Below are 120,825 nucleotides of genomic sequence, written 5' to 3'. Positions count from 1 at the left end.
CTTTTAATTTTGAAAATAATTTTTGAATACTATACGAATAATATTTTAAATTATTAAAAAGATTGAAATCAACTTAATTTGTTCAAATCCTGTTAGTTTTGGATAGTTATTCTAAAATTACAAATAGAGCAATCATATTAATTTGTGTTTTAGATTGTCGAATTCACGATTTAGATATTTCAAGGTGTCTATCCGGGAAATTAATTAAAATAGCATATTTTTTTCCTTATGTATATATAATTACTTATTTTCTTATTATACATATATAACCTAAGTTTTGTATTCATTTAGTGAAGAGGTGAATGAAGTTGAGATATGAGGTGAATGAAGTGAAAATATAAAATTTTTTAGTGACTTCGGAGGTAGGAAGATTGACCAAGTGGTTAGTTGGCTGGCTAAACATCTAATCAACTAATTTATTTTTTAAAAGTTAGTTGATCAGATGATTGATCAGTTGGTTAAGTACCTAATTAATTAATTTATTTTTAAAATTGGTTGGTCGAGAGATTGACCGATTGGTCATGGTCGAATGGTTAATGCATCAACCAACTCATCTAACTAATTTTAAATTTCAGAATCTTCTTCTTTTAAAAATAAAATCAAATTAAAAAATAATTAAATTTATATAATAAAAGAATTATTATATATATATAATTAAAAAATAATTATTTTAATTAATATCTCTATCTATTTCTTATCAGTCATGGAATGATTTCTATAAAAAGAGCTTATTTTCAATGGAATTACCAACATTCTTTTCTTTTAATATTTTCACAATTATTTTTAATATATATATATATATATATATATATATAAATAAATTTAGGTAGACAATTTGGCAATATTTTTTTTTTTTCCGAGTGCCTACCTTATCCAATTGAGAGTCAAAGATGATTGCCAACGCACCCCTAGCTCAGTTCTTTGTTGGCAGGGACAACGTGGCCCTACACTATGGCATCATGACTGTGCCAGAGGCCAATGTCGGATGTTGAAGTCATATGAGATCACAATACACGCATGTACCCATGGAATTCGAACTGACGTTTGGGTTACAAATCAGATTCCTTTTTAGGCAAAAAGACTTGATCTCATCTAACGAAGTGTGAACTCATCAAACTCATCCACCCTAATTTTTTAAAGGGAAATTTTAATAAATGACCAAAATTAAGGGGGTTTAAGTAAAATTATCTAAAATAATAAGGTTTAAGTAAAAATGTTTAGCTTTTGTGAAATGACAAAATTACCTCTGTATATAAATAAGGAATTTTTATGGTAATTTTCCACGGTTTCACTGTATAAATTCAAAGAAAATTACCCTTCTCACGGTTATCTTACGGTGGAAGATAGAGATATCAATGGGTCGGGTCGAGCTTGAGGCCCAAACAGTAACGGGTCGGGTCGGGCCCTTAAAATATAAAGGCTCAAGACTCGATCCATATAATAACGGGCCTTAATTGGGTCTCTATTTGATCATAAATAATAAAATTATGATATATAATAGGATCTTCAAGAAGGGAAGCAACTGTCGTTATTGAATTTATTTGACATTAGATTTATTTGTAATATTTTGTAATGATAAAATTAAAATAAAATGAGATTAAAAATATAATAAAATAATTGAGATTGAGAGTTTGAGATATTGAGAGATTGAGAGTTTGAAAGTTTGAGAAATTTATAATTGTAATTGAAAGTAAAAATGAAAAATTTAATAGGTTTTTATTGAGAAAAAATAAATTAATTAAAAAATTTAAAAAAAAAATTAAGCACATGCTGGCTGCTTCTCTTCGGCCTTTTGCGATGCAGATGCTTTTGCCTCAAGGCAACAGAATGCGACAGAAGCAAGGAATTTTTTTTTTTTTATAAACAGTATCGGGTCGAGCTAGCCCATGGGTATAATATAAAGGCCTAAGGCCCGACCCTATAGGCCCATAGGCCTGACCCGACACTCTATAGTATCGGGCTGGGTTTTATCGTGCACGGACTTTTTTTTGTGCTTCGGATCGAGCTTCTATTTGACTCAGCCCAATTGACGTGTTTAGTGGAAGAGAGTTTCGTCGATTTTTATGTTTTTCGACAACTGAAAATAACAAATAAGGATAATACATCATCCCACATCTTGTTTGAATCAATTTATTGTTAGGATTATTGAGATTTGAGAGAGATTTTGAGGTTTGAATGTTTAGGGTTTCGATTTTGAACAATGCATAAAATGTTTTGATTCTTGGTTGTTTTGCTTGAATTTCTTGAGGGGTTTTGTGTTATTGGATGTGTAGGTTTGATTTGTGTTGAAATTAGAGACTGAAATGACGATTTTTGGCCGAAAAATGGATTAGATATGCCGACGCTGCGTAATCTCCCACGGGCGCCCGTGGGATAGGGGGGAAATTTAACGTTTCAAAATTTTAGGGGGAGGGGGAACAGGGGGAGATCCACGAGGGTCCGTGTGAAATTTTACTAGGAAATTAACGAGGGTTGGGTGGAAATTAATTTTTTTAAAACTATAGGGTCTATATAAGACAGATTTTGAACGGCCATAACTTTTGATCTAGGAGGAGTTACAGGGCCTGTAATATATCAACACGAAGCTCGTTTCGAGCTCTATAATGATAACCAGCTTTGCCAGTTGCACCAAATTTGGAGGCCAAAATAAAACTATTTCAATATGTATTATGCAGTTTTTTTGTTTTATCAAATTTAGGATTTTTGGTTTTTATGATTTTGAGTTTGTTTGTGATCGGACTAGACCTTTTGTATATGTAATTTTCAAATTTGATATTTGTAATTATGAAAGTTTTGATCGATTTTTTGGTTTTCTTGTTCATAAGCTATTTGAATGTGTAATTTTTGAAATTCAGATCTATTTTTTAGATTTTTGAGTAATTTTTTTATTATTGATATTCTAAGATATTTCAATATATCTATTTATTCATAACATTTTATTTTCAATATAGTTTTTATGAATTGATTTTTTTTATTCGAATTCAGAAATACGAATTTCTTCTTTCCGAACGAACCCGTAGTAATTGATATTAAATAAAAATGAGAGTGAAAGTGAGTATTTAAATGATATAAGAAATATATGTAATGAGAGTGAGAGTGAGAGTGAGAGAGTTTATATAAATGTGATGAAGGGTAATTTTGGTATTTAAAAAAATTAGGGCATTTTTGCTTAGGAATAGGGAATTTGGGTATTTTTGCTTAGAAATAATAAAATTAGGCATTTTTGCTTAATGGAGGGGTAATTTGGCCATTTATTATAATTTCCCTTTTTTAAAATTTAAATTATTATTCTTAAATAAAATTTTATTAAAACTCAATGAATATTAAAAATAAAATCGTTATTTAAATAAAAAATTAAAAAAAGTTTTATTACATTTCTTTTTTCTGTTTAAAAATTTAATAATTTTTTTACATAAAATTTGAAAAAATAGTAATTTCACTTTTAAAGTTTTAAAACTATTATTGGAGACAACGAAATTTGTCGTCTTCGACTGTTTTAACTCTCTCTTTCGGCTTATCTCTTCTTGTTGACTTGTTTTTACCCACCGATTAAAATGATTAACTTTGATTAAGACAAAATTGTTTTTGTTGGAGTGTCTCTTCTTAAACAAAGATTATCTTGAAAATAGATTAGCTAGAGGATGGCTAGGTATCAATTATTACTATATGTAATAAAATTTAGTAAAAATAAGTAGGTAAAAATAGTTATTGTATTTGGTTAGAAATAATAAAAAACTACTACTATATTATTTCATTTAAATACTTTAGGTATAATTATTATAAAATATTTTTTATATTATTTGTTTTATTAATTGAAAAAAAGACTATTTTTGCTAAAAATTAATAAAAAAGAATATAATTATAATAAAATTAAAATTATCTCAGTAATTTTTTAATACATAAAATATAAGTGATACTCAAATTATTCTTTTTATTATTTGTCATATCACTATTAATAATAGAAAATTACAAGAATTTTTTATTACTTATAAATCAAACAAACTAATGTAGATAATAAAAGATAAATTACCAGAGTAATCTTTATTTCTCTTTAACCGAACAATCTCTTAAAGTCATAAGACATTACCTACTTGGACATTTATTAGTATCACGATTTTACCCTTAAAAGGTGTTTTGTAATAGAGAGGGAGACAACGAATTTCTATGGATTGATTAACCTGGACTCTTGTTTGATACAAAACTTTGGCATCAATAACTCCAATGTTTTTATCGGAAACATCTATGTTATTGGGGTCATTTTTATTTTATATGTTTAAGATTAAATTTATTACACATTACAAAACTTTTCAATACAATAAAATTATACGTACATATTTTTGAATTAAAGATAAAATAATTAAATTATATAATGATATATTATCTATGTATCTAAATTGTATATTAAAAATATGTACTTATAGTATTGTTCTATATTAAAAAATTCAAAATACTATTGTTTCAACATAAATTTTCATTTATATACTACTGTTTCTAACTCTCTCTATATATATAGCCATTTTTTTTTTTTTTGTCTTTTATACATATATAACAACTTTTTTTTTATTATACAAATATAGTCATTTTTTAAATTGACTTTAACTTTAAAAGAAGAAGATTATATGATTTAGAGTTGATTGGATGAGTTGGCTAGTCAACCAAGCACCCAATTAACCAATTTTTAAAAATAAATTGTTTGGTTAGGTGCTTGGTTGGTTGGCCAACCACTCAATCAACCAATTTTTTAAAAATAAATTAGTTGATTGGATACTCGACTGGTTGGCTAACCACTTGACCAATCTTTCCACAGTCAAAGTCATCAAAAAATTTCATATTTTCATTTTATTTTATTTTATATTTCAATTTCAATTGAATAAGTCGGTGCGTTTTATGTTTTAATTGAATGAGTTTATGTTTGGTTGGATGAATACAAAGTTTAATGATATTTTAAATATTTTATATTTTAGATTATTTATATATATATATATATATATATTATGATATATAATTTAAATATATAAATAATATGTTATTATATAATTAGATTATTTTAAATTAAAAATAAAATAACACTACACATATATATTATCATTAAGATTAAAATAATATAAAAACTCTTGTTATATCTCAAAATAGGTTGGTTTAAGGACAATAATATAAAAGACAGATATTAAAATTTGAATCCAATTAAAATTTGTCTAGTGTTTATCTAATTTAAAAAAAGAAAAGAAACTAGAAACTAAAAAAATATATATTATCGGAATCAAAAGCAAAGATATCTAATTTAAAAACTAAAAGAAATTGAAAAAAAAAGAAAAAATTAATTAAGGATATTTTTGGATTTTAATTATGAGAAATATTATATATACAGATAAATTTTTGTAAACTTTTATATATATATATATATATATATATATATATATATATATAAAACTGATATAATAATATCTAATTCGATGATTTTAAAGTGAGAGAAAATATAAATAATTATATCATCTAATCACAAACTGTTATCTTAATTTGTATAAATAAACTAAGTAATTTTATTCTTTTGTTATTTTTATTGGTATTTTTTATCAATTATTTTTATAGGTCAAAGAATGTACATTTATCACTCTGTTTTCCAAGTAAATTTAAACAGATTTTCAATGATATATTTGATAAAACCCTCATTAAATTATTATCTTTTTAGTACATATAGGATGTAAAATTCTTTCTTCATATTATAATTAGTAAAAGCATAAAATTAATTGTAATTAAGCCTAAATTTTTATTTTACATATAAGTTTAAACATATATTAACTACAAGATCACCATTTTGGTTCTACTACAAAATCAAGATTATATTGTGAATTAATCAATAATATCACACACACAAAGCAAATTACTATTTAAACATCATTTTGATAACTTAATTATTCTAACTTAAAAAGGATTAACAGGTGAATAAGAGATCTCATATATGAAACTTATGCTTATTGATGTCAATTCTTTTTTTCTTTTTTCAAGTAATTAAGCATGTATATTAAAAGGAAAAACAACAAGATCTCATAAGGTGATTCAAATACAACCTAAGTTCATCCTTTTAAAGGGAACCCACATACGCAAAAACCATGTTTACTCGAAAATATAGGTCATCAGTCTCTTCTTGAATGCCTATCATTGTATCAATCATGATAGAGTTCAAGAAGAGATACCAAATGTACAAGTCAAAGTCTAAAATTACACATCTAATAGTAAGCCTGAGATGGTACTCAAAATTAAACCAAAATATAAATATATATATACACACAGTTCAGATAAGTAAGAAGCCCTGACATAATAATAGTTTACTAAAGGAACAAATAAAAGTACCTTGCACAAGAGAACGACTCCTTCTAAAATGAGTAACATTACTTTTGAAACTATAATTTTGAATGAGGGGCACTCCAAAAAGTCTACAATGAATTACAACCACAAATAAGGCCCCATTACCCCAATTTTCAAATATATCAAAAGAGCAAAATTAAATGTAAAACGTTTAGCCTTATACAAATAAGAGTGTATGTAAAGATAAAGTAAGACACCAAAATGGAAGGTAAAATTTGTGGTGAATGCACCACGCCTTACCCAATTCTCATCTAATATAAAAGAGACACATCAATAATATCCTCCCGCTTTTACTCAAAAGCTTTCAACGTTTAGACGACTTTGTACAGGCAAGACCAATATGTTAGACCTAGAAGTAAGTTAGTTTTCGGCTAGCATGATTTTCTAAGTTAAAAAACTTATATTGATTCAACAAAACAAAACCCTAATTTATCTTGGGTCTTCTAGTTTCATAGCAATCCCTCCTACCGTGAAAAACCATCAATAATGAGATTCATTGTTTACTTCTTTGGAATCACTCTATATAAACAATGTGGAGTTCATCTCTTTCCTACACACACACCTCCGGAAAACCTAGTAAAGCTTTACTCAGCAGCAGCATTATCGCTTGTATTTTTCAATTACTTTTGCTCTTTTTACTTTTATTCTTCTTGTCTCTTTCTCTGCTACATCTCTCTAAGCTCTCTTAACGTCTTTTGTTTTGTTTTGTTTTGTTTTACTTTTACAGCACATGCGAGGCATGGATATCGATCCTTCCGAGAAGAACGCTAACTTTGCCACTAGGTCTCTTGCAGTAAATAGTTCAACGTTTTTGTTTTGTCCTTCTTCGCCTCCTCAAGAACCTCCCTACCGACATGATTTCAAAGTACATTTTCTTCCGGTGAATTGCTATGGCTGCGGTGTGCGTTTTGATCTTCGACCCACTACCGCGGACAAGATACCAGCGTCAAAACAACCCTTTTACTTTTACAATGAGAAGGTTTATTGTAGTTCGGCCTGTAGACAGGGGATCATAAATGTCGAATTACCATCTTTAGCTTCCAAGGACGACGCCAATAGATCAGCTCCAGCTCGTAGAAGCTAAGAATATGCACATCATTTTCTGTATTATAATAATCTTCACTCTCTTCAGCCCCATAATCTGTAACATAGAAGAAGATTTCACAAAATCTAGCCTACATGCATGATTTTTGCGAAGGAATAGCTCCCTATTTATTGGGTTTGTAAAAAAGAATTTAATGTGTTTTTAAGTACTGCGTTATGACAGCTCTGTGCTTTTCCTGTTTGTTTTACCAACTCTCCTTGAATGATCGATTGAGTGTAAAAGGGGTAAAGCAGAAGTAAATAATAAAGTGTAATGTATCTCAACATCTCTGCAGGGTAAGTAGAAGAATTCAAAAATCAACTATAACCTATTCATTCCCTTCCAAGAAAAATTCATTTAAAAATTAAAATACCTATTTATCAATTAAATTTTATCGTTATTATCAGAAATAAATTTGTTATTTAAAAATTTTATTTAAATTCATATTTTAAAATTACTTTTAAGTTTTAAATTTTATATTTATGCCCTCTAACTTCATATTTTTCAAGTTTTAAAAAATTGACTCCCCACTCCTAAGTCTAAGGTTTTTTACTATCAATTTTTTTTTATATGCAGTTGCTTCCTAACTTTTTAAAAAATTTCAGTTTCACTTTTTTCTCTCCCTTAGTTTAAACTCTCCTTCTCTTCTCGACTCTCTCTACCCCCCTTCTCTCTACCCCCTCCCCCTTTCTCTCTCTCTTGGTCACTCTCCCTTCTCTCTCTGATTGTCTTCGTCTTAGATAAAGATGATTGGTCTTTGTCTTTGACAAAGAAGGTTGGAGAGAGAAGGAAGAGTGACCGGGAGAAAGAGAAGATAGGAAGGAGAGAGCCAATGATCGGAGATAATAAATGGTCGTCAGAGAGAAGAACAGTTTAAACTGATAGAGAGAAAGAGGTGAAACTGAATTTTTTTTTAAATTGGGGGGGGGGAAGGGGGGTGACGTATATGAAAAAAAAATGAGAGTATGCAACCCTAAATGTGTGAAGGGAGAAAAATTAGCTTTTAAACCTAAAAAACTTGAACAGGATCCTAAAATATAAGTTTAAATAATAATTTTATTCTTAATAATAATAATAATAAAATTTAATAATCAGATAAATATTTAAATTTTAAAAAATTATTAAATATAAATTTAAAATTACACTTAACGTGGGTAAAAATAAGCCTTTTGGCGTTAATTTTATTATGTAGCTTGTTCATCGTTGGTAGTTTTGAAGATCGGTATGGAAATTGTTAACATACATAAGTTCGTCTAAGATCAAATCAGAAAAGAAAGCCAGCTGCTGGCGACTGCAGTAGTTAATGATGATTGATCATAGAAGAACTACCAAAATCTGATAACCAGGAAAATTAGTATGACGATAAAAGGAAGAACCACTAAAAATTATTAAATATAAATTTAATAATCAGGTTTTGCTAAAACTGAATTGCTGGGGAGGGCATTTAGTTGGAATAGAAGTAGTGGCTGGCTGTGATTAATTACGTCAGAGAGAAATAAATTAATAATTAATGGTGATAATTGATGGAACAATTACTGGGAATTAAAAGGAAAGAAATGGCAGAAAGGGTCTGGCTGATTGGGGAGTTGGCGCAGGGAAGTTCGTGCCAAAATCAAATGGGCATGCATGCCATGCCATGCCACAGCCATTCTGCTTTTTGGCGATTTTGCTAGGTCAGGAAAAAGAAGCAGATGGAGCATTGTTGTTGAATTGGACATTCTTAGTTAACTTCTTTATTGGTGAATCTTCGCATTGGAAAACCCTTTTCGTGGCTGTGGCCTTAAAGATTCTATTATATCTATTTCTGACTCATTCCTCATTGCTGTTAAAACACTGCGTCACATAGAGTTAGAGAGGTGTTAAATAGTCAAGCCGGCTCCATAGTTTGATACAGACACAACTCTTTTGATATAATCCGTTTAGGTTCAATACAAAAAACTTTGGGCCATTCTAGACTTATAGATGGAGCAGGACATATCTCAGATTGTGAGCTAAGACCCGCAAGCTAAGTTAATACGATCTGATACTATAGTAATTAATTTTTTTTCAATTTTTAATCAATTTTTTTATGCGTTAATTTGTAACAAACTAAAATAATTACAAAAATTAATTTTATATAATTTAAAAAAAAGTATTTTTTGGGCCAAGTAGCAAAAAGCCCACAGATTACTCTATTAAGAGCCCTAGACAACACGACTCGGAGGCCCTAGGCTATACTCTAGGCCTAAGATTTTGTTAAGATGACCCGATATGAACGCCGGCCAAGTGGTGAGCGTTGGCATAACCTGACATGTGACCTGGTGGGTCACATTGGGATCACCCGATCCATTGTCTCCTTTATATGAAACTCACCTTCTTCCACTGTTTACACCAATGCAACCTTTTTTCTTAAAGCTCGTGGACACTGTTTAAATTCAATAAGATTAAGTATTCTTATAATGATATTAATTTAGATAATATTAATGATGTATTTTTATATAATTAATTGATCGTAAATTAAAAATAAAATAATATTTAATAATATAATATCATGTTATTATTGATATAACTGCTTTAATTTTATTCATTACAGGGGACCTCTTTTTTTAGGAGAAAAACATACAAGAAAATCCTAATTAGCTAAAATTCAACAACACGTTTTACACTTCTATGAAGCCACGAACATCTCACCTTCATTTGTTATCTCCTACAAAATTACCAGTTGGCATATCTATAAAATTATGTGAACATATTTTTTATACATAATTTATATATACAAATAATGTGTCATTATATAAGTGAATGATTTAAATTAAAAATAAAATAATATCTAATTATATAATAATATATTATCTAAATTATGAATAAAAAATATGTACGCATAATATGATGATCCTGCTGATCTTCTTTTATTTTGACTTGGATTTATGGCCCATGAACAGGCCCTAAAACAGAGTGATCTGGCCCATTAATATTTGATGCAAAACACAAAGTCCCATTCCTCCTTCTATGGGGGACATTCAAGTTTTGATGCCAACTTTTATCTTGCAGAATTCGGGATATTAATTAAAATTGATAAAAAAATTTTTGTGTAAATGTTTTTAGGCAAATGTACAATGATTTTACTTTTATAAGCGAATTTATTTTTAATTCTAAAAATACCCTTCCATACTTATTACGTGATTTTTAGCAATTTACGTGTGCGTATCACAGTGCATGGGTGCTTACAGGGTACGTGGGTGTGTGTAGGGTGTGTAGAGTGAGTATAAGGTGCGTAGAGTGAGTACAAAGTGTGTGGGTACATGAAAGGTGCATAGGGTGCGTGCAAGGTGCGGGGTGCATACGCACCCTCATCACACTCTAATATATATATATATATTTATATTTTTTATGCACCCACGCACCCTGCACGTACGCACGTATTCTTTACTCACCTTATGCATCCTGTACTCACCCTACGCATCCTACATGCACCCACGCACTCTGTGCGCACTCATACACTATGATACGTACACGTAAATTGTTAAAAATCACGTAATAAGTTGGAGAGGGTATTTTTGAAATTAAAAGTAAATTTGTTTATAAAAATAAAATCGTTGTACATTTGCCTAAAAAAGTTTACTCTGAAAAAATTTTACCAATTTTAATTAATATCCCGCAGAATTCAAATTTGCTTAAGATACAACCTTGGTAAATATATGAACAAATTGTTCATTTCCATCGTAGTGTTTTATATGAATCTCATTGTTGCTCCTTTCTCTCACAAAATAATATTTGATTTTAATATGTTTTGTCTTTCCATGATTCACTAGATTATTCGTAATCTTCACGACTAACTGATTATATCATCATAGATAATCACGGGATTAAATTATTCTTGCCCCAAATAAGATAAAATGTGTTACAATGTCCTCTTCTTTTTTTTAACCCTAACAAAACTCGATCCAATACTTTTCATGTCATCAACACTTCTACTTCAATCACTATCCGTGAAACTTTGGAGTTTTAATTTACCTGGTTTGTCAAATAAAATTTCAAACTCAATTGTCCAGTTTAAATATTTCATTGTACTTTTTATAGCTCCTATATGAATTCAACTAAGACAATGCATGAACTGTGACAATATGCTAGTAACAAACATGATGTTTGACTGAGTCATGGTAAGGTGTAAAAGACTTTCACAATGCTTCAATTAATGGATATTAATCACTTTGATCCATCACACTTACTAAAGTCGGCATTCTAAACCAAAATTGAAATATCTAATCGAATGAAAAGTTGAAAAAAAAAAACATAATTTAAAATTGGCTAAATAACTATTTCTGACCCAAGGTTTGGTGCAAACCTAGCTTTTTATTTGTTAATTATCGAAAATCTGAATATCATTTCATTTATTAAATTTCATTATTATTATCAAAGGTAAAATTGTTATTTAACAAAAATATTTAAAAAATTAAAAATGTATCACATTTTCACCCTTCAGGTTTAAAAATTAACAAATTCCCCCCACCTAAAGTTTGTAAAACTTCATGTCCACCCTAGGGTTTTTCTAGACATTACCGATGGTTGGAGACAATGGCGATTGTGGTTTTCTTCCTCTCTCTTAGTTTATCTCTTAATGACGTTTCATTTTCGGCTATCATTAGTTGATAAAACCGATAAATAAAGACAAATCAATCATCTCTAAACAAAGATGTGATTTACCTTTATCGGAGATAGAGGCAATGCATCATTGTTGTATGAAGATGAAATTGTTTCTGTCTCAACTCTAAAGCTGAAAAAAGAAGGGGGTTGACAGAGAAACTAAAACGGAGAAAGAACGTCGCAAACCCTTAGGGAGGAGAGATGAAAATATAACAAATTTTTATTTTTTAGGATATTATTGTAAATGAACAGTCATTAGGCCTTCAAATTGGGCATAGAACTTGTAACTTCGGTGTTAATAAAACAACAGTATATCCAACCAGCTGAGCTAAGAGGCCCTAACAAGGCTCTGTTGTATCTATTATATATAAACTGAATTTGTAACTCTCTAATGTTATATTCCGTGTGAACCCAAGCTGACGATCACTTGCTCACCGAGAAATAATCGATGGCGACGACCGAAGAATACGAGGTATGTGTTTCTGTTTGTTGCGATTCATGAAGTATCTCACTAGGATATATGTTGATTCATTCAATTAAATCAAATACCTCAGATATCTATATGTATTGTTTGGGTATCCGGGGTGTTCTAGGATTAATATTAATAATATCGATTGGGGATCGCTTGAAATTAATGTTTCTTTATGTATTTTTGTTTCATAATTATCATTTAGTGAGCTATTTTATGTATTTATGAAAGGAGTAATTTGATTGTAGATTGACGAGAAAAAACAAGCTGCCGCTGATGTATTGTTTCAATATTCAAAGTTTGTGATGGCTTGTATTGGGAATCAAGCTCGACCTTGTGACTTGAGATTGCATTTGATGAAGGTAATATCTCATTTCTTTTATACTTTGGGTAATATAATGTTTTTTTTAATTGGGGGCATGAAACTTCTTTTATACTTTCCCCACTTCAAGCCATGTTGATTGACACTAATATACATGTTCAGGAGATTTCTGGGTTGCCAACTACTCTGAAGAAATCACCTTCTCAAGGAACAACTTCTCCTGATCCAATGGGCGAGTCTTCAAGCTCAGGCACAGGTAAACTGACAAATGCTGACAGTTTTCGATTACCATAGTTTAAAGATGAGTTGTGGTTAGTTGTTATTTGAGGTGTTTCTTTTGCGATTATTCTTCTGTAGTTACAGAATATTCTTTTAATATTTTGGAACATCAAATGTCATCCAGGATTTATGATGTGTCAATCAAGTTTTTTTAACATTTACTTACTAAGTGATTTGGACTTCATGACCCCTTTTCTAAATTTTCTAGCGGACAGAATCCCCAAGAAAGTTTAATGCACACACAAGTTTGTTTATATATTTTTTGATATATGTGTGATGATTTTTTTTTTTTTTTTTTGTGTGTTATTGCAGATTTTCTTGATTCTTATCTGAATCTGATCACACTCTAGGCTATTGAACTTAAATTAGGTTAGTCCATGGATTATTTGAGATCTTAAAGCATTAAGATAAGATTTTCCTGTTGAGGAATTTATGAAGTTGTAAGAGTTTCAAACACATGTAAGTGGTTGACTAGCTAAACAGTGGTTATTGAGCCTACTTAGTCATTAAAGTAAAATAAGTTGTGTAAAACATAATGGTTAAAGTAGAGAAACACCTTACAGAAAGGTTGTTTTTGTGTTGTGTGGTGAAATAACTTGGATGCTTTACCTTTTACTCCTCTTATTGTTAATCAATGTGTGATTGAAAGTTTTGTCATGCCAGACAAAGAGGAGAAATATTCTATCATTCAATAGTTAACAATGATGGTGGCTATGAAGAAAAGAAGAAGAAGAAATAATTATCTATTCAAGATATGGGTAAATGTATTTCCACAATTTGCTTGAACCATATATATGCATACAACGTAGTAACAGAAGGGAAATTATCAAGAGTATCTATTGATTAATTTGATGTTTGTGTTTGTGGTTGCACTTCAAATTCAAAATCTGATAAGTTCAAGCTTTTGTAATCTAAGCACCAATCCTCAAGCCAAAACTATTACAAATGCCTCTATTGCTGCTATTGCAGCTGCACTCATTATTGCTTCTTAGCCTGAAGCAATTAAGAGCACGGGACTTCTCTTTCTTTGTTTACAAGTTGCAGCAGGGGTTTTAGGTGGTTGTTGACAGGGCTTAGTTTTTTTTGGGTAAATAACAGGGCTAAGTTACTGTGAACTGAAGATTCAGTTCCAGACTGTTTCCTCTATCTGCACTTGACTGTTTATTGCACCTAGATCTTTTAGCGCCCTCATTTATAAACTTATAATAATTGCTCCTAAATTTTGCTTGGTGAGTCAAGGGATCAATACTTCACTTGCATAGCTTTGACTTTATGGTAGTTCTAAATTTCATCATATGTCCTTGAAAACATTCTTTCTAAAACGACCAATTTTTAACAAACCCACAAACAAACTCCTGTTTGATCTTCTTTATCAGAATTAAATAATGAAAGTCAATAAAACCGTTTGTAGCTTACCTGTTCCACACAATAGTGAGTAGCCTAAACTTAATAACAATTTCATTGAAATTACCACACTTGGTATCAGGGCATGTCAGGTTTCTCTACCGGTAGTGGTAACTCTTGCCACAAGGGAGAAGACCAGCAGCTTTTGAGGTAGCTGTAGCAGACTACTCTGTGAGCTTGAATGTAACTGAAAAGTTCTTAACAGCACAATCACCATTGTTAATGTGACCTTGCTTACAACATGAACACTGAGACATGGTAGCACCAATAAAATAGCAAAAAGTAATGGTGTAGTTCACTAGTCTTTCATTAAATTGGAATCCTCTTGCAATATAACTCACTTGAAATTTAGATTATCCTGTGAAATGTTTTTATCTTTATTATGTGTGGGAAAAATATCTTCTCCATTATCTTTGTTTTCTTTTTAATTTGTTTCTATTAACTACCAAACTTGGTCTTTTGTGATTGTGTTGCCAGCATCTTGGGTTAGAACCTAGTTGTGAGAGGGTGGGATGATGTCTTTTGTAATCTTAAGCGCCTATAATCACTTATCCATCCTGCATAAATTGGAGGTTTATGGAAGTTTTGCAGAATCTGCTTCAAATATTATTGTGTAAAATTTTGAAGATAAACTTCTTGATACTAGGCTTGCAATTTAGAAAGGAATTGAAGAAATGTTTAAGTTGTTTGTCCTCATGCATTTGTGGTCTAAGCAGGCCATCTAGTTTAATATATTATTATCCTTTGACTTGCCAAGTAGTGTCTTTTCAGATGGCCTGCTTGATCGTTATTCTAAATTAATTTGCAGACATGATTTTCATACCCTTTTCTCCCAAACATAACTAAATTGGATAGTTGGGTTGTGTTGGAACCGTCCGGGATGATTGGAATGACACTTGTTTCTATGAATGGCCATTCAAGCATGATTGGCTGTGAAATCTTCTTTAGGGTTCACAAAGCCTAGCAAATGACAAAAGACTTTGTTGGTAATGATGTGATGCATGATCGGGATAACATATGGTGAAAAGACTTTGTTGGTGTAATGTTAAAACTATTGTGTATATTATAGAAGATACTAAAACGTTATTGAAATATAGAAGATTGAGATAGAGGGGAATGAAAACACTAGTAAAACTCCTCTAATATTTACTATGTTAAGAAAGCAAAGTAAAATTACGCAAATGAGAGGAGTGGGGCCCTATTTATATAGAATTTTCTCCCTACTGCCTCGATAGCTTTCTTCAAAGATGTGAAATCCACAAGTATCATAATACTCTCTTTCATATTTATACCATATTGTAGGATTACATTAACCTTGTCAAAGGAAAAGCTCAAACCAAAATGGAGGGATATAATTATTTAATATTTTATAAAGTGAAATAGAAAGTGTTCAAATTCTTTTATTAAAAATTTTACTAAAAACATTTAGTGAGAAAAACCTATTTAAAGAAAAAAACGAGTTCAATACGTATAAGAAAAAAGTGAGTTTAATACATATCTGTCTGATGTGTTACTCATTTTAAGAATTTGTTTTCTTAATGAATGTTCACCTTTTTGTAGTAAAATAATATGAATTAATTTAATTGATTATTAAGTCGTCATTTGTTAATATTTTAAATTAATTTTTAAATATTAATATCAGTCATATCTTAGTGAACAAACTTGTAAAAGTGTCATTAGAGGTTTTTCGTTTGACATCAATTTTTTGGTTTTATTAAAGTTTGTGAGTTGAAGAATTTTAATTAGATATGTTTGAATCTATTTTCTTTAATGCATCATGTTCTAATTTAGACAATACAGAGTATATTCTCTTCATCTAATAAAAGAAAAACCAAGTGTTTTTGATATTATGGATGGCTTCATAATGATTAGAATCTTCAAATGATTCAAAAATACTGTAATCAAAGTTTATTTGGTGGAGTAACATAATATTGTTTATTATATCATTATAAATATAGAAACATATCCCGTATATATATCTAGCTAAACTAAAATTTTTAAGAAATTTAAAAGAATAAAATAATCTCAAATGTCTAATTTCACACCAATAACAATATATATATATATATATATATATATATATATATATATATATATATATATATATATATATATATATATATATATATATATATATATATATGATTTTGTTTCAATGTCAACCATTTGGTGCAACATTAAATCGGGTTTAAAAATTCACTGAAAATGATATATATATCTAATGTAGTGCATTGTGCAAAATATAATAATCCAGTAGAGCATTGTGCTCTACAGTGGACAACTGCTAGAATTTTAGCTGTGAGCCAACTATTAATGGATTCAAACTCATATTCCCCTCACTCCAAATTCACCCCACTGGGACGACCTTTTTGACATCCCTATTAATAACCATATGCAAAAATAAATATTTCCGGGGTTTTTCCTAGGCTTTCTTTCATGTCTGCAAAATCCAAAAGCATTTCACGGTTCCAGTTGCAAAAAAGTAAACCAAACATGATCTAAATAATGTCAGAAATGCGAAAGAGCAAGGTAAAGTGCATTAACTAGAAAAATAAAATATACACTCATATTTAAGTTTCCTTGAGAGGAGCCTTCTTCGCAGCCTCAGCAGCAGCTTTTTCTTCTTCAATCTTGGCTACAATGGCATCAATTTCAGCTTCATCAAGTTGCCTTAGACCATGCTCTTTGGTCATCACAGCAACTTCTATGTTTTTTCCTCCACTTTCAACAACCTATCAAGAGATAGAGACATTTAGACAATTAAATTGCTGTAATGTAATTGAATACTGTACTCTTACTTCATAGCTGCTTTAAACTTGACAGCATAACTTAACATTAAATATGACAGCCATGTGAATGCACACAAAACATGTGTTGGTGCCAGTGGCAACCTGAAGACATAGCCAGCTTGGATGTAAAAGCAATTCTGATGAACACGCTACACAGTTTTGGTAGTGTAACTTCAGCTTAACAGTCCACAAGGAATTGTTGCATAATTATAAGCCAAATGATAGATCTATAATTTGAAGGGATTGATGTCTTTTTACCTAACACAGTAAATATAAAGTTGATATATCTCTACATGATGTAAATCTACAAGTCAAACCAATTTGTTGACTCCACAACTCTCTTTCAAAATTACCCTAAAACATGGGTCAATTGAGATAAGAACTGTGCAAGAAAACCTATCACATCTTTTTACATTGGCTTTTACGATGTAGTTAGCAGATCCCTATAACACGAAAATCTTTTTCTCCAAACCAGTTTGCTGGTTCCATAACTCACTCTTTAAAAATCAGCTTCTATGATGTAGTTAAGACAAGAAATGTGTATGACAAACCATTATATCCCTTTAGAGACTAGTTCATGAAACAAAGCAAATTGATGTATCTTGTTGTCGAAACGCTTCTTTCATGGGCATACAATTCACTGAGGAATGAAACTTCCCAGTATACTAATTGCGGACAACATTCCTTTGTAGATGGTCCTACACATCTAAAAGTGCACTGTATCTTTCATATCATCAAGAATGAGAAATCATGAAAGAGGCAACTTTTATGTATAAAAAAATGGATATACTAAACAAACTACTTCTCAAAATAAATAAGCAAGACAGAATAAACAAACCTCAAGCAACGCTCGAATTGCAAGCTTTGTAGTTTCTCTGCCAGAAGTTTCTTTATAATTCTTCTCAAGAAACTCCCGCATTGAGTTAGAGTTTCTTCCGGTTGCATTAGCTTTCCAAGCAGAAAATGTCCCAGAAGGATCAGTCTGATACAGAGCTGGTACGCCAGTGTATGGATCAAAACCCACAATCAGAGTAGAAAGACCAAAAGGTCTCACACCGCCACTTTGGGTGTACTTCTGCTGAAGACCAGCAATATAACGAGTAATATACTCAACAGTCACAGGATCCTCAACCGTCAGCCTATGGCTTTGACATTCAATCCGTGCCCTATTTATAAGGACCCGAGCATCAGCTTTCAACCCAGCACAAGCCAATGCAATGTGATTATCCAAGCTCACAATCTTCCTAACTGATCTGTACAATTACGCATTTAAACACATCATAAAAATTCCATTGCAACACTAATTAAACAAATCTAGATGCCAAAATGGTGTGTTTTCATTGCATCACAAAACTAATCCCAACACAATGTATTTCATTCACAAGTAACAATTTCAACATTCATTTCCTCAGCATTGCTATTATATTTTCGACCAAAAAAAATAATATCAATTCAATTCATAAAAACCCTAAAAACGTTGGCAAGGTTGAAATTTCAAAAACCCTAAGAAAACCTAATTGTTATTAGTTTTGTCCAACAATTTAAAAAAGAGAAGAGAAACCTGGAGTCTTGGAGCTTGGCAGTGGATTTCTTTTCGACGCCAAGAACGATGGCGTCGGTGCCACGCACACCGACAGCTGCGTTGCCTTTGCGCACGGCTTCAAGAGCGTACTCCACCTGGAAGAGATGACCATCCGGTGAAAATACAGTAATTGCTCTATCGTACCTCGCCATTGCTTTTGTTTTCTTCTTCTTTTTTCTACCTCTCGACCTCTTTCTTTGCTTAAAAATTTGTGTCAATTGCGCCAGCTTAGCGAGCAAGTCACTCACTTGATCTATAAAAATGATACTGAGAATGATCCGGTGTATGCTAGCCATGCCAGATCCATGCGCTATCCAATGAGATTTTGCCATATGGAGTAGAATCATGTAGTGAACTAATTTATGTGTATTATTTTAATTAATAAAAATACTATACGTACCTATTTTGAGTATATAAATAAATATATATTTATATATATCATTATATAATTATGTATTATTTTATTCTTAATTTAAAATTATCCAATCATATGATGACACATATAAAATGTGTATTCATTTGTATATACAAAATGAATATACTTAATTTTATTGTTTTAGTTAACACTTTAGAAATTATATGGTTATAGTCTTTCAGATAGAGTTAAACAATTTCATCCTTACATAAGAGCTTCTTAGTAACAAGTCAACCATATTCAATTTGTGAATCTAATAAAGAGCCAGAAAATCAATATTTTTCAAATTAAACATTGTCGTGAATAGGTCTAAAGTTTAGTAGAAAAGTGTTAAATAATTTTACTTTTGAGTTAAATTGTGATCTTTAAACTTTTATTATTCGGGATTGTAATTTACGTTGGAGGTATGGATTTCAAAATCTTAATAGATGAATATTGTGCTTTTCGTGAAAAATTTGTTGAAATATTAATGAAAAAAATTATTTAAGAAGAATCATAATGTGATTATTTTATAGATAAAATATGATTTAATATGAAAATAGTTAAAAAAGCCTTGATCGTTGGTAAGCATGATCACTTCTAATGATGAGTTTTCTTTGAAGGGGAATTAAATGATATTTTTTGGTAAACATGTTCGGGGACTTTAATAATATTATAGTACGTATAATAACACCTTAACGAAGATGATTTTTTCTTGTAGGCAAAATGAGGGTTACATGATATTGTGGTATACACTAAAGCCTTGTGAGGTTTAGTTAATATTTTGGAGTAGGTGTGAAGTGATTTTTTCAGGGATATTGAAAAAAAATACCATTTTGTGGACTTGCTTATACAATTTTATCATACTTTTTATATATATAATAATTATACTATAAAAGCTTTACAGTTTCTAAAATTATATCTGTTATGATCAAAGTCTGAATTCGTACAATAGTACTGTTTATCACCTATTGTACTACTCATAGTAAGAAATTTTAACGGTTCATTATCTATTATACTGTTTACAATAGATTTTTGTATAAAATATTACTATTTATCTTTTATTGTTCTATTCACAGTAATTTTTATATAAAATGTTATTGTTTATTATCTACTATTACTGTTTAGAGTAGACAATTTTTACTGTTTATTATCTATTATGTTGTTTATAGTAAGATAAAAACAATAATAATTTAGGTATTTAATTGACAAAATGATATAAATGTTTAATAAAAAAGAGGTGTGGTAAAATTAGATAGACGAGCTAAAAAATGGTATTTTTTTCAATATTTCTATTTTTTATATTTGGCTAGGTGGTCATGCTTAAAGGATAATTGATATTTCAAATTAGAGTTGAAGTATTTTTTTTTTTTTTTTGGTTATTAAGTGGCTAAAACTAAGGGCTTAATTGATAGTTTCCCAAAATAAAAAAGTTTGGTTTAAGGGAATTTAAAGATTTTTTCTATTTTCAATTATTTGTCTTTACAATATTTTATAAATTTAGTTAGAATTTGATGAATTTAATTTTCATTAACCATAAATTAGAATTCCTTTCAAGAGATCGGTCTCTAGATGCCCATTCATATGTTTAATATAGTTCACAACCATCTTTCATTGTGTTTTACTCAAAAAATATTTAGTCATAATTATAATTCTAATCTTTGTCATTATTATATATGCAATAATGAACACATGAAAACATAAATACAATCACGATAAAAGTAGAATATTAAGATTTATTAAAATCAAATACAATATATAATTTGAGTTTAATATGAAAATAAACAATAAATACAATACCAATATAAACCCTTAGTAGTTTTCATCCTTTTGTATTTGACACGTATGTTAGCTTTCAGAGATTGAACATAAAAATTGTGGTTTACATTAGGAAATATATTTGTCATTGCAACTATAATCATAGGGTGTAAATCCGAAATAACAAACTACTCACCCATGTTCTTAAGCAATCTTGTATTTTCCTTATAAATTAAGTCCACAACTTTATTTCTTCTTTTACCTCTAATATCAAAAGTCATAAGATAAATTTGATTATTATTATCTTTTTCAGCTATAACAAACAACATCTCGAGATACCTCTCCTTACAAAATGCACCATCAATGCAAATGACTAAATGAATGTACTCTTGGAATACTTTTTTTAGATACCCAAGACCTAAAAAACTTAAATCGATTTGATTCCCTAGTCTCAATCATGCTTGTGAGTATAATGATTTTCCTTGGGCTATAAACATGATCCATCATAAGAATCTTCGTTTTTAGTAGTTGTCCTAGTGTATAAGCACTTGTTTTTCTATAATGTGACATTATTTAATCTTTAGGACAATTATAGTCATTATCTAAGCCGCAAATTTGGAATTACTCACAACCATTTATCCTTGTTGCTTATGCCTACCACCACCATTGTTTATGCAATATTTGATTTTCTATTGAGACTTGATTGACCTCATCACTTTGTATTGGAACTTGCAATCTAAACATGTCTCCTTAATGCATCTTACAACACATACTTATCATAAAATCTATCATTAATTCTAAATCCCATTTTATGTCTTCTAGAACTATCACCAATACCCAAAGTTCAAAGATTTGAAAAGGCGGTAGTTAATGCATTGAATAAAAAGGAGTGACATGAATATCAACTAGAGTATCATTGTGACAAACCAAACTTTGGCACTTGTCACTTCACTTAATTAAACATTCACTTAATGTCTATACATTTCTATGTTAACTATATCTTTGAACTCACAATCTTCGACCAAAATATCATCCATCTTTGTCCCATACTCAAAAACTTTCTAAATAAGAATGTTATCCTTTTATCTATGGACCTAATCCTTTGCGGTAAACTAAAACTCTAAATTGGATGCTTCTTTAAGGTCCTTTGAACTGATACTAACATTCATATAACAATTTTCTTCTTCATACCTATTAGGCAGTTGCCACCTTTTTCTAAATCATACTATGAATGTGAAAGTCCTGCATTAACTGAAAATGACAAACAATACTGTACCTCTTTCTATGCAGTGGAAGATCCAATAGTATGCTGTTCTTCATAACCATTTTCTTGAAATATTGTTCTTCATTCCTTATGAATAACCATCAATAAAAAAAATGTTGCTTGTATCATTTTCTTGGCTTAGACAATAACACATTGCACATCATGATCATCTTAAATCTCATTTGATAATCCATTAATAAAGTTTTCAACCTTTATGGTTGTATGTATGTACTTTTGCCTTAGGTTTATAATCAGATGAGAGATTAATCACTACTAATCTTAGGTATGTTGTATTTTGTTTGATAATCATCATTCTCTAATTCCTACTAACATATGCCATTGTGCTGTCATTTATTGAGGTCTATTTGCCTCCACACTCAAACAAAAAAAAAAAAAAAAACAATTTCAAAAAATTTGATTAATTTTGAAAGGGCAAGAAGATTGTTTACTATATTTGTAAGCTTTCCTAAAAATTAATTAACTAAAAATATGCGTAATACTAATTAATAATAGTATAACCCTATCAGTAGAATATCATATAACCCTAATCACCATTTACCTAAAATTTCAAATAAAATTTTGCTAATAAAATATCATTTAACTCTTTATGTTGTCAAATATCCCTTAACCTCTTATGTTATCAAATATCCTACAATCCTTATGGTGTAAAATATTATAGAAACCCTAAAAGTATAAAACAACATGTCACTCCTTGACATGCATCTATTGAACACCCCATATGATATAGTCTAGTAGACATGTCTACTAGACTGAATCATACCTATTGAATGAGTTCTTTAGATTTCAAACAAAATATAATTTAAAATCACATCAATTGTTAATATGAACGATAAAGAAGCAAAAATAAATAATTACATACTTGAATTAAGGTGAAATTTTTGCTAAATTTTGTGATTTTTTAGTGAAATTTCGATTATAAAGGTTGTCGAAATTGAGAGTAAGTTCATGAAAGGTACTAAATTTTTATAAGATTAAAGATAAGGATAGAATGAGTATTAATTGTATTGCTTGATTATATCCATATAATCATTGAAGAGTTGGTTACCCCGTAAAATAGTTAATTCAACTAAAAGTAGTATTATATGTATAATTTTTGTGTACGATTTTATATACAAATATCAATGTGTCATCACATAATTAGATAGTTGAAAATTAAATATAAAATAACATCCAATTATATAATGATATATCATTGTTTGTACATAAAATTGTATACATAGATTTGTTGTTTAATTAATTTGAAGGGTTACGATTGAAAACAAAAACAAAATAAGTGATACATGAGAAGAAGATTGAACGCAAACGAAATTCATGTTGAAATCACAAGCATAAGTTCATGGTACTCGCTGGAACCTTACAACCAAACTAAGTACAATTTCAACAGTACCTGAAATTGAAAGGGAAGTTAAACTCAAGTGTAAATTGCATTTCAACATGCATAGTCCTGAAACACTACCAAAAGTTTATTTTTTCCAGTTACTATTGGTTAAGATACATATGGTGGTGGTCTTATTCTTCTTCTTTGTCTTGTTACTTGTTAGCTTTTGCTTCCCATGGCTGTTAGCACTGATTGCCATCAGCACTTAATCAGTGCTAATGCCCAGATGCTTCGTGATGGTCTCAATCATCATCTTCTCCTGAAGTGGCTTTGTTAGGTACCCATCCATCCCCACTTCCAAGCATTTGTCTCTGTCTGTCGACATTGCATGGGCTGTTTGAGCAATAATTTGGATGTGCATGCCAGTTCCTTCTTCCATTTTCCTTATTTCTTTCGTAGCTTCATATCCATCCATCACTGGCATCTGCTTATACAGGGCAAATATTGGCATAAGTTAATCAGTGCAACCCTTAAAACGAAACAAAATTTACAAATGACGTGTTGTTTCTTGTAATTTCTTACCTGGCAATCCATTAGAATTAAATCATATGGAGGATGCTTTAATGGCTCTGGTTCTAATCCTTTCTTCAGAGCTTCATACCTTCTCACCAGTGAGTTAATCATGCTTGTCATGGCTTCCACTGCCTGCAATCCATCTGACACAGCGTTAACTGTTGCGCCTGCCTTTTTCAAAATTTTAACTGCTACCATCTGGAGGAGCAATGTGTCTTCCACAACTAGTATATGCAAATCACGAAGTTTTTCTTCATCAGATCCGCTTGATGATGAATTGCCTTTCTCTTTGGAAGGACTGCTGACCAGCTTTTGCTTCTTGGATTTTGAACTTCCAGTTTGACTTTCTTCGGAAGTGGAAGCTATTTCCTTGGCCTTTAACTTGCTCTTTCCACTCTCAAGTCCACTGTAAGGTAAATCTGGGTTGCTCTGAGATTTATTTTCTGGATCTGTGCTTGAATTACTTTGTTCAGGATTTCGATCAGTGAACCCAATATGATTGTTCATGAATGCCTGGTATTGTGTTGATCTGGGATTAATGAGTGTTTCTATTTTATCTCCCAGACTCAAAGGGACTAAAGCTTCTGCAATGTCGCAATCGACGAGAGCTTTACTTTTTGAAGCTCCATCCTCATTTGAACAAATCTCTATCTCCAGAGTCCTCCCCTGTAGAGCAGCTTCCAATATTTGGATCATCTTTGTCTTGTAAAGTGGTTTGTTAACTACAATTACATGCCCCCTCCTTCTAAGCTCTGCCTTCACCATACTGGAGCTGTTATGGCTTAGCGTCCAGGCGAACTTTGCTCTGCCTGTGAATTGATCCAGGTAGTCAAGTTGACTCAACCATATACCTGCCTTGAAATCAAGAAGCCCTATATCAACCACAATGATGAAAACTTGATCCTTCTTGTCTTTTATGTTCAACAATTCCTCTTTCACTGCTTGACTTAGTGAAGGCTGCCGCTCTTTCAATGGTTGAATTAATGATGGCTGTTCCCCCGAGCCATTGCTCTCATTGGAGGGGTAAAAGAGTTCCGGAAGAATCAGTGTCAGCTGCTTCCAGTCACTTGCTTCTATGGTGGACACTTTGTTTCTGCGCAGCCACTGCGACGTTATCCCTCTTCCCACACTACTGCCTAAAGCAAGCACCACCTGTTTCAAGGTTTAACATTTTCATAGGTCAGTGTTTTTCTGTTTGATAGTTGCAGACAAGAGCACAAATCAACATGAGTAGCATTTGAAAACCTGTACAAAATGAACCAATTTCAATAAGCAGGACATATTTCAAGTTCAAGAGGATATAATTTACTCACCACAGTAGGTTTCGAAAAGTCAACTTGGCAGCTCTGCTCACAGCCATCTGATGGTGTGTTGAGAAGCAAGTATAATCGCATTAAAGTTCCTGGAGTGTCTTTCTTAACAACTTTTACTTCCCCACCCATCTTGGTCACCTGCCATTGACATAATATCAAAAATTAATCAAGGGCATTCAAATGAATTATTTTGTGCTTCTTTGTTATGTGGTATACATTTATTTAGTTAGGAAATCTTACCAGTGTTCGCACAATGCTTAGCCCAAGACCTGTTCCACCATGCCTGAAATTAAAAAAAGCTTAAGTAAAAAGTTCTCCAAGTCTCAGCTTTTAACTGTAAACTTGTTAGCGAAAGTTAGGATTTGATTAAACTACTTACTTTCGAGTGGTTGAGGCATCAGCTTGTTCAAAACATTCAAATACAGTTTCCCATTTGGCTGGATCAATTCCTATACAAATTAACAAACAGGTATGAATTATGCAGAACTGGGGTATGTTTTTCCGGGAATGCATATAGAAATGTCAAAGTGGTTTCAGACTTTGGAAAGGTTCATACCACAGCCTGTGTCTTCAATTTCGAACCAAAGAATCATCTTGTTTTCCTTTTTACAGGTTTTCTTTACTTGATTAGCCTGTTGTTTGAACTTTGACCTTAGAGCACACCATGATTTCTTCTGCTCAAGCAGAGACTTCCCATTATCTTCAAAAGAATTCCAGTTCTCACACCATCCGCGGACAATAACATGACCAGCTGCAACTCATTCGAAACAGATCTTCTTAGAGCTAATTATACCATAAATCCAGTGGTACTATAAGAATGGCTTGCATAATTAGTGTATAATGGCATTGAAAAGAATTATTTGGTAACTCACTGTTGCACTTACATTTTGTGAACTTGATAGAGTTGCTAATAAGATTTGAAAATATCTGAACAAGTCTAGCAGAGTCCCCTCTAAATGTCTCTGGCATATCATCTAAAAGGAAAGGGATCAATGAAAGATGTATCAGAATTTTATAATATATGCAAACATCCATGTAAGTTATATCTCAGAATAAAAAGTAAATTCTCACCAGAGAGATCTAAAACTAACTCCACATCCTGGTTTATACACTGGACAGAGTGCATGTCAACAATTCCTTCCAGTTCCTGGCCCAAGTTGAAGTCTGCCTCTTCCAAAACCAGCTTTCCAGCTTCCACCTGCATAATGATGGAGGAAAGAATAGGATAATGGGAATTTTCCATAAATACAGTATCGGGAACTTGATATATATGCTCCTTGAGAACAAGTAATCTTAGCAGTTCATTGTTCTTATGATCATATAAATGGTGAATGCAATGGACTAATCTCTCTTATTAACCATATAATAAGCATTTTGTAAATCATCAAGTTTTGGCATATATTAGATGAAAACTAATAAACAATTTGATATAATAAAGCTGGTAAACATAGGAAGCTTGCTGAATCATTCACCTTGCTCAAGTCCAATATGTTGTTCAGCAGCCTCAGTAAAGCTAAGGAGCATTTCCTTATTTGACTCAAAGAAGCATAGTGTTCACTGGCAAGGCTGGAATCTGTTATCACGATGTCCAAAAGGCCAATAATGGCTGCCATTGGCGTTCTAAGTTCATGACTGTAAAGCAATAGAAGGTGCAAACAAAATATGTCATAACGGCGTATCAATTTAAGTCCTCTTTATGTGTTATTGAGACAATACACTGACCTCATGTTTGCCAGGAACTGGCTTTTATAGTTGTTGGAGGCCTCAGCCCTTCTTCTGGCATCCAAATGACTGATTAATTCGGCACGTAACTTCATCTCCTTGGAGACTCCGTTTGTCAATATCAAAATGCATAAACATCCTATGAAGAGAATACATACTGATGCAGATATCAAAATAATCAGAGTTTTGAAGGCTCTCTGATCAGCCTTTCCCATTATGTATTCACGAGGTATAATGATGACACCCACCTGCATACAAGGGTATTTCAACTTAATTTCTTGGTAATATATGAAATAGTTTTTAATTTGTTACAATAAATTAACTACGTTGTCAAAACCTACAATGGGCAGTCTCTTTAGGTTCAGAAAGAAGGAGTCTATATAGTAATCCCCCTTGCCCAATTTAGCATGCTCAACGTGGACAACATGGCCAGGAGGAAACTTATTTCCATATTTGCTCTGCAGCCACCTTGCTCCTGTTCGTATCACATCGTCTTGAGAATCAACAGCCATCACAAGCTCCGGCCTCATTGATGCGTTTGATAACAATGGAGCATTAGTTGACGTGGCTATCAAGTAACCCTCCTGGGAAGTTAAATATATGTGCCCACTGTGCACTTCTACCAGCTCTTTCATAAGCTGGCCTACACTGGAAAGTGCTGTGGTGACACCCACAACAGCCACAATACTCTGATTGGAAGGGCCAAAAACTGGTAGTGCTGCTGAAAGCAGCGGCGAATCAGTGAACTTGCTAACCGCAACATGCCATGAGGCCGCTCCATCAGGCACGAATGAAAGGCCTGCAATGTTGATAAGATCGTACGGAGGAATAGGCCTTGCTTTCCCAATCTTTTCCCCAGTGTTTGGATCAAGTGGCTCACGATACCAAATGGCAGAAACATTACCTTTTATAGATTGATCATTCCAACCTTGACTTGAGTACGTGTTGGGATCAATTGCCGCACTAGCAATGATTGAATAGTTTGAGAGATCAGAGTAAATGTAGAATGTTTTGTTACTCCTGTGATCTCTATGAAAAGCCTGAACAAAGCCATTTCTGTATTTTATGGTTATTGCATTGAGTGCTTTGCGGCTTTGAAACAGTGACCATGTTACAGCCTTCATGGTTTCATAGAGCTGACAGGGAATAGAATTAGAGTCCAAAATTAGATCATTTTAAATAAATTATCACATTTTAAGGATAAAAGAAGACAACGTATATATTAACCTCAACAAGCTGTGCCTGAGACGTCGGATTCGCCTGAGTCGTGGGGTTGTATTTTCTCAAGACATACTCAGAAAGCTTGACTTGCGCTGAGGTAATTTCGTATGTGGAGTTTAAAATGTTCCACATACGCAAAATGGGACGCTGGAGAAGCTCATAACGGAGGCCATAAGCTAAAGTGTCGAGAGATTTGGTAGTGTAAACTTTAGTGAAATGCCATGTCAGAACAGTTAACATGCCGATTAAAATGGCCAGCATAATCTGCAGAAACCCATGACCAGAAAGAAGAAAAGTTAAACCAAATCAACCAAAGCACAGATTTTGGGCTTACGTACGAATTCTACAAACCAAAGATTAGCTCTCTGTAGACTTTCTTATTATATCAACACATACCATGTAAAAAGAAAAAGACAAAAAGTAAACTTTCTTTCTGTGGCAAAGGTGGAAACCTCGTAACATATCAAGTCTTAGCAAAGGAAAGGTAAAGCCTTGTTTTTCGAAGCGCTACATTAGTGGGAATATATATACGTATCTCCATTTTAGAAGAAGTTCATATGGTTTTGTGAAGGATAACTAAATCATATTTTATCTTCAACCTCACCACCACCTCAACTTGAGGCAAACTTTGCCCAGAAAGCAAAGAAAGGAGACTTTTTTCTTCTGCAAAAATTTTCACATGGGCTGCGGTAGTTCTTTCAAGTCGTAGTGGTGGGCTGTTTACATAAATTACATTATTTGCGCACAAAAATTCAAGTACAGTTGTGTAGTGAAGGTAAGGAAAGCATCTATACGATGGAAACATCGTAAATATTATGAAAAGAACACAAAGAAGAGTTTTCTCACCAACCATGATAGCAAGGCGAACGACAAACACACTGTAGTAAGAGGAGAGACAGCGAGTGCCTGTTTGCTGGAAGTCATCCTGTTGATCAGAAGGACACATCCTACGCCCACGTGGTACCCTCTTCCTTCTCCACTTCAAAGAGCTAGTGAAACCCGTGAGTCTCTGAAGAATTCTTATACGACGAGTTCCCATTGGTGTTGAATCTAGAGTTGCTGATTTTCGACGGGGTGGTGGAGGCGAAGGAGGGATATTAAAGGCCATAGGTAAGTTTGGAGATGTGGACCATGCTGTAGAAGTGTCAGAAGTGGGTGTTGTAGCGGTAGCAGTTGTAATTTGCTGGATCTCCAAAGCTTTTTCAGGCATTTTGGTGACAGTAGTAGAAAGGTTTCAGATTTTTTTGTTTTCTTCAAAAAAGGAAATACCTTTGGAATGAGAACTTGAAAGCGAAAGGAGGAGGAGGATGAGGGTGAAGGTGAAGGTGTAAAGAGTAATGAGAGTGGTGGGGATGTTTAAATAAGAAGGTGGAGGGGGGTGTGTGGAAGACAAAATCTCATCTTCACTTCATGCAAATATATTTTCAAAGGTGGACAATGTGCAGTTTTATTCACCCTCCACAAATGTTTATCTGCACCTACCCATTCATGTTCTCCTATTTCATTTTCTCTTCCATTTTGTGGGGCACGACCTAATAATTCCACCTTCCATATAATCCAACTGGTACAATATAATTCTGACTAACCGTACAAAGTACAAATATAAAGAATCACATCTTCATTAATGTATTTTATTGCCTATTTACAAGTTGGGTTAGCAGTACTGCTTTTAAAACATTTAATTAATTAAATTCTACTCATGTTTATGTATATGTAAAATGTAGATGACAGAAAATGAGACAAATTTTCAATTAGGGTTTTTACAATTCAACTGCATGTATAAGACAATAAAATTAATTGATTTGCGGGATGCATGTAAAAGTACCCTCCCGCCATTGCAAGTGTTGATTTTCTGTAGAAATCATGCTCTGAGTGCAGAGTCTTCGAGGAAATACGAATTCACAGTAAAAGTAGTGTATGTGTTTTTTAATTCGTTCATCTGAGAACCCTTTTCATGAAACTTAAAAACATCTTTCCATTAACGATGAAAACTGAAGAGTTAGTGGAGGAGTTATGGATCACCTCAGCTCCCATAACAATTTCTTTATTAATTGCTTATACCAGTTATATGGTGAAGAAAAAACTGTCATTTCCACCATCCACTTTTGAATTATATATGCTTCTAACAGTATAGTAAAACCAATAATTGCCATATATACTTGTAGAGGTGAAAAGAGTCCCTAAGATTATAAGACGATGACAACTTATCAAAAGGAGATGCCTTATAAACGGGAACTTGCCACTTTTTCTCATTGGGAAACTTCTGAATTTATTTATTCATATCTTCAACCTTATCATTTTTTAGGCAAAAAACCACTCTTGAGGTGATAAAAAAGAAGACAACAGCGGTTGATCTTGAAATCCATGGCATGTAAAAGCAGGAACAATTGATCCTGAGGTCAATAACATGTTGACAAAATTTACAGTCTTGCATATTATAATTATTGAACAAATAATTATGACGGAATTTTAGATTGAAGATGAAAAATTCCTCACAAATGATTAATACAAATTTAGTGTATGAACAAATGAATACCATATAGTTACCAGTATCATACGATACATAATACGTATCCTACGATATGATATAAATTACTGATACAGATTGATATGTTTTTTAAAGAAAATGATGATATAATAGAGGTTTATATAAAAAAATTTTAAAAATTTAATGATGTTTATGATATTTTCTAAAATAATGATGTGCCAATTATATTATTTTTATTATTTATTTTTTAAAAACTGTATACGATATAAAAAATTACGATTTTGACATACTATATGATAAGCAATCTGACTACCATGAAGATGCTAATAACATGAAACCATTTAATGTTGTGATAAAATTGTTGTTCTTTTGGATTGAAAAGAATAGTCGTGTTTTTTTTAAGGATTTAAAAAAATAGTTATTATTCTTGTGGGGAGCTTGAAAATTCGGCAAAATTAAAAAAAAAAAATCCTCCAAATACGATACTAAAGGAGTTGCTGATGTGGGAGACAACGATAAATGATCATAAGATTTCAAAAATCTTTGTGATAGAAATAAATCAAGATTCTTCATATATATATATATATATATATATATATATATATATATGGTAAGTTTGGTGTCAAACGTCCTATTCAAACAATATCTAATAAACCAACGAAAATAATAAAAGAATTAAATCAAACCGATCCGATGAAAGAAAAAGGGCATCCAAAAATCTGAACATAATTTTGATGAGCAAAGTGGTGGTAGATGACACCCACAATCGTCAATTCTTGATAAGCACTATTACAAAGAAAGAAAAACACAAGCAAAATAATAGTAAATGGGAGAGCGTGCGTGCTTCTTTAACCTCTGGCATGGAGTTTTAGTGAGTCCAACTCATTAATCCATAAAAAACTTAAGATTGCATATTGAAGGGTTATTTAAGGCCACTTGGTTAGGTCTTGGTTCATCTTTAAAGCAACAAGATCATGTCACTTACTCTTAGTGCTCTTATAAATTTTCTCATCCACCAAGCCCATGAAAGGATGACACTCATAATAATGAATCATCATGCATTATTTATTATTTAGATTGATTTCATTTGGTAGTGGACAATTGCGACTTTCGTTTTCCTTCTTTGCATTTAGAATTTTGAGAGGGTAACTCATAGAATGATTCAATTCTTTCACCTTTAGGATGCCACCACTTTATACTTTGGATTTACTTTGAACTTTGAATTTATTTTATCTCTTGCTTTTCACAATTCAAAAAACTAGTTGAAGATGAGACAATGGACACCCTTCTGGCTTTTGAGGATTTTGGTATCTAGCTGCTTTCATGCACGACAATAGATGAAGATGGATTGATTATCTTATTAATTAGAGTTAAAAATGCTTTTCATTTCAACCAAAAGTGCTTTAGAAAAACACTCACTAGATATTCTTTAATAAATAAATCATTTGATAGTTGGAAGATTTGTTATATTTCTTTTCACAACTCAGTCAACAAATACAAGGGGACAATATCAAAAGAAGGATTGTTGATGAGGGCTATCTTGATTTTTAAGTTGTTAATTAACATGACTCATCCATAAATTAAAGAAGGATGAAAGTGCTCATGTAATTGGAAAAATGAATTGATTCTTGAGAGGGGTGCTTGAAAAGAGTGTTAATTTATGGTGGAAAATTAAAGTAAACCATTTTAGAAGCATAACGCATCCAATTTCCTAAATTGTTTGTTGTCTTCATCATTGTATAGAGAAATTTCATGTGCTTAAAGAGTGTAAGTTGACATGGCATCTAGATGAAGATGGGCATGGGCATGATTCATGAACAATGTAACTTATAGGAAAAAAGTGTAATTATTGGTGAAGGGAAACCATTTTCACTTGGCAAATGGGCTTACTGTTGAAATTATTGGGGCCTAGAAATTTTATTAGTGAGTGATTTAAACACTAATAAGGGAACTGCCAAAAGCAAAGATGTTTGGTAAATTTAAGGTTAAAAGCTCATTCAATATGAGTTGGCTAACCAAAAGAAGATAGCCAATTGATGGTGATATAACGACATATTCATTCAGAAACAAAACAATAATGCAAGCAAAGTTGAATTTTTCAATGGGGTACAAAGAAGATAATGATTATTTCTTTAGAGTTATTCAATAACAGAGATGGGTTCTCATTCATTGAAGGACACATTGTTAGCCAAAAGCTTAGGAAATGGCTCAGATTGGTGTTGTAATTTATTGAACTAATGAGCAAAGCAATCGTCGGAGGAGGAAGTATCTTCAAGGACAATGTTCTGTGCACATGCTGTTTCATTTTCACTCTGTGTCTTCACATCTCTCCATTATTGTAGAATCTCTATGCAAAGTAAAGTTAACAATATGCAGGGGTTCCAACAAAAACAAAACTCGCTCTTAAGGGTTAGTTTGAGTGTTAAAACACTTAAAATCTTCGAGTGAAAGGGGTTTGAAATCGAAATTCAATAACACTATATCAAAATCAAAGTTTTAAACCAACTATTAAACTTAAGATTTTTTTTGCTCAGATTGATTGGTTCAAATTGATTCTTTTTTAGATAAATAATCTAGTTTGAATAGAGTTTTTCATACAAAAAAGATAAAAAAACCTCCAGCCATTGAAATTTTTGATAATGGAACTTTAACCTTAGTTCTTATTACTCATGATGCCATACATACGGACAAGACAAAATGAGTTTGGATGGTGAAAGATCATTCAATCAGTGAATGGAATAACCTATCACTTAACTAACAAATCTTGACAAATCCAAGGAGATGTTTGATGGCTAACCAATGTACCATGACAAACTACTTGGGAATTTTTTATTCACGCAAAATAAGTAATACTTTAGTAAACAAATTATTATATCATTAAATTGTCCAATCACAAAGATTCAAGGGAATCCTTTAAAGTCCTTTGAAGATTTGAGATGAAAAATATGATTGGCCAGTTTTAGCACAATGGGCATAGAAGGAAGAGAATGACAAGCATTAATTTAAGGCCAAAAGACTTAGTTCCACCAAAGGTACAGTAAAATTTTGAACTTTTACTTATTAATTTTTAAAAATTTAAACACTTATTCACAATTTATTTTTTATTAAAAATTTTAATTAACGTTAGAGATAAAATCATCATTTAATAAAAAATTAAAGTTTTATCATAATTTTCTCCCTTATATTTAAAAACTTATATTTTATCCCAACCCAAGGTTTGAAAAGTGACAAAACTTCCTTAAGGTTTGTTCCTTTTCCTCCGATGCCAATTTCTCCTTCCTCGACCATTGGTCATCCTCCCTTCTCCCCTTATCTCTCCTTCGATCTCTCTCCCTAGCCTCTCCGACCGTCTTCAATTGGAGATGACTCAAACGAAGACGAGCGGTCTTCGTTTGAGACGAAGACGTTATTGTTTTTGTCTGAGAGACGAAGACGATGTGTCTTCATTTCAGACGAAGATCGATCATCTTCGTCTCTGGTCAAAGACGGTCAGAGAGGTTAGGGAGAGAGACCGGAGGAGAGATAAGGGGAAAAAGAGGACGACCGATGACCGAGGAAGGAGAAATTGACGTTGGAAGAAAAGGAACAAACCCTAGGGGGTTTTTGTCACTTTTCAAACCTTAGGTTAGGGGTAAAATATAAGTTTTTAAATATAGGGGAGAAAATTATAATGAAACTTTAATTTTTTGTTAAATAATGATTTTACCCCTAATGTTAATTGAAATTTTTAATAGAAAATTGATTGTGGGTGGATGTTTGAGTTTTTAAAAGTTAGTAGATAGAAGTTTGTAATTCACTATACTTTGGGTGGGAATAGGTCTTTTGGCCTTAATTTAAATATTATTGTACAAAGTTAGAGGATTAGATCAGCGCAGGCTTCAAGATTTAGTCTTTTAGTATTTTTTTCTTATTGAAATTTCTTCCTTTGGTTAATATTGATGTAATGAGTTAGTTTGGACTATCTAAAGTAAAGATGGGAGCAGTTGACTCGTGTTTAATTGTCAATTCAATTTCATGGAGTTTGAAATGAGTTATTTTAGATAAGTTCAAATCTGAATTCGAGTTATACATTTAAAAAATTTTTAACTTAAACTTGAATAATAGGAACCAAATTCAAGCTAATTATATATATATATATATATATATATATATTTAAGTAGTTTAAAATTGATGTTTTTAAAAAATTTATAAATAAAAGAAATAAAATAAGAAAAATAATTTATAATGGTCAAGTGAGAGAAACAATTAAATTAGATTGAATGTGTATATCTAAGTAGGGAGAGTAGTTGAATATGTATTTTTCTAATGTGAGACTATTATATTGCACTATAAGTACATATTCAACCACCCATTAAGAATAGCTTTTATAATTTTATTTCTCATCAAATTTTAGCTCATTTTTATGTTTTCTTTTATTAGAAAACATAAATAAATTTATTTATAATAACAAACAAATTCAAGCCGAGTTTAACTCTTCATATCGAACTCAAACTTGACCCTATGAAAACTTATTAAGCTCAAGTTGGACTTCTTTAAGTTGGATTGAACTCAAACAAATTCAAGCTTAGTTCCTTTGAGCTGAGCTAAACTTGAGTGGCTTGAATCCATCACTAGTTCAAGGTCAAATTTGAATTTGGATCAAATGAGTTAAATTCGAACTAGTTTGAATATTCGAGTTTGAAATGGTTTAGTTTGAATTCAAAATTAATATGTTTCCAAACAGAATATAAATCTCAACTTATTGATCTCAAATCAAGTTTGAACTTACTATTTTAAATTCAAATTGATATCTAAATGAGTCTTATATGGATTTAGCCTAGGAGCCAACCTCCTAGGTTAACACAACCTCAAATGTAAACAAAAAGCCCACCAAGTTTTATGACATTTATCTGAAAACAAGGACAAAATGAAGATTTTGAAATAAGTCTGACTCAGTCCATGTTAATCCAAAACACCAAGTCTAACAAATGAGATGGGAGTTTAATTTTATGCCACCAAAGCCAAATAGTATCAACCATTCTAGTTCTAGAGCTAGTAGTTGAGTCTTGATTTTGATGATTTGGGCGAAGTAGTCTGCTTCTTAGCTTTTGATGTAAGCAACAGACTTGGCTAGGGTTGAAGGTTCCAAAAGGCTTTTAGGGTTAAGGCTCTTGCGAATCTTAAATGCAGTCCATGCAGAGCTTAATGCACGATCTGTGACAATAAGCCCCTCATTGGTGGCTTCAGCTGACTTACCCCTATACCTGCACACTGCAGCAGTACTATTACTTAAAAGTACTATGCAGACAATAGAGAAGGAGATTCCAAGTTGTTGACAGAGGGAGGGAGGACTGCAAACTGGTGCATGCATATAGCTTCTTCACACAATAATGCTCATAAATAAAGAGACAGTACAAAGTCAATGTAGAATTTTTTTTTCCACCTGTGGGAAACGACCTTTGTGGTCACAAGTGAAGATGAAGATGTTGACGTAACATTCTTTGTAGCTACTTCAGCTGCATGGCATACCTCATTGGAAACAAAAAAAAAAAAAAATCAAAATTGAATGTAAGATGAAGATAGTAAAGCTGCACAAAGATATGGAAATCACCGGGAAGTTAAGAAGAAACCAATGGGTATTAAGTCTTCAAAATTTTACTGGTGGAACAGTTGTTGGGCAGATCAACAAGGTTACCCAGTATTATTTTTATGGTAAAAAGAAAAAATGGGGATGGTTGAAATACTAAAACATGACAGACCCAGATGAAAGGATTAACAACGGACAACTATATCATTTAATAGTTGATAAGTTCCCAAATAATATTGTATTCAACAAAATTATTGTTCTTGTAAGGTAAAATACAACTAAAACTAAATGACAATTATGTTTCAAAAACACTTTGTTAACCTATTCATTGAAATTTTAGGGTTAAATTCTTGATTTATCTAAGTTACAAGTATTTTTTTATTTGAGCTTGATTTGTTGCAAAAGGATATTTGAAAGAACATTTTTTTGTCAAGCTATCCTTAAAGGTTATTTGATGCAATGGTTATTCAGACTGAATTTAATCTTAAAGCACTGAGACATCAAAGCCCCGTAAGCAAGGACTAACAATGGGCAGCAATACCATTTAATAGCTATAAGAATCCAGAAGACATTGTATTAAAAAATCATCTTCCCCGTAAAGAAGAATAGATCCAAACTTAAGAAAATGCTAACAAAAAATTCTAGTCCATATCTCAATGTCTATAACCTACATGGCTATGCTAACTAAGAAAAAGAATTCCCAAAGTCAGAGTATTTTGAGACCTAAGTGAAAAAAAAAAGAAAAAGAAACAAAGTTACAGAGCAAATTTCCAAAATGTGGCAAAAGTAAAAAATGAAACATAAATCTAACCCAATAATAAAAATATTAAATTCAATCAGCAATTTTTACTACAGTTTATAAACTGAGTAATGTTATATATATCTATTTTAAATACACAAATAAGTATATATTTATGTGTATCATCAGATGATTGGGTATTACTTTATTTTTAATTTAAAATCATCTAATCATATAACAACACAAATAAGTATATATTTATTTACATGACTTGGATATCAACAAAGTCCATGACTAGCTGAAGCTGCCCAGAAAGAAATTTCACGTATTTATTATAAATTTGTGATGGGTATTTCCAATTACCCGAGCAACCCAGCCCACATGAAGCAAGCCCAGAAGTTTGCTAAATTTGCTTTACTTTTTGTTGATTAACTTTTTTTGGGGTTATTAATGAATTGACCATATTTTGAGGGATTGTCATAAAATTATCAACTCTTTAATTACTAAACATTTTAAGACCAAGAAAATTAAATCAAATACAATATTTTTTTTCATCTCTAATCTTACAATATAAACACTAAAATCTTTTTTTTTTTAAAATAGTAAAAATCATGACGAGTATATTAAGATTCTGACTATTATAGTTATACAAGTTTGTAGATGAATGCTCCATCAACTACATGGATTATTATATGACATTATGCCAAAGACATTCATGAATCACCCATAAAAAAATATTTTTCTCATAAGTATATTATATGTTTTTTAATGAAAGTTGTTGGGAGGGCACACTTGTGAAATTCTTCATGTACATGCCCACAATTGTAGAAGTAAAGTGTTATGTTTGTTCACTCTTATTTTGTGTACATTGAAAAGAAAATTATGAGAGCTTATTCTACTCACATGGAATGTGTGCCAAATCCATGTCCTGGCCTATTTTGATTAACATAGTAGGTAAGGAAAAATTTTAAGAAAAATGTTTTATAAGTACTTTCACATGTTTTAAGATGATTTTTAGCATATAATGTCATTATAGTTAAAGAAATTAGTGATTATCCTAGATGACAAGAGTTATGTGAGATAAGTATGCCAACCAAGAGAAAAGGAAAACTAAGTATAACAAAGAAAAAAATACAAACACATAGATGAGCTTTTATAGTTGTTTGGGAAGAGATTTTATGATTTTTTGAAGATAAGGAGAGAGATTTAGGTACGAAATTTAATCACTTCTTAATGTTTAAAGTGAAGAAGTTAAAGTTTGTAAAGAGTTGGATAATGAATTTTTTCATCAATTGTCATGTTGTTCTAGTTATGTTGAAGTTTATTGTCTAAGTCATCTTATACTTGGTTAGACTTGGCAATGGGTTGTTCTACCCCAAGCTTAAAAAATGCTGCTTGGAGGGCTAACTTGCAAAATTGTGGGTCATGTTAAGACCCATTTTTAAGGTGGGCTGCACAAGGTCCGCAAGGAAGGCCCGTGGATTTGGTTGACATAGTGTATAGATATAAAAATATTATAAGAAATTAAAAAATATAGAAAATTGATTTTTTGACGAGCCAAAAAGCCCAGGAAAGCATGGTCTAGGGGGTTATGGGTTATGTCTTAGGCCTTACTATTGAGGCAAACCCATCTTTTGACAAGCCTTGGCACGACAGACCATGCCAAATTAAACATGATTTAACTTGCCCTATCGTTGTGTCAATACCTAGTTTTGATTAAACTAAAACTATTTAATAGATTCAACATGAAGAGCTCTTAAATCTCAAACTTTAATATTTTATGGCTGACCATTAAAACAATCATCATGGGTATGGTTTAGAAAAAGATTGTAAGTATCCTAAGGTGTATTTACATGGATCAGATACACGTTTGTAATTTCATTATATATTTAGAATGATTTACTTTAGACCCATACCAATTTCAACTCAGCCCGTATCCTCCCAATCTGGCTGTTTGCTAAGTCTAAATTCTATAGCTACATATTTACATGTATGCCTACAACATACTAACCCTCTAAAGATTATGAATGGTTAAGGTTAAAACCCAAAATTTATATATTAATTTATTTGATAGTTGATTTGGTAAGTTAATTCACTAACATTCTATAATTAAGGGGACCTCGCTAAATTAACTGGCAGACATATTGAGATACAAAGTTTAAAATTGGAAACCTCATAACCTTATATAAATGCTTATTATTATTGATTGTCATTTATTGTTAAGAAGTAGAAGAAGATGATATGTAATACATAACTTATTATAAAAATTTTAACAAGAAAGTGCGAATTTCCATAGGACCGAGCTCAACAACAAGAGTTGAACTATCAACAGGGCCACCTTTAACTGGGGAGTGTGTTTGTCCATTGTCACCTTCAATTTTCCATTTCATCTTCTTCATCTTTGATTTTTCTTGGTTTGTTGATAAGCTCATTTCCTTTAGCTCTTTTATCTAAAATATGAAACACCAATTGATCCAGAAAACAGTTTAGAGTTAACATTAAATTTACATAGAAATGTATATTATAAACAGCAAAATTTTATATGGGTTGGACTTGAAGTAATGTTTGAGAAAAGTTGATGGAGATTTTCTGAAGATGTAACAAGCAAGAAGCAATATACATACCGATTTTCCATTAAACATCTTCTTTAGTTCAACTTTGGCCAGTGTGGAATACTCAGCATCTTCACCCTCCTGAGCACATTCATAATTTATTGGCTGCTTAGTTTCTAAGTTTCAGCAGCTTATACTTTGTAGATAAAACTAGATAAGTTGTTTCCTTATGAAATTCTAACTAGATGAAGAAGAAACTGCCTCCTTTAATTTCGGATGCAAGAGAATTTCAAGAGAAATTTGAAGATAATGAGCATCAAAGACCGTATCTTTACCTCATATAGATGTGCCAAACGGAGAAGAACACTTCCATCCTCCAACTCCTACAGAAAAGAAGGTTAGATAGAGAGAAAATTTCATCAATTCATTCTACACCAAGTTTTTACTCTCACCTGAAGAGTAATTAAAGCAACATTGAGGGGCAAGCTGTAGTCTGAATCCATGGTAGTTGCTTTTGTCACATGTGATGCTTTCCAAGTCTCCAGTTTCTGAATTAAAAATTGTTGCATCAGATTGATGTCTATAATAGTTGATACTCAGAGGATAGAATCAAGCCATACCTCATGTGTGAAAGCTAAAAGAATTGGTGAATAAATCTCTTGACCAGTTGTCCTACGCCAACTTGCTCCAGCCCCTATTTCATTGATACTCAAGTAGTAGTTTCCTCTAACCTAAAGAAAACGGTATCCAATTGTATACTCTATTTAAAATCATCTATACACTTAATCATATACTCAAAATTATATACATATAGTTTTATCGAATCATATAACACCAAGAATCTAAGTATTTTGCGAATTTTTCCTTAAGATTAATAAAAATTAATTCATACCGTCAGTCCTTCGCAATTGTCTTTAACACAAACAGTTTCATCAAGGGCTTCTCCAACTCCCCTACCATCATCATCAAGTATGCGCCTTGCATGCATAATCAGAGAAAAGTTAGTTGATCAGCGTGCTTATATATGTATAAAAAATTTTGGATATCGAAATATGGGTTAATGTGAAACTACACCTATGAAGCATTAGCTCTACTTGTCCATCCTTAATGCTGGCTCCTCCAGTAGCACGATCAACTAAGACTGAGAGTTCAGATTTCTTATCCTCAATGTAAATTCCAAGGTTAAGCTGGAAAAGATAAATGAAAGAACATTATCGTTCAAAATATGCATGGCATTATTAAAATTATATTTTCCAATAAGAGCCCAATGTTAAAAGGCTGTTCCAACCCATAAGGACCTTAAGAAGTCTTCCTAATCATTTAAACATAAGAGTTTTAGATGCAACTAAATTAAACTGTTGTAATATTTTAGACAAAATTAATAGTATGATGAGTTTTACCGAAGAATAAAAAGTTAAGAAAATTACAGGATAGTAATTTCCGGCTACAGGTTGATTAACTGAAAGATTCCAATCAGCTCTGTAGTCTCGAACCTGAAAAGAGTTAGGTTTCAACAATAACAAATCATAGGGGCGAATTTGATTTTGTATGACAAAGGAAATTTATAGAACTATAAAAACTGAACATAGAAAGTTAAGAAAAAGAAATAAACAGCTTAACTGAATGACAACGAACCATGAGTAGGTGATGAACATATTCTTAACAATTTATGTTTTCATATACAAATTTGAGTGGCAATGTGCAACAGATAAAGCCATTTCCCAAAATCTGAGGCTTCAATGGAAAACACTGATTGAAATTTGTAAGGTTCTAAGCTGCTCTTAAGACTGAAATAAGAGACCAGAATACGCAATCTTTTTAAATCAACTAGACCATTTACAAGAAAAAGCTCAAAATTAGCAACTACTTTGTTAAGCATAAGTTTGCTAGAACTCAATAACATTAATATATTTCTTAAATAAAAAAGAAAGAAAATTATGAGTTAAAAGTGATATAGTATGAGCTATAGGTTGAAGGTTAGGAGACAGTTACCCGCTTTAGAAAGTCTCTTCCATTGGAGTCAGTATAATAACTTTTATCTGTAACCATATTTGCTGTAATTTGTGATATCACCTCTTTTCCAACACCATCGTCTGTTGGAATTGGTCCGACCTTTAAAGTAAAATATCATCAGAACTAATACATTTGAGTACATAGAGATTTTGTTTTGCTCCAGGCATTAGAAAAGCTAGATAATTTGACTCACAGTGTATTCAACTTCAGCATGCTCTTTATCCTTGTAAAGTCTAACGACCTGGCAAATGCATATAAACAAAAAAACAAAGAAAATAAGCAACTAGAAGACAAGGAAATAATCCCAAGAAGTTGGAAAAAAAGATTATACAACAAAAGATTACACATCATAAATTGATATTTTGTACAATAAATATGCTAAATCAATAAGGATTATCATGTTGGTTGGATAAACAATTATTATGAATTCACAACTTCTAGAGATATCTTGCAAACTACAGGAAGCCCACGAATGCAAATATATTGCACTTATAACAGATAATATCCCAAAGCCCGGAGGATAAATATGATATTGTGTGCCACTCAGCCAATGTAAATCTATCTAGTAAATTCGAGACGGTTGCTGGGCGACTGAAGTGTAAGACTCCGATTTCCAAATCTGTTGCATGAAGCCTTGCTGCTGTGTCCAAATGGGGAAGAGGAGGAATGCTAAAGACTTGGTAGGTTAGAAAATCAAAGCAGAGACATTTGAATTTGCCCAATTGAAGCCCATGAGATCAAATATGCCTTGACAGGCTAAAATATTCCAGCCCAAACGCTAAGATGACCCAGAAAAAGCCTCTCTCTCTCTCTCTATATATATATATATGTACATATTCTCTAATAATTATATTTATTTATTTTAGTTATTAGCGGCATTTTAAACCTTGAATTGTATAGGTTAATATAAACTGTTTGAGTGATATCAATCGATAACGATAACGCTAAATAATGTTCAAATGACTTTACTTATTGGACTGTGTTAATTCATATTTCAATTGAAAAACTTACGTTAATTTGTGAGTGAAATATCAATTTTACGATGGGAGTAAGTTATCAAAAATTATGAGATCAACATTAGAAATTAATCAAATTATAAAATCGTTGCTAAAAAAATGATGAAATTGACAACAAAAATAAGGAGATTGAGACCGAGAGAAGATGAAAATGATAATTTATTTGTTAAAAAGATTTGACAACAAAAAGAAATAATTGTATAATAAGTGCTTTTCGGCATGAATTTTACACACTTAAGGAAAAATATAACTTTGGTCTCTATAAATATTAAAAATGACAAAATAACTCTTAAATATATATGAGTTCAACCGATAAATAAAACAAATGGTATACTCTCTCCTGTAAATAGTTTACCAATCAAGCCATTGGTCAGACCACCGATTGATCCGGACTAACCCTTTCAATGATTCAACATCCGGTCCATATACAAAACTTGGGTTATAAATCATTACTAGTGCTGGGTATGGTGAGAAAATAGTTCCTTTGTGCAAGGAGAAGATAAGGAACATTTTAGAGCAAAATAGCAAGCATTTTTCAGGCTCTTGTAACTCAAAATGAACTGCAGCAAATGAACTAAAACAATAAAAACATTGGTAACCTGGTGGATCCATGAACTAAAATTTTGATGAACTTCATCTACCAGTGGTCCACGAACAACTTGCATTTGAACCTACATATCAAACAAAAAGTTGGAATAAATAAATTGCAAAATTGTATAGGAGAGATCAAATGTTAGTACTTGGTCATTTATCACTAGGTTAGACCTTTACATCTGCTAATTTTACTCTTAAAATTTACTCTTTTTATTAATGGATTGCTAGTTTCGTTTAATGATATGAATGAAAAGAGACAATAGAAAGCAGAAGTTCATACTGATCTAGAAACTATAGTTGATGGGGCGCCATTGGGCCGAAAAATGTAGGCACCGGAAGCTTGCTGAAGAGAATATATGTAAATGTAATGTCAGCAAGTGGAAGAATAATTAAGTTTAGATAAACTAACCATAAGACTCAATATTTGCTTACTTGAGGATCTGTACTTGAACCATACCACAGAAAGCTCTGTTGCAAAGCGACCTCAGCCTGGAAAAAAAAATAAGTGCAACAATAATTTATTGGTGATCTTTTCACAAAAATATGCATATCTGAATGAATGCAATTCAACCTATGTCTGTGGAACTAGGGTTCCTTCTCCTCACTTTTGTTTTCATAAAAAATTATGAGTAGATTATCATAATTATATATAATCTAAAATCAAGAGGAAATCTCATATTAAAATGCCTACTTACGCCTGTTCTCAAATTATGCATTCGTTTAAGTTGTCCAGTGGTATTGGAGAAGTACATCTTCAAATTTCCAGGTCCAACTTCAATGGTATCATTCTGTGGATTGTCCATTGCAGTGAGATCTTCCAGTCCTCTTTCTACTGTATCGTTACAGAACACAAGATATAAGCCCTTAACAGAGAAGAATCAATATGTAGAAATATATTTACACTATTTTATGCCTTTTTCCTTACCTGTACCAGCTGCGTTGGAAATAAAATAAGTGTTCCAACCTAACGGAGGCAAAGATAATTGAAAGAGTAGCCAGTATTTAGGGACTTGATTCGATGAATTTCCTAAGTAGGCCTCAGTATAGAATTTCCTTAAGTTGATTGTAACACCATCCATAGGTACATATTGGGCATCAATAACATTGCCAGATGAGTCTTTTACAACCAGATTATTGTAATTAACCTGGAAGATATTGCATTTGCGAATCATATTAAAGGCAAATATCGTACAACTTGTTTGCATGTAAATTGGAAGTTAGAGAAGAAAACTAAAGATGAAGTTCAAAGTGTCTTATATTTAGAATGTTCTCAATTGTAATCATAGTTAAAGCACAAAAATTACACTTACTGGTATCCTTATAATGTCAGTGCGGTTCCATCCAACTGGATTGTAAGCCACTACAACCTGCAAATAACCATTTATAAGAAATAAATGGATATTCCAGTAATGCGTTATTGATGAGGAAAAAAAAAAAAAAGACACATTAAGATTACCAAATTTGTTCCATTTGAAATGTCTTCCTCTGTTGGAGGGCAGTAACTGATATTTAGCAATGGACACTGTCCAAAATTTGGAAAGGAAATAGGGGAAGGATAGCAATAGAATTAGGACAAGAGTAACTTTGATGGTGTGAATATAAACGTTTAACAAAGATGAGAAAAAAGAAAACAAAAATAAATTTACAACTTCTCAAGTAAATTTATGTTCGGAAATGTCTCACTTTATCTAGGCATTCAAACCCCACCTGGCTAAATGTTGTTTGAGGCTTTGCGCATTGATCGCTTGATCCAGAACCAGTTAGGCATGATAGAGCAGAGCTCACAACTGCTTCTGACTGGACAAAATAATAGCATTGGAAAAGATAAGTTTGGTACACATGAGGAACCATGGGGAAATAAAAAACAATGAAGACAGGGAAGTATAGAAGCCCACCTCAGAGGCTCCAATAAATAGGCGTTTAGCATAGTCATCTGTTGTATGTTGTTTAGCAGTGCCAGTGACAGCATCATGGTGCTGAGCAACTCCTAAAGCATCTCCGAGAGAGTGGGTATTGGGCCCAGATGGTCTCCTCCCAACCAAGAATTCAAGCTGTCTTGCTGCCTATTCACAAAGATTTGGAACATGTTTTCAAGTTCTTTGCAGAAGTCTTAAATTGATGAGGAAACTCTGGCTAGCTTTCACAGAGCCAATTTTTATGAACGTCAAAACATTTTATTTGAAGACTTTGTAATTTATGATGATGCGCCATGACTTGGTTCTAAGTCAATCAAAGGTGACACGATTGATGATAAAAGCTGGTTTCACTTGATCAATATCATGATCAAAGGACTAAAAACATAGAAAATAAGAAATGATATAGGAATCTGACTTCAAGGTGGGCACATTAGACTCTGCATCCTGATTATCAAATGAAACTAGATTACATAAAAGAAAGAAAAAGTTCCCCCCTATCTTATGTTGATTTGCATACCAAATAATATCCACTCAATGCCCGCACATATCGCTTAAAGGCGGGCCGACTAGTAAAGAACCCTGTCCAGTAAGCATTTATTTCATCTGCGTATCTGCCAACGATTATTAACAAACAAATAATTAAAATAGAATAGTTCTGCAAAGCAGTGCTTCTTCAACTGAAGGAAAGGAGAACAGGCAGCACTAGTGATACTTACGGCAGGTAATCATCAGTTTTTAGTGGCCATGATGCATTTGCTGCATTCTTTGCAATGGTATAGAGAGATGGTGTAGAATATAATGCATTAACTCGGCCATCCTGGGAAGATTAAAAACTAATATGAGTGCACTTAAAATAAAATCTAAACTAATTAATATATAATGGACACCAGAAATAGGAGGGGATTTTTTTCCCTTTCTTTCAAAAAGCTTTTTTCTGTAGATGTTAACAAAGCTCAATGGCCATCCTAACAAACTGCATCTCATTTTAAGTAATTACACAGTAAAGAGATATATTTATATGGTATGAAACTATTTTCCCAAGAAAAGGAAAAACAAAAACAAAAAAGAGAACAGGAAGGCAGAACAAGAGAAACAAGTTACATTCAAAAGCCTGTTTACAATGCTAATTAGGTGACAGTAGAATATAAGGAACATAAACAACAGAGAGTTCTGGGGAAGAGTCTCATTGCAAGAGCTATCATAATTTGTGCACAGCAAAGTACACATAGTGAAGTTTGCAACGCACCATTAACAAGCATCAACTATTGTTTTTCTTTTTCTTTTTGTAAAATAAAAGAAGTGCTAGCATGCTGAAACTTTGAATGCTAGTTTATAAACAATTTTCAAGCAAACTCTACCTTATTCACATAGTTAATGAATTTGTCCATTTGCTTAAACCAAGACTCAGCATATTGGTATTGGAAATCATCACCCATTGTCCACATAACATTGTTTTCCAGGGTCACATTTGCCTATACATCATGAGGAAACAAGTGCTTATTGTTAACATGCTTAAATATTTCTGTTAACTTGTACAAGAAGATATTTAGTGTGGTGAATTCTCAAAAGCAATGTGAATATGCAAAGCCCACTGGCGAGAGACAACGAAAACAAAGATGAGGAAGAATGATTTACTTGGCTTAAAGCAGCCTCAATAAACTCATTAACACGTCCATCAACATTGTAGTCCTCCAGTAGGGGATTATCCTGCAGTCATAACACGTGACAGGTAAGGAGACACTAAAAAAAAACATGATCTGATAATATTTAGGCAGAGTTCTTTTGTTGATCATTAGAACCTGGAGAGGCACAAAATCATCATCTACTTCAAAATGGAAACCAACGGGAGGACTGTAATGAACCGGAAAGGCATTGGTAAAAATCTGTGGAGAATAAGAGACAATTAACAAGTGAACACGGCATTTCTTTTTAAAAAAAGTAGTGGCAAAGCAAATTTGCAGTTTGGGACCTGAGATGAAGAGCCAAAAGTCTTGGAACCTTGCCATATAACTTCAAGAGATTTGTCAGCCTTGCGCTTTGCTCTGTCTTGATAATCAATTCTTGCAAAATGCACAGAATCAAACCCCACCTGTCACATAAATTTTAGTTCATTAACGCATATCCCATTTGGCAGAACCACTAATTACAGAGTGACAACGAAGCGTTCAATTATACTCCGCAGAAAATTTTGCTGTGAAATTGAGAAAACAGAGATCATAAATAAAATTATGTACTTCATCTCCAAGTAGGTAAGCTTGCACAGCAGAATGTCCAAAGGGATCGATTTGCCATCCAGCACGAGGAGTGTAGTTAAACTGTTCTTTTATAAAACGATGACCAAGTGTTGTTTGGTCAATCATGTCTATATAATGGGTTGTTGCTTCGTCATGCATACACCAACCACCATTTCTGCAGATAGGTAAAATAGATTTTTCATTCATTCAAAATTAAACGCAAAACTACTAGCTGCTAATAACTTGCATACACGAATTCCAATTGGCCGCCATCTACAAGTTTTCTCACGTCTTCTTGTATTTCTGGACTTTGATATACCCACCATCGATAAAAAAAAGCCTATAGTTCATATCAAATTAAATTGTTTAATCTGAAATCAAGCCATCGAAAACTAACAAAAGAAAAGCATCAGTTGATAAATGTTTCTTAATTTCTCTAAGACAGACTGATTTGGAATTGGATATGACAGACATTCATAATTTTCCATCATTAATGAAAGAATCAACAAAAAATACCATTTCAGCGAAAACAAATTTCCTGTTTGGATCTCGAAGCAAGGCTACCACAACCGAGTCCAGCACATTCTCGACACAAGCGCCCTGCACAAAAACAACATTTTCAGAATAACAAATCACATGAAATTCGGAAATGAAACAGTAACAATAAGAACCTGAATGCTGTTATTGGATCCAACAAAGTACTGATCAATAGTCTTCAACCATCCAACATCATCATGCGAATGCGCAACCAGATGAACATTGAGTTTGCCTGGTACAACGCCAGCTCCTGTGTTGTACTTAACATATCCGCCATCAACTCTCAATAACAGGCACAAGGCACACACCAAAACTGAAGCTAAGCCAAGTTCCACCATTTTTACACAAACTTAAGATTTGTTCGCATGGTTGTTGCAGCCTCTTAATATATACTATGCTTACTGTATGATATGGACAATGTAAAAGTCCAATTGTGACAAACGGCATAGTTTTTCCCTTATAAGGTGGCCGGCCGATGCTCTGGACGTGGACATTTTTAACTTCATTGGAAAATCAATTTAATATTTTTGTGGGGTCCATACCATACCATCAATCACAAAATCATGACAGGTGTTGGTAAGATCGGATGAAATACCCTGATATGTTTACTATAAGAAGTATCAGATAATCAATTGATAAATTATTATACCTAATGGAATTTAATATTCTAATTAAAAGAAGGAGGCAAATAGGGGATGGGGCATTCAGTACAATTGACTTCACATACTTGAAAAGGGTCCCAAAATTGGATATACTGGCTCATGTGATGTTACATATGTGTCAATTTTACTTGGGTTAAAAGTGAATAATGGTAAATTGTATTTGTCGGCATTATACCCAAGGTTTAAAGCATTTTCAAACTTTCACCTGTGAAGTTTCAAAAACCTAAATACTCAACCGTCATCTAATTTTTGTTATAATTTTCAGTTAGATGTAAGGGTAAAACCATTATTTTAAATATAATTAAAAAATATATATATAATTTGTTATTATCCCCCAAGTTTAAAAAAAAAAACAATTTCACCCTTACCTAAAGTTTTTCAATTTTGAAAAACACATTTCTCCCCCAAACCTAGGGTTTTTATTCTTCATCTTTTTGGCTACCATCTTTGTCTCCTATGACCCTCTCTTTCCATTTTAAACCATTATCATCTCTGTCTATTATTCTGAGGCCTTCGTCTGGATTTGATGAATCTAGACGATGATGACATGTTCAAACAAATCGTTTGGATTCATCGAATTCAGACTAAGATCTCAGAATAATAGAGAGAGACGACGACAGTTTAGGGTGAAAAAAGAAGGTCGCTAGAGATAGAGATGACGACCAAAGAGGTGAAAAAAAACCCAAGTTTAGGAGGTAAAATGTGACTTTTTAAAAATGAAAAACTTTAGGTAGGGGTAAAGTTGTTAATTTTTAAAACTTGATAAAAATATAATAAATTATATATTTTTTAATATTATTATTAAAATAACAATTTTATCCTCAAATTTAACTGAGAATTTTAATAGAAATTGGATGATAAGTAAATATTTAGGTTTTACAAATAGAAAATTAGGAATACACTAAACCTTGAGTAGGAATAAATCTTTTAGCCTAAATTTAAGCACATTGATATTATCAATATTTTACCCTTTTAGTAAATTTATTAATTGATTCTTCTTCTTCAAGTCAATTTGCTGTTGCATTGTTGTCTCATCTCCCCCTTTGTTTGATTCCTCGTCAATGGGTAGAAAAAAATAATAAAAAAAATATTCTTTCTATTGAATATGGGGTTAATTTATACCCTGTGAGAGATTAGGTAATCGCAAGGCCACAAATTAATCTTAAAACCCCTGGAAAAAAATAATGAAAAAAGAATAAATAATATCTTAATAATACTTGTTTAAGACACATAAACGAAGATATTTCCAAATTTTCAAGATTAATCAAAAAGGATGGAAGACATGAAGACGACACTCAGGGTAAAATTATTATCATAAGAGATGTTTATAATAATTTTTATATTATTATTAAAATTATCCTCTTAATTGATAGTCGTAAATGTAATCTTTTTAATATAAGTGAATTATATGATAAAAGACTTAGAGTTATTTTAAGCATAATATTTGCAATATAAAAAAAATGAATGATAGAATACCACTCTTTGTAGAAAATAAAGATGAAAATGTGTATAATATAGTTGTAGAGAGTACATCCTACGAAGATATATGTTTTACCGTATTGCATGAAAATAATTGGATATAATATAGAAGACTAGGTCTTGCAAGCATATAATTGATTTTTAAAATAAATGATTTATTTATACAAGAGAAAATTTTAAAAATTTGACCCAAAGTCATTTTTCTTGGATATTCAAAGCTAACAAAAGGATTTCAAAACATTTTCATACATTTACTGCCCATGCTAGGTGTGCGTAATTCAGTTCAAATCATAATTTAATTTGGTTTAAATTGAAAAATTTTAGAAAATCAGTTTACGATTTAGGTTGTGGTTCAGATGATTTCTAGATCAAATCAAATTGTAAACCATATTTTTTTAAAATAGGTATATACATATAATTTGTGATATAATTTTCATTTAGTAATCTTTTTCATGTACAAATATACATAAATTGAACAAAATTGTATTTTTATAGTTTAATTTGTTTTGATTTAAAATTAAAATAGTTCAGTTTGATTTGAAAATTTTTTAAATCGTTTTTTTTTTTAGTTTAATTTAAAAAATATTTTAAATAATACCAAACTAATCTATGCACACATTAACTAGAAGCAGAAGTTTAAGGCGCCAAAGCCTTAGAAGGAGGTGGCAAGAGGTAGTCGAGCGATTTAGAGGTGATGTTGAAGGTTGCTGGTGACTTAGGGGTGCTACTTTATTTTGGCGAAGGTTAATCGTCTCTTCATCCTTCATAATTTTTCCAACCAGACAAAATGATAGTTCTGATCCCATGTCCCAAAACCACACCACAGGTATTAATTCATCAAGCCTATGAGGTTTATTTAAATCTCATCCCATAGCCATAACGTTATTTCTGGTAATATGGCATGACATATATACACTTTTTGCTTCAACGACATGTCACCCACAACCTAATAATGTAAAAGAAGGTAAACGACATGTAGTTACTAAACTTATTACTGGTAAGGCATACCATGCAATGTTTGTATCCATTGAAATTGTTGTATTTGAGGTAGTAATTACTCTTCTCTAATTTTATTATTAGCAATCTGATCATCACGATCATCATCATTGTCACTCAAATTATATTAGAGCTTTGAAGTAAAGTAATATGAAATCTCTAAGTTGTCATTATACGGTGATATTTCAAATATTGGATCTTTTACTTCTGAGGTGTCTTGTCATAGAACTCTATCTTTGTATGTCGAAGAGTCTCCTTCCATGTTGCTTTATATGTAAATTGGAAAATCTTGTAAAATCCTTTGAAGATTTGAGATGGAAAATTGGATTGGTCATTTCTAGTACAATGGGCATCGAAGGAAGAGAATGACAAGCATTAATTTAAAGATTATTGTTCAAAGCTAGAGGATTAGATCAACTCAAGCTTCAAGATTTAGTCTTTTAATATTATCTTATTCCCTAATCTGTTAATATTATCAGTTCAACTCAAGCATTAATTTTCCTTGGGTTAAAAGTGAATAATGGTAAATTGTATTTGTTGGCATTATAAATTTAAGGCCAAAAGACTTATTCCCAAACTTCCACATGTGAAGTTTCAAAAACCTAAATACTCACTCGTCATCTAATTTTTGTTATAATTCTTAGATAGATGTAAGAGTAAAACTGTTATTTTAAAATAATATAAAAATATATAATTTACTATTATCCCCTTAAGTTTTAAAAAATAACATTTTCACCTCTACTTAAAGTTTTTTAGTTTTGAAAACTCATATTTTTCCTCCAAACCTAGGGTTTTTATTCTTCATCTTTTCGGCTACCATCTTTGTCTCCAATGATCTCTTTTTTCCATCCTAAATCGTTTATCTCTCTCTATTATTCTAAAGTCTTTGTTTAGATTTGATGAATCTAGACGATAATGATGTGTTCAAACGAATCATTTGGATTCGTCAAATTTAGACTAAGACCTCGAAATAATAGAGAGAGAGGATGATGCTTTAGGATGAAAAGAAAAGGTCGTTGGAGATAGAGATGACAGCTAAAGAGATGAAGAAAAAAAAACCTAAGTTTAGACAAGAAAATGTGATTTTTTAAAAATGTAAAACTTTAAACAGATGTGATATTGTTAGTTTTTAAAACCTCATAAAAAAAATATAATAAATTATATATTTTTTAATAATATTATTAAAATAATAATTTTATTATTATATTTAACTGAAAATTTTAATAGAAATCGATGAAGGGTGAATATTTAAGCTTTTGAAATTTCATTAGTGCGAAATTGGGAATACACTAAACCTTGGGTGGGAAGAAGTCTTTTGGCCTAAATTTAAGCACATTGATATTATGAATGTCTTGTTACATGTCCAGGTGACTTTTCACCTAGTCAAGTCAAATAATGTTGTGAGAATGCATTTATAATTGCAGGCGCATGAAGTGGAAAAAGAGTAAAAAGAGATTGAGTTTTTAATCTTTGCGCAAGCAACTAATGCAGTAAAGACAAAATTTGAGCACTATAAATACCCATTCTCTTTCCTGTAAGAGACACTACCTTCACCTTTTGTAATTCACTTCACTCTGTAATTCTTCTCCTCTCATAAGTGTCTTCCTTTATTTTAAGGATCATCTTTCTCTGCACTTTTTATTATTTTATAACACATTATTAGTATGATTCGTTTATGTATATTATAATATTAGTAATCTTTTAATTATATTATTATTTTGTTTATACGTTACATATATGGTTATCCTAATTATGATATTATCTTATTTACAAAATATAAACTATTAATATTTTAATTACTGCTATTTTTCTTTATAATTTTTCACTTGTACTTGTCTATAATTTGCAATCTGAAGTTTATAAAATCATGAATCTGGACCTGACATTTTAAATATTATTTGTAATATGAAGTTTACAAAATTATGAATATGAACCTGAAGTTTTAAATATTATTAGAATATTTATTTATATTATAGTAATTATATTCGATTTATAACCTGAAGTTTATAAAATCGTGAGAATATATATATAAGGGCTTGAAGTTCCAAGTTTCATTAAAATATTTATTATAACTATATATTATTTGCAATCTAAAGTTTGCATAAATTATGAAAAGTATGAACTATTATTTAAGTTTTATATACTATAATATTCTAAATGTTAATTATAAAATCAGAAGTTTTGTGAATATAAGATAAATATGAACCTGAAGTTCTAACATATTTTTCTTCATCATATCACTAATTTTTATTACTTTCATTAATCTACAGTTAGTGAAAACGACAAATCTTATAAAACTTTAATATGTTGTCTTTCGGTTGGATGGAGAAAATTACACTGAATGGGTATAGACACGTTCTCCATTTATAATCTATAAGTCTTAGAGAAACAATAAAAGAAGAAAATAATGCATCTCATCAAGATAAATCTAAGGCTACTCTTTTCCTTCGTCACCACATCCACAAAGGATTACGAGTAGAATCCACTAGAATTATGGAGAAATATGAAAGAAATATTTGATTATCAAAAGTCAATGACACTGACAACGACACAATATGAATGGACTCATTTATGCTTACAATATTTTAAATTATAAGCGAATATAACTCTGCAATGTTCAGAATAGTCTCCAGATCAGATTAAGTGGGAAAAAATAACCTAAGAAAACATGTTAGAGAAAACTTTCTCTATATTTCATTCCTCAAATATGCTTATGTAGCAATAATATAAGGAAAAAAATTTTAAAAAATATTCTAAATTAATATCTTGTTTGCTGGTGGTTCAGCGAAACAATGAATTGTTATTAAGAAATTATCTGACAAGCCCCATTAGCACTGCGTTGTTCCCTAAAGTGAGTGCAACTATTAGTAGTAGTTATCATGGATGCAGATGAAGTCCTGCATGAAATAAGTTTCGATCTAAAAGTGGTTATAACAGAAAATATTGCCACCATAAATGGACCAGAGATGAAACAAAATAGGATAAAAGAAAAATGATACAGAGTATACGCCCACAATAGGGTACACTCATAGTAGGGTGTTATGGTTGTTCACTCTTGTTTTGTGTACATTGAAAAGAAAATTATGAGAGCTTATTCTACTCACATGAAACATGTGCCAAATCCATGTTTGGGCCTAGTTCAATTAATATAGCAGGTAAAAAAAAAAATTTAGAAAATGTTTTATAAATACTTTCACATGTTTTAAAATCATGTTTAGCACACATTACATATAATGTCCTTACAGCTAGAGATATCAGTGATTATTCTAGATGACAATCAAGAGAAAAGGAAAACTAAGTATAACATAGAAAAAAATACAAACACCTCGATGGTTTGTGCTTGGTTAGACTTGGCAATGGGTAGTGCTACCCCAAGCCAACATATCCGGAGCTTAAAAAAGGCACCTTAGGAGGGTTGACTTGCAAAATTGTAGGTCATGCTAAGACCTACTTTTAAGGTGGGCTATGCAAGGCCTACAAGGAAGGTCCATGAATCTAGCTAACATGGTCGGTAAAATATTAAAAAATGATAAAAAATTAAAAAAGTAGAAAATTTATTTTTTGACAATCCAAAAAGCTTATGAAAACATAATCTAGAGGGCTATAAGTTATGCCTTAGGCTTTAGTGTTGAGGTAGACTCATCTTTTGACAAGCCTTGACATGACAAACCATGCCAAATTAAACACAACCTAGCCTGTCTTGTTGCTATGCCAATACTTAGTTTTGATTAAATTAAAACTATTGAATATATTCAACATGAGGAGTTCTTAAATGTCATTATATCACTAACAGTTAAAATAGTTGTGGTGGTTATAGTTTAAAAAAGATTGCGAGAATCCTAAGGCATACATGCATGGGTCAGATGCGCGTTTGTAATTTCATTACATATTTAAAATGATTTGTTTTAGACCCATAACGATTTCAACTCAACATGTATCCTCCCAATCCGGGTGTTTTTCAAGTCTAAACTCCATAGCTACATTTTTACATGTATGTGTACAACATAATAACCTTCTAAAGATTATGAATGGTTTAGATTAAAATACAATTTTTATATCTTAATTTATTTGAGAGTTGATGTAGTAAGTTAGTTCACTAACATTCTATAATTAAGGGGACGTTGCTAAATTATCTGACAGATATATTGGGATACAAAGTTTAAAAATGGAAACCTTATATATATACACTTATTATTATTGATTGACATTTGTTATTAAGAAGTAGACGAAGATGATATGTAATACATAATTTATTATAAAAATTTTAACAAGAAAGTGCGAATTTCCATAGGACCGAGCTCAACAACAAGACTTGAACTATCAACAGGGCCACCTTTAATTGGGGACAGTGTTTGTCCATTGTCGCCTTCAATTTTCCATTTCATCTTCTTCATCTTTGATTTTTCTTGGTTTGTTGATAAGCTCATTTCCTTTAGCTCTTTTATCTGAAATATTAAACACCAATTGATCAAGAAAACAGTTAGAGTTAGCATTAAATTACATAAAACAGCTAAGTTTTATCTGGGTTGGACCTGAAGTGATGATTGAGGAAACTTGATGGAGATTTTCTGAAGAAGGAACAAGTAGGAAGCAATATACATACCGATTTCCCATTAAACACCTTCTTTAGTTCAACTTTGGCTAGTGTGGAATAGTCAGCATCTTCACCATCCTGAGCACATGCATAATTTATTGGCTACTTAGTTTCTAAGTTTCAGCAGCTTATACTTTGTAGATAGAACTACACAAGTTGTTTCCTTAAGAAATTCTAACTAGATGAAGAAGAAACTGCCTCCTTTAATTTTGGAAGCAAGAGAATTTCAAGAGAAATTTGAAGATAATGAGCATCAAAGACAATATCTTTACCTCATATAGATGTGCCAAACGGAGAAGAACGCTTCCATCCTCCAACTCCTACAGAAAAGAAAGTTAGATAGAGAGAAAATTTCGTCAATTCATTCTACACCAAGTTTTTACTGTCACCTGAAGAGTAATTAAAGCAACATTGAGGGGCAAGCTGTAGTCTTGTAGGAAATTTTTTTTGTATGTATTTTGAAAGAAGAAGAAAGAAATTGTAAAAGGGAGCTGCTTTTTCATTACCGTAAAAATATTTTTATAGTAATACAAAAGTATAAGTCAATACCAACTTTCCAGGATTTAAGGAAATTTGTTCCCTTCTTTACAGCTAAGATTAAGCTCCACCACAATTCATTCACAGTAGGTACATTCATTAAATTCTTGCTAAATCATTACACAAAAATATCACAAAAGAGACAAAAACAAAAGGCTGGTGACATTTGGTTTTAATCTGCTGCATAGCTTTGTATCACAACAATCTTCATCACTCCTCCTTGATGCAGGAGCTATGCACAACACCGAGCTTGTCTCTAAGTTCTTCAAATATTTTCTTCTGCAGTCCTTTGGTGAAAATATCAGCAACTTGGTCCTCTGCTGAGCAATGTAATAACACAACTTCACCTTCCTTCTCTGCTTCTCTAATAGCATGATATTTGATTTTAATGTGTTTAGTTTTTCCATGAAAAACTGGATTTTTAACCATTGCAACAGCAGACTTATTATCACACAAAATCTCTGTAGCAGCTTCTTGCTTAAACTTCAAGTCAGTCATAACTTTTCTCAGCCATAAGGCTTGATTAACAGCAGCAGATGCAGCCATATATTCTGCCTCAGCAGTTGACTGAGCAACTGAACCTTGCTTCCTTGAACTCCAACATATAACACCTGATCCAAGGGTAAAGCAATAGCCTAAGGTGCTTTTTGAGTCTTCAAGTGATCCAGCCCAATCACTATCAGTGAATCCAAGTAGTTTCAGGGTTGAACTCCTCCTAAATAGCACACCATATGAAATTGTACCCTGAATATACCTCAAGACCCTTTTGGCTGCTTTGAGATGATTTTCAGTTGGCATGTGCATGTATCTTGATAGAATGCTGGTTGCATACATTATGTCTGGCCTTGTGATTGATAAAAACAGCAAGGAACCAATCAGACTCCTAAAAATTGAAGGATCAACAGATGCTGAGCCATCATTTGCTTGTAACTTCAATCCTTGGACTGTTGGAGTACTAACAGCCTTGCAACCAGTTAGAGAAAACTTTTTCAACAATTCTATTGCATATTTCTTTTGAGAAATGAAAATGCCTGTTGAAACTTGAGACACTTCCATTCCTAGAAAATAACACATCTGCCCCAAATCATTCATCTCAAACATGCCTTCCATTTGCCTTCTAAATTCTTTCACAGAACTTGGATTGCTTCCAGTGACAAGAATATCATCAACATAGACTGAAACAATTAGAATTTCAGCACACATTTGTTTCACATACAATGTTGCTTCATTAATGCTCCTTTCAAATCCTAAGTCAAGCAAGTAGCCATCAATTTTTGCATACCAGGCTCTAGGGGCCTGTTTTAAACCATATAGTGCCTTTTTCAACAAATAAACTTTATCAATGGCACTTTTAATAGCAAAACCCTCAGGCTGCTCAATGTAAATTTTCTCCTTAAGAGCACCATTGAGGAATGCTGATTTAACATCAAGTTGATAAACTTTCCAGCAATTGTGAGCAGCAAGAGCAAGCAACAATCTAATTGTATCAAATCTTGCTACAGGAGCAAAAGTTTCAGTGAAGTCAATACCTTGCTGCTGAGAGTAGCCTTTCACTACTAATCTGGCCTTATATTTGCTGGTTAAGCCATCAACATTCATCTTCATTCTGAATATCCACTTTGTACCAATTACTTGTTGATCTTTTGGCCTATCAACAAGTAACCAAGTATCATTTTTTACTATCATATTAAATTCTTCCTTCATGGCTGCTTTCCATTTTGGAGACTGCAAAGCTTGATCAACTGTGGCAGGTTCAAATATGGCAACATCGCATCTGCTGTAGACATCTTGCAGAGTTCTGGTGCCTCTCACAGCATAATGCTCATCATCAGAATCTTCCTCCTCAAAAGTTTCACCATGAAGCTGAGGTGCACTTTCAGCATTGTTATTTTGATTTGAGGACTCTACAATCATTTCCTCCCAATTCCAAGCACCATTTTCATTAAACTTTACACTCCTGCTTACATAAACCTTTTCAGTTATGGGATTTAAAATTCTGTATCCCTTTGAGACAATACTGTATCCAACAAACACACCAACATCAGCTCTTTGATCTAATTTGTCTCTTTTTACCTCTGAAACATAGGCATAACAAATACTACCAAAGACTTTTAAGTGTGCCACTGATGGTTTAACACCTATCCAAGCTTCATAAGGTGTTTTACCATCAACGGCTTTAGTTGGAAGTCTATTCTGTAAATACACAGCAGTATTAACTGCTTCAGCCCATAACTTCTTTGGCAAACCTTTTTCAAACAGCAAACACCTTGCCATGTTCATAATTGATCTATTCTTCCTTTCACTTACACCATTTTGCTGAGGTGTATAAGTGACTGTGAGTTGATGATGAATGCCTGCCTTTTGAAGAAATGATTGGAATTGAGAAGAAATATATTCTGTGCCATTGTCAGATCTTAAGGTTTTGATCATTTGTGCACTTTGATTTTCTGCAGCAGCCTTGAACTTTTGAAACATAGAAAACACTTCAGATTTGTTTTTGAGAAAATAGACCCAACAATACCTTGAAAAATCATCAATGAATAAAAGAAAGTATTTGCTGCCATTGTAAGAAGGTATACTCATGGGTCCACATACATCTGTATGAACCAGCTGGAGCTTCTCAGTTGCTCTCCAAGCTTGATTTACAGGGAATGGAGTTTTGCTTAACTTACCAAGTTGACAGGTACCACAAACATCAGAAATTATAGTCACAGTAGGCAAATCATTCACCATTTTGCTCTTTTCAAGCAACTTCAAAGCATCATAATTTGTGTGGCCCAACCTTTTGTGCCATAGACAAGAATCAGATTCAACTCCAACGAAAGCTTCAATTTCATAATTTTTCAAATCAAGATTAAAGCTTCTGTTATGCATTTTAGTTGATAAAAGCTTCATGCCATAAGGATCATAAATTTCACAAGTTCTATTTTTGAACTTAACAACATAATTCTTGTCTAATAATTGGCCAACACTCAATAAATTATGTTTGATATCAGGTACAAACAAAACATCAGAGATAAGTTTTGTACCTGATAAGGTTTGCACTGTTACAACACCTTTTCCTTTGACATCTACAAGTCTGCCATCACCAAGTCTCACTTTTGAGGAGTACTCTTTATCCAAAGTCTTGAAATTTTTCAAGTTTGCTGACATATGGTGTGTGCAACCACTGTCAATCATCCAAGCATCAATGTTTTGTGCTGCAACTGAACATTTTTCTGCAGTAACAGCAGCAAAGAGTCTTTCCTCCTGAACTTCAGGTACTTCATTGGCTTGAGCAGGCTGAGCCTGATTTTGATTATTTGCATTACTTGGACAAACCTTTTCCATGTGTCCAAACTGTTTGCAAGATTTACACTGAACTCCAGGCCTGTACCAGCAATAATTTTCAGTGTGATTTGTCTTCTTACAATAAGGACAAGGTGGATACTTGCCTCTTCTATTTCTTCCTTTGTTGTTCTGATTAAATTTTTTGTCTTTACCTTTCTTTGAATGAGAGCCCTTCTTTGCATCATCAAATTGCACTTTTGCTTTTTGGGATGCAACAAGTGCCTTTTCAGCTGAGCCTTCTTCTTCTCTAAATGCTTTTCTTTGCTCAACAGCTTGTAGAGCACTTACAAGTTGTGTGAGAGAAAGTTGAGACAGATCCCAAGCATCTTCAAGTGAAGAGATCTTTGCCTCAAATCTTTCTGGAAGAGTTACCATTACCTTCTCCACAACTCTTCTTTCTGGTAGGTCCTCACCCAGCAACCTCACTTGGTTAACAACTTTCATAACTCTATCAATGTACTCCTTCACATTCTCAGTCTCTTTCATCCTGAGAAATTCAAACTCCTTCCTTAAATTGAAGATCTGCATCTGTTTTGTCTTTTCATTTCCTTGAAATTCTGACTTCAACTTATCCCAGACTTCTTTTGCTGTTTTGCATGCCATGATCCTTGTAAAAATAGTCTCATTTACTGCTGAATGAAGACTACTCAAGGCTCTAAATTTTCTGGAGACTCTTTCTTCATACATTCTGAGTTGATTCAGAGTTGGATTCTCTGTCAATTCAATTTCAACGTCTGATTCAATAGCTTCCCACAGTAGTAGACCCCTAAGATATGCTTCCATCTTCACAGACCACACATAATAATTTTCTCCAGTGAAGATTGGAGGAGAAAGAGTGGAAATACTGTTACTTGTAGCCATCACAAGGATCACTCAAATTTCTCAAGTGTCCAATTTTTTTGGTGAGGTTTTCTTCCTTGCTTTCACTCACACACAGTCCCACAAAGATCAATTCGCTCTGATACCAGTTGTAGGAAATTTTTTTTGTATGTATTTTGAAAGAAGAAGAAAGAAATTGTAAAAGGGAGCTGCTTTTTCATTACCGTAAAAATATTTTTATAGTAATACAAAAGTATAAGTCAATACCAACTTTCCAGGATTTAAGGAAATTTGTTCCCTTCTTTACAGCTAAGATTAAGCTCCACCACAATTCATTCACAGTAGGTACATTCATTAAATTCTTGCTAAATCATTACACAAAAATATCACAAAAGAGACAAAAACAAAAGGCTGGTGACATTTGGTTTTAATCTGCTGCATAGCTTTGTATCACAACAATCTTCATCAAGTCTGAATCCATGGTAGTTGCTTTTGTCACATGTGATGCTTTCCAAGTCTCCAGTTTCTGAATTAAAAATTGTTGCATCAGATTGATGTCTATAATAGTTGATACTCAGAGGATAGAATCAAGCCATACCTCATGTGTGAAAGCTAAAAGAATTGGTGAATAAATCTCTTGACCAGTTGTCCTACGCCAACTTGCTCCAGCCCCTAATTCATTGATACTCAAGTAGTAGTTTCCTCTAACCTAAAGAAAACGGTATCCAATTATATACTTTATTTAAAATCATTTTTATACTTAATCGTATACTCAAAATTATATACATATAGTTTTATCGAATCATATAACACCAAGAATCTAAGTATTTTGCGAATTTTCCATTAAGACTAATAAAAATTAATTATATATAGAATGCTCATCATACAATAGCATAATCCTGAATTAGGTCATATCACCCAAGATAAGAGGTAAAATATATCTCTCTTTTAATAATTGAAATATAACATCTCTTACATATTATATCAAGTCGTCTTTGGACAATTGAGATGCATGGAAAACGAGAAATTTAAAATTCTGAGGCAAGAGTTATAGTTTTTATACAATTTCATACCGTCAGTCCTTCACAATTGTCTTTAACACAAACAGTTTCATCAAGGGCTTCTCCTATACCATCAACACGAAGTATACGCCTTGCACGCATAATCAAAGAAAAGTTAGTTGATCGACATGCTTATCTATGTATATAAAATTTTCGATATGGAAATATGGGGTAATGTGAAACTAAACCTATGAAGCATTAGCTCTACTTGTCCATCCTTAATGCTGGCTCCTCCAGTAGCACGATCAACTAAGACTGAGAGTTCAGATGTCTTATCCTCAATGTAAATTCCAAGGTTAAGCTGGAAAAGATAAATGAAAGAACATTATCGTTCAAAATATGCATGGCATTATTAAAATTATATTTTCCAAGAAGAGCTCAATGTTAAAAGGTTGTTCCAAACCATAAGGACCTTAAGAAGTCTTCCTAATCATTTAAACATAAGAGTTTTAGATGAAACTAAATTAAACTGTTGTAATATTTTAGACAAAATTAATAGTATGATGAGTTTTACCGCAGAATAAAAAAAGTAAGCCAATAGTAACCAATAGGGTTAAGAAAATTACAGGATAGTAATTTCCGGCTACAGGTTGATTAACTGAAAGATTCCAATCAGCTCTGTAGTCTCGAACCTGAAAAGAGTTAGGTTTCAACAATAACAAATCATAGGGGCGAATTTGATTTTGTATGACAAAGGAAATTCATAGAACTATAAAACTGAACATAGAAAGTTAAGAAAAAGAAATAAACAGCTTAACTGAACGACAACGAACCATGAGTAGGTGATGAACATATTCTTAACAATTTATGTTTTGATTTACAAATTTGACTGGCAATGTGCAGCAGATAAAGCGATTTGCCAAAATCTGAGGCGTCGATTGGAAACATTGATATCAGATTTGTAAGGTTCTAAGCTGCTCTTAAGACAGAAATAAAAGACCAGAATACGCAATCTCTTTAAATCAACTAGACCCTTTTACAATAGAAAGCTCAAATCTAGCAACTACTTTGTTAAGCATGAGTTTGCTAGGACTCAATAATATTTATATATTTCTGAAAGAAAAAAGAAAGAAAATTATGAGCTAAAAGTAAGACAGTATGAGCTATAGGTTGAAGGTTAGGAGACAGTTACCCGCTTTAGAAAGTCTCTTCCATTGGAGTCAGTGTAATAACTTTTATCTGTAACCATATTTGCTGTAATTTGTGATATCACCTCTTTTCCAACACCATCGTCCGTTGGAATTGGTCCGACCTTTAAAGTAAAATATCATCAGAACTAATACATTTGAGTACATAGAGATTTTGTTTTGCTCCAGGCATTAGAAAAGCTAGATAATGTGACTCACAGTGTATTCAACTTCAGCATGCTCTTTATCCTTGTAAAGTCTAACGACCTGGCAAATGCATATAAACGAAAAAACAAAGAAAATAAGCAACTAGAAGACAAGGAAATAATCCCAAGAAGTTGGAAAAAAAGATTATACAAAAAAAGATTACAGATCATAAATTGATAATTTGCAGAATGTATATGTTAAATCAATAAGGATTATCTTGTTGGTTGGATAAAAAATTATTATGAATTCACAACTTTTAAAGATATTTTGCAATCCACAGGAAGCCCACGAATGCAAATATATTGCACTCAGCCAATGTAAATTTATCTAGTAAATTTGAGTCAACTGCTGGGCGACTGAAGTGTAAGACTCCGATTTCCAAACCTGTTGCATGACGCCTTGCTACCATGTCCAGATGGGGAAGAGGAAGAATGCTATGACTTGGTGGGTTAGAAAATCAAAGCACAAACGTTTGAATTGCCCCAATTGAAGCCCATGAGATCAAATATGCCTTGGCAGGCTAAAATATTCAAGCCTAAATCCTAAGATGACCCAGAAAAAGCCCATTCAATCTAGAACTAACACCGAGTATGTAAATAATCATTTTTAAAATCATTATTCATATTACCGGTTGAATATGAGTTCTAACCAAAGATGCATAAATTTTTTCAATATATATATATTCTGTAATTACATTTATTTATTTTAGTTATTAGCAACATTTTAAAGCCTAAATTGCACAAGTTAGTATAAAAAATTTGGTTGAAATCCACAGTCAGCAACCATTCTAGAAAATCGTCAAATGACTTTATTAATTTACTATTCAATTGGAAACTTACTTCGCTTCATGGTGAAACATCAATTTCACAATAGGAATAAGTTATTGAAAATATGAGATCAACATTAGAGATTAATTAAATTATAAGATCGACATAAAAAAATAATAAAATTGATAACTTAAATAATAAGATAGACATTAAAAAACGATGAAAATAACAATTTATTTATTAGAAGTAGTTGACGACGGAGAAAAAAATAAAAAAAAGATAATTGTATTTTAAGGGTTTTTAGACATAGATTTTACACACTTAGAAAATTTTAAATTTGATCCCTATACATATTGAAAATGATTGAATCACTCTTAAATATATATGAGTTTAACCAATAAACAAAACAAATTATCTAATATTTCCGCTAAATAGTTTATCAATCAAACCATCAGGCAAATCAATTGACACAAATTAACCCCTTCAGTGGGCCAACATTTAGTCAAGATACAAAAACTTGTAAATCATTACTAGTGATGGGTACAATGAGAAAATAGTTCCTTTGTGCAAGGAGACGATAATGGAAATTTTGGACCAAAATAGTAAGAAATTTTCAGACTCTTGTAATTCAAAATAAACTGCAACAAATAAACTAAAACAATAAAGACATTGGTAACCTGGTAGATCCATGAACTAAAATTTTGATGAACTTCATCTACTAGTGGTCCACGAACAACTTGCACTTGAACCTGCATATCAAACAAAATGTTGGAATGAATAAACTGCAAAATTGTAGAGAGATCCAATGTAAGTACTTGGTTATTTAGCGCTAGGCTAGACCTTTACATCGGCTAATTTTGCTCTTTAACATTTACTCTTTTTAATTAATAGATTGCTAGTTTTGATTAATGATATAAATGGAAAGAGATGAAGGAAAGTAGAAGTTTATACTGATCTAGAAACTATAGTTGGCGGGGCACCATTGGGCCGAAAAATGTAGGCACTGGAAGCGTGCTGAAGAGGATATATATAAATGGAATGTCAGCAAGTAGAAGAACAATCAAATTTAGATCACCCAACTAGAAGACACAATATTTGCTTACTTGAGGATCTGTACTTGAACCATACCACAGAAAGCTCTGCTGTACAGCAACCTCAACCTGGAAAAAAATAGGTGCAACAATCATTTCTTGGTGATTTTTTCACAAAAATATGCATATCTGAAATGAATGCAATTCAACCTATGTCTGTGGAACTAGGGTTCCTTCTACTCACTTTGGTTTTCATAAAGAATTATGAGTAGATTATCAGAATTATATATAATCTAAAATCAAGAGGAAATCTCACATTAAAGTGTTTACTTACGCCTGTTCTCAAATTATGCATTCGTTTAAATTGTCCGGTGGTACTGGAGAAGTACATCTTCAAATTTCCAGGTCCAACTTCAATGGTATCATTCTGTGGATTGTCCATTGCAGTGAGATCTTCCAGTCCTCTTTCTTCTGTAACATTACAGAACACAAAATATAAGCCCTTAGAAGAGAAGAATCAATATATAGAAATATATTTACACTATTATATGCTTTTTTTCTTACCTGTACCAGTTGCGTTGGAAATAAAATAAGTGTTCCAACCTAATGGAGGCAAAGATACTTGAAAGAGAAACCAGTATTTAGAGACTAAATTCGATGATTGTCCTAAGTAGGCCTCAGTATAGAATTTCCTTAAGTTAATTGTAACACCATCCATAAGCACATATTGGGCATCGATAACATTGCCAGATGAGTCTTTTACAACAAGATTATTGTAATTAACCTGGAAGATATTGCATTTGCAAATCATATTAAAGGCAAATATCGTACAACTTGTTTGCATGTAAATTGAAGATAGAGAAGAAAACTAAGATGAAGTTCAAAGTGTTTTATATTTAGAATGTTCTTATTTGTAATCATAGTTAAAGCACAAAAATTACACTTACTGGTATCCTTATAATGTCAGTACGGTTCCATCCGATTGGATTATAAGCCACTACAACCTGCAAATAATCATTTACAAGAAATAAATGAATATTCTAGCATAGCATTATTGATGAGAAAAAAAAAGTCACAGAAAGATCACCAAATGCTTTCCGTTCGAAATGTCTTCCTCTGTTGGAGGGCAGTAACTGATATTTAGCAATGGACACTGTCCAAAATTTGAAAAGGAGAAGGGGAAGGATAGCAACAAAATTAGGACGAGCAACTTTGATGGTGTGAATATAAACATTTAAAAAAGATGAGAAAAAAGAAATTAAAAATAAATTTACAATTTCTCAACTCAAGTAAATTTATGTTCGGAAATGTCTCACTTTATCTGGGCATTCAAACCTCACCTGGGTAAATGTTGTTTGAGGCTTTGCGCATTGATCGCTTGATCCAGAACTAGTTAGGCATGATAGAGCAGAGCTCACAACTGCTTCTGACTGGACAAAATAATTGCATTGGAAAAGATAAGTTTGGTGTACATGAGGAACTATGGAGAAATAAAAAACCATAAAAACAGGGAAGTATAGAAGCCCACCTCAGAGGCTCCAATATATAAACGTTTAGCGTAGTCATCTGTTGTATGTTGTCTAGCAGTGCCAGTGATAGCATCGTGGTGCTGAGCAACTCCTAAAGCATCTCCGAGAGAGAAGGAATTGGGCCCAGATGGTCTCCTCCCAACCAAGAATTCAAGCTGTCTTGCAGCCTATTCACAACAATTTGGAACATATTTTTAAGTTCTTTGCAGAAGTCTTAAATTGATGAGGAAACTCTAACTAGCTTTCACAGAGGCAATTTTTATGAACATCAAAACATTTTATGTGAAGACTTCAGTTTATGATGATGCTCCATGACTTGGTTCTAAGTCAATCAAAGGTGACACGATTGATGATAAAGCTGGTTTCACTTTATCAATACCATGATCAAAGGACTAAATACATATAAAATCAGAAATGATATAGGAATCTAGGACTTCAAGGTGGGCACATTAGATTCTGGATCCTGATTATCAAATGAAACTAGATTACATAACAGAGAAAGAGTTCCCCCCTATCTCATGTTGATTTGCATACCAAATAATACCCGCTCAATGCCCGCACATATCGCTTGAAGGCTGGCCGACTAGTAAAGAACCCAGTCCAGTAAGCATTCATTTCATCTGCGTATCTGCCCACAATTATTGAAAAACAAGTAATTAAAAGAGAATGGTTCTGCACAGCAGTGCTTCATCAACTAAAGGAAAAGTGAACAGGCAGCACTAGTGATACTTAACGGCAAGTAATCATCAATTTTTAGTGGCCATGATGCATTTGCTGCATTCTTTGCAATGGTATAGAGAGATGGTGTAGAATATAATGCATTAACTCGACCATCCTGGGAAGATTGAAAACTAATATGAGTGCACTTAAAATAAAATCTAAACTAGTTAATATATAATGGACACCTGAAATAGTAGGGGATTTTTTTCCCTTTCTTTCAAGAAGCTGTTTTCTGTAGATGTTAGCAAAGCTCGTTGGCTATCCTAACTAACTGCATCTCCTTTAAGTAATTACACAGTAAAGAGATATATTTATATGGTATGAAACAATTTTCCCAAGAAAAGGAAAAACAAAAACAATAGAGAACAAGAGAAACAAGTTAAATTCATGTAAATGTAGCTAAAAGTGCAGGATGAATACAATGTTAAATTAGGTGACAGCAGAATGTATGGAACTTAAACAACAGAGTGCTCTGGGGAAGAGTCTCATTGCATGTGCTATCATAATTTGTTCACAGCAAAGTACACATAGTGAAGTTTGCAACACACCATTAACAAGCATCAACTTTCCCTTTTTCTTTTTCCTTCTGTAAAATAAAAGAAGTGCTAGCATGCTGAAATTTTGAATGCTAGTTTATAAACAATTTTCAAGCAAACTCTACCTTATTCACATAGTTAATGAATTTGTCCATTTGCTTAAACCAAGACTCAGCATATTGGTATTGGAAATCATCACCCATTGTCCACATAACATTGTTTTCCAAGGTCACGTTTGCCTATACATCAAGAGGAAACAAGTACTTACTGTTAACATGCTTAAATATTTCTGTTAACTTGTACAAGAAGATATTTAGTGTGGTGAATTCTCAAAAGCAATGTGAATATGCAAAGCCCGCTGGCGAGAGATAACGAAAACAAAGATGAGGAAGAAGGATTTACTTGGCTTAAAGCAGCCTCAATAAAATCATTAACACGTTCATCAACATTGTAGTCCTCCAGTAGGGGATTATCCTGCAGTCATAACATGTAACAGATAAGGAGACGCACTCAAAACAAACATCATCTGATAAGATTTAGGCAGAGTTCTTTTGTTGAACATTAGAACCTGGAGAGGCACAAAATGATCATTTACTTCAAACTGGAAACCAACGGGGGGACTGTAATGAACTGGAAAGGCATTGGTAAAAATCTGTGGAGAATAAGAGACAATTAACAAGTGAACACGGCATTTCTCTTTAAAGAAAGTACTAGCAAAGTAAATTTGCAGTTTGGGACCTGAGATGAAGAGCCAAAAGTCTTGGAACCTTGCCAAATAACTTCAAGAGATTTTTCAGCCTTGCGCTTTGCTCTGTCTTGATAATCAATTCTTGCAAAATGCACAGAATCAAACCCCACCTATGACGTAAATTTTAATTCATTAACACATATCCCATTAGGCAGAACCACTAATTACACAATGACAACGAAGTGTTCAATTATATTCCGCAGAAAATTTTGCTATGAAATTGAGAAAACAGAGATCATAAATAAAATTATGTACCTCATCTCCAAGTAGGTAAGCTTGCACAGCAGAATGTCCAAAGGGATCGATTTGCCATCCAGCACGAGGAGTGTAGTTAAACTGGTCTTTTATAAAACGATGACCAAGTGTTGTTTGGTCAATCATGTCTATAAAATGGGTTGTTGCTTCGTCATGCATACACCAACCGCCATTTCTGCAGATAGGCAAGAAAAAGAGATTTCTCATTCGTTCAAAATTAAACGCAAAAACACTGGCTGCTAATAACTTGCATACACGAATTCCAATCGGCCGCCATCTACAAGTTTTCTCACGTCTTCTTGTATTTCTAGACTTTGATATACCCACCATCGATAAAGAAAAGCCTATAGTTCATATCAAATTAAATTGTTTAATCTGAAATCAAGCCATCGAAAACAAATTAACAAAAGAAAAGCATTAGTTGCTAAATGTTTCTTAATTTCTCTAAGAGAGACTGATTTGGAACTGGATATTCATGGTTTTCCATCATTAAGGAAAGAATCAACAAAAATTACCGTTTCAGCGAAAACAAATTTCCTGTTTGGATCTCGAAGCAAGGCTACCACAACTGAGTCCAGCACATTCTCGACACAAGCACCCTGCACAAAAACAACATTTTCAGAATACCAAATCTCATGAAATTCTGCAATGAAACAGTAAGAATAAGAACCTGAATGCTGTTATTGGATCCAACAAAGTACTGATCAATCGTCTTCAACCATCCAACATCATCATGCGAATGCGCAACCAGATGAACATTGAGTTTGCCTGGTACAACGCCAGCTCCTGTGTTGTACTTAACATATCCGCCATCAACTCTGTATAACAGGCACAAGGCACACACCAAAACTGCAGCTAAGCTAAGTTCCACCATTTTTACACAAACTTAAAATTTGTTAGCATGGTTGTTGTAGCCTCTTAATATATATATATATATATATATATATATATATATATATATATATATATATTACTGTAAGATATGGACAATGTAAAAGTTCAGTTGTGACAAGCAGCGTAGTTTTTTACTTATAAGGTGGCCGGCCGATGCTCGGGACGTGGACTTTTTTAACTTTATTGGAAAATCAATTTTATTGTTTTTGTGTGGTCCATATCTTACCATCAGTCACACAATCATGATCAGGTGTTGGGTAAGATGGGGATGAAAATACACTGATTTTTTTACTCTAACAAGTATCAGATAATTAATCGAGAAATTATTATACACAGTAAAATTTAATTTTCTAATTAACAAGGAGGGGATAAATAGGTAGGATTAGATTCGAAATAAGTTTGTTTGAATTTGAAAAGAGTTTTACTCGAACAAATCGGCATACGAATATAAGATAAATGAACATCAATCTGCATATAAGTTAGAGAGTAAAAGGAAAAATGAATCTAAACCTGAATCCGAATAAAGGAAATCAAATACAACTCTCATTATTAAAAAAAAATTAAAAGGGATGGCGTTATTTAGAGGAGGTGAGCTAAACATCTAATGCAAATCCGAGCCGAGTTCAACCCATCTACATATACCAAAACTAAATATAAAAAGTTTGACCAAAAGTCATTTTACTTGGATATTCAAAGCTATCAAAAGGATTTCAAACCATTTCCACGCATTTGTGAGACCTCAAATTAGAGGTTTACATAATTTAGTTTAAATTATAAAATAAAATAAAATTATTTAAAAATTATAGTTTGATTTAATTTATAAAATAGTTTAGTTTTGATTAAAAAATTTTAAAAAATAGGTTCATGATTTAAATTACAGATTGGACAATTTCTAGACCAAGTTAAACCATAAATCATAATTTTTAAAAGTACATGTATGCATATAATTTGTGATATAATTTTCATTTAATATTCTTTTTTATGTTATATATATGTGTATGTGTGTGTGCCACATGGGTATATATCTTTTTATCTGTTACAGAATATGTAAATCATATATTATCATGTATGAGTAGATTATAGGGATGTAAATATGGTAAGATTTGATTATACGATCATAATCATAAAAAATCAAATATTTTGCTTTTCTAATATAAGATTCTCAATTTATATATATATATATATATATATATATATATATATATATATATATATATATATATATATGTATATGTATGTATATATCGTTATAGCAATGAATATGAACAAAATTTATTTCCCACTTAACTTTGTTCACTATCAGTTGAATGACGAGTTGTTAGGAAACAATTTGACAGATTTTTTTTAACGAGCAATTAAGTGTATTACTTATTTTTTATATTTATTTTGTTATTTTTTTATATGTTTATTATATATGTATTTTATGTTCAGTTTATATATTTATTTTATGTCTTAAATAACTATAATTAAATTATTATTACTTAAGTATGAAATATTTGGAATTGAATAATTTTTAAATTAATTCAAACTATAATATAAACTAAATAAAATTGTAATTTTATAATTTAATTAGATGTAATTTAAATTTAAAATAATTTAATTTGATTTAAAAAATTTTAAATTATTTTTTTAATTTGGTTAAAAAAATATCTAACACTGTACAAAACCGAATCGTTCACACCCGTCACAAGCAGAGCTTTAAGGCATCCAAGGTCAGAAGGAAGTGGCAAGACGTAGTCAGGCAATTGGGAGGTGATGTTTAAGGTTGCTGGTGACTTAGGGGTGATGTCTTGTTTTGGCGAAGGTTAATCGTCTCTTCATCTTTCGTAATTTTTCCAACCAGACAGAATGACAGTTCTGATCCAATTTCTCAAACTGACACCACAGGTATTAATTCATCAAGCTCGTGGGGTCTATCTAAATCCCATCCCATAGCCATAACGTTATTGCTAGAAATATGACCTGACATGCAGGAAGTAAATACGCGCATTATATGTATATTAAATATATTTAAAATAATGTTTAAATTTAAAATATATTAAATATATATCTTATATTTTTTATTAAATAAAAATTATATATCATATTTTATATTTATCATATTTTTAAATTTTTTATTAAATTTAAAATATAAAATTATCTGTTTTATTTTCAATTATTTAGAAAAATGTTACTGTTATAAGAAAAAAATAACATTTTTTTCTTAATTTGCTGCTTTCCTCTCTTATGGCTTATACAAACATTTACTTTGATCTGAACTCTAAATCTAAATTAATTAATTAATTTATTTTTTCAAACTAATTGATACTTTTTTATTGTACAAAAAATTTTAATTAGATATTATATTATATTAAATTTAATAATTAGTTTAATATTTTATATTGAAATTATTATATTGATTTTTAATAAGAAATTCGTAAAAAGTAGTAAAATTATTATGATATCATCGTATTTTTAGAAACGTATTATTAACGATGTGTTATATTAAACCTGTATATACACATTTCATACTTTTTTCATATGCAAATTTAAGTAACATTTTTTTATAAACATATTTTTTATTATTCATCATATGATACCTGCATAATTCGTATACAGTTTTTTCTGTTCCCGTATTTATTAGCTAGGCATGGCAGATATATACTTTTTGCTTCAACGACATGTCACCCACATCTTAGTAATGTAAAAGACATTATATTTATAAGCTTATAAGGTAAACGACATGTAGTTACTAAACTTATTACAGGCAAGACATACCATACGATGTTTGTATCCATTGAAATTGTTGTGTTTGATGTAGTAATTACCCTTCTCTGATTTCATTACTAGCAATCCGGTGATCATGGAACCTCCAAGTTGCCATTGTACGGTGATATTTCAAATATTGGACCTTCCGCTTCTGAGGTGTCTAGCTGTAGAACTCTATCTTTGTATGTTGAAGAGCTTCCTTCCATGCTGCTTTGTGCTGGGAAGTCATCATCTTTGTTCGTGTCATCGATCAAGGAATCGAGCGACGTGATAGATGTTGCATTCGTGAGTGTAACTGAAGAACCTTGCTTTGCCTTTACTCGCCATCTAGAGAGTGACTGCCTCACGTGTTCAGGAACAACTGATTTCTTCAACCTGGAACCCATCTACAACCACCAAGCCAATCAATAAGTCATGGAATTAGGAAGACAGAGAGAGGAAGTGATTCCGAGTTGAAGGAAAAGCTAAACCTGTGTAATGATAACATAAAGAGGGAATGTAATGAAGCTACACCAGCACTGGGTGACAACACTGCATAAATCAACAAGCAGAAATTTTTTATGCCATACATGATCAATGTGTAATACAATAAAATGACAATCATGTAATATTGACATATAGATATTAAAAAATTTTAAAAGTGATATAAAATACCCGAATGCCAAGCGAATCACGGCAAATTTACGGTACTCCATGAAACAAGAAGGTTCATTGATTTCCCACTGGAAACAAAATTGTTTAACATCATGAACTAGTGTGATGAACTACTTAGTTTCATAAACCAGATTGAGAGCATCAGAAATACCTTACCCTTACAAAAAAGAAAAATGTTACACTCAGTATTGCACAAAAATCTTACCAGGGACCAAAGAAATGTTGCCATCTCAAATGCATTCTGCAAACATCAAATGCCAATCCACACTATCAAAATCGAGTCAATTTCATGACTGAATATCGAAGCAACAATGGAAGTTGATGCCTCGCTCACCTGGAATGATATTAGTTGTATCAAGCGCAACAGAATTTTCGGCTTCCCAAACCAGAAGAGATCATCTCTAAGGTTAATCTGATTATTTTCCTCCAAAGGGCATTTATCTGTGATTTCAACAGCCAACTTTACCACCACACGGTGCAATTTTGTGCCAATCAGCAGTATCAACTTTTGAGCACATAAAATGTAATACACAAATTCAGAAAGAGGGTGAGAGAGAGAAGATTAGTATAGCTGTAATTTAAATCATAGCTTGAAGAAGCTAAGGAGATGGCCTTACAATTGCAGGGAGGAATGAAAGCCAAAGGTAAGCATTAGTTCCTGGATGAAAGCAAAAAATTCATGCTCAGGGAATTCGTTGACCAAGAACAAATAGGAAAATTTCTAAAATTTAATGCTGAAGGGATGCTTTCTTGCTTGCTTGCATCTCCAGACTTCAAGCACCTTAAAATTGGTGACTGTTTAATGTGGTTCATTTCAACAATATCTCCTGGACTACTAGTTAATCAGCACAGAGAATTACCATGAAAATCCAGAAAGATGCAAAACACAGCATAAATCCAGAGCGGAAAACTGCAAAAGTAAGTCCAAATCAAGAGTCAATAATTTACTGGAAAAGCAATGCCTCAATTTCATACCAATTTGCCATTAATTAATAGGATAGAATTCTTGGAGCAAGGCATTCAAGGAAACAATTTTCATGCTCATAAATCTTGGAGTGTTCAAAACAAATATGCATTCTTGAGTATCATTTCAATGAAGTTTTATAGTTGATATACTAGTCAATGTTAGTGCTGCAGTGGAAAATAAACAGAGGAAAACAATACTAACAATGAAAAATGGATAAAAAATAATACCTAATGCCAACAATATCACGAAACTCTTCTTCCATGCTTCGAAGCATATACTTATGGAAATCATATGTCAAAGGAAGTTGATGAGTCTACAAACATAAAAAGGCAGGATCAGTCAGATCTTAGAAATTGCAAATTTAGTTTTACACAAGTCCCAGCGATAGCCCTCCCAAATTGGAGGACTATGCTTCCTATCAGTTGCATTACACTCAGAAAGTCTTAAAGATACACCAGATCTTGACAAAAAGAAAAAAGAGAACCCGCCATTTAAACCAGATACAACTTACAGTGATGAAGCCCAAGCGCAAAGCCATATAGTCAGCCTGATGTATAGAAGTCCAGAATTGGCGACTGAAACAGAGCTGCAAATTTACATTTATGACAAATCAGATATCTGGAGTATTCAACTAATCTAAGATATATGGTTACTTTACATGTATCACTAAGAAGATTACAATTGAAATCATTCATTGCAGAGTAAATTAAACCTCATTTAATTCTTTTGATATCTATTGCTTATATCAAGCATTCAGTCGTGAAACATGGCCATTATTCTAAACCAAATACTGCATGGTCCACAGTAAACAGTTTTAAGGGGAACTAAAGGGTTATAGCCATTGAATGGTATCACTTTCAAACCAATCTGTGGACAGATTAATTTTAACATGAAGTTTAGTGATACTTCATATGCACATCACAAAGATCATTAACATCTAAATATTCATAGATCTCTAAGAAAGCCTCTGCTGGCTACTGAAACATTCACCTCTATTTTGTTAAATTAGCATTAAACCAAAAAAAAAAAAAAAAAACTTAAGCTAATAAGGGAAAGCCGCCTAACTGGAGCAGTTAGATATATCAAAGATTGACTGCAAAATTTATTTATCAGTTAGCTCAGATATAATAAGCTCAACTAAATTTTATATGTTTTGGGTATATTAACAGCAAGATCAAAGAACATGTTTCTCAGATATAAAGATGAAAAGGTTTGCTATCTTGTGTAAAGAATAAGTAAAAAGTATAAGATTTCAAGCAAGAGCGATTACCAGCCAAACCAGGATTCCATGTCGACTCCATGGATGAGAGGTGTGGTGAAAAATAAAGGTATACAGTCGCTTGAATTTTCTACTGCTTGATGCAGCTTCCGAGGAGTCTAGATTTAAGATAATAATAAAATGAATCTTAGCCAGAAATAAACAGCAAAGAAGACCTTCAATCATTGGCCAGAAAATTTTTCACCTTGAATACTCTGGATAGCCATAGTCTTAGCTTGATTTTCCCATCTTCTCCAGCTATATATCTGTATGAACAAAAACAGCAAACTAAGTGCTATCTCAGCAAAGATTAAACTCTGAAAGTGCACTTAAGTACCCAAACTATCCAGAAGTTAACTAACCTTAATCATGCCCAAGGCAATGGCTACAAAGCTGTAAGAAACGTGAGTAACACCAAGAACAAATATGAAACGATGAAGCTGCTCAAGACTTTCATATGAGGCAAAAGATTCACGACCCTGGGAAAAAAAAAAGTTTCCAAAAATTTGAAGCAAATTACATTTATATTCATCAAGAAAAAACAAATTCTACAAATTTATAGACAGAACTCAATAACTATTGTCTTTACTCAATATAGAGAGAGCCCATCTATATCCCTTACCAATTAGTGGCTTAAACTAGACACCATTTTAGATTGTTATTGTAACAATATCCCTGGCTGAAGTATACACTTATTAAGTATCAACATCGGCTTGATTATTACCAAAGCATACCTCAGGACAGTATTGATGCTGCCTGGTGTTCAACTGCTCTCTAGAAAGTGTTGTATTCAAATAATCCAAACTTGAAACTGAAATGCTCTGTACTGATCTCAAATAACGCTTCACTTCACACGGAAAAAATTTGCTGCTCAATGCTGATGATTTAACACAAATTTTTGCCACATATACAATCCAATGACCCATCAACAATGACAATAGGCCAAAAAGCATCAATTCTGTTCAAAGAAAACCAAAATATCATATAAATCAAAACTCAGACTAATTCAACAACACATTGGAAGAAACTATCGCTTCTGATCTAATTCTCTTACCATCTTTAATCTTATTCAGAGCAGCAAGCAGAGATTTTCTCTTAGTCTTGTCCAACCACTATGAAAAGACAGATTGCATCAGTTACAACACAAATTCAAGGCAAAACAAGTAAATATAGAAGCATGTAATTATATCAACAAGCTGTGAGTTTACCTTGCCAAACTGTTTCAAAATGGTATGAAAGAAGAAGCCAAGAGTTACCATAAAAGTAATCACAGTAGCAACAGCCCAATTAGGGGTCTCAGCCAATGACCGTCCTTGTTCCACCATTTTACACCAAACAACAACTAACCCAATTGACTTCAGCTTCTGGGCATTCAATACTTTCTTCAAGTACCTGAAAAACTATCATCCAAATCGTTTTTTAGACTGATAGAAAAAGAAATATTTCAAGCCATTAATGAGAACAGTGGGTTGGTGGGCTTTCGTTGCGCCATAAACTTGAGACCTGAGAAGCAGGAATAATAATGGTAACATGCAAGAGGCGTTCAAATAACAAATCAGTTCAAGCATAATGGGTCCAGCAACCCAGACCTTCCCCAGTTGGATATTCACGTTAAAGCGTCAATGGTCAGCTTGAACATGTCTTCTTGTCGTATGCTTATGAAAGCAAGTCAAGCATGCATTTTTTTAAGACACCGAATGAACATTGATTTCGACCGAATTTTATTATTAATTTTATGAATTTTTAACCATGTATTATTTACAATTATTATATTAAATTCATATATATATTATTTACTATTTATTATATTATATCTACATAATTTTTGTATTTACTTTTTATCCTCGTATTTACCAACTTAGGTGTGCAACTCGAAATGGCAAACGCGTAGCTTGACCTCTTGCTTACTATTAATTAGCCATTTTTCTTGCAGCTTACTACAAACAGAGTCTTGTTTTCGTTCCTAAAAAGTTTTCTGAACTTGTTTTACAAGTTAACAGACTTCAAAATCAAAACTTTGAAAAGACAACATTAATGACCTATGACTTCTCTTTTTCTATCTTTTTAGGTCCTTAATCTATCTTTAATAATTAGTTCAAACTTTAACATATAATAACATATGAATTCTTTCTTCTTCCTTTTTGAAAAATATGGTCAACCCATCTTCAAATACTGAAAATACAAAGTTATAATCTCAATTTGCGGGTTCTTGCTTGTTGATTCAAACCTCAGAAATCATCAACATTACAATTTTCTGCCAGCAGGAATGATAAAGCTCAAAACTCGCCACATGTTCATAATAATGATTCATTATTGATGTTAGATATAATATAGGTTAAGGGCCAAAAACTTTAACAGGGCTATTAATAATCTTTTATTACTGATAAACTAAAAAGTAATATAAATAATATAAAATAGATTACTAAAGTAATATTTATTGATTGGAACCAAATAATCTCTAAAGCTAACTAATTTTATCAAGCCCTCTGTGAGCTATCTTTAGAGTTAGATTAGATTAGATTGAGTTTTAACCTTGTTCAATCTAAGCTCAATGAAGTAAGACTGAAATTTAATTTAAAAAATAATTTTATTTTAGATTCGATTTGAACTAGCTCAAAGCCTAATATTTGAATCAGTTTTAATGAGCTTTCGTTTTATGAAAACAAATCTAATCATTGACTTAAAATTGTTCAATTGATTTATGTTCAAATTAGAGCTAAGATAGCTCAAATCGAATTCAACTCTAATTATCTTTCTTGCCAATATATGCACATGCATGTGCAGAACAAAATTGTTGTGCAAATCATTACAGTGTATTTGTTCATACTTAAAAGTAGACTAGCCATTAATACATGGGAAATACAGAAAATTTCCTTAATCATAAAAGCTCAGCTTCCTCCGGCTTCTGATCTTCTGGTTTTTCATCCACCTTCACTTTAAACCCATTCTGCACCCAGGCCAAATGCCCTCCTCCCATGTTGCTCACATTCTTGAACCCCTATCATTTTAATCACAATTTTCTCTCAGTTTTTTCATTTTCATTCCCTGTTTACAAAAAATTAGGTAACCCAGAACTGTAATAATTGTTCAAGAAGAGGACATAAAAATCATCCTCCTTGCAAAGGGATGTAACTTCATTAAAGAAACCAGGAATTTTCACTCTACCTGAAACCAAGCATCACGTGATTGAAAGCCTCACTGAACTGAATTAATAAACAACTTTATTTAGATGCTGAAAATCATTATCAAGAACAAAAACTTATACCCTCTGGCCTCTGGTGAGTCAAACACGTGAGGAATATTCAAAGATTTTTGGTGCATCCACATGACCATTCTTGTCAAGGAATATTCAACATTTTAGGTGCATCCACGTGACCTTTCTTGTGCTCTTCCTGAGTCCTAGTGGGTTACACCAAAACTCAAACTACAAGAAATGGAAATAAATTACAATTAAAGTTAGAAAGCTCTTCAGAATTCTAGGTGAGAGATAAAAATTATTCAAAGTTGGAACAGAGACAAAGAATAGCTAACATCAAGAGAGCCATAGCCAGAGTCAAGCCGATACTGAGCTGCACGAACATCAATGGTCAGAACTTGCTCAGCTCCACTGGCACATATCTTTGCAAGAAAACAAACAACCCATGACGAATGCAGCCTAAAAAATACCCATATCCGATTAAATGTACCAACTAAAAACTCTGAAACTAAGTGGTGTTTAATATTAGAAAGAATTAAGCAATTAGTCTTTTTCAAATTTCACTTGAAGCCATGAGGCAGGACTTGCGTTTATAAATGGAGCTTCCTGGATAAGGTCTAAGGAGACCTGGTAGCGATTGTCCCTCGTATTTGAATTTTTGTGGAGGGTGATTCTCTGTTTCATGACAATGTTTTTACTCTTAACTTTGTTTTTAATTTAATAAAATCATATGTACATATTTTGAGTACATAAAATAGGAGTGTATGTGTATATATATATAAAATATATATTATTATATAATTATGTGATTTTGAATTAAAAATAAAATAACACATAATCATATAGTAATATATTATCTATGTATCCATTTTATGTGTTTAAAATGACGATATTGAAATTTTTACCCAAAAAATAACCTCATATCCAAAATTCTCACACATATAAACACTTAAAAATTTTTACCACAAATTGAGAAGAATTTTCAAAACAGCTTTCGTTTGACCAATTGCTATTGATGATTACTGTTTACACATGAACTTTGACCTTGTTATTGTTTAATTATATAAAAATTTCTACATTTCTGTCATATCTTGAAAATATCTTTCCATTGTCCATGCAAAAATATCAAAAATAAGCTCAAATCTTGGATTATTTGATGGTTGGATTTTTTAGTTAAATCTATAGTTTGGTGAGCGGTAATAAAAAGTTTTTAATTGAAAACTTAAATTCTGAATTGTATATTTGTAAAAAAAACAAGTTGGTGGCCTACCGACCTTACTTTTATCCAAAATTGAAAATAATGATAATTTAAATATTATACTATTTTTATAGTATAAATATTTAATTTCCGTGGTAATAATTAAAATAAATATAAAACCTTTGAGGGCCCAATCTAAACCGGGCGGCCACCGTAAAATTTTTTAACTTCTAGGAGTTGATCTGCAAATAACCGGGCAATATAAATCTTTGTGTTATAAAATTAATTTAACTAATACGAAAGATAAAGAAATGGAGGAGGAATTGAAATAAAGAAGATGAAAGTGAGAAGAAATTGAGAGAGTAATTTTCTTTTTGGAATCCGAATGCTTCTTCATACAAGGAAACAAGGGCAATATATATAGGCATGAGCCACTCCCATTAGCCTATATTTTTTACTTTCTCCATTTTGTAATAAATGATTTCACACACAAAAGTCATAAATGAAAGCTTGAAAATGTCAAGTGTCCTAGTGGTGGGAAGCCATCTAGTATATAATACTTTGACCATATGTTGAAATAATTTTTGGACTAACTGCCGCTGTCCCGCCCAAAGTTTGGTTTAAGAACACTTTTTTACTCCTAATTTACATAAACAACATTTTTATCCAAATTCAAACTCTGATTAAAATAATGTTGGTATAAGTGCAAAATAATAATTTTATTATTTGTTAAATTTAAAAATAAAAAACAACAACTGTCTATCAAACTCAAATATTTTAAATATGATAATTTGACTATTAAAAAATACTGTTGCATTTTATTCAATTTTTTGATTGTGTAATTGTCATTTTTGAAACTATTAGAGGGAAATTGACATTTTAAAAATTTTTAAAAGACCTCCAAACTTTTTTTGAGTATAGTAACCTTTAAAAATTTCATAAAGATCTTTGATATTTTCAAAAATTATAATGTATCCTTTAATATATGATTATATGATAAAAACACCCACATCTATAAGAAAAGAGAAAAAATGGGTGAGAATGAAATGAAAAGAAATTGAATGACTTCTTACATAATTTAGAGATTTAAAAAGTTATTTTTAAATTTTATTAATTTAGACTTATATGATAATTTTGAAAAATGAAATAGTAGGAATAAAATGGATTTTATTCTTTAATATCGTTATTTCATTAACCGAATTTAATTTTGGGTGGAAAATTTTTATTTATACTTGATTTATGGATGAAAAATATTATTTATGTTAACTAGGGATGAAAGAGTATTTTAAGACTAAATCTTGGGTGGGAAACTAATTCACTCTAATTTTTATTTAACATATTTTGTTTTCTTTTTGAAAAATTTTACAATTTCTGTCATACACATAATTTATGTGACAGGAGACATTGGTTTAATGGGCAAATAATATTTTTATTATTTTATATAATATACAATAAAATCAATATCATTTACATCATTAATAATACAAACAAATTTATTTTCATCCTAATTATTTTATATATTTTGCTTTCTCATTTTTGACCATCAGAAAACACTTAATAAAGCCAACGAATCTCATTATTCATTCAACAGTGTCACCAATTGTCACCCCAATATCTACAAAAATCACAGGCACCATCACTACCCCAAGACTTCTTGGACAATTCCAAAATATTTAGTCATGACAATCACCTTAGATTATACGGAAGAAGAGAAGAAAAAGAAGTTGGAGGTCAAGAAGAAAATCATGACTTTTGCATCCACGACACTTTAACCTCCCTACGCAAGGGGTAGCACTTGCTGAACACAGGTTGGATAGTTTTTTTATTTCATATAAAAAAAATATGGCACTCGACATTACCTATAATTGGTCATCTTCCCCTTAGATTGAATTTGATGGGGATGAGCCAACCAAGGTGCATGTGGTTGTTTCGTATAAAGGATCACGACAATATAGCGGAGTGATTCTTTGTCGTTCCTCCTTATATGAGAACGGAAAATTGGAGCAGTTTCTGCATCAGTGGATGAAGAATCGTGAACATAATAATATAAGTTGATCATGTTCTTAGAAAAAAAAAAAAAAATTTGAGAAACGATAAGCATGACTAGGGTTGTTATACATGCGAATCTCTCATAGGGAAAAGGAATACCAAGGATGATGAAGGATAACTAACTATAAAACTCATAGGAATGGGAACGGTAGCTCGACATTTCTCCATTTTTATCATTGCTTTATTTAGAGAAGAATAGGGAGTAAGGCCGAAATGGTTATGGGGCTTCCAAATTCTTTTTTGGACAGATGTTGACTGAATTAATAGATGGTGGGTGAGGGTTTAAAGACTCATCATCATCTAACACGACGCCTTTTAATGTGACATTTGATGCTTCGAATATGCTATGGCTTTTAGAGAAGGTGTTTTAGTTCATGGCGAAGGAGAGTTATTAGACTCTTTTGTATTTTGATGTCACAATACCAAGCAAAATAATTTTATACAACACTAACAAGGGTTTAAGGCATGACTTATGTGCAGAGGAACACTTGTTCCACTTCTCAAAAACGTTGTTCACCAAAGAATGAAGTCGTTCTTTTGGTCATTCCCTATTCTCCCTAAAATTAGACAAAATTATAGAATTGAGACAAAAAACGTTCGGTCCATATAATCTCAAGCCAAGAACAAGAGTGTTCAAGATTTTGTCCAAAGTTGAAGAAAATTGAAGTTTGAAGAAAAAAGTCTAGAAATGAAGACGAATAAGTTTTCGTCTCTTGATGAAGATGATGTCTTCGTAGTCTTCGAACAAAGATGACTGCTTTTTTCAGAGACAACATTGAAAAGGAGAAGAAGGCCCCCAAATGCCCAAAAAAGGGAAAGAAAATGGGAGAAAGAGAAAAGTCGATCGGAGATGGCGTCGGAAAACATAAGAAAAGAAAGAAACCTTAGAAGAGAAAATATAATATTTTAAAGTTTAACCTTAGAAAAAATGGTTAGTTTTCTAAATTAAGAAGAGAAATAAATAATATTTTATTAATTTTAATATATTACTTATTAAATGATAATTTTATCTCTGAAACTAATTTATTCTATTAGTTTTAATAACTCACGAATGAAAATTTAAATTTTTAATACTTAACAGGTAACAGATTGAGGATGCAACAAACCTTATTCTCTTTAGTCAAGCTTTACGAAAGCCATTAAAAAAAACCACTTCTGTAATTATCAAACATTCTCTCAATTATTAAAAATCTTCCTGTTTTAAGGAGGGCCTTTAACAATTACAAGAGAGGTGCATTTACAATATTTTTCGATTCCCAGGGAAAAAAAATCTTTCAAAAAATGGTCATGTTTGCAGCTTGGTTAACAAAAACTTGACAAGAAATTGTTGGGAGCATGTGAATCTCTTGTCAAAAATTGTTGGATTACAAGAAGGAAATAGAAACAGACATGATTAAGTTCCATTGCGTCAGGATAACAATGATTTTTCTAGGGAAGGGCAGATCCTTAGATTTAGGAACCGCAGCCTGTCGGTTCCATAGATTTAGTACTTGGAATTGAAACTTTACACAAATAATACCCTATCCAAAATCTGTCCAATCGATTTCATATTTTTGTAATATATTAAAAACAAAAAATCCTCATAAAAAATAGTTTAAGTAATTAAATATATGAAATCTTATATTAAAAAGGTATAACTTCGAGATTCAACTGCATCATATTAAGTTTAGATTGCAATATCCTAATTTATCTAGTATAGTAATTATGATTCTCTTATCGAAATCCAGAACTAAATCCAGTTTTAACTTCTAATTTACATAGATTTTTCCTATTCCATTTATTCTAATGTAATAAATAAAGCTATCGGGTTCATGTTTATGAAAAGCAAACAATGAACCATTCATCGATGGTCATACATAAAAGGCCAAATTATTCCCACCCAACATTTAGTGTATTTCCAAATTCCCATCACCAACTTCTAAAAACTTAAAGTTCCACTAATCAACCAATTTCTATTAAAATTTGTTATTGAATAAAAAAGTAAAAATGTCATTTAAAAAGAATAATTAAAAAAACTAAAATTTTATCTCATTTTCTTACTTTAATTTTGGAAACTGATAATTTTCCTCTTAATCTTATATACTCTAATTTTAAAAAATTACTTTTTACCCCCAACTCTAGAGTGTCATACTTTTTCAAGTGTTTCTTTTTAGCTGTCCCAAGACTTTTTGAAACTTTCATTTCACCCCCATATAGTTTCCATTTGTTGTCCTTCTTCCAACCACCTCTTTGCCCCAGAATGAGTCATTGTCAACCCAACATCCTTCTCCTATGAGATGGCGACGTAATTCTTCTCCATTGAGTGCTACTTCCTCAATGGCCTCTCTTCTTTGTCTATCTCTCAATGTGTTGTTGACAAACAAATGAAGGCAGCAAGTTGATAGCAAGAGAGAAACACTGAGTCATTGCGAGGAAGAGAGCAAGTCATCATCATGCCAAAGAGAGACATTTCGTTGTGCATGAGAGAGAGACATTTCATAGATGTAAATTGCAGAAACACTCCCTGTGTTGTCGCAATTTTTGTCATTTGGTGTTGCCATCTCACTGGAGAGAAACTTGAAATGAATTATATAAGGGTGAAATAAAAGTTTCAAAAAGTCCTAGGGATAGTTGCAAAAGATAAACTTAAAAAAAGTATGAAACCTTATAAGGGAGGGGAAAAGGTCAATTTTCAAATTGGAAAAATATGAGAGTAGAAAAAACTTATTAGTTTTCAAAACTAAAATAAAGCAAGGGGATAAATTTTTAATTTTTTTGTTAATTGAAAGTTTTGTTATTTTATTTATCAATAAATTTTAATAGAAATTGGATAACGAATGAGACTTTGAATTTTTGAAAATTGGTGCATAAAAGTTTGGGGATACAGAAAACCTTGGATGGGAACAAGTCTTTTGGCCTACATAAAAAAATAACTCTATAGTTTAATGCATGATGCATAAAAAATGCATTATGCATATGCGGTTACTCAAATAAATCCGCAATTACTTAATGATGCTTTAATTGTAAATCTAATTAAAGTTCTTTAGGGACAATGATTGACAATCCAATTAATTTAGAACACTTTTTAGTCATAATCATTTGCAAAATATTTCATGTTCCAATGATAATAATCATTATTTTAATGAAATGATTTCTTAAAGAAAAATATTGTTTAAGTGGATAACAACATTTAACAAAATTGGTTAAATATTAAAATTTTTAAAGAAAATATTAAAGTTTAAATATCTATCATATCTATGAACTTATTTAATATCTAATATAATAATTGTTGATCTGATTATTATATTTTAAATTTATCCGTTTTATCAATAATAGTTGCAAGTCTGATTACTATATTTTGAATTCATTCGTTTTACCAATACGAACAAAATCCCTATTTAAAAAAAAAAAAAACATTATTTACCTGAGTAGATCATTGACCAATGTTTTCAAACAAAAAAGGAGAGTTCCATGATCTTAAAATGTTGGGTAAGCAATAAGAGACTGTTGGACATTCCCTTTTAGGGAAATCAAAATAATTACCCCTTTTTTGGGGGTAATAAATAAATTTATCTCCAATTTTGGGGTTTAAGCGAAAATACCCATATATTAAAGGATTTAAACAAAAATATCCTGAATATCCTATAAAATACCAAAACTACCATTCCTTTATTCCTATTTAAGAAAATTAATTAAATTATCTTTTATTTTGGTAATAAAAAATTTACCTCTAATTTTAGGGTTTAAACAAAATACCTTTATTTTAAGGGATTTAAACAAAAATGTCATAAAATAATACCAAAACTATCTTCCTTTATTTCTATATAAACCATATCTCTTTCTTCATTTTAACATATCTGAAAGAGATTTTTGGAAAGAGAAAAGAAGTTTATGTTCAGGATTTCGAGTAAGAAGGAAAAATGTCGTGATATCGAGGTATTTATACCTGTTATAACTTCAATCATTATTATTTTATAAATAATGCAATTATATGTTATGTTTTATATAATAAATTATAATTTTGTGTAAAAAATAAAATAATAAAAATTATATAGGTTATGTTGTAAATAGTATAGTAGTATAGGGTGAAACAATATTTTACAATAAAGAGTATTAAAATATTAGATTAGATAATATTAGAGGGTAAAATGATATTTTACAATGAAAGGTGTTAAAGATATGTTAGATAATATTTAGGGTAAAATGATATTTTACAATATAGGGTAAAGTGATACTTTCACAAATTAGTATCACATTAATCAAAGTATATTAATAATCACAATATATAATTAAATTATAGAATAGGTATAATTGTGTAATAGAAACTGTAAATAGTATTTTCAGTCATATTATTTATGTTGATTATATATTTTATTATAAGATTAATCTAAATAGTTAGATATACTTCAATTAAATATAGGAGGAAATTGATAGAAAGGGATGACAATATTATAAAATATGTTGGAGATAATAGGAAATTGATTAAAATTCCAGAACACACGACATTCAAGAAATTAATCCAAATGGTGAGCAACAATTGTAATATAGATCGAAAGATATTTAACATTCAACTAAACATGAAACCAAAGTATCTTGATGACGAGATTCGAGTGGAAATTTCAAATGATGAAGATGTTGAGGTTTTTAACTGTCTGTCTAAGCTCTTCAAAGAACGTGTGTCAGTTTTTATAGCAACTACAGTTAATGATGATATTTATGAAGCTCAACAAGCAGATGAGGGTTCACAAGGTGGTGAGTCTAGTAGTTATTCAGAAAATCAAACTATTAGTTTAGAAGACCAAAAGTATTTTTAAAGTATCATTTCCAATATATTCAGAACGTTTAACATTCACATCGACAACAGATGAAAATAGGAATATTGGACCCCCTCTCGACAGTCCGTTACCATCGTCGCAAGAAGACTATAACAACATATACAATTATTATAGGGTTATATGATTGCATATATAAATAAATGAAATATCTAATAAATTATTAATTTATTTACCTGTCGGAGAATATCTGTATGGTGATAAGATCATGTCTCATCTGTATAAGTCATCGTATTCTCTATACAACTTAGTCTATCTTCTATACGAGTCATTCTATCCTTGATTTGACTCAACCTATCCTCCATATTAGCCTTCATACTAGTAAATCGATCTAAGATAAGATTTCTCCATCGAGCCATTGTAGCATCAAAGTAATGAATAGATAAATTTGGTCCACTGACAGAAAGATTGTTTGATGTGTGTTCAGTGGTAGAAGGCAAAATAGAGGGCTTCGATGATATGTACTCGTCGACAGGGGTCATAATAGGGTGGCTAATCGGACAAGGCTCGGTAACAAGAGGTTGAACAAGAGCTCGATAGGAGAAGTAATGTTAAAAGGACCCGATGATGCATCTTCTGATGACATCAGAGGTGATATGGACGAAGAAGATCGACTATCTATCATTTTCGTGTATTGGACGATATTATCATACCAATCTGTACTTTTCTCTACCGGAGATAAAACTAGTGAGAAATTAACATGATTCTGCAAATTTTTTTTAAGTGCACTTTGTTATTATACCTTATACATATGTTAATCAATAACAAATTAATACTTACTGCATCTCCAGTGGAAATAGTTAAGATAAAATCTCATCCTAGGATATCTTTCCTATGCCATCTCAACATTTAGATAACTCTTAAAACCGGCAAGATACCCACCTATCGATATAGTGAGTCTAATGTCTCGTATATCTAAAACTGCAATTTCAACTTAAATTGGTTATTATATATATTTATAATCATATTAAATCAATTTTATTTTCATCACAATTTTTTTTAAATTAATAAAGGTCACAATTACCTAAAATGCGAGTAGAAATCCTATGATACCATATTGTTTAAGCTAGTTTTCCTTCTTCTTTTTTGGGTCGAAATCTATAAAAATTTAGGAGATATTATCACAAATAGAGTGATATGTCATCTATCACACCTGTATTCCCTATGGGTATATATTGAACCGATTAAAATTATAAGCTAATTGTAATATCTTATGAGGAATTATTTTCCTCAAATCACTCTTTAATAACTCCATGTGAAGATAAAACAACAACACTAACTTTATTGCAGCAATGTTATCCTCCCCCGATGACCTCTGCTAGAAAACACGACTCAGATTAGCATATATAACTGACTTACACCTATGAAAATATGTATGAAGAATCCAATCTATGGTCTTCGATGGAATATACATGTCAATATTTGTCATATAACTGATTGAAGGTCTGTCATAATAGCAAACTTATATGGACTGAACCTTATATTCACATCATTAACTGGAAACTATAACTCCTCTCTTAAAGTCACCTTATTCACTGCTCTAAGGATGAAGAAGTATATTAAAACCCCATTAAATCGGCTATTCTTCAAGCTTAGGAGTGTCCAAAATAGGTACATCGAAAAATTTGGGCCGAAATCTATAGAAATTTAAGAGATATTATCACAAATAGAGCGATATGTCATCTATCACACTTGTATTCCCTATGGGTATATATTGAACCGATTAAAATTATAAGCTAATTGTAATATCTTATGAGGAATTATTTTCCTCAAATCACTCTTTAATAACTCCATGTGAAGATAAAACAACAACACTAACTTTATTGCAGCAATGTTATCCTCCCCCGATGACCTCTGCTAGAAAACACGACTCAGATTAGCATATGTAACTGACTTACACCTATGAAAATATGTATGAAGAATCCGATCTATGGTTTTCGATGGAATATAGATGTCAATATTTGTCATATAACTGATTGAAGGTCTGTCATAATAGCAAACTTATATGGACTGAACCTTACATTCACATCATTAACTGGAAACTATAACTCCTCTCTTAAGGTCACCTTATTCACTGCTCTAAGGATGAAGAAGTATATTAAAACCCCACTAAATCGGCTATTCTTCAAGCTTAGGAGTGTCCAAAATAGGTACATCGAAAAATTTGTAATTGTGTCTCTGTTAATAATTTTTTGATCACAACTCCCACATCTCTATATTCACGTATAATAACTTAAGCCTTGAAGTGTTTTTCGATAGAAAATCACATTTCATCCTTGTCCTCATCCCTTTTTCTCTTTTGTCTAACTCTTTGTATCAAAATTAAATTACGATTATATTAAATTTATATCAATTTTATATTATAAATTATTCAATTCTAAACATAGAGGTCTTATTACAAAAAAAAAAAAAGACATATCAAATTCAAATTTTACACGTCAAAAAACCTTAAGATGCACAAATTTAAATTTGCCTCTTATATGAAAAAATTTAAAAAAAACCCTAAAATTTTGCATAATATCATTCTACCCCCTAAATCCAACCACACAAATTCTCGTGGTGGATAACTTTGGAAAAACGTATTTTACCCCCCACCACTCGAATTCACTTGTCAACTACACGAATTCACGTGTCAACCACACGAATTCGTGTGGTTGACCATAACCTTACGTCTCAATCAACTTTTTGAATTTGTATTCTGCCCCTAACCACATAAGTTTGTGTGGTCTAGGAAGTTTGAAAAATGCACAAAACCTCCCCGTCTCCGACAAATCTCACCATACGAATTTGTGTGGTCGACGTGCCATTCATGTGGTCACTGTCAAATTCATGTGGTTAGATTTTACCTCTCAAACTTTGTTTTCAAACGTCATTTCAACAACAATCAACTCTACACCTAATCTATACACAAAAACCGTAAGAGAATTTATCAAAATTGCCAACAAATCAAACAATTTCGTTAAAACTTTCAAATTGGACTAAAGCTAAATATGCAAATTTCACATCAAATCGAGTAAATCTTGAATTAAAATGCATAAAAAGATGATAAAGATTGCTTTACTAACCTTTTTGTCCATTTTTGTCATCGAAAACGTCACGAAAATCACCTGAAAAAATCGATTGCACTAATTGCACAAAACGTGTGTTTGAAAATCTATTTTCATGTGTTGGACGACTAAATGAGTCATTTTTTTCGTTTTTGATATGAGGGGCATTTTTATATCTATAGAAATTTAGGGCATTTTGGTTTAAAATTCAAATACAGGGGTAATTTCATTTTGCCCCTTAACTTTGGGGCAATTTAATTAATTTTCCTTTCTTTTAACTAACTTTTTTAACAACAACATGAAATCCTAAATATATATTTTATTTTTAACAATATTTTTGAAATATTTTCTTATTATTTTGAAATATGCAATATTTAATTTTTCTTATTTTGATGGTTAAAGTCTTTTTCTTCAATTCCATTAGTAAATGTTAACATCAAAAACTAACAACAAGGATGTAAATTGTCAATTAGGGAGGCAATTGTTATATTTTACGTTTGAGGGTGTAAGAGGAAATGACTCTAATAAAACCTAAAATAAACTTAAAGAACGAAGTCAATGTTTTCGTTAATCTATAAATAATAGAATCATTTCATTCTTAGGAGTAAGGCCAACTGACTATTTCCCACCCAAGTTTGATAGAAACCTCATGTTTATCTACTAATTATAAAAAATTTAAATACCCACGTATTTATTAAATTTCATTATTATTATCAGAGATAAAATTGTTATTTAAAAAAATATTTTTAAAATAAAAATTTATCACATTTCCACCCCCAAATTTAAAATCTAACAAATTTTCCTCATTCAAAGTTTGAAAAACTTCACCTCCTCCCTAGAGTTTTTCCAAACGTTATTGTCGACTAGAGATGACAGTGACGATGACATTCGCTCTCAACAACGCTTCATTTTTTACCATCATTGGCCAATAAAACTAACCAATGAATATGAATCAATCGTCTCCAAAAGAAGAGAAAATTTGTCTTAGTCTCAAACAAAAACGACAATGACGCATCATTTTTGTCTTTGGCGAAGATGAATTGTTGTTTTTGTCGGAGATAAAGGAACACCCTTGTCTCTAGCTTTCATTGGTCGAGGTTGATTGGGAATAGATGGAGGTTGATAAAGAAGCAGAGAGGAAGAGATAACGTCGTCATCGTTAGTGGCAGCATCTTGAAAAGACATTAGGAGAAAAAGTTGATTTTTCAAAATTTGGGTGGGAAAAAATTTATTAGTTTTTAAACATGAGGGTGAAAACATCATAAATTTTTATTTTTTTAAATGATAATTTTATCTCTGACAGTAATAATAAAATTTAATAAATGAATAACTATTTAAATTTTAATAATAAACAGATAAAAAATTATATTTGCATCAAACTTAGCAGAAAATAGTCATTTGGCTGGCCTTTAAATATGAATCTTTTTCCATTGCTTTCTCCCTACAAAACTACTCTATCAAGTAAAGGCGTGCAACTTGCAACGGATGCAACAAAAACAGAAGATGCCATCACAAATTGTCCAAAAAGGCATTTGTGAAAGCGCTAAAAGGAGGGCTGGCCTTTAAATATCAATCTTTTTCCATTGCTTTCTCCCCACAAAACTATTCTATCAAGTTGCATCACAAATTGTCCAAAAAGGCAATCGTGAAAGCGCTAGAAGGAGGGCTCGAACCTCCGACCTTGTGGTTAACAGCCACACGCTCTAAACAACTGAGCTATTCCAGCACCAGTGATTTTTTTACTTGAAAGAATATATATAGTATCTTTAACAAGATTTTGAAATGATTACACGTTCATGCATTGCAAGCAGATAAATTCAAATGCTTAAAGCATTTGCAAGTTATTGCTTCATCCAAGGAGACTTTAGAAGTAGCCATGGTTGATGTGAATGCTCAAGTAGTTGATTGATCATGCCAGTCATTACACGTATCAGACATTAGCGTTTCTGGTCAAGTTCTAGGCGTAAAGATGGTGACATTGGGTTCCAAATTATTTGATAAAATGCACTGCCCAATGCATGGAGAATATAAATTGCTATAACGAAATTTCCACCTCTACAGATTCACGCGTCTGTTATACACTTTGAGCGGATTTGCTGTAGAAGTATGATTTGGAGCACAAAGAGGAGGATTAGGTTACAGAGAAGCCAGCCATCGAAGAACAGCAGAGCCTAGAGAGAAGGGCGGTTTTATTCTCTTTTTTTTTTTTTTTTTGTGTTTTTGAAAAATTGAATTCAGTGATAAGATAATTTCACTATCTTTATACTACATCGTAAAACATCAAAATGACCCATCATGTTTAGCTGACAATCATTGTTATCATATCTTCCTTTTAATATCTTTTCCTGATGTTCCAGTACACTCCCTGTCGCTGCCTCTCCCGGACTCTTTCTCGCGTAAGTTGATGCGTTCAGTCTCCAAGAATTAGAAGAAGAAGAATTTCAGAATGAGAAAGAGAATTTCAAATTGAGAAGAATCTAGAGAGAGAGAGAAAACATGCAGAGAGTGTGGGAGAAGATGACTAAGAACTTCATTTTCTTTTTAAAATTTCATTACACGTATTTATACAAAAATTCTAATTCCGCCAAGTCAGCAGATTCAACTTCTTCTTCTACATTATTTACTTAGTTTGCAAAACGACGCCGTCCCTTTTATTCTCCTAAACTCAGCACTTCATTAATCTCGCCAAAACACTGCATTGCAATCTAAGTCCTTCCTGGATGGTTGCGTTCGTTCAAATTCGTAACAATTTCCTCCCCTTCGGCAACCTTGTCCTCAAGGGAGAACTGAGGAAACCGTTGACGCATTTCATCAGTGAACTCCCATGTTGCTGCAGCCTGTGAAAATCCCTACCATTGAATTAAAACTTGAGCTGCTGCTGTATTCTAACGTTTTACCATCCGTCGATCTAGCATAGCCTGGGGAATGCGTTCAGATAGTGGCACTCGTGGTGGCAGAGTACTTGAAGATTGAATGGAAGCATACGCCGGTTTGAGCAAGGACACGTGAAACACATTATGTATTTCAGCATCAGCTGGTAACTGGAGTTTATATGCTACTGCTCCCACCTTGTCCACAATTTGAAAAGGGCCATAATAGCGAGCTTGGAGTTTCGGGCATCCCTGGTGCAGAGAAGTTTGTCGATAAGGTTGGAGCTTGAGGTAAACCCAATCCCCAATGTCAAATCTCCTCTCTGTCCTCTTTTTATCAGCGAACATCTTCATCCTATGTTGAGCCCTTGCCATGTTTCGCTTGAGCACCAAGATAGTGTCTTCGCGAGATCGAAGAAAAGCATCAACAGCCACAATCCGTGAATCATTAGGAAAATACGGTACATGTATTGGTGGTGAATAGCCATATAAAGCTTCAAATGGGGACATATGAATACTCGAGTGGTACGAAGTATTGTACCAAAACTCAGCTAAGGATAACCAACGAAACCATGTGTGGGGTAAATTTCTAGCCATGCAGCGAAGATAATTTTCTAGACACCGATTAACAACCTCTGTTTGGTCGTCTGTTTGCGGATGATAGGCTGTGGAAAATTGCAAGCCGACTCCCAGCAGTTTGAACATTTCCTACCAGAATTGACTGATGAAGGTAGGTCCACGATCACTAGTAATGGTATTGGGAAGACCATGTAATCTATAAATGTTGTCCAGAAAGACTTATGCAACGGTTACAACAGAAAAAGGATGTTTCAACCCCATGAAATGGCTAAACTTAGTGAGCCGGTCAACCACTACTAAGATTACTGATCTTCCTTGCGACTTCGGCAACCCCTCGATAAAGTCCATAGTAACATCGGTGAAGACTCCCGTCGGAATAGGCAGTGGCTGTAATAGACCTGGAGAGGCAACATTTTCTGGTTTGAATTGGCAAATTTCACATGTCCGAATGAAATTCCGAACATCTTTCCACAAGCCTCTCCAGTAAAGTATAGAGCTTATCCTTCTGGCCGTGACACTAACACCAGAATGCCCTCCCATGGTTGAGGCATGAAACAAAGCAATCAACTCATTTCGTAAAGCCAAATCTTTGCTCACTACAAATTTTCCCTGCCTCTTTAATTGGTTCTGCTGCCAAGTGTATTCTGGATGTGCTGTTGGATCTTGTTTCTTTGCATTAATAATGGTTTGCAAATGGTCATCCTTAAGCCACGACTCTTCCACTTTCTTCAAAAATTCAGATGGTAGCAGACTCGTAATCAAACAATTAGATTCCATAACATGTAATCGGGACAAGGCATCTGCAGCTAAATTTTATTTTCCTTTTTTATACACTATTTCATAACTATACTGCATCAATTTGGCAACCCAAGCTTGCTGTGAGGGAGTAGTGACCTTCTGCTCTAATAAATGTTTTAGGCTTTGATGATCCGTTTTTATAAGGAAGTGTTGGTCCACCAAATAATGCTCCCATTTCTTGATGGCATAAAGAATAGCAAGCATCTCCTTCTCATAAACTGAAAGTAATTGATTTTTAGGAGACAGAGACTTACTTATGTATGCCAACGGATGACCATCTTGCATCAATACAACACCAATTCCTTCACCACATGCATCTGTTTCAATCATCAATTTTTTGTTGAAGTTTGGTAAAGCCAAAACAGGGGCAGTCACCATGGCTCTTTTTAATTTGTCAAATGCTTCATGTGCTGAACTATTCCAATGAAAAGAGTTTGCCTTGAGTAGTTCTAGCAATGGTCTAGCTATATGACCATAATTTCGAACAACTTTCTATAATACCCGGTAAGGCTTAGAAAGCCTCTTAATTGCTTGACAGACTTCGGAACCGGCCATTCCTCTACTGCTTTCACCTTGGCTGGATCAGTCATAACCCCTTGGTCCGAAATAATGTGACCCAAATATGATATCTGAGTACACCCAAAAGAGCACTTATTTTTCCTAGCCACCAACTTGTTATTCCTTAACAGCTTAAGCACTGATTCCAAGTGAGATAAATGCTCCATTTTGTCCTTGCTATAAATGAGGATGTCATCAAAAAATATCAACACAAATCGCCTCAAGTAAGCCTTGAATATGGAGTTCATCAAATCTTGAAAGGTGGAGGGTGCGTTGGTTAAGCCAAAAGGCATAACAACGAACTCATAGTGACCTTCATGGGTTTTGAACGTTGTCTTCTCAATGGAGTCAGTATGCATGCGTATTTACCAATATCCCAACCTCAAGTCGATTTTCGAAAACACCTTGGCTTGTCCTAATTCATCCAACAAGTCTTCTACAATAGGAATGAGATATTTGTTCTTGACTGTGGACTGATTTAAGCTTCTGTAGTCTACACACAACCTCCATGACCCATCTTTTTTCTTAACCAAGACAATGGGACTTGAATAAGGACTGGTGCTGGGCCTTATAACTCCAGAATCAAGCATTTCTCCTACCATTTTCTCGATTACATCCTTCTGAAGACAACTGTAACGGTATGGTCTCAAATTCACCGGTTGCGCGTTCTCCTTTAAAGTGAGATGATGATCTTGTGGCCTTGAAGGAGGCAACTCTAACTTCTCCTTAAAAACATCTTGGAACTCTTCTAAAAGTAAGGCCAACTCCTTCCATTCCTTCACATTTATTTCTCCTGCCGTTTGCAACATCACCAACTCCATTTCCTTGGATTGCATTAATACCTGGATGGAAGCCAGTTGCTGGTTCCTTTTTAATAACTTGCATAACTTGTTGTGGTTAACAATTGATAGCCCTTTCCCTTTGTGTCCTTGTAAAACTCTCTGCTGACCACCTTGTATAAATGCCATCCTTAGAGCCTCAAAGTTCCAAGTTATGTCTCCAAGTGTAGCCAACCATTGAGCCCCCAAGATTAAGTCATAGTTTTCAAGAGGCAAGATGTAAGCATCAACTATGAAAACCTGCCTTTGAGTCTTCCACTGGAACCCTTCGCATACCGAATTGCATAGTAGTTGTTGACCGTTAGCCACTGATACCTTAGTGCTTCAACAGGTTTAAGTAAACACCCCAATCTCATGGCTGTTTCTCTTGCCAGAAAATTATGAGTACTACCTGAGTCCACTAAAATAAAAATGGACCACTTCCCATGTAGCCCTTCCAATCTCATAACTCTAGGACCCTCTGCACCATTCAAGGCATTTAATGATAATTGCAGTAAACTTGGCCCTTCTCCATATTCCACATCTTCAGTCTCCATTGGAAGTTCATCCTCTTCTCCTGCATCTACCTGAAGCTGCAAGTTATACAGCTGTTTTTTCTTGCATTTATGGCCAAAGGTGTATTTATCATTACACCAAAAGCATAACCCCTTGGCCCTCTTGTCATCTATTTCCCTACTTGTCATTGGTCTGTGAGACTTAGAAGGGAAGGTATCTTGAAATTTGGGAATATTAGGAGTAGGTAGAAGACCTGCTTGTGATTGAGGTTTGGTTATGGTACCTATAGTAACATGAGAAGGTGGATAATTGATGGTTGGAATATTGGAATGCTTAGATGCTGCTCCTAATTGTGGTGTCTTATGAAATGGCTTTGGTTGATCCTTCATGGCTGCTACTGTTATCTCTTGCAGCTTGGCTAAAGCATATGCTTCGGCAATAGTCTTTGGTCGGAACATCCGAACTGGCATTTGTAAAACATCCACCAGTCCTGAAAGGAAGAAACTAAGGGCCTGATCTTCATGGATACCAGCCCTTGGATACAATTCATCAAAGGCATCCAAATAATCTTGGAGTGAACCATTCTGTCGCAAATTACGTAAATCGGACAAAGGATCGTCATAAGCATGAGCACCAAACCTGGCATTCAGACACTGAACATACTCTTTCCAGATTACGTTCTGACCTCCCTTGGATTTCATGAAACTTTGATGCCACTGTATGGCTCTTCCCTCCAAAAGCAGAGCTGCTACTTTAACCCAATTTTCTGGTGCTGTTCCATCCACCTCAAAAAAATATTCTGCTCGTAGGAGCCAAGTGTCCAGGTTTTCACCATTGAACCTTGGAAATTCTAGTTTTGTTGAGCGACCCCAGGGAAGATTATGATTCGATTCTAGTGCTCTTCCTTCCTCTGTAAGATCCACAAGCTTTTGTTTAGTGAAAATTTCTGATTGCTGCATGCTGAGACCACCAATCAAGCTCTTGATTTCATCGATAGACTCTTTCAGTAGACGTTGTTGTCGCAACTCCGCCTCTTGCACCAGCTGAGCCATTTCTCGACGGAGCTCCTGATTTCGTGTGCCATCCGCCATGTCCAGGACTTGCTCTGATACCAATTGACGCGTTCAGTCGCCAAGAATTAGAAGAAGAAGAATTTCAGAATGAGAAGGAGAATTTCAAATTGAGAAGAATCTAGAGAGAGAGGGAAAACATGCAGAGAGTGTGGGAGAAGATGACTAAGAACTTCATTTTCTTTTTAAAATTTCATTACACGTATTTATACAAAAATTCTAATTCCTCCAAGTCAGCAGATTCAACTTCTTCTTCTACATTATTTACTTAGTTTGCAAAACGACACCGTCCCTTTTATTCTCCTAAACTCAGCACTTCATTAATCTCGCCAAAACACTGCATTGCAATCTAAGTCCTTCCTGGATGGTTGCGTTCGTTCAAATTCGTAACATAAGTTCATTCTGTGAAATCCAAAGCGGAATGTTTTTTAATTATGTGTTTTCCGTTTCTCAAATGAATGTTGCCTTTGATCAGTTTTCAAAGTTAAATTAATGTCTTCGATTTTGATGGTTTCTCTGGATGGAATACACACAGCCAAAGAGTGGAAAACCTTGCTGACCTTGAGATATGTAATAGATACAGTATTGATAAATGACAATACTGGAATTATATGAAAGTTATCTTAGCTTGAGCTATCAAGATTTAATTTTATTGTCAAAGCGAAAATCAGACATGTTTTTGCTTCATTCTAATTTATTTTCAGTCTCAAAATACGAACATTGCTGTTTGATTATTCTAATAGATTAATAGATAATAGTTTTCAGCTAGTTTAGTATGCTGCTGTACGCTGGTATCCTATTATTTTCTTTGTTAATCACGGTGTTTCAGTCTGTTATTTTTCATATTTTTCTTTTTCGCAGGTCAATGGCCATCGGAGGATGTCCTTGCCTTTTTCTGCTTGTCAAATGGATAAATGTTTAGGTTTACTTTCTCTTTGGGACATTTTGCTTATGTGTATTTTGATGGCTAAATTTGTGTAGAATTTTTCTTTAGTATGACATTGTTTATACAATTCTTTAATTTCGCAGGTCTAAAAGAGTCATTGAGCTTTGATAAGGTTATGGCTAAGCTGGAGTGGTTATTCCAGCAACCATCGAGGCATTAGAAATTGTAATCTCTGATGGGAATCTTCGTGTGGTTGAATGTATCTTTTTAATTGGTCATGCACGCCATTAACTTGTGTGTAAGATTTGGTATTTCCGGTTCGATTCTCTAAGGGGAGAAGATGATGCTCAGCAATATAATTTCAGATTATATAGAGAATATGATGCCAAATTCTTTCCCCATCGTATAGCAGTAAAAATGAGCTTGCTATAACCAAAGAAAAGTAAGTTGAAGTATTGGTTTGTGTGTGCTCTAGTTGATACAAACTGTTATAGCAGCATATTGATTTTTTTTTTTTTTTGGGGAACCTGAGGCTAGTTTTGAGTTGGCATTTTTAAATTAATCTAGGACTGTTTTATGACTTGTGTGCTATTTACTTATGATTCTCATCCAATGAAAAAATTATGTGTCTTTAAAGTGAAGCTTAAATACTACTTGTTTACAAGTAATGATCATCCTTATGAGATTTCTAGATTCAAAACAAATTTAGATTTCTTAGGCATTTTGCCTGAATTTTGTCCCTCAAACTTAAGATTTTATGATTTTAAAATTCAGATCCACCACTGTCTATGAACAGAACCAAAACTTGTCTTGCCAGACTATTGATGAGTAATGAGCTGAGGGCATCCTAATAGGCTATGATCACTTATTATTTGGATTGGCTTAGACTGCGTAGACCTATTAGTGAGCTGAAATAGGATCTGGTATGGTATGCAACTTGTTTGCAAGTCAAACTAAGAACTTGAAATTGTTCAAGGCATAATATATGCTAATCTAGGTTTATATTATATGGTAATTATTGCACAGGTAACTCTTGAGCTGTAAATTGCTTGAACCAAGATGGTTAGGCTAGCCAAAGATCAAGTTTCAGTGCTGGACATTGTAAAAATTTCAGGACATAAAATAATTTCATCTGTCAAGTGTTCGCTGTTTATGTTCATTTGAGATGTAATTAGTTGGAAGGTGAATCATTGGCCAGCCTTGTCATCGATTTTGCTCTTAACTTGTGCTGTTCAGTTTATTATGTTACTGGAAGTGCCACTTATCAGTAATCCTTAGTTGATAATTTTCCCACTGCTGTAATTTTGATAGTAGGTTGCCTGGGTCACGCTGAAACCTTATGGTTGCTTTATTTTACCGTCTGTTTTAAATGCAACTTCCTCCTTTTATATTTCCATTTTTCATTACTTATTTATTTATCTTTTATCTGTGTTAGAGATGCTCCTTAACATCCAGATATTCAGCTTAACATAGATTCTAGTTCTGGAGTATTTGGTGCCACGCCAGTGAAGTTTCTGACGCTGCACTGGAACCAGTAGGACTTTTCAAATTTACTCAACTCTTTCAATGTCATTTTTGCAAGTGACTGGTAATCATTGTTCTTCTATATGCTGCCCATATTATCATATGAATCATTCTCCAGCTTTTTCATATTTGTAAAGCAAAGAGAATATTCACCCATGGATTTTGTGATCATATACCTCAGTCACTGTAAATTATGTGCAAATTGCTTTATATTTCCTAATGATAATAGCTTTTTCACTTGGGATAATTACCGGGTTGGATGACTTTTTCTAGCAGAGTACTTACTATTCATACAGGTTCAAACTTCAGATGCACACAATTTTCCACACCCTTGTGTCCATTCATTTGGTACCTCATTTTTTATATCAATTACTTCTGTCAATTTCAGTTTGTGAGGGTGATTAGGCAAGTAAAGCAACTTATTCGCTTTATTTGTTAATGACATTGAGACATCAAGTTGTCTAAGCTCTTTTCACTATTTGACAAATTGCTTCTTGTCTATCATGTTGCTTGTTGCATGGATGCACATACATGTTTTTTTACAAGTTTGTTTCTCATTTACTATTGTTCATTACCTCATTTTTTATTATATTTAACTTCTGTAAATGAGTCATGAAGTTTATAGTGGGTAACGCTTGTTTGTCAATTACAAATTTTAATGGCGTAGGAACTTTTAGATATCTTAGTTTTCCACACTAGTCGACAAAAAGTTCTATTGTGTAGTATGCAATGCATATACACATGTAAGCAAACACTAATGTTAATTAGTGACTTCTTAGATAAGTTTATCCAGTTTGATATTCTTGACATGTCATTTTGACAGCACTTTCTTTAAAGAATTCCATAAAGACCTTACTCGAGCAGTAAACTCTTATTAAAAAATATGGGACCCTCATAAGCAAATTTTTTTCAGCCCCAAGGGAGGTGATTCACTGGTTTAAGTTTTTAGAAGAAATTGAAGAAGATGGGTTGCATTTTAGCATAACATTGCTTCTCATTATAGGTCAGTTACTGTATTAACAATTGGAACCTAGTGTTCATTATTTTCTACTCATGGTTCAGGCTTACATACACATTTTGAGGAAATTTCATATGGGTAGTGTGGAGTTCCAATTATTTTGGCCAACATGGTCCCTTAGTAGGTCCAACTGATTTATGGTTTGCCACATAGAATAGAAAAGACAGATGTTGTTTTTGATTGATCAATTTTATTGTGGGTTTGTTTTTAAAGTATATATGGTTAGGTGCTGTGGAACTTTTTGACGAGTCCTTATCTTTGGTCTTTTAACAATAACAAAGGCTTTGAGGTGTAGCCATCAATGACCTTTCACTCAAAGAAATATTTGATGCTGTATTAGATGTGTACTTTGGATCATATAAACTAGTATTTATTGATCAGTGGATCATATATACTTTTGAGTACTATAGTAAAAATCATAATAATGTAGATGATGTATTAAAGAAAAAAAAAAATACTCACGCTAGAATTATATGTTGTTTCAATGAAGGGAAAATTTGAATATGCCTAAGATCAGGCTTTTTCAAAACCTAAAATTCTCTTTCAATCTCTAAAGAAAAAGCAACTTAAAACAAAAAAGAAGGATGCTCTGTTTTCTAATGAGAATGTACCTAAATGATAATCTGATTTTTGGTTCGATTAAGCAGTTTTGAATACTCGTATCAGTCATTTTTGGTTTCCTTTAAGAATAGTCCTTGTTACGGTGATGCTGTAAGGTTAGAGAAAGATGAAGGGAGAAGCATCAGAGCAAGAAAGAGATTGCAATTTTCCTCTTATCTTGTGGAAAAAGTAGGTTGGTTTCCTTCTTTATGCAGTCACAGTTGTTACCCCACAAACAAGTTGAAGAATCAACTCCAACCTTCACCTTCTTCAACATCAGTCCTTTAGAAGGCTTCTGGGATCAAAATCCTGTTGACATCTTTACCTTTTATTTCCAACACCAACAACCACTTGAGTCCTTGCAGTTGTAACTAACATTAACATTATTGACTTAGAGCAATATTACATATATAAATAAATTGTATAAATTTATTTATACAAACTGAAGTAATAATATTTGATCAGATGATTTTGAAATGAAAAAAAAAAAAACAATCATATTGTTTTATCATAAATTATCACCTCAGTTTATATAAATAAGTTTATATAATTTATTCGTGTATATAAACTTATTTGTTACTCACGAAATAGTACCCTTTCACACCAAGGGATATCACAATTTGTTTGTACACCATTCACTTGAATTGGAAGCAGCAATGATTGTACTTTTGCATAAATTATTAGATAAATAATTTGGTAAGAAAACGACCTCTTCTATAATCATTCTGTTCTTCATCATTTCTCAATCTTTCACTGAATTATCTAATTATCTTATGAAATACTGTTCAACACGGCTGCGATTGTTTTCAATTTAATATCAGAGAGTGATACAAAGTTAACTAATAACTTTCACATAAAAATTTTGATTTTGCGGAGCTGTCAATCAACCCAGTCAAGCTTTTCTAGAAATGGGGCGAAAAGAATGCTCTCTTACAGAAAGTAAGTCACTGGTTTGCCATCATTTTCCTTTAAATTTTACGCGAGCAAAGCTTCAGAAACCCGCAAAGTGGCTTGACAACCCATCAATCCACCAAACTTATGCATAAACTTTTGTCTATTAAAGGATGAGACACTAGTTTCAAAGTGGTGTTAGTTGTTTAGTTTACTTTCTCTTTTGCTTTAACTAGAATGCTACAGAGCCATATGAATGCATAGCAAAAAGCAAACTTCTTCTATTTCTAAAAAGAAAACATTGCTGTACATACTAATACTAAAAACATTAAAATAAGCTGAATTTGGAAGTGGGCTGTTTACTATATGGATTTTGTCATCTTTCCTTAGCTTGGCAAAATCAAAGTCGCCATTAGGTTATCAATTATCATTCTGTCGGTGCTCTTCTCTGCTCTCCAAATCACTGTATCCACCATACATGAGATGAGATAATAAGATAAATGGCCACAACTAAACCATATTGAAGAGAAGAACAAGGATGGATTCTTGTTGAGTCTCCAATGGCCAAATTTGCCAGCCATGAACTTGCGAATGAAGCTGCCTCAACACCTCCTGACCCTTCTTCTGAACCTGTTTCTGGCTCATCCGTTGTTTCTGTTCCCACAGGAGACGAATTACTAGCTGACTTTAAACTGTGCAAAAGAATCAATTCCGCACAAATTACTATAATTGCATCTTTACAGATAATATGTTTCCAATTTATATCAAATCAAGAACCTGTAAAGGCTTATACGCTTTATAAAGATATCCCAATAGGATCAAGAAAATACACCTTGGAAAAGTTGGACAAAATGTAATTGTGTAATCTGCACCGCTACATGTAAATGTACTAGTGGCATCATCATAAGCATAGCTATAAGATTTGGGACACGCGGCCTTGAAAATACTTGAGTACGTAGAGGGTTTACAGGTGGCTGGTGAATTATACGCGCCGCTGCAACAGTATTCCGGGCTTGCAAACGCTTCACAGGCACTTTTACAAGCGGCTCCGGCAGCCGTTTTCAGTTCATTTGGACAGCTTCTGTTCAAATCTGTCACACATCCAGTGGTGGCGCATGCACCTGATCCTCCACTCCCTTCAACAATCATGGGTAAATTATAGCCATCAACAAGACTCACATCATAGAAGTCTTGAGAGCCAGAGCCAAGTGTGAACTCGGCTAAGGTGGCTGGTGGGGTGGCTCCGGCTCCGTTGCATTCTACTTGGCCGGACCCACAGTCAGCTGTGACACAGGAGCCGTGGCCTGAGCCGTCAAAATTACAGCCAGTTCTGCCCCAGAACCGCCCTGACCAGCCTGTTGGCGCTTGAAAAGAACGTGAAGTGCCTTTGGGGAGTTCAAAGCCTGTGGTGTCTAGTTTTGGATTGCCCAGAATACCTGGCCACACTGTGTAATCGCATTTGTTGATGAATGTGAATTTGTTAGCTTCAGCACCTTCAAGCGATGAAACAAACAGAAGAATGGTAATGGTGAGGATGATCAATGGAGCAGAAGAAGGGTACTGGTAAGTGAAAATAGCCATGACAAGTTTAGTTACAACTTGTTAAGGTAAATGAAGAATTAATGTTGAATAAGAACGATGGAAGGAGGGAGTCAAAGAGAATAAAACATAGATGTGCACAAACCAAGAATTAAATTAAAATTCAGTCTCTCCACAATCTTGAGAATGAGTGGATAGAAGGCAAAAAGGTAAGAGAAATGAGTGAACGGTAGTAGGCAGGAGGCGGGGATTCTCGAGCATCCCTGTCTTACATGTTATTATATTTATAAGGAAAATTATATTAAATATCCATTTCACCCTTTTATTAAGCAAAAATATCTATTTCTCATATTCCTAAGCAAAAATGCCAATTTTTCCTATTTTAAAGCAAAAATGCCCTAATTTTTTTTAAAATACCAAAATTACCCTTAATCACGTCAATATAAACTCTTTCACTCTCACTCTCACTCTCATTATATACATTTCTTATATCACTTAAATACTCATTCTCACTCTCATTTTTACTTAATATCAATTACTACGGGTTTGTTCAGAAGAAAAAAATTCGTATTTCTGAATTCAAATAAAAAAAATCAATTCATGAAAATTACATTGAAAATAATATGTTAAGAATAAATAGATATATTGAAATATCCTAAAATGTCAATAAAAAAAATCACTTAAAAATCTAAACAGACATATTTGAATTTCGAAAACTATACGTTCAAATAGTTTATAAACGAGAAAACCAAAAAATCAATAAAAAATTTCGTAATTATATTGTAGAACATGTCTAAAAAAGCACATTGTAATTACAAATGCCAAATTTGAAAACTACATATCAAAAAAGTTTAGCCCGATTACAAACAAGCTCAAAATTATAAAAACCGAAAATTTTAAATTTGATAAAACAAAAAAACGGCATAATACACACTGAAAAAGTTTTATTTTGGCCTCCAAATTTGACACAACTAGCAAAACTAGTTATTATTATAGAGCTCGAAACGAGCTTCGCATTGATATATTACAGGCCCCGTAACTTCTTCTGGATCAAAAGTTATGGTCGTTCAAAGTTTGTCTCATATAGGCCCTATAGTTTTAAAAAAGTTAATTTCCACCCAAACCACGGTTTTCATGGACTGCCCCACAGTTCAGTGTAAAATTTACCACGGACCCCTGTGGATCTCCCCCTGTTCCCCCTCTCCCTAAAATTTTGAAAAAGTTAAATTTCCTCCCCCCCCCCCCCCCCCCCCCCCCCCCCCCCCCCAACCCCCCCCCCCCAACCCAACCCAACCCAACCCAACCCAACCCAACCCCACGGGCCCCTGTGAGAGGTTACCGCAATGTCGACAAATCTAACCTATTTTTTGGCCAAAAATCGACATTTCAGCCTCTAATTTCAACACAAATCAAATCTACATATCCAATAACACAAAACCTCTCAAGAAATTCAAGCACAACAACCAAGAATCAAAACATTTTATGCATTGTTCAAAATCAAAATCTCAAATCTTCAAACCTCAAAATCTCTCTCAAATCTCAATACTCTTAACAATAAATTGATTCAAACAAGAAGTGAGATGATGTACTATCCTTATTTGTCATTTTCAGTTGTCGAAAAACATGAAAAGTCGATGAAAAAGACAAAAACCAGTTAACTCATAGGAGATTCAAATTTTCTTTGATTTTAAATAGTAAATCTGTGAAAAATGTGGGGTTTATATATAAGGGCAGTTTGGTTATTTCCTCAATTGAGGGCATTTTTGCTTAAACTTTAGAGTTTTAGGTAATTTTTTAACACCCTCTAATTTTGGACATTCATTATAATTTCCCTATTTATAATTAGTTTTCCTCTTCAACCCAAATTCCAATTCACTTTTACCATTGGGCTAATTTCAACTTAGGTCCACTAACCTACCGGTAACCCTTTCATTAGTTCATTCCTCAAGCCATTGCCATCTAGGGATGATATCTGGGAGGGATGGAGAGAGGATTGATATCTTCGTTTTTCCCTGGCCTGTCCTCATCATGAAAATGATAAAGATTATCTATTTTTGCAAAAAAAAATTCTTTTCTCGTATATTCTAAATATAATATAAATATATTAAATAACAAAATTGAATAAAATTAAAACCAACTAACTATTTTAAATATCATATATTAACCATTTTAATATATATAACAAAAATATAAATAAATTTGAAAAACATAAATAATATAAAACTATAAAAATATGTTAGCATTTTAAATAAATATATTACTATAAAAAGGCGGAGTCAGAGATAAGGATGAGGACAGGGATGAGGGTAAGAGTGGGGCAAAAAAGGGACGCATATATCTCTATTTCTAATTGTAGAGATATTTTTCATCCTCTTCTTCGTTAGGGTCAAAAACCCTAAATGCATATCAAAATTGTCATCTTTACTGCCACCATCATAGAATTTGCATTGTCTTATATCTAATTAGGTATCCAACATTAAATTTTTTATATTGTATATTATATTTTATTATAAAATATATTTTTTAAAAATAATATAATAAAATAATAAAAAATTTTAATTAATATATTATATGATACGTTAATTATATTGGGTTCCGTTGGAAAAGGGGTGTAGACAATCAATTCAGAGCATGTGAAATTGTTGGGAAAGAGGAGGCAAAACGCATGGCACCTTGGAGACGATAAAAGAGATTGTGTTGGGTGAAGATTGTATTACTTTCTTTCATCATATGGTTGTAAAATCTTTTTATTGTCTTTGAACAAAAGGATTCTTTTATCATCTTTTTTCACAAAGCTCCTCTCAATTTTTATAATTTCCATCTCTATCTAACTTTCTGACATTTTTATCTTTTTTTTTTTTTTTGGGGGGGGGGGGGGGGGGGGGGGGGGTGTGTGGTGTGGTGGGGTTTGTTTCATCTTTCTTTACAAATAATAGCTTCTTACATAAATTGTTTGTTTGGGAAATTACAAAAAAATAGCTACATTTTGGAGGTGGTAAGGAAAAATAGCCAATTTTAAAAATCTTTTTTTGAATCAATTAAAAAGAAAAAAGGTTGTTTAATCATGTTGAAATTAGTTGGTTCATTATAATTGTATCATATATCGTATCATGTATAAAGTTTGATCCAAACCAAGTTGGTTTAGACTCAAAAAGTTAGTTTTACTTGGTTTGATTCAACTCAATTTTGTTTAGGTCAAACTCAAGTCAAGTTAATGTTAAGAGAGTTAGCTCGTTTTTTAAATCAATCTAAACTCAAGTTGTAGAGAATTTAGCTCATGAGATGCCAAATAACTTGAATCGGTCAAACTTGACTCATAGCTAAATTCGACTTATGTTAAACAATTATCAAAACAATATCGTTTTATTCATTATTAGATAAAATAACATTATTTTACCCATGATTTTATCAATGAGCTCAAATTTGAGCCATAAACTTGAATTAAGCTTCGAACTTCAAGTTTAGGGACTGAGCCAAATTAGAGCTATTCTTAACTTTGAATCAATAAACTCGAGTTGAACTCAAGTTTTCTCATTTTTCATTTAAGCTAAATTTAAGCCAAGGTGTTTGTCATATGATACACCTGCTTCATCGCACCAGTTATTGATATATTTTTTAAAAAATATCATTTTTCACATATATCGTATTTATATAATACATATCGTATGTCGTAAAATATTAATAATTTGAAAAATGGACATTAAAAGCAGACCCTTAGCTTAAAGGTTTTATATATGCTTCTCCTCCTGTTTGGGAAAATTTCCAAGATATGGCCTGGTCTACCCAAAAAGGAAAAATAAAGCAATCAGATCCATTGTTAACATTTGATGCTTTAATTATGTATCATAAAGATTTTTATATGAAACAAAATTTGAGAAGGAAGATAACCTGAAGCTAAGTTGGAGGGTCCAATGGCGACAATCTCACATGGATAGCATCACAATCTGCATATCTTAACACTATCTGAAAAGATTTTGGTGCAAAAGTCACATGGACTTCACATTTCTTCAGAAACAAGTTTTTTTACGAGTCTTCTTCTTTAGCTTTTTCAGTGGTTCAGCTTTGTCTATGTCATTGTTATCAAAAGAGAAGCTCATTATGGTAGAATTCGGTTTTAATTACAAAAGAAATCGCTTGAATGGACATAAATGTTGTTGTCTGTACTTGAATGTATGCTTCCCCATCCATCCATGTGTTTTGATTTATCATCAGGTTAAATAGCTACTTGACCCAAAAGATAACTCATAGAACAATGACAAAATATGAAGTTTAGATTTAAGGTCGAATTACTATTTTCCACCCAAATTATTGGATCTTTAGCTATTTTGATGATGATAAAAACACAAGTTAAAATATCTAACAATATCCAAAAAATATGTTTAAAATACTACTAAATAGACATAATTTAAAAATTACAAAAAAAGACATATATACTTAGGTGTTTTGATGATAATAAAAACATAAGTTAGATAGTCTAATAATATCTAAGAAATATATTAAAAATATTATTAAATAAACACAATTTGAAAAATGCAAAAACAAGACATACACACCCGTGTGTTAAGGTTGGATGCCCGTGTACCTTGCCTTTTGCAAGCTGCACACAAGGAAAAAATCCCCATGCATTCTCCATGTTCAAGCGAAGTCAATGCGGTCAAAATGTTGAAGCATCATACACGCTTGTGTGTCCAACAATACATATTTGTGTATCTTCGGGAACAAGCTCATGAGAATTTTTCCTTATTCAATCTGGCCGCGCTTTATGAAGAATTCAAAGGCACAGACTATAAACACCATGAACATCGGTGCATAAGCTAGGCATGCTCGTGTATGGACAAAAATTTGTGCATCCGCATTCATGTTCATTTCTCCGTTTGATTCCACATTTACAAATCTAGATTTCTAGAAGTAGTTTAGACTTAAAGGAAGAACAACTGTGCATTTCAAAGGAACAATGATTCAGACATATATTGAGAAGAAAATTTGACCGTTGGGAGCTCTGATCGAGATTGAATGCATGTTGGAAAGAAGAAAATTAAGTCAGACATGCCCGTGTATCCATGACACGTTTGTACATGATGCATTGTCAAGAAAAAAAAGTCTCTTTCATAGCTCAATGAATACAAAATCTCAACCAATGATCATTTAAGCTATTCTCGTCATCCAAGACTATAAATTGAAGTTTATTTGAGTTGGAATATGTTAGAGATTATATATATAAAATTGTATGCTCTTTTTCTTCTCTAAAATTCTCTAATAATATAACTCATACACTTGAGAGAAATATTGTGCTAACTCTTTGTATCAACATTAATAAAGACATTTACTATCACATTCTTTGTACTCAAACTTAGTTCGGTGAAATCTTAAAGAACTATTGTAAAGAGGGGATTATTTACGAGTGGAATTTTAAGCCGATTATTTGAAGAAATGTATATAAGAGGTTTGGAAGATAAAACTCTAAACCACTATAAATTTTGAGTTTTTCTATCCCTTACTCTTTGCTTTATTTGTTATATTTGTGTTGTGTATTTTTGATAAATTATAGAATATTATTTATACTTGATTGCTTGAGTATTTTGTTGAAATTATTTGTGTGATTATGTTTGATTACAAATTTGTTTAAAAGATTTAATTGATTTAATTTTTTTTAAATGATTATATTCATCCTCTAGAATTATTAGTCAATAGAATTTTTTCACAGACATTGATGAAATGACGGTTTTTACATCTAAGTTTGAAAAATTTATTTAGCCACCCATCAGTCAAAGATAGATGTTACAATCAAATGGTATTTTTATGACTTTGTACAATATATAATAAGGTTAATATCATTTACAACCCTATTTTATAATTTTTTTTATCTTTCTTTTTTTTTTTTCTCCCTTTCTTCTCATTTCTTATTTCTTATTTCTTAACGACCATAAAATACACGAGGGAGAGCCAGAGAAGTCAATGACAAAATCAAAGTGGATGAGATGTGAGGAGGTAACGAAATTGAATAGGAAATGCGAGGCGGCTACAAAATCAAAGAGGACACTTCACTACTATTGTTATCGTCGCTCCTACTATTCCTACTATCTTTGGCTCACTCTTACCAACTTTCTCCTCATCTTCCTTTCATCATTGTTGGCGCTATCGTCTCTGTCCTCTACCACCCTCAGCACCCTTTCTTCTTCATCTCCTCATAATCACAACCCTAAACCTCACTTCATCAGTCACCAACATCAAACTCAACATGATGGTGAAAAACCCGAACAAAGAACTCATTTACTATTATAATTTATTCAAAGGAGAGGATGTATCAAGAGAAAATTAGTTGTCGGTGGGCAAGAACAAGATTATGGTGCTGCCGACAACTTTTAATTTTATAATCATAATTTTTTAATAAAATTTAGGGTTAGTTTTTATAAAAACTTTATAATCTTTGTTGATCAATTAAACTGTTATTTAGCTTTAGAGAAGATAGAGAATATTTCATGTCTTTTCACCAGTTTTATAAAATATTTAACAACTTTTATTAACAAATTTAATATATAAATGAAAAAATAGAAATAAAATTATAAGACACATACCCTAGAGAGATTTGCTTTAGTAAACTTTGTGATTGAAACATGTATCTCCTTAGGCTTCTGTAGCAAAATATGGTTTTAGTTACAACCAAAAAAGTTGTTTGAATTGAGATATATAAAATTTGCCTAACTCTTCTCATTCCATCCAATTAGACCCAGTTTAAAATTAACCGACTTCCTGGTAGCCAATAATTTATATTATCAATTTCAAGAGCAATAAAGAGCTTTGTCGATCCGATTCTTAACTCTATCTCTTCCTTTTTTAGTTTATAAACAGCACTCAATACAATCTTTTGCTTGAAGTTATGACATGACTTTTTGAAATTGGGAGACTTGTGCTAGACGACAAATCATGAAGACGCTGATTTGCAAGTAAACAATTGTAAAATATGCTCAAGATTGACTTCAGTAGAGAGCATGAACCACACTGCCATAGTGGAAGGCCTATCTCAACAAATTAAGAATATATTCTTGCAGAAAGTAGAACATCCTTGCATTATTCTGATTACTCCTTATAGCTTATGTTTTAGGGTTTCTTAAGCTCTTCAGTAATCGTAATACAAGTTTTAAGTAATACTGGACTCGCTATAAATCATATTTTTCCCTGATAACGTGAAGAAACTTATCAGAATTCTAATTAAGAATTGAAAGTACGTATCAATAAGGAGACCATAACGCTAATATTTTTATCTAGTTGTTCCAAAAATCGACACCTCTACCGCCATCCATAGTGACGCTTGGTATGTCGTGTAAAGTAACAGGTGTGGATAACATTTGTAACTTTTTCTTTTTAATAAGCATCAACCGATCCTCTTTCTGCATTGGATCGTTTCTTTATTAAAGTTTTGTGTCATCCACCACAGTGATTTTGATAGTAAAACATTATTTGTGAAAAGGGTTTGTGGAATCTTTTGTTTTTTTCAAAATGGAACGGCTTGTATTATATGAGTAATGATGAAATGTGAACACTAAGTTAGTAATAAAATTGATATAATTTTTACAAAGGAAGATTAGTAGTTTAATACGACAAAGCTACAAATTGTATTGGAATGGTTTTATATAAAGAAGGTCAAAGGAAACATTATTAAGGTGGCAGCAAATATTGATTGGAAGAGGCAAAGTTGTAGTAAATGATGCTTTAGTTTAATTTGCCTTATCAAGATATGGTTGCTTTTATTCTATTCTTAATTAAATATATATTTTATCTTTTCTTTATTATCCTCTCAGATTTGTCTAAGAATTTTCGTAGGGGACTTTTTGTGGGGGACTCCATTTCAATAGATTTACAGATTCTTTTTGAAGTGCAAGTTTTTGAAGCCAAAGTGACAAAACAACTGTGCATTTAGATTCTTAAAAAAAAAAAATGATTATGCAGACTTGGTCAATATGAAGTTTATTTGAGAAGGGTTTAGCCAATAAAATTTAGCAATTAGTTTCTATTGGAAGATTTTTTAATATGAGTTAATATTAATTATAATTTTGGTTTAATAGAATTGAATAATTTAATAGTCAAATGATTGTTTATAAATGCACTAAGTGATCTAATTAAACAACATTATTATGAGTCTGTGAGTCTTAAAGTTTATTGAATAGATTCATTAATCTAATATATATATTAGTTAGGTCTCTTATCCGAAATAAATATAATATAATTCTATAATTATTAAAATTTGTTATTAGAAAAGTTTTATGAGCAGAAGATTAATCACTTTAATGCAATTAATGTTGGGAGCTATATAAATTCAAAATGCGTTTCAAATATTCTTTTAACTCTAAAAAGTTATAATTAAGTATTTTATAATTTATACGTAAATCCTGTAAATTAAGATTGCATGATTTTTATTATTGTTCATATGAATAAGATCTTACAGTTTCAGCTTAAGAATGCCCTGAAATTCTTTAGAGAAAGAAATTAAAAAAAAAAAAAAGCTAATTAAGAGAAGTCTGTTTTGAAGTAAAGATAAGAGTTTACATGTTCTTCCAGGTTCCGCAATTTTCTCAATTTTTAATCAGAATGTGTAGACTCTTAGGCATCCGTGACATGGAAGTCACTAGCCTAAAACTGTCATGAAGATTTTAGCATGTGGGTTTGAGATAGAAAAATCAATAAAGCTGAATGGGTACACCGAGAAGCTGGGAAAAGTGAGATCTGATGCATACTTTAGTTTCAGAATACCACTGAGATAAAGTTTTCGTGCCATAAAGACCAGAAAATTTGGCGCACTTGTGGACTTCTCTTAGACTAAATGACACAAATTCTCTGAAAAAACTTCTGCTTTAAAGACTACCAATAGTAATGTGTGCTTGTAGCAGCCCATTGGGATGTAATTTGCTTTTAGAAAAATTTCGTTAGTCTAATCATCTTATCTATTTATAGCCACCTTGATTAACGCTTATTCTATTACCTTCGATGAATCCTCTTAGATCCAATAAAAAGTGATGCTTTTTTTGTCAAAAATTAATAAAATTTGACAAGTTTAACTCTTTCCAGCGTGATAAAACAACCTAATACGTGTATGAAGTTGACAGATTCATCTGCATGTGACAGAAGTCATGAAGAGTAAACCAACCTTTTAATTTTAATATAGCAATAAATTATAATGTGGTTTTTTGCTTTCAGGAGCAAGCAATAAAAACTCTCTTTGAATGGTCATGTTTGTGTACAGTTTTTCGTGAATCATCAAACCCAAATGTAGAAAGTTCCTGTCAAACTTTCTCTAATAGCTACCATGTAAAACGAACTCTTAACAGATTTGATATAATGGTTGTTGGTTCGATCACTGTGTTTTAGGGTTTACCAGTTTGGAAAACTTCCCGGTTTCTAATTATAGAAAATATATATATATATTCACATATTAATAGTGAGGTTTGAATTGATATTTAGTGCCAGTTTCATTGTTTGTCTGCGTCATATATCTTATCCATAAAGCTTATTGTGAATTTGCTTCATTTCTAACATGTTAGCATCAGTATAGCTGGAAAATGGATTTGAAAGGAAATAGGAAAAGATAGCTACTTCAAATGGGAGATGTATGAACACAAGTAAAGAATCTTTATATTTGAAGCAAAAGGCCTGATAATGTGTATATGAATTTGATACAATCTGATTGAACATGATGGGCACTGTGCTATACGTCAATCCTTCCGAATCTGAGATTTGCGTTTAGCTGAGATCTAGGAAATTGAAATCATGAAATTCATGAAGAACTACTAATATAAACGGCAATATGAACAGCACGGCGAAGATTGTTTGATGCAACCTCTTTTCTTAGAAATTTATTAGATTGTTATGCTTTCAAATATGAATAGTTAAGTTCAACCCGCTAACTACTACTACGGGGCATTTGGAATGAGAAATATTTTATTACTTAAATTAGAAGATTATCTTAAAAATAAGTTATTAGATATAAATTATTACTATCTTCGATAAAATTTGATAAAAATGAATAGTTATAAATAATTATTGTATTTAGTTATAGGTAATAAAAGAATGCTAGTATATTATTTTACTTATATACCCTGAGGTTTAATTATTGTAAAATATTTTTTATGTTATTTATTATATTAATTGAAAATGAGATTATTTTTATCATAAAAAAATTAATAAATAAATATATAATTATAATAAAATCAATATTATTTTAATATTTAAAGTGAAAGTAATAACCAAATTACCTTTTATATTATCTATTATATTATTATTGATAATAAAATATTACTTAAATTTTTTATTATTTATCAACAAAATATAATAATGTAAGCAATAAAAGATAGATTATCAGAATAATATTTCTACCCACCAAACATCTCTTTATTTTTAATACTTTATTTTGGGGCACTTAAGGGCTAGATATTAGTAACTAGAAAGCAATGATTTTAAATTTTAAATAATTTTAAATTTGAAGATTTTTGACGAAACCTTCGCAACTATTACCCAATAAAAACATTAATTAACTTCAACATAAATGGATATAGAAGACTTAGAGGAACCGAAGAGATCCATAGAAACAGCTGCAAATAGCACACATGCACTACCCTTTTATATAATTTTCAAAATATACTATTACATCAACTAACAGCTATATCGTGAATGTAAGCTTTCCAATCAATATGTTATAACACGTTAAAAATCACGTCTTATTTTTTTCTCCTGTTTTAGTTGCATCTTATTATAATAGACATCGAGATATTATCATGTTATTATCACTATTATCATACTTTGACTTATGCAAAACTCGAAATTGTGTACCCCAATCGGTAATGAAAAATCTCATCATCAACTTTATTATATAATTTCCTATAAATTTTTTAATGTAATCATAATTTATACATATATTTATATGTTTATTTCTATTAAGCGTTTAGGATTTGGGGAAAACCCCAGCAGTAATCAACTCTTCCACAATTGAAATAACCTCAATTGTTACGGAATGAAGAGCATTATATTATGGATAATGGAATATGCTTTAGACATGGTGATCTTTGGTATTGTGATTGAAGAATTACATACATAAACAAACTTGGACGTGAAAGATGGGCATACATTGTTTCATTGGATGGAGTAATTAACTTAAGCAATGCCAGCAGGAATATGTACAAAAGAAGAGATCATGCATGAACTCAGCGTCTCTCGATTGGCATTATTAGGAGGATGGTTGCTAAACAATGCACATAATTAATAATTCTCTCCTCCTTTAGTTGATATATTTAAGAAATCAAATATTAAAAACAATTAAACTTCGATACGCCAGCGCCGAGTCATAGTTTGTGTCTTCAAATGAAGGAGTGTGACTGCTGATGTATGTTTAATTTGTATGTTTCTACATCTGTCACCTGAAATTCGATTAAAGAATTCCAAGAATGGTGTCTTTTTTAGTCGAAAAAGAGAAGAGAACCAGCAATGCAGGCTAGTGTGCAAGCAAATTGACCGCTGGGCCTTACTTTTTGCCTTCCAAGTTTGAAGCAAGTTGCACCATCTCAACAGTATCCCATTAATGTTGTTAAGACGATAGCTTAAGGCTAAAACAGCAAATTCAAACTCCCAAGCCCAAAATGCCAAAGGGAAGCAAAACACTTCCCCAGTCGCTAGTATTGTTGGTCGTATGCTAGCTAACAGGAGGGTCACTTGACTTGCCACAACTTCGAAATTGCAGCTGAAATTACAATGGCAGCACCGATGGATGTAGGCGTTGTGTGCGGAGAGCCGGCTGATATGTCAACTGCAGCCGGGAATTGGCCATTAGCAGACTTCAGACTGCACCCACAATCCACAGTCAAACAATAAAGATAATTTACAATAGAGCGAAATGTAAGCATATAAATGTTTTACATCCTAATTACTCTAGTATGTAAACAAACAAATGGTGACGAATTTAGATTGAAAAATGAATTACTTGGTATTTGGGGTAGGGCAGAAAGTGATGGCATAATCGGCTGCTGCACAAGTGAAGGTACTTGTTCCATCATCATAGGCGTAGCTATAAGCTTTAGGACAAGCAGTTTTGAAAAACATGGAGTAAGAAGTTGGCTTGCATGTATCAGGAGTTGCATATGCTCCACTGCAGCAATATTGAGGATCACCAAATGCTTCACATGCGCTTTTACAAGCCAAGTCCTCGCCATTCGCCCCTTCGGTAACCTTAAGCTCAGTAGGACACTCACTGTTCAAGTCCACAACGCATCCAGTGATATTACAGTTCCCTCCACTTCCCCCTTGGGGTGTCACCAGCAGGGGAAGATTATAGCCGTCAACAAGACTAACATCGTAAAAATCGAGCCCACCTGCTCCGTTAAGAGTGAATTCAGCCAGGGTGGCGGGAGGGGCCGCGCCACCACCAGAACATTCTACAGTACCAGAGCCACAGTCACCGGTTAGGCAAGTGAACTTGTTAGTTGTGGGGTCTTGGGTGCAGAAAGTGCGACCCCATAAACGTCCTGACCAAGAAGTGGGCACCGAGATTAAACTTGATTGGCCTGGTTCCAGAGAAAAGCCGGTGCTGGAAAGCTGTTGCGTTCCCGCTCCAGAAAGCATCCCTGGCCAGACCGTGTAGGTGCACTTGTTTGTTATTGTAAACGTTGCAGATAATGAAGCTGTATATCATTTAAAATAATCAAAAACCAGAAACATTATATATAACAAAATTAATGATGCTTCTATTAGTACCTGAAAGTAGCTGAAGAAGATACAGAGCAAATAAGAAGATGCGTGCCATTGGATTCCTCTTTGTTGCTCTCTGTTTTTGTTAATGTCAAATAAGTTTTGGAGTGAACTGGAATTGTGAAGCTAGAAATGAGAAATTAAACTTCAAAAAGCATTAAGAAGTGGAGATCATGTGCTGATACGGTAAGTATGGCTGGGTGGCCATTAATTAATAGGATTTGGACGCACCGCCCATGTTGGCCACATGCAAACACAGTCATATATAGACCGTCCCAGTTACGTCAGCAAATTGTGTTCTGTTCTTGAGTTCCTTAGGAGAAGGGAAAGATACTCTCAAAACAATGGCAGACTAGTAAACTATATAATATAAAATATTCTAATATAAAGGGAAAGGCACTATTTCCCACTCAAATTTTAGCTAAATCTCAAAATAATGCCTATAACAGTGGAAAAATCTGAACATCCACTCATGAACTAACTGTCATCTAAATTTTCAGTTAAAGATAAAGATAAAATCAATATTTTACCTATAAACTTTAAAACTTTGAAATTTTTATCATTTTTCCCCCAGGTTTTAAAAACTAACACTTTAACTCGTTCTCAAAGTTTGAAAAATTTAGATTTCACCCTTAGGGTTTGCTTCCTTCTCCAATCACCATCATTTTAAGTGAAGGCCAACACTTTTCACCCATATTTCATCTCCGACTATGAAGGAAGATGAAGGACGACAAAGCGTTGTCCTTTGTTGTCTGGAAGACTTGATGAAGGACGACGCTTCATCGTCCATCGTCTCTTCGTACAGATCTAGACGATTCTTCGTCGTTCAGATCTGGAAAATGAAATGTTGTCCTTCATCAGAGAAGACTTGTATTTCTTTCCGATCGTCGATCGGTTTCCTAAGCCACTGGAGATGAAACTTGGAAAGTGGGGAAAAGTGAATTTTTTAAAGTTTAATCATGGTGGGTAAATGTGAGTTTTCTAAACTGAGGGGGGGAATGATATAAAGTTTTTAGATTTTAGGGTTTATAGATAAAATAACGATTTTAGCCCTACCTCTAACTGAAAATTTGGACGGCAGTTAGTTTATGAGTAGGTATTTGGGCTTTTCATCTATCGTGGGTGTGATTTTACATTTTGATTAAAACTTGGGTGGGAAATTGTCCTTTGCCCTAATATAAATTTGTTAAGGTAGCATTAAAATAGGCTTTTGGTGTTGTGACGCATTGGGATTCAGTATGCTCTGATTTTGAATCCTGCAAGGGAAGGGACGGCTCCAAATTCACATATGGGCATGGAAGATTACTAGAAACTAGATAGGGACAAATGCTGGGAAATTGGTCACACATGGATGTAACAAAGTAAAATTTCTTAGGAATCAGAAAGAGTCAATGTAGAGAAGAAAAAGGTCAAGTCTTTATGACAGAGAACATGTCTTATTACTCTGTTTCTCCATGGCTTCAATATTCCAGTAGTTGCATTTTTTTTTTTTTTTAAATTACAAGGGCTTCGTATTTGCTTGAAGTGGGATGGCACTGGTGCTAATAGGGATATCGTTTTGATCAATATGTATTAAAAAGATATCGTTTTAATAACGAGCTAATTAAAAACTTGAGCTTGAAACGAGTCGAATCAAACTTGAATTGAGTTCGAGTTTAGCTGCAACAAGTTTGACGAGCCCGAGTTCGAGCTCGAGGTCTAGCTCTATTCTATGCAAATCAAATCGAGCTCAAACTCAAGTTTGACTCGACTCACATCTAACCCTAGGATGACAATAGTAAAACCAATTAACCATAGAGTAAATTATTATTTTTACCAACCAAGAGGTTCAGAGAAACACTTAGCCCTTAGTTCTCACTTCTTAAATTATAAATTTAATGTTGTTAATTTAAAAAAAAAAAAAAAGTCTTAACACAATGTTATAAAAATAAATTTTATTAATGCGTAATCTTAAAAGGGGTAATTAGTAATCCAGTTAGATTTGATGACCTAAATGCTACAATAAATATGTAACCTTATTCGGTCTATTTAGATTGTATCCAGATTCAATTAGATTACATCTAAAAATATGACAAATAAAAGAAAAAAAATATCACCACTAATGCAATTCCAATAAGAATAACACATTTTCGAATATGACAGAGTAACTCCAACTGTTGGTTTAGTTACCATCGGAGCTCATCAGGGTTTATCAGTGGGCTTGGTAGCTCAATCAAAAGAGTTCAATTGACCCAATAAATGATAGGAAGTTCTTTTTAACCCCACTATTTTTTAGGCCCACTCCAAGGTTATTAAGGAGACCGTACTAATAAAAATATAATAAAATTATGTGTATTTATTTTGGATACATAAATAAATAAATATATATATATATATATATATATATATATATATATATATATATATATATATATATATATATATGACAAAAGAAGAATAAACATTTTTATTAACAATACTATACGTATTTATTTTAAATACACAAATACATAGACACTTACACGTGTCATTATATGATTAGATATTGTTTTGTTTTTAATTTAAAATCATCTAATTAAATAATATATATATATATATATATATATATATATATATATGTTAAAGCTTTATATTTACTGTGATTTTCATTTATTTACAAATTCAACAGATAGATTTTTAACTCTTTTTAAACATTTGACTTTATTAATTTTCCTGTCATAAATAAAACTCTAAAAACTTAAAATAAAAGAACAACCTAATAATAACCATAAAATTTAAAAAGTGGACTTCTTTCTAAATTATTTTTTATTGTCGGAAATAAGTGTTAACTCTCACATAGTTGTTTAGGGGTGTAGTCGAACTAAGTAGTGTTTTGATTCTAGCCCAATTTGATTATTTATATATAGAGATCAAACTCAAACTTAAGCTCCTCAAGTCGACAAGATCTTGTCTTGTTAGTACAGTTGTATTTGTAAAAATAAGAAAGGGCAAAAATGTAATTGTCATTAAACAAACAGGTGGACTAATGTATATGTTAACTCAACCTAGGTGGGTTTAGTTTAACTTAACTAATACTAAAAAATACAGAAAAGTAGATTCCCTCTTCTCTTTCCTTACATTCCACTGTTTACACCACCAATCTTGGTTTCTTGATCTGACCACCGTTACTGTTGTTCATGGTATTAAAGCTATCAAACAAGCGTCGATGATGGAGAATACACAAGTACTAGTCTTTGATTCATCATTCATTCCTAAAAGAGGTGTTGATTTGTCACTCATCTACTTCGTCGATCTCATCTTCCAATCTTTAAGTGATCTCACCAAAGTTGTCTAGGACCAATTACTCGTTCTGAAAGTCTCAAGTGCTCTCAAATGTTGCAAATCACGATCTTGAAGAACATCTCATCGACACATTACCTCAACTTGCTCTTTTTGTTTATGTAAGGTCAGGGGATCCTAGTTCCTCTTTTGTAATGGTAAAAAATGGCAACCCTAAATATTTGCTTTGGAAGAAAATTGATAAAATGTTGATAAGTTGGCTTCTTACATCAATATCTGAGGACATATTTTCTATAGTGTCTTAAGTGTCACACAACCACTAAAATATAGAGTTTTTTGAAAAAATAATTTCTAAATGCATCAAAATCTTGTATGATGCATGTTAGAAACCTACTACAGACTACCAAGAAAGAAAACCTTAATATTGAAAGTTATGTGTTAAAAAATGAAAGGATATGTAGAGACTCTAGAATCAGAAGGTTAATATATGAGTGACACAGAACTCATTAACCACATTCTTGATGGTTTAGGACTTGAATTCGATGCAATTGTAACTTGTCTTACCACTAGAATTGAGTTAAACTTATAAACTGTAATACCCTTAGGTATGTTCCAGGGGTAATTATGTCTTTTGACCCTATTTTGAGATATTTCCTATTTTAAATATATATATATGTATATATGTATATATGTATAAATAACTATATAGATATATATAAATACAAAAAGAAAAAGAAAAAGAGATAAAGAGAAAGAGATAAAGATGTATATAAAGAGAGAAAAGACAAAAAAAAATAAAGGAAGCTTCAAGCATTTTCTATCATCTTCTCCCATCCACTCCAGCAACCAACCTCCTTCATGTTGTTTTCTTTTGTTTTGTGAAGCAAAAGGAAGGAATTGTAAGGATTTTGGAAGATAAAATAAGAAGAGAAAAAAAAGGAAGCACTTTGGAAGCTTTGGTAACCAAAAGATCTCTTTCCTTTCCCTTTACCTATGATTATATATATTTGATACATGTTATATGAATATGTTAGTGTGTTTTGGTATTGATTGAAGATGATTTTGGTGATAACGGAAGCAAGACAAGAAAGAGGAAGCCAACTCGCAAAGATTTGCTTGAAACAAGGTAAAGGGTATTATCCTTGATATGTTTCATGTTTTATGCTTTTGATTCATTGGATCTACGTTATAAATGATGATTTTGAAGTTGAGAAATATTGTTTTGTCATTTGGGGTATCTATGTGTGTGATTTTGTTTATGGCAGAAAGTTGGATAATATTTACAATTTTACCATTGATTTCATCCCACGTTTTGGCTGTTTTATCTAATGAATCATGAGTGCTATTATAGCTTTGAATCCTCTTTCCAATGATATATAGCTTGTATGAATTAGAGATCATTTGGACTATTAAATATTGTATGAACCAAAAAGACTACTTTGTCAAATAAACAGAGAAGACAGTTTTTTGCCACTGACTTCATCTCACGTTTTGACTGTCTTATCTAATGAATTATGAGTGCTATTATAGTTTGTTGGAAAGCTCTTTGAATCCTCTTTTCAAGGATATATAGATTGTATAAATTAGAAACTGTTTGAACTGTTAAATTGTATGAAAAAGAATGTTGCCCTGTCAAATGAATAGTATTTCACAGATTTTGGAAAGAAAGAAAGAAAGAAAAGAAGGAGAAAAAGGAAAAAAAGAAAGAAAGAAAAGAAAGGAAAGGAAAGGAAAGAAAGGAGAGAAAAAGAAAAGAAGAAAAAAAGAAAAAAAGAAAGAAAAGGAATTTGAGGC

General features: G+C 32.4%; 8 protein-coding genes and 1 non-coding gene across 19 annotated transcripts; 2 read left to right on the top strand and 7 right to left on the bottom strand.

The window, feature by feature from the left end:
* Positions 1-6,682: 6,682 nt before the first annotated feature.
* Positions 6,683-7,632, top strand: LOC123194993. Its single transcript, XM_044608524.1, has 2 exons — positions 6,683-6,975; positions 7,094-7,632. Exons 1-2 carry the CDS (start codon positions 6,853-6,855, stop codon positions 7,448-7,450), a joined length of 480 nt encoding a protein of 159 aa, XP_044464459.1. The 5' UTR covers positions 6,683-6,852; the 3' UTR covers positions 7,451-7,632.
* Positions 7,633-12,341: 4,709 nt separating this feature from the next.
* On the top strand, positions 12,342-15,699 carry LOC123210348. 8 transcript variants are annotated; one of them, XM_044628766.1, is made up of 5 exons: positions 12,342-12,545; positions 12,791-12,904; positions 13,027-13,120; positions 13,456-13,512; positions 15,025-15,303. In XM_044628766.1, exons 1-4 carry the CDS (start codon positions 12,522-12,524, stop codon positions 13,491-13,493), a joined length of 270 nt encoding a protein of 89 aa, XP_044484701.1. In that variant the 5' UTR covers positions 12,342-12,521; the 3' UTR covers positions 13,494-13,512; positions 15,025-15,303. The 8 variants fall into 8 exon arrangements, 6 of the variants coding, with proteins under 6 accessions (XP_044484701.1, XP_044484783.1, XP_044485098.1 ...); XR_006501276.1 differs by lacking the exon at positions 13,456-13,512 and adding an exon at positions 13,807-13,901; XR_006501278.1 differs by lacking the exons at positions 13,456-13,512; positions 15,025-15,303 and adding exons at positions 13,807-13,901; positions 14,630-14,927.
* Positions 15,700-16,952: 1,253 nt separating this feature from the next.
* On the bottom strand, positions 16,953-19,157 carry LOC123210015 (proteasome subunit alpha type-7-like). The gene is made up of 3 exons (XM_044628169.1): positions 18,898-19,157; positions 18,175-18,589; positions 16,953-17,279 (listed from the first exon to the last, which is right to left on the bottom strand). Exons 1-3 carry the CDS (start codon positions 19,068-19,070, stop codon positions 17,118-17,120), a joined length of 750 nt encoding a protein of 249 aa, XP_044484104.1. The 5' UTR covers positions 19,071-19,157; the 3' UTR covers positions 16,953-17,117.
* Positions 19,158-23,648: 4,491 nt separating this feature from the next.
* LOC123212247 (histidine kinase 1-like) lies at positions 23,649-29,933 on the bottom strand. Of its 2 annotated transcripts, none has more exons than XM_044631336.1 (13): positions 29,353-29,933; positions 28,509-28,766; positions 27,623-28,417; positions 27,282-27,529; positions 27,032-27,191; positions 26,631-26,757; positions 26,444-26,533; positions 26,116-26,310; positions 25,939-26,008; positions 25,800-25,842; positions 25,560-25,697; positions 24,256-25,398; positions 23,649-24,157 (listed from the first exon to the last, which is right to left on the bottom strand). In XM_044631336.1, exons 1-13 carry the CDS (start codon positions 29,710-29,712, stop codon positions 23,939-23,941), a joined length of 3,846 nt encoding a protein of 1,281 aa, XP_044487271.1. In that variant the 5' UTR covers positions 29,713-29,933; the 3' UTR covers positions 23,649-23,938. The 2 variants fall into 2 exon arrangements, with proteins under 2 accessions (XP_044487271.1, XP_044487279.1); XM_044631344.1 differs by having other exon boundaries at positions 29,349-29,559.
* Positions 29,934-39,459: 9,526 nt separating this feature from the next.
* Positions 39,460-69,484, bottom strand: LOC123221767 (alpha-mannosidase). 3 transcript variants are annotated; one of them, XM_044644683.1, is made up of 29 exons: positions 69,226-69,484; positions 69,071-69,154; positions 47,872-47,960; positions 47,621-47,795; positions 47,356-47,475; positions 47,186-47,269; positions 47,022-47,093; positions 46,745-46,858; positions 46,103-46,203; positions 45,904-45,997; positions 45,366-45,533; positions 45,178-45,267; positions 44,927-44,992; positions 44,781-44,837; positions 44,396-44,615; positions 44,166-44,302; positions 43,903-43,959; positions 43,751-43,813; positions 43,476-43,547; positions 42,054-42,101; positions 41,840-41,959; positions 41,275-41,340; positions 40,922-41,034; positions 40,740-40,824; positions 40,468-40,578; positions 40,300-40,395; positions 40,183-40,230; positions 39,920-39,988; positions 39,460-39,745 (listed from the first exon to the last, which is right to left on the bottom strand). In XM_044644683.1, exons 1-29 carry the CDS (start codon positions 69,427-69,429, stop codon positions 39,554-39,556), a joined length of 3,015 nt encoding a protein of 1,004 aa, XP_044500618.1. In that variant the 5' UTR covers positions 69,430-69,484; the 3' UTR covers positions 39,460-39,553. The 3 variants fall into 3 exon arrangements, with proteins under 3 accessions (XP_044500618.1, XP_044500612.1, XP_044500627.1); XM_044644677.1 differs by lacking the exons at positions 69,071-69,154; positions 69,226-69,484 and adding exons at positions 48,137-48,220; positions 48,292-48,559; XM_044644692.1 differs by lacking the exons at positions 69,071-69,154; positions 69,226-69,484 and adding exons at positions 48,137-48,220; positions 48,292-48,559 and having other exon boundaries at positions 44,166-44,299.
* Positions 69,485-72,123: 2,639 nt separating this feature from the next.
* LOC123221786 (MLO-like protein 4) lies at positions 72,124-76,602 on the bottom strand. The gene is made up of 15 exons (XM_044644701.1): positions 76,285-76,602; positions 76,131-76,188; positions 75,811-76,034; positions 75,439-75,555; positions 75,282-75,342; positions 75,089-75,195; positions 74,330-74,404; positions 74,046-74,131; positions 73,712-73,761; positions 73,469-73,509; positions 73,186-73,356; positions 73,057-73,092; positions 72,852-72,919; positions 72,668-72,728; positions 72,124-72,583 (listed from the first exon to the last, which is right to left on the bottom strand). The coding sequence occupies exons 1-15, from the start codon at positions 76,399-76,401 to the stop codon at positions 72,290-72,292; spliced, it is 1,566 nt and encodes a 521-aa protein (XP_044500636.1). The 5' UTR covers positions 76,402-76,602; the 3' UTR covers positions 72,124-72,289.
* A 14,427-nt stretch (positions 76,603-91,029) lies between these two features.
* TRNAN-GUU lies at positions 91,030-91,103 on the bottom strand. The gene has a single exon. It is a non-coding gene; the product is annotated as a tRNA-Asn (tRNA).
* A 10,659-nt stretch (positions 91,104-101,762) lies between these two features.
* Positions 101,763-103,293, bottom strand: LOC123214635 (thaumatin-like protein 1). Its single transcript, XM_044634545.1, has 2 exons — positions 102,338-103,293; positions 101,763-102,197 (listed from the first exon to the last, which is right to left on the bottom strand). The coding sequence occupies exons 1-2, from the start codon at positions 103,084-103,086 to the stop codon at positions 101,966-101,968; spliced, it is 981 nt and encodes a 326-aa protein (XP_044490480.1). The 5' UTR covers positions 103,087-103,293; the 3' UTR covers positions 101,763-101,965.
* Positions 103,294-114,139: 10,846 nt separating this feature from the next.
* LOC123216052 (thaumatin-like protein 1) lies at positions 114,140-116,016 on the bottom strand. Its single transcript, XM_044636409.1, has 3 exons — positions 115,780-116,016; positions 115,010-115,706; positions 114,140-114,870 (listed from the first exon to the last, which is right to left on the bottom strand). Exons 1-3 carry the CDS (start codon positions 115,826-115,828, stop codon positions 114,738-114,740), a joined length of 879 nt encoding a protein of 292 aa, XP_044492344.1. The 5' UTR covers positions 115,829-116,016; the 3' UTR covers positions 114,140-114,737.
* Between the last annotated feature and the right edge of the window lie 4,809 nt (positions 116,017-120,825).

The sequence above is a fragment of the Mangifera indica genome, chromosome 1 (assembly GCF_011075055.1).
Source record: "Mangifera indica cultivar Alphonso chromosome 1, CATAS_Mindica_2.1, whole genome shotgun sequence".
Lineage (NCBI taxonomy): Eukaryota > Viridiplantae > Streptophyta > Magnoliopsida > Sapindales > Anacardiaceae > Mangifera > Mangifera indica.
Note: the sequence above shows the minus strand (reverse complement) of the source record. Positions and strands in the feature narration are given on the sequence as shown.

Excerpts from the sequence above, each read along its gene's own strand:
- LOC123210015 (XM_044628169.1), bottom strand. The coding sequence starts at position 19,070 with ATGGCGAGGTACGATAGAGCAATTACTGTATTTTCACCGGATGGTCAT. Across the intron at positions 18,590-18,897 it reads GCCAAGCTCCAAGACTCCAG|ATCAGTTAGGAAGATTGTGA; the intron begins GTTTCTCTTCTC and ends GTAATTGTACAG. Across the intron at positions 17,280-18,174 it reads CAATTCGAGCGTTGCTTGAG|GTTGTTGAAAGTGGAGGAAA; the intron begins GTTTGTTTATTC and ends ATCTCTTGATAG.
- LOC123216052 (XM_044636409.1), bottom strand. The coding sequence starts at position 115,828 with ATGGCACGCATCTTCTTATTTGCTCTGTATCTTCTTCAGCTACTTTCA. Across the intron at positions 115,707-115,779 it reads TCTTCTTCAGCTACTTTCAG|CTTCATTATCTGCAACGTTT; the intron begins GTACTAATAGAA and ends AATGATATACAG. Across the intron at positions 114,871-115,009 it reads TGCCCTACCCCAAATACCAA|TCTGAAGTCTGCTAATGGCC; the intron begins GTAATTCATTTT and ends TTGTGGGTGCAG.
- LOC123210348 (XM_044628848.1), top strand. The coding sequence starts at position 12,522 with ATGGCGACGACCGAAGAATACGAG. Across the intron at positions 12,546-12,790 it reads CGACGACCGAAGAATACGAG|ATTGACGAGAAAAAACAAGC; the intron begins GTATGTGTTTCT and ends ATTTGATTGTAG. Across the intron at positions 13,121-15,355 it reads GTCTTCAAGCTCAGGCACAG|ACATGATTTTCATACCCTTT; the intron begins GTAAACTGACAA and ends ATTAATTTGCAG.
- LOC123212247 (XM_044631336.1), bottom strand. The coding sequence starts at position 29,712 with ATGCCTGAAAAAGCTTTGGAGATCCAGCAAATTACAACTGCTACCGCT. Across the intron at positions 27,192-27,281 it reads CAGTTCCTGGCAAACATGAG|TCATGAACTTAGAACGCCAA; the intron begins GTCAGTGTATTG and ends ATTGCTTTACAG. Across the intron at positions 26,009-26,115 it reads AATTGAAGACACAGGCTGTG|GAATTGATCCAGCCAAATGG; the intron begins GTATGAACCTTT and ends TAATTTGTATAG.
- LOC123194993 (XM_044608524.1), top strand. The coding sequence starts at position 6,853 with ATGAGATTCATTGTTTACTTCTTTGGAATCACTCTATATAAACAATGT. Across the intron at positions 6,976-7,093 it reads CAGCAGCAGCATTATCGCTT|CACATGCGAGGCATGGATAT; the intron begins GTATTTTTCAAT and ends TTACTTTTACAG.
- LOC123221786 (XM_044644701.1), bottom strand. The coding sequence starts at position 76,401 with ATGGTGGAACAAGGACGGTCATTGGCTGAGACCCCTAATTGGGCTGTT. Across the intron at positions 74,132-74,329 it reads TGCGCTTGGGCTTCATCACT|ACTCATCAACTTCCTTTGAC; the intron begins GTAAGTTGTATC and ends TTATGTTTGTAG. Across the intron at positions 73,093-73,185 it reads TACAACTAATATCATTCCAG|AATGCATTTGAGATGGCAAC; the intron begins GTGAGCGAGGCA and ends TGATGTTTGCAG.
- LOC123221767 (XM_044644683.1), bottom strand. The coding sequence starts at position 69,429 with ATGGTGGAACTTAGCTTAGCTGCAGTTTTGGTGTGTGCCTTGTGCCTG. Across the intron at positions 47,476-47,620 it reads CTTACCTACTTGGAGATGAA|GTGGGGTTTGATTCTGTGCA; the intron begins GTACATAATTTT and ends TTTATGTGACAG. Across the intron at positions 41,960-42,053 it reads ATGCTGAAGTTGAATACACT|GTCGGACCAATTCCAACAGA; the intron begins GTGAGTCAAATT and ends TTTACTTTAAAG.
- LOC123214635 (XM_044634545.1), bottom strand. The coding sequence starts at position 103,086 with ATGGCTATTTTCACTTACCAGTACCCTTCTTCTGCTCCATTGATCATC. Across the intron at positions 102,198-102,337 it reads TTTTGTCCAACTTTTCCAAG|TTTAAAGTCAGCTAGTAATT; the intron begins GTGTATTTTCTT and ends TCTTTTGCACAG.